The sequence below is a fragment of the Durio zibethinus genome, chromosome 10, assembly GCF_047325235.1.
Source record: "Durio zibethinus cultivar Kanyao isolate XHJ-2024 chromosome 10, ASM4732523v1, whole genome shotgun sequence".
Classification (NCBI taxonomy): Eukaryota; Viridiplantae; Streptophyta; class Magnoliopsida; order Malvales; family Malvaceae; genus Durio; species Durio zibethinus.
The window spans coordinates 2,222,873-2,335,567 of record NC_143171.1 but is presented as its reverse complement, the minus strand read 5'-3'; the positions used below and the strand labels follow the sequence as shown (position 1 = coordinate 2,335,567).

At 33.9% G+C, this 112,695-nt stretch overlaps 17 protein-coding genes, 1 long non-coding RNA gene, 1 other non-coding gene and 1 pseudogene across 37 annotated transcripts; 9 read left to right on the top strand and 11 right to left on the bottom strand.

Annotated features, from left to right (window-relative positions):
- Positions 1–3,182: 3,182 nt before the first annotated feature.
- On the bottom strand, positions 3,183–8,068 carry LOC111292561 (aspartic proteinase-like protein 1). 2 transcript variants are annotated; one of them, XM_089766376.1, is made up of 10 exons: positions 7,357–8,068; positions 6,564–6,702; positions 5,502–5,777; positions 5,145–5,372; positions 4,884–5,022; positions 4,734–4,804; positions 4,545–4,623; positions 3,956–4,016; positions 3,772–3,843; positions 3,183–3,692 (listed from the first exon to the last, which is right to left on the bottom strand). In XM_089766376.1, the coding sequence occupies exons 1-10, from the start codon at positions 7,367–7,369 to the stop codon at positions 3,424–3,426; spliced, it is 1,347 nt and encodes a 448-aa protein (XP_089622502.1). In that variant the 5' UTR covers positions 7,370–8,068; the 3' UTR covers positions 3,183–3,423. The 2 variants fall into 2 exon arrangements, with proteins under 2 accessions (XP_089622502.1, XP_022740737.2); XM_022885002.2 differs by having other exon boundaries at positions 5,502–5,743; positions 7,357–7,808.
- A 188-nt stretch (positions 8,069–8,256) lies between these two features.
- On the bottom strand, positions 8,257–18,799 carry LOC111292560 (protein CELLULOSE SYNTHASE INTERACTIVE 1-like). The gene is made up of 8 exons (XM_022885001.2): positions 18,481–18,799; positions 17,972–18,131; positions 16,956–17,029; positions 13,377–16,428; positions 10,641–13,185; positions 9,401–9,855; positions 8,737–8,853; positions 8,257–8,633 (listed from the first exon to the last, which is right to left on the bottom strand). Exons 2-8 carry the CDS (start codon positions 17,972–17,974, stop codon positions 8,493–8,495), a joined length of 6,387 nt encoding a protein of 2,128 aa, XP_022740736.2. The 5' UTR covers positions 17,975–18,131; positions 18,481–18,799; the 3' UTR covers positions 8,257–8,492.
- Positions 18,800–21,272: 2,473 nt separating this feature from the next.
- On the bottom strand, positions 21,273–28,167 carry LOC111292895 (MICOS complex subunit). Its single transcript, XM_022885520.2, has 12 exons — positions 27,820–28,167; positions 27,062–27,724; positions 25,371–25,499; positions 25,129–25,281; positions 24,928–25,005; positions 24,384–24,476; positions 24,179–24,298; positions 23,158–23,235; positions 22,827–23,006; positions 22,427–22,528; positions 22,067–22,339; positions 21,273–21,668 (listed from the first exon to the last, which is right to left on the bottom strand). The coding sequence occupies exons 1-11, from the start codon at positions 27,895–27,897 to the stop codon at positions 22,106–22,108; spliced, it is 1,908 nt and encodes a 635-aa protein (XP_022741255.2). The 5' UTR covers positions 27,898–28,167; the 3' UTR covers positions 21,273–21,668; positions 22,067–22,105.
- Positions 28,168–29,063: 896 nt separating this feature from the next.
- On the top strand, positions 29,064–34,230 carry LOC111291891 (uncharacterized). Its single transcript, XM_089766375.1, has 5 exons — positions 29,064–29,414; positions 30,798–32,231; positions 32,697–32,894; positions 32,989–33,140; positions 33,360–34,230. Exons 2-5 carry the CDS (start codon positions 30,827–30,829, stop codon positions 33,825–33,827), a joined length of 2,223 nt encoding a protein of 740 aa, XP_089622501.1. The 5' UTR covers positions 29,064–29,414; positions 30,798–30,826; the 3' UTR covers positions 33,828–34,230.
- A 671-nt stretch (positions 34,231–34,901) lies between these two features.
- Positions 34,902–36,780, top strand: LOC111292571 (uncharacterized). Its single transcript, XM_089766238.1, has 7 exons — positions 34,902–35,396; positions 35,446–35,453; positions 35,567–35,690; positions 35,763–35,913; positions 36,042–36,179; positions 36,335–36,431; positions 36,537–36,780. The coding sequence occupies exons 1-7, from the start codon at positions 34,902–34,904 to the stop codon at positions 36,778–36,780; spliced, it is 1,257 nt and encodes a 418-aa protein (XP_089622364.1).
- A 1,720-nt stretch (positions 36,781–38,500) lies between these two features.
- Positions 38,501–39,118, bottom strand: LOC111292979 (S-protein homolog 19-like). Its single transcript, XM_022885655.2, has one exon. The coding sequence runs from the start codon at positions 39,002–39,004 to the stop codon at positions 38,606–38,608; it is 399 nt and encodes a 132-aa protein (XP_022741390.1). The 5' UTR covers positions 39,005–39,118; the 3' UTR covers positions 38,501–38,605.
- Positions 39,119–39,523: 405 nt separating this feature from the next.
- Positions 39,524–41,302, top strand: LOC111292978 (large ribosomal subunit protein eL30-like). The gene is made up of 5 exons (XM_089766374.1): positions 39,524–39,680; positions 39,777–39,882; positions 40,017–40,118; positions 40,921–40,989; positions 41,078–41,302. Exons 1-5 carry the CDS (start codon positions 39,660–39,662, stop codon positions 41,116–41,118), a joined length of 339 nt encoding a protein of 112 aa, XP_089622500.1. The 5' UTR covers positions 39,524–39,659; the 3' UTR covers positions 41,119–41,302.
- A 732-nt stretch (positions 41,303–42,034) lies between these two features.
- On the top strand, positions 42,035–46,746 carry LOC111291900 (uncharacterized). Of its 6 annotated transcripts, none has more exons than XM_022884024.2 (8): positions 42,035–42,447; positions 42,588–42,682; positions 43,610–43,857; positions 44,281–44,442; positions 44,616–44,772; positions 44,896–45,038; positions 45,144–45,179; positions 45,795–46,746. In XM_022884024.2, the coding sequence occupies exons 2-8, from the start codon at positions 42,607–42,609 to the stop codon at positions 46,584–46,586; spliced, it is 1,614 nt and encodes a 537-aa protein (XP_022739759.2). In that variant the 5' UTR covers positions 42,035–42,447; positions 42,588–42,606; the 3' UTR covers positions 46,587–46,746. The 6 variants fall into 6 exon arrangements, with proteins under 6 accessions (XP_022739759.2, XP_089622497.1, XP_022739760.2 ...); XM_089766371.1 differs by having other exon boundaries at positions 42,082–42,447; positions 42,588–43,482; XM_022884025.2 differs by having other exon boundaries at positions 42,082–42,447; positions 42,580–42,682.
- A 197-nt stretch (positions 46,747–46,943) lies between these two features.
- Positions 46,944–49,585, bottom strand: LOC111291901 (short-chain dehydrogenase RED1-like). The gene is made up of 3 exons (XM_022884028.2): positions 49,096–49,585; positions 47,737–47,896; positions 46,944–47,410 (listed from the first exon to the last, which is right to left on the bottom strand). The coding sequence occupies exons 1-3, from the start codon at positions 49,433–49,435 to the stop codon at positions 47,074–47,076; spliced, it is 837 nt and encodes a 278-aa protein (XP_022739763.1). The 5' UTR covers positions 49,436–49,585; the 3' UTR covers positions 46,944–47,073.
- On the top strand, positions 47,441–47,897 carry LOC149516341 (uncharacterized). Its single transcript, XR_016345542.1, has 2 exons — positions 47,441–47,522; positions 47,719–47,897. It is a non-coding gene; the product is annotated as an uncharacterized LOC149516341 (long non-coding RNA).
- Positions 49,586–51,070: 1,485 nt separating the features above from the next.
- LOC111292567 (E3 ubiquitin-protein ligase RHA2B-like) lies at positions 51,071–52,570 on the top strand. The gene has a single exon (XM_089767261.1). It carries the CDS (start codon positions 51,348–51,350, stop codon positions 51,843–51,845), a length of 498 nt encoding a protein of 165 aa, XP_089623387.1. The 5' UTR covers positions 51,071–51,347; the 3' UTR covers positions 51,846–52,570.
- Positions 52,571–54,343: 1,773 nt separating this feature from the next.
- Positions 54,344–58,556, top strand: LOC111292903 (UBP1-associated proteins 1A-like). Of its 2 annotated transcripts, none has more exons than XM_022885528.2 (2): positions 54,344–55,501; positions 56,735–57,041. In XM_022885528.2, coding segments are annotated over exons 1-2 (996 nt in total). In that variant the 5' UTR covers positions 54,344–54,506; the 3' UTR covers positions 56,736–57,041. The 2 variants fall into 2 exon arrangements, with proteins under 2 accessions (XP_022741263.2, XP_022741265.2); XM_022885530.2 differs by lacking the exon at positions 56,735–57,041 and adding an exon at positions 57,983–58,556 and having other exon boundaries at positions 54,358–55,501.
- Positions 58,557–59,627: 1,071 nt separating this feature from the next.
- LOC111292220 (uncharacterized) lies at positions 59,628–62,817 on the bottom strand. The gene is made up of 3 exons (XM_022884476.2): positions 62,567–62,817; positions 61,935–62,113; positions 59,628–60,324 (listed from the first exon to the last, which is right to left on the bottom strand). Exons 2-3 carry the CDS (start codon positions 62,052–62,054, stop codon positions 59,869–59,871), a joined length of 576 nt encoding a protein of 191 aa, XP_022740211.2. The 5' UTR covers positions 62,055–62,113; positions 62,567–62,817; the 3' UTR covers positions 59,628–59,868.
- Positions 62,818–69,821: 7,004 nt separating this feature from the next.
- On the top strand, positions 69,822–79,642 carry LOC111293088 (transcription factor TGA1-like). 8 transcript variants are annotated; one of them, XR_016345538.1, is made up of 11 exons: positions 69,822–70,038; positions 72,372–72,597; positions 72,684–72,758; positions 73,538–73,597; positions 73,687–73,764; positions 73,857–73,923; positions 74,893–75,164; positions 75,321–75,548; positions 75,706–75,939; positions 76,355–76,411; positions 79,532–79,642. XR_016345538.1 is itself a non-coding variant. In XM_022885813.2 (9 exons), the coding sequence occupies exons 2-9, from the start codon at positions 72,445–72,447 to the stop codon at positions 75,856–75,858; spliced, it is 1,083 nt and encodes a 360-aa protein (XP_022741548.2). In that variant the 5' UTR covers positions 69,822–70,038; positions 72,372–72,444; the 3' UTR covers positions 75,859–76,167. The 8 variants fall into 8 exon arrangements, 4 of the variants coding, with proteins under 4 accessions (XP_022741548.2, XP_022741546.2, XP_089622496.1 ...); XR_016345537.1 differs by having other exon boundaries at positions 76,342–76,411; XR_002690559.2 differs by lacking the exon at positions 79,532–79,642 and having other exon boundaries at positions 76,355–76,609.
- AGT2 (alanine:glyoxylate aminotransferase 2) lies at positions 76,517–83,711 on the bottom strand. Its single transcript, XM_022885810.2, has 9 exons — positions 82,922–83,711; positions 82,595–82,825; positions 81,947–82,117; positions 78,233–78,376; positions 77,959–78,138; positions 77,524–77,749; positions 77,061–77,174; positions 76,873–76,959; positions 76,517–76,743 (listed from the first exon to the last, which is right to left on the bottom strand). Exons 1-9 carry the CDS (start codon positions 83,180–83,182, stop codon positions 76,700–76,702), a joined length of 1,458 nt encoding a protein of 485 aa, XP_022741545.2. The 5' UTR covers positions 83,183–83,711; the 3' UTR covers positions 76,517–76,699.
- A 1,392-nt stretch (positions 83,712–85,103) lies between these two features.
- On the bottom strand, positions 85,104–88,255 carry LOC111293086 (pentatricopeptide (PPR) repeat-containing protein). Its single transcript, XM_089766368.1, has one exon. The coding sequence runs from the start codon at positions 87,984–87,986 to the stop codon at positions 85,638–85,640; it is 2,349 nt and encodes a 782-aa protein (XP_089622494.1). The 5' UTR covers positions 87,987–88,255; the 3' UTR covers positions 85,104–85,637.
- A 96-nt stretch (positions 88,256–88,351) lies between these two features.
- On the bottom strand, positions 88,352–91,429 carry LOC111292319 (glutathione hydrolase 1-like; annotated as a pseudogene). The gene is made up of 8 exons (XR_016345534.1): positions 91,279–91,429; positions 90,970–91,048; positions 90,437–90,783; positions 89,808–90,326; positions 89,478–89,713; positions 89,068–89,332; positions 88,856–88,992; positions 88,352–88,754 (listed from the first exon to the last, which is right to left on the bottom strand). The product of XR_016345534.1 is annotated as a glutathione hydrolase 1-like (transcript).
- A 1,239-nt stretch (positions 91,430–92,668) lies between these two features.
- Positions 92,669–95,842, top strand: LOC111292374 (translation initiation factor). The gene is made up of 7 exons (XM_022884731.2): positions 92,669–92,898; positions 93,025–93,196; positions 93,396–93,731; positions 94,108–94,154; positions 94,402–94,464; positions 95,302–95,434; positions 95,671–95,842. The coding sequence occupies exons 2-7, from the start codon at positions 93,088–93,090 to the stop codon at positions 95,685–95,687; spliced, it is 705 nt and encodes a 234-aa protein (XP_022740466.2). The 5' UTR covers positions 92,669–92,898; positions 93,025–93,087; the 3' UTR covers positions 95,688–95,842.
- EMB2453 (Tetratricopeptide repeat (TPR)-like superfamily protein) lies at positions 95,798–99,130 on the bottom strand. Of its 4 annotated transcripts, none has more exons than XM_089766367.1 (3): positions 98,710–99,130; positions 96,699–97,918; positions 95,798–96,519 (listed from the first exon to the last, which is right to left on the bottom strand). In XM_089766367.1, the coding sequence occupies exons 1-2, from the start codon at positions 99,091–99,093 to the stop codon at positions 96,797–96,799; spliced, it is 1,506 nt and encodes a 501-aa protein (XP_089622493.1). In that variant the 5' UTR covers positions 99,094–99,130; the 3' UTR covers positions 95,798–96,519; positions 96,699–96,796. The 4 variants fall into 4 exon arrangements, with proteins under 4 accessions (XP_089622493.1, XP_089622492.1, XP_022740462.1 ...); XM_089766366.1 differs by having other exon boundaries at positions 95,798–96,279; XM_022884727.2 differs by having other exon boundaries at positions 95,798–96,223.
- A 112-nt stretch (positions 99,131–99,242) lies between these two features.
- Positions 99,243–99,314, bottom strand: TRNAW-CCA (transfer RNA tryptophan (anticodon CCA)). The gene has a single exon. It is a non-coding gene; the product is annotated as a tRNA-Trp (tRNA).
- Between the last annotated feature and the right edge of the window lie 13,381 nt (positions 99,315–112,695).

Here is a 112,695-nt window from a genome sequence, read left to right as displayed (position 1 = left end):
AATCAGAAAGAGAAAAGGATCGCAAGCATAATAACTTAAAAAAATGTGACAGTCTTAAAGTTCAAATAATATAAAATCAATCAATAATCATGAGGAAGGTGAAAGTCGCTGTCGCTGGCTGGTTCCGAAGTGAAATTGCATCACACGGTTGAGAGTAAGATCATATGGTATTCCATGACACGTGGAATAAATCCAAAACGGATATGGTAAAAGAGCAGCTGGCTCCCCATAAAATGTGGGGCCATCTTCTAAATTTGGGGTTTGAGGTTTACGTTTGGGAAGGATTCGTTTGGCCAGCAGGCGCGTCGACAGAGCGGGGATATTTTCGATGCTGCCAGCCACGCGCTAACGGATCTCGTGGAAATCGCATCACTTTGATTTTCTTTTTCTTTCTCAAAGGATTTTTAATTGATTTTCTATTTTCCAAAAGAAAAAAGAATCGTTTTTAACTATAAAATTGATTGATTGCTCGGTGAAATAGGGTGCATTTTTCATTCATTTAAGGTTTTTTCGAATGAAAAATGAAATTAATCTTATATAAGGTTAATTATTAGGGTGAAAAAGACATTAAAAAAATTTAAAATAATAATATCAATTTTATTCATATTATTTTTTTATTTACTTCGAATCAAATTTAGATATTAAATATATATATTAAATTCAGGTTGAATTTCGAATCGAAATATTAAAAATTAAAAAAAATTCAATTGAATTAAATTATATATTTTTATTAATTTTTATATTTTAAATTTTTTATAAAATAAAAATAATTATTTATATAAAAATCAATTTAATTTTATTAAAAATCATATTAAAATAATATATAAAAAATTTAAAATTTAAAAATCAATAAAACAAACCAAAATGAATCATTAGAATTCAATTCGAATTCTGGTCAGATTTTAAAAACTTATAATACTATGTATTATTTGAAAAATTCGAACAAAATTTAATTCGATCCGAATAGTTATTATTTCTATTTAATTATGATACCAATTTTAGTAAAATTAATTTATTATAACAGTAAAAATTAGAATTAAAATTAATTTGGCAATTTCACAATTCCTTTATCAACACTGTTATTAAAAAGGAAATGAATTAAATATTTGTGTTAAAAACCTTCAAGTCAAAATCCAGGATTAAGAAAGGGAAGTGTTCCTTAAGTTGGAGAGAAAGAGAAGTTCTTCTTCAATGCCAAGGCTAGCTGGATCAGGTCCCTTTTACTTTAAGAATGCAAGTGGATCTCAAAATGACCTCCCGGGCTACTTTCCTTCCTCTTTCTCTTTTATTTCCCAATTACATCAAGATCGATCAGAATCACATTGAAAATTTTAATCAAGATCTTTACATTCAATTCATACAAATTTTCATTAATATTAAATTGTTACAATGAAGTTTTTAAATTTTATTATTGAAATTAAAATATTATCACACATTAAACTTCATTAATAATATACAAAATAATTTTTTTAAAAAATTTTTATTCGTAAAAAAAAGGAGAGAATTTGAATCAAAATGACAAACTTTTTGAATAAAAAGATACATGCATCTAATGGTGAAGCTAATGCTTAGACTTCAATCAAATGGAAGTTGAAAATAAGTAGGTTCAGTTGGTAAGATATTATTATAAAGCAAACATAAAAGGTGTAGATTAATCCTCCAATTGCTACTTTTAGTACGACGAGCAATGTGACACAGAAGTTTAAAAGAAAAATCCTGCCTTTATGTAACCACATTTTCAACATGATTGATTAGCCTTTGATCATGCAAAAGGATCACTGATCATCCTAGAGTTTAATTAAAACCCTCCAAAAATATCTCACTTTGCTTTTCTGCACAAACCATTTTGTTTTTTTTTTCTTTTTAATTAAAATCCAATTATAATTATGATGAAATGATATGGGGTGGCGGCTTATTTTTTTGTCAAGCATATTGTTGCGGATAAACCATCAAAATTCATTAGCATGACAGTAAATAATTTATTGAAAAATAAATTAAAACATGATCTGATTTTAAGTTAGACCTAATAATCTAAAACATAATATAATGATACTACACGAATACAATATGAAAATATGATATGAATATGATATTACAAATTATCATATCAAATTTAAGCCTATATTTACGGACAAAGATGACGAAAAAGTTTTATCATAATAAACAAGAGGAAGATTACAATTAATTTTGTTCTCAAAACCCTCAATATAACCTTTAACCCGAGAGTATTTCCTCTCAAAAACAAAACTCAATCACTCTCTCTTCCCTTGGCACACTCACTTCTTTAAGAAAGTAAGAAAAGAAAAAGGGAGATGCATGCATGCATGCATGAGCTTTGAGCGTGCCAGCCTTTTGGTTGAATTCTAAACTCATGCACAAAAGGTGCGGAAAGGATTCAAGCATCATCTAATCTATATTTTTATAATGGGTTTCTTTTTTTGTTTTTGCTTTTGGAGTGCTTAGATCAGATTTTTTTTTTCTTTTGCTTTTTAAAAAGAAACTTGGAGAATGGAAAGAAGTTGGGAAGGTGGTACCAACAGGGAAAGCGAAGGCCAAGCATGCTTTTTCCCTTTGGTCATTGTCCTCTTATGAATAATAGACCTATAAAGAGTTCAAAATCTTCCTAATCACCCACTGAAACAGATTTTTTTAAGAAAAAATAAATGCAGAAAAGTGAATATGGGCTTCTCTTTTTCGGCCCTGGAAAGGAACGTGTACGACAAAAAAAAGGACAGTTGAAAATACACACCAGTAGCAGCACCAGTATCATAACTTTTTTTTTTGTTGGGCTAGTGATGATGTGGTATGATTGTAAGGTTTTTAAGCTTTAAAAAAATTTGTACATCAATCTGATCATATCACCGAAAACATAACTCTAACTTTGAAAGCTCAAGATCGAATCTGAAAGTAGAAATAGAATTTATAGAATGAAAAAAGATTACTTCATCTTTTGATATCCAAAACCATGTATTCAGACTGGCATTTGTGTTTTTGCAAACCCATATATAATTGAATTTGGTGGCTGTTAACATCAGAGAATGATTGTTTCAAGAATTAAAACAGAACCACATAAGCAAAATTTACCGACCGCACAATTATTAGTTTGACTGTTGTTTCATCAGATTCCCAGACAACAGCTGTTTTTTGGACCTTCTTCTAAATTAAAAAATGTTAGCTATGGCTTTATCAATGAAAATTACTTGGGATTTAGTTTAGGTTGTGCAATTTTTAATACATATGCCCATCTGTTCAATCTAATGGCCATCATGGGGGAAAAAATTGATGGCATCAGACCACCAGACTGCTCCAAATATTTATACTTTATACAGAGGGAAATAAAAAAGGAAATATTAGGATAGTAAAAAAGAGACGAAAAATAGAAAGAAAAGATGGATGTACACGTGTGGTAAGTGAGAATGATATTCAACTGTGGGTGGTGCCAGTATCTAGAGGAAACGATGAAACAAGAGCATGCAAAAGAACCAGCAGCGGAAGCAATTTTGAATAACAAAACTTCGATGATACTAGGTGGGTTGGGGCGGCTGAGGGTTTGGAGGGAGCCTTACCGGCCTGGGCAGGAGCGACTGCCCGTCCACCAGGGGTGCTCTGCTGCTCATTGGTTGGCAATGGATTCAATGGTGTCCCGTTAGGAGAAAGGGATATTCTTTTACCATCAGCAGCTAAATCTTGGCCTGAATATGAAAATTGAGATTTCAGATTGGTTGGAAACAGTACCCACGTACATAAGCTAAGAAAGACTAGAGAACTTACAATTTGAGGGTGACCAACCTAACTTCATATTTTCCCTATCAAACACCATCCGATATCCGGTCATGAAATTCTCTGCGGAAATGCATTTTTGTTAAGAGTATAATTAAGATTTCATGTTAAAAATAATGCATGAATGGAGCAGACAACTATGCATGTTTTGCATTAAAGAAACCCAGTAGCATACGTCCAATTGTCGCAACATCACCCTCCACTGGCTGTATGGCCAAACAGAACCCAGAGACTCCCTGCGCAAGGGTCACCAAGTTACGTATTCATCCGAATCAGACAACTTTCATCAATCTAATTGCTACTTTCAAACTACGTACTCCACATTAACAACAACAAAATCAAAGATAAAATCACAATATAGCATGATAGAATATGCTCTTAAATTTGCTAGCTACTGACGGTCAGTAAATTGAGTAGAATCCAAAACATATAGTACAATTAAATTAGTGATAGCTAATATTTCTTCATATGTAATGAATATTTGAAATTCATCAAAAAGAAATTTCACATTTTGCTCTAAATGGAACTGAATTTCAAGAGTAGAACTTGGCTGTTTCTTCTTTCTGACTGTTTTGGCGAGCCTTCTCCAAATTCAGAAGAGGGAAGTTAATATATGAAACAGTCCAACTTTTGCTTTCAATATTTATCAGAATACCATGTTCTTGCCTTTGATCCTAAAACATGATCAAATTTTCCAATCTAAAGAAGGAAAAAGTTTGAAAAAGAAAATCTAGAAGCTTCCATGTGGTAAAGAGAGTAAGCACCTGAATGCCATAGACCACAAAGCTGTTGTTTAAAGGGAACATGAGCTTCAAGTTGGGAACCTTGGGCAACGCCTGTGAACTGTTTGACAAAATAATAAATAAATTATTGTGCATAACACAGTCACACTCTAGGGCCCATATACACAAATTGGAACTATCTAATAAATCTCTGTACTTGAGTAAGTTAACCTGGACTTGTAGCAATATTTCCAGGGATAACCTGGATAGCCCGTGATTGTAGCATTGACTTGTCTGTCAAACTATCAAAAAATAGCAGATATTAGACATCTACTGAAAAAACAAATTTACTCCAAGGAGTTTACTAGGCAAAGATAATACCTCCTTAGCTATTCTCTCATATACTTCATTAGGAAGAAATGCAAAAGATGTTCCACTATCAACCACTGCACTAAAGCCTGTTTGTTTAAGACAAGAATTACCGATACAACAGGCCTCCACCCCGACAATGTAGGTCACACTGAATAAAAGTATGAGAATCACAATAAAGAAGAGGAAATCTTAAAATCTTTAAGAATTAAGAAATAAGTGAACATTAAGTTAGAAAAAGCAAACTAAATAAAAGCACATAATTGCCCATACTATTTCCCATCCGAAGGCAGGAATTGAGTAGATTGTTGAGTGGTTGGTCCCTTATCCCCAAAATAAATTCTACCAGAATCTTCCTCATCAAAGCACATGGAGAAAGAGTTGCGGATCAATCCTGCTTTTGCAAGGAAACTTGGAACAGAAATTTCTCCAGGTCCCAAACCCATCAAACCATCAGGAGCAACCCCATCCAAGTAACCACCACTTTGCTTCATACCACATCTGCATTCAGGAAAAGATAACAGAAATACTTTCTGATTAGGTATACAACCATTCCAAGACAGTGCTAGAGAAATCAGCAAATGTATCATATCAAGAAACTAATGTAGCCAGTAATCATCAATAAAGCACCCTATAATGACTGCAGCCTGCACAGAAGTGTTCAATGTATGATCACCGGTTGATGCAAGATGTAATGTATCCTCAACAAGCAATCCAGAACTTGAAGTATTTTCTGTGTAGTAGTCAATAGTGTATGGACATTGCTGCTTTGAACTTTTGCAGTTCGGACTTGATTCACATAACCAATGGCTGCATGGTATGTGCCTGCTAGAGCTTGAACCAGATGGTCTGTACTCGTTCAGATCTCTATCCTGCATAATAGGTGCTCCATATACGATGGAGCACCTGCCAATCAATCATTGGAAATAAGTGCTAAACATGCTATCTGGCCTTACCATAGACTTCACATGCCATTAACATAAAAAATAATAATAATTAGTCTTGAACCTAGCCAAGCAACCCCTACCACTTTTTCATGTGATGTGGGTGTGCCAAAAATTACCTTCAATGAGAAATTTAAATAACCACAAACTTAATAAATCAATTATTGATGGCACAATTATCAATGAGACACTTGAATGATTATCCATGTAATAAATGCTTAACAAGTTAAAAGATTACTCATAGCGTCATAGGAACAAAATCACAAATTGAGGTCTTTACTTTTTATGGTATTGTATTTAATGGCCTATTGAGCAATTTTTCTCTTCTTTTTATTTACAGGGGGGAATTTTCCTACATTAGGAAACAGAGATATCAATAATTCTTAAAAGTTAAGATACAAGACAGCAAGGTACTTTTGTTAAAATAGAAATCTATTTTATAGCAAGACTAATATTTATTGAATAATAAAAGTTCATTAACATATGGATTTTATATGTATTTTATGTAATGAATTCCATTTGATGTTTTTACTTGCAAACATATGTTTCTGAGAAGAAGTATAGTATATCTAACAAGGTAAAACTTTTATCACTGCTTATACCATGTGTAATCATCTGATTTTTTTTCAAAGCAACAAATAAGTTGGGTCCATTATAGACAGCAAAAAGCAGAAAAAATTGAATGTAAAAATGGTCATTCAAGTAAGTAATGACTGTTTAACAACATAATCATAGAAAGCTGGCCTACCAGACTACTATAGTAAGTGGCAGACAGTGGAGCACATTGCACACAATCGCATGGAACCCAAAGTAGATCACTTCCCACATCCAATGCAACGAGAAATGAAACATTGGGTGTTCCAATATCAATCCAGGTGTAGTGCAACCTATAATTCGAAACTTAATATAATAAATAATCAAATAAACCGCAATGAATCAACACTCAGTTGATATTTACAAAGATTTTATTCCTAGAGTATAATGTCATATACGGCTTAAAATCACAAATACCAATATGTTAAATTCTCCATTCTCTTTTCTTGTTTTTTTAATGGAAGGGGAGGGGTCTAAAGTTCCCCATTTTCTTAGATTTTCCATCTTTCCATCACTGGTTTTAGGAAACTAAGCCTGACTGATTCCACTTCTATCATATATCTCTATTTGCTTTGGGACACGCTATAACATGTACCCTAAAAGCATTTGTTAGGCAAATATTTTACATTCATTGAAGTGATTTCAATAACATTAGCTATGAACTTATAAATCCATTTACAAAGGGAAAATAAACAATTGCACATAAAAATTGTATATTTGAAGCCCAGTGACTTGCATTGCACGAAGGCAATGATTGTTCATTAAAAACAAAGAAAAAGGAAAGGGAAACAACGAGGTTGACTTTTCTTGAAAGAAAGTCAACATCTTTAGAAAAATAAAGCAAAAAGATTTTTAAAAATTAGAAACTTAAGCAAATGCAGGTAAATGATCGGTCAAAGAGTGGTCAACAACATAGTTGGAATAAGATACTGTAAACTTTTTTATACCATCCGAAGTCATTTCCAAACGACATCGTTTTACTCCCTTGAGAAGGGAAAACGAGATTGTATTTAGGTCCAAGCTTCATATTCTGCCGCTGAAAATCGCTGTTTGCCAGCAACTCATAGTACTCCAAGCTCTTCCTCTCCGGCCACCAAACTCCGCCGCCGTTTCTCGGAACTCTAAGCAACTTCGCCTCATCGGAAAACCTATGAATGAGCCTCGACGAGTACGTAACCACCGCCGCCAGGTCGACGGCGGCAGCCGCCAGAAACGCCGCCAAAATCAGAACCACAGATCCCCTCTTCACCATTGACAGAGATCTAAGATTTATTTTGCAAAAAAAAAAGGAAAAGCGAAAGTAAATTAAAATTGAAAAATGGCAAGGGATGTTTCCTTTTGTTTCGAGGGGGTTTTAAAGAAGAAGAAGAAAAGGAGAAGGGTGCGCAGCGCGCGTAGTGTAGTGAGCAGAGAAAGTGGGAGCGTTGTTGTTTTTGTTAATTAATTGGGGATTAGTTTAATTAATTAATTAAGTAATTTTGGTTTAGAGGGGTAAAGATTATGATTAGGTTTAATGAGGGTGGGGTCCGGTGGTGAAAAGGAAAAATAGAAAGGAATGAAAACGAAGGATTGACGGTGAGACATTTTTGTCTGACACGTCTCTTGGGTTTCCAGACGGGGTTGAATTTCTACCGCTGAGTTGGCTGCCTTGGCTTTTGCGGTTTTTTCTGTATGTTTCCTGGTGTTATAAAGGCCCTCTGGAATTTTTGATGTAGACTAGACTAGTGCTTCCATTTGCATGTGACGGCCTATTTATAGGCTAGCTATAGGCCTTGAAAACAAAGCGAGAAACAACATCCTTATTTTCCGCTTAAATTGACAAAGAACACCAAATGGAATACAAAGAATTACTACAAAGCAAAAGGCTTGTGTCCATATGATTCAATTCACCCACGAATTAGAAAAGAATACACATTCAGAAATGACTGTTGGACAAAACATTACACAAGTCAAAATCTCTGGTACACTATTTACATCGGAATGATAAATAAACCCACATGGGAAAGGAAAAGGTGTTCCCTACTTGATCATATAAATTTCTCCCCCCCAAAATTTCAATTTGCGGAAAAAGTAGTTACTTCTGTCACTTGTTAGACCACTGGAATTCTATTTCCAAATTCCGTGACGGCCCACTTTTACTTTCAGGCAACAAAGTATACTCGCCGGCAACTGCTCCCAGCATTACAACCCGATCAATTTGGATCGTAACTTTTCCGAAGGAACTCTGTTGTAAAAAGAACCAAAAAAATGAGAAGAAAATTCTCTTAAAACACCCAAACCAACCATCAACAACAAAAGAGAATAATTCTTTATGATATGCTGCTTACCTTTCCCATTTTGCTCTTATTCTTGCAAGATATGTGCAGCTTCTGGCCTTTTGGAGGACTCTCAAAAGTCCATGCAAAACTTTCGTCCCACTCTGGATTAGGGCCAGTCGATACAACCTGACAAGTGACAAATAACTTAGGATAACAGAGAGGTCAAAGATAACTAGCAGAGAATATTTTCAAGTGATTTTCAAACCATCAAAAATAGACTAAATACATATTCATTCAATTTGGTTATCCAGCATACAGACCAAAGTTTAGGAGACAAGATTGATTCATATCAAAACTCTTCCTGACCAAGAAAGCTTGAAGATCAAATGAATATTAAAAATCCCTTTCATCTTACTCTTAACTTGTAAGAGTTGGTTTAGAGATTTGAACGCAACCATCAGTAATATCATGTATCCGTATACTGGCAGCTGTTTAGAGAACTTTAAGTCACCATGTACCAGTCATTTTTGAGGAAATTAGTTATGAGGACTAAGGAGTTGCAGCTCAAACAGTGTCGGAATATACAGGCTACCTGGAATCTCATGCTACTATTCAAAACTAATTTAGTTCTACCAAATAATTGGGTGATAACTGATAAATTCAGAAAGAAAAGTTCCCTAAGTCAAATCACAATAAGATAAACAGGATGTGGAAGGAAACGGAAGCATCCTACCTTGGTTTGCCGAGGTGGAGTGTTGCCAAGTGTAAGTTTGCAAAAAACACTAGGGTTTCCTACTGATTGCTTCATATTGTTGCCACGCTTGATTATCACCAACAATGTCCCAGGTAAGCACTGCAACAGAAATTCCGCCTTCTCCTGAAATCTAGGTGGGCCAGACTGGATTAAGTATTGCAGCAATGGTATTGCATCTGCAGCAGCAACTGATTGAGCTCTTGAAACTTCAGCTGGGCAAGCCGACCAAGCTTGCCTGAGTAGAAAAAGAGCATCCAAAGCAGCTTCTTGGGTTGCCTCAGAACCTGTTTTGAGGGATGTAACCAAATGGGGAATGCTAAGTGTTGCAGGCTCAGTTGCTCTCAAACGTGGGAAGTTGCTAAATAAAGAATTTAGAGCTTTTAGATACTCCTCATTCACAGTTCCAGTGGCCCATAAATCCTTTTCAATAGCAGCTGCAATATATAGATAGAAGTTACTGCATGACATAAGCAAAAGCTTGCATGGAAAGGTTATCAAAATAACAAACGATTACCAACACCATTGTAAACCAAATGAAGAAAAGGAAAAACAAATTTATTTCAAGGTACTGCTGGTCTTTGAACAATGTATGTTGTTTGTCACTTCTCATAGCTCAAGACTTGCCAATGATAAAGAAAACTAAGGTGCACACACACACACACACGCAACAAGCACTGTGAATATTGCTCACTAAGGCAATAAATGGGTCCAAAAAACAGACAATTTACCATCCAGCTCATTTTATTTAGCTGCAGAGCAACAATCAGAATGTAAATATATTTTTCATGAACTATGAAAACAGTAAAAGAATTTACAGTTGCAATTATTGCATCAGTAAATCACATTTTGGGTTCTATAACTCTGCTCACTGTAAGCGATATGTTATGGTGATATCCAAAACATTTTAAGGAGGTTGTGTCCACAACCACAAGCACCCTCAATCAGTGAGAGTGCCGTCAGAATTACTAATCAAACTGGAAGCATAAATTGAACTAAGACACTAACATCAACATAGGCAACCATTACAAAAGAAGCTCTTCTAAAATGTTACAACCATAAGGTTTGTGAACCATACTTCTAAAATAAGAAAGGATATGAAATATAACAAATCAGCAGGCATGGCAACGGAAACTTTCATAAACTATAGATGTACTTTTAAGTGACTTCCTCATATTAGCCATCCATATAAACTAAATTCCAACAGAGTTATGGAACTTACCAGTTATGGCTCTGACCGTTTCACTAGAAGCATACTCTTGAATGGTATGGTTAGAAAACAGAAGTTTAACAAACATTGCAGCCTGAATAGATGTCTCTGGATCACTTGAACCTATTAGATCCAATACAACCTGAACACCACCACCCTCAGCAACTGCTCTCTTATTTGATCGGCTGTACATTACAAGATTTTGCAAAGCACATATGGCTACCACTTTCATTTCTTCTGTTGGTTGCTCTTCAAGCACATTAACAAGAGCACGACAAGCTGAAACAGCATCAGCACTTCGAGCAAGTGCCTCATTCTGAAAAAGGTCACCAAGAGCCAATGTTGCTAGTAACCTTGCCTGCTGAGCTTGGGTTTGTGGATCCAAGAGATACTGGGATAGTGGTACAATTGCAGTTTTAGTAGCTTTAGTTTCTCTAATCTTCACATTATTGAGTAATACTTCCAGCAGTCTTGCAGCTGTTTCCTCACACTGATGAGATCTGAGAAGTTCTAAGAGAGCCTCTATTGCACCACTCTCAGCCATCGCTTCAGCGCTGGTTCCATCATCACTTTCTAATACCAAAAGAGCATTCAATGCTCCAACCACAGTGGCCTCCGAGCCAGATCGGAGCAACTTTACCAAAACAGCTACAGGAACTTCCAAATAAAATTCAGAACTGAATTGCAGAATGCTAGCTAAAACAGAGGCAGCTGATTCCCATAAAGCATGTGGGAGCAAAGGATCAGCTTGCAATATTACTTTGGACAGCTCACTGACACCACCCTCTTTTGCAATTTCATTTGGCCATATTAGTGCAATGCTAACAAGAGCCTTCACAGCTCTCTGTTGCAAGATATGTATGCCAGAACCAAGAATTCTTATAAGGGGACCGATTATTTGCTGCGTAACTGCATCCTTCTGAAGATGTTCTTCCAAGAGCAGATGTGATAGAAGCTCTGCTGCCAACTGCTGAACAGCTGGAGCTGAAGAATCAAGAAGTGGGATAAGTGGTTCTATAGCTTGGTGAGAGGTGAGTGTATAATCAGCACGACACTGTGGATGCTCCAGAATATTAACAAGGACCTGTAATGCACTATGCTGTCCATCAGGTCCAAATTCTGGTCTTGACAGCAACTGAAAAAGGGGTTCAACCACTTTCGCAGCAGATGGTCCTTTAGCGATAGTAGCATTATTTGTCAGTATTCGGAGCAATTCTGCAAAAGCAGCACACAGGAAATCTGGCGCTTCATGAAGGACATCAAGTATGCTTTCAATTACTCCAGCTTTAACCATTTCCATCTTACAAGCAGGCCTGTCTTTCCCTAACTTCACAAGTGCTCTTGAGATAGCTTCATGAAGCATGTAATTCTTACCATACAAAAGGCCAACAAGAGGTATTACAGCACCATGTGCGGCAACTAGTTCTGCCAGTTGCTCATCATCCACAAGTTTATCTAATGCACGAACTACTGAATGTTGAGCAGGACTGAACTCAGTTACAAGGAGAGACACTAGAGGCTCAACACAATGAGCAGCAGCCATAGTGGACCTGATTCTTGTATTTGCAAAAAGAACACAACACAACTCAGCAGCATCCCCCTTCAGTTCCATTGTACAATTTGATGAAAGGATTCTGCAAAGAACATCCACTGCATTCATTTCAACATCTGCAACTGCAAGGGCTCTAGAAGGATTTTCACTCAACAACCTAACTAATGCTGCAATAGCAGCATGCTGCTCTCTCTCCATTCCAGTATTAAGAATCTCCACCAAGGGTTGAACAGCTTGCCGGGCAGTCTCTGCATTTCTGATATGGTCTGCAGAGAATAGGCTTTCCAATGCTTTAGCAGCACTATACCTAGCAGCTCTTCCTCCAAGACGTAAAACTGCTACAAGTTGGCTAACAGCTCCAAATGCAGCCTCATGTCTTCGAATTTCAGCACTGCTAAATAGGATCCCTAATAGATCAGTAGCAGCTTCCTCGGTTGCATCTTGAGGGCTGAGAGAAAGATACTTAGTTAGTGCTTCTAAAGCCCCTGATTCCACCATAACAATCTTATTTGATGGACAGTCTTTTGCAAGCTGAGTCAGAAGTCCAAGTGCCAGAAAAGGTGCACCAGGACGGTCTGGCATTGGTTTAAGTAGATCAACAAGGGCAGGTATTGCTTTTCGAGAAGTAGCACCAACCCTAATGTCTTCAACTCTAAATAACCTCTCAAGAGCAACTTGATCTGGGTAGCGTACCAAAGCAAACTCTTCGGACAAGTCAAGAAGTTCTTGAATATCAACATCAGCACAGCCAAGCAAGGAGATAAGTCCACCAGCAGCCCCTGAATTTGCAACAGAGAGAAGAGTCCCTCTGCTACCATTACAGACTAAACTGGCCATTGCTTGTGCAGCAAAATATCTATTCGCTGATACCTCAGACTTCACTAAATTTGCAAGTACTGGTATAGATTTCATTGTTGCATGTGCTCGAATGATATCTCTATCTTGAAATAAGATTGCTAGCAACAATGCACAAATCCATATGCTGTTATCTTCCTTAAAATCAATCTGTAAATTACCACAGAGAATGCAAACAGTTTTACTAAAAAGAGGAGGGAATGTAGCCACAATTGCACAGTAGGGAACAGGGAATAATATCAATGCAGTCTCCAATAAATTTTATATATCATTATAAGCACCATAACTTCTATTCTTATCAACATTATTTTAAATGAATAATTAACGAGAGGACTGAATACCTGAGCATATTGGGAAGATCGTTGGGAGATTCTCTCAGTGACAACTTCAACTGCTCCAGCCTCCATTATTGCAATTTTACTCTTTTCATCATGACAAGCAAGAACAGAAAGTAGCCATATAGCTAAATTGGCACCAGAAATAACTGCTGTGCTTGTATCTGATTCCCCATTCCTGGCTTCGTCTTTAGTATGCCTATAGATGCTAATGGCATCCTGATCTTGTGGATTTGCCAAGGAAGTCTCTCCAGAACCCAGCATTGCAACAAGTGATTGAATTAGATAGGTAGAAGAATTTGATTGATTGAGATCTTCCACCACTCTATGGTGATTAACTTTCGCTGTACATATCAGAAGTGCAGTGCCCCCAATTTTGACCTTTAAATTTGTGGAACTGATCACCCTTCTAGCAATTAATGTTATGCAATCAGAAGCACTAGCAACAGTGTCACCTAGAACGACAGGTTGATCACGGCAAAGTCGTGACAATATCTCAATAGCTTTATCCTGTAACAAGGGTGTTACATCAGAAATAGATGAAACTATTGGAGATATGCTTTTTGGAAATTCAGCTAAAACTGCCCATGTAGGTTTTATTTGACCACTGGCTGCTTCAGATCTAGACAGAATAGCAAGCGCATCTAGTGCCTCTCCTGTGGCAACAGATCCACCTCTGGCAGATTCTAGAAAAGAAACTAGTGCAAGAACTGTTCCAGCACGGTTCACACAATCAGTTATGGCATAATCAACTCGCCTTGAATGGAGCAGACGTGCTATTGCTGCTGCTGCATGAGTCTTCCCAGAAACAGTTCCTTCACGTAAAACCCTTGTAGAAGGCAGAATAATTTGTTCGGCAATTGCTATCTCTGATATTTCAGCATCCAAAATAAGATTTGCTAGAGCACATACAGCCTGCTCTGCAACTTCAAGAACCGAAGAGTCAGCAAGTGCAACCAAGGGAGACATTGCATCTCGAGCAACAGCAGCCACATCCCTGTTCTCCTTAATTGAAAGAAATATTGCAGCAAGGCAGTGACAGATCTCTACTAAGATGTTTTCAGATTCAACATTTAGCAGCTTCATGACTGACCAAAGAGTTTTTACGGCAATGTTACTTTCACGCAAGTCCTTCCTGGTTTCAAAAATCCCAGCTAAAGCTGATGCTGACTTCGCCTGAGTTTCTTCTTTAGTTGAGCTCAATATTTTAATCATGGTCTCAATGGCATCATTTGCAGCACTACCTTCACGCAATATATCATGGAAGGGGACCACTGAAAGCATACTTCTTAGAGCATCCAAAACATAAATTTTAGATTCAGGTAGATCACTGGTTAATAATGCACTGAGCTGGCTTATAGTAGCTGTATCAGATTTATGAATTAAATGGTTCAAAGTCTTTGCTGCAATTTCTTTCCCATTTGGGCTCCCATTCTTGAGCAGCCATAATAGTGCAGGAACAGCATCAGCACTTTCAACACATGCACGTATATCTTCACTGTGATTGCAAAGATTCTTCAGGATTAATGCTGAATCTTCCTTGGCCTTCACAGAACCAGTTTCCAGAATTTGAACAAGTGGAGGAATGCCACCAGCAGCAGTAATGGCCCACTTACTTTCATCATTTTCATTAGATAGAAGGCAAAGCAATGCAACTGCACATTCTTGCTGTTGTTCTGATGAAAGACCAAGAAGTGATATCAACAGCTGAACACCTTCACGGCCTTGAAGAGCACGCCATAGACTTCCTTCATTTTTGCAAAGTGTGAGGAGAGCTCTTATAAGCTCTTCCTGGACTTCATTGGTTGCCATGGTGATCAATCCAACAAGCAACCTTTTCGCATCAGAATTTGCAAGTTTAATTGAGAGTATAGTATTCCCATACAAACTGGCTAGGGCTTCTATTGTACGTTCTTGCACAAGGAATGGTAAGTGAGGTTGGAACTGATTAACTAAAGTCTGCTCAATAACCAGGGGATCTGATGCTCTAGTAGATTCTGCTTTGCTGTCATAAATCATTAAAGCTGAAGCCAAAGCCCCAAGTGTGTCAGCCGTCTGAGCAGGTGAAGAACATGACTCAAGGCTTTGACCAAGGCTTGAGATGACATATGATAAACCACCAGAAATGTTTGCCAAAGCACACATAGCATTCTCCTGCAATGCTTGGGCATACTCACCTTGCATGAATTCTTTTGAAGGAGCTATTGTAGCATTTATTAAAGCAGGAATACCATTGGAATTAGCTATTTCACGTCTAGCTTCTTTGCACTGGGCAGAAAGAGACTTGAGGGCACCTGCAGCCTCGGCTCTAACAGGGGCATCATTACCAGGTCCTAATAGTTTAAGCAATTGTTTTGTAGCTTCAGCAGCCAATACCTTAGAACAAAAAGATGCATCCTCCATCATCATACACGCAAGAAGAAAGCATACATTAGCTTGAGTGCTTGACTGTCCAGTTCTGAGCAACTTTACAAGTATATCAACTCCTCCAGCCTGTACTGTTGCCGACCAAAATCCCTCTGTGCTGCTTGAGAGGTTTTTTAATGCTCCAGTCAATAAGTTATCAACCAAGTCTCCTGTCTGTAGCCCATTCTGTAGCTGCTTCCAAAGCACTGGCACAACTCCCTCAGTTGAAAAAATCTTAGATCCAACATGATCCTTGGCACCACCTTGTGAAACAGCATATATGGTCTTAGCTGCAGCAACTTGGCCTTCTGCTGAGCTGGACTTGAGGAGACCAAGCAATGGTGGTATGCATCCCCCAAGCAAGACTTTAACCCTTAGTTCATTCTCCTTACAGAGAGAGCCCAAAACAGTTGCAGCCTGAATCTTCACTCCAAGTGATCCTGATCGGAGAAGAGAGACAAGAACTGGAACTGCCTGAGAGTGAGATCCAACAGCACCAAAGGCATTTTCGCGTGTGTCGATGAGTTCCAGCAATTGCCTCAAGGAATGCTCCTTCTCTTGAATAGATGAGGAATTCTGCCGCAACTGTTCAATGCATTGCGCAACACTCGCCAATGTCCCATCTGGATCCTCCATGCTACTTGTACGATCCCTAGAGGTGATTTAGGCCATAAGATGGTAAAGATAGAATTATAACAGCTAATAATCATAGCATGCAAATTCAGTAAATCGCCAAAGAATGTGGGATGATATATATTATCATGGACATCAACGGATCAGTACTAAAGCAGACACTCTATCAGTTATAATTCAGAAGCAACAGGAAACAAAAAGTTACAGAGGCCTACGACAGCAAAAAAAAAAAAAAAAAGCCAAGTAGTGAAAAAATGAGGCCTATGACCATAGAATCCAAGTCAAAGACACTGAAAATATCAAAGGGAAGTCAAAATGTATATTGGGTGGGGAAGCTAGAATGACAACATAGCATATACTAAGTAAATAAGTAGCAAAACTTTAAGCAGTTGTTGGCCAAAAGGAAAACTTTATGCTTTTGTCGTAAGCAAATTTCAGGCTGTTCTAAATTTAGTAAGCAACTCCAAGCACTTATCCACTTTGTTCTCAGCTCTTCTAAGTGCAAGTCCTTGCATAAAATTTACATACAATAAAGCTTACACTAACCTCAAACCCATTTTTATAACTGAATGTGGAGTTGGGGGCTCCGAATCTTGAAGTTTTGCATCCCCATTTTTTTCCTGCAATCATAGAAACATAGAAATGTAAAGATATCAAATTTTCAAATTTATTCAATTTGATTATTACTAGACATTCTTCCACAGGTGAATGAAGTAGCCATGTGAAAACAATGAAAACATGATATATGATGATTGGTAGCCATGTGAAAACAATAAAAACATGATATATATGATGATTGTAAGAAGCTACATATAAAACAAGGTATGGAAAACATAAACAAAAAAGGCAGTACAGAATGCAGTTCCAAGGATATTTTGATCAATCACAAAATATTCCCAACCCCGCTGGTTATTCCAGGGGTTAGAGAAAGTTGAAAGCATACATATATTATTTCATTTTCTCTTTCTTTTTTTTTTTCTTTTTTGGGGGCAGTGGGGTTATTTGTGGTCCTGTGGACAGTAAAATGGTAGTCCGAGAATACAGCAACACAAGCAATGCATATTGTTGCTTAGCATATATCTCTGAACTAACCCTCATGGAAAGAGGCAACTTTTAGAGAAATGAGACCAACTGATAGCATTAATCCATGTTAGTGACACTGTTACCTGATATAATGACTTTGAAGAATGTATATTTGAACATTGCACCATAAATATTAGTATAAATATATTTCCCAAAAAAAAATAGAGAGAAAAAATCCTTTCAACCAACACATCAACAATAAAATATCTGAGTCTCATCATTCAAATCTTTTCTGATTTCATCATTATTGAATTGCATTTCCAAATTGAAGGCCAGAAAAACTGTTTTCGAGCTTATAGAAACCAAATTATCTACTAGAAGGATTTATTTATTTATTTATTACCAATCATTGCAAAATGAGATCTAAAAACAATAGAAATAATCACCCTAAACTTCATGAATGGAACATATCAGTAAATTCACACTCCATATCCTTAATGCTAAATTTCAAAAACTAAGTCTGAAAATTAGAAACGCACCATATCATTAGCAGCAAGGCCGCTACCATTGTTGGCAGCAAACCTCCAAGCCAGTGTCGCCGCCAGCTTCGCTTTTTTACTGCAAAATTCGCTGAATCTAAGAAATCTTTAGCCTCTCTCCAGATCCAGACACTAAGCGTCGTCAAAACATTAAAATAGCCTGCCAAAGAGTAAATAAAATACGTTAAATGAGAATTCATATATCAATCAAATCCAGATCAAGCAAAAATCCTCATAATTGAACAATAATTCGATCTCAAAAGAACAATAAACCAATGCATCTAATAGTAGTAAACTAAAACTAAGAAAACAAGTAGAGCAATAGATCACATTTCCAACACACTAATTCTCTATTTACTTTCTTTTTCTCGGGAAACAAACAGAGACTAAATTAAAAAAAAAATCCACCACAATGAGCTGAATTTTACCAAACTAAAACTTAGTAAACAGCAGATCGAACTCCTATTAAAGAAAGATAAATAACAAAATTAAGAGTGGAAGCGAATTACTGAATTGAATGAAGTGGACTTGAAGAGCTTAGATTTGGACGAAACGACAGCGGATCATCAATGGCACAGAGCTAAAACAAAAAGAGAGAGAGAGAGAGAGAGAGAGAGAGAGAGAGAGAGAGAGAGAGAGATGAAGAAGCTTAGCAGAGGTTTGGCTTTAGTCTTAGTTTGAGTGCATATATCAACTTCGTAGAAGAGAAGCCAACAATGAGAGGATAATAGAGAGAAAGGAAGAAAGAGAAATTGATTTTTTTTTTTTTGTTCTTCTCTCCTTCTCTTTATGCTTTTTCGTTTTTTTTTTTTTTTTTTTTCTGAGAATGAAAAGGAAGAGGGAAGGTCGTGGTTTGTTTTCATTTCACTCACAGTCACAGCCCACGCATTAGCTGGACCACCGACAATTTGACAGCTCTACTTCTCGGCTCAGCTCAGCTTGGCTGCACTGTTCTAGGCTCCGTTTTTTTTTTGTTTTAATATTTTGCTTTAAAGAAAAGGAAAACAAATTTATTATAAATTTCATAATTTCATTATTAAACTTTAAGCCATAAGGCTTTTGTATCCTTCTTTAATTCGTTACAAAATATTTTCTAATCCTAATATTAAAAGAAATTAATGTAGAATTTTGGAATAGACCTTTGTGTTTTTAAGAGTTTGTTAGAAAGCATTTAAAAAACAATTGATTTATTTATTTGTTTTATTTTTATATTAAATGTTGGATAAGGTAAAATAAGATAAAGAAATCGTTTGGTTTAGGAAATATTATTTTATTTTATGTTTCGAATGTGTTAGAATTAAAATTAAGATCAAATATTTTTTATGATAGATCATATTTAATGTGTGTAAAATTAAAGATTTGATAAGATTTCAAAAGTCCAAATTATTTTGTCTTAAAATAAATATGATTTAAATTTATAATTTTATGATTATAAATATAATTTATATATTTAAATGTATTTTTATTTTTTTTAAAATATAAATTTATCTAACTTATAATTTCTATATATTTTTTTTATTTGTATAATTATATAAAAAAAAGAAAAGAAAAGAAATAGTATTTTAGAATGAACTTTTGTATTTTTGTGTGTGTTTTCTATTAGCTTAAAGAATGAAAAAAAATGAAAAAAAAAAAAAAAAAACCACAAAAGCAGCCTCAAATTTAGCCAAGCCAAATGGAAAACCCGGGTTTCCTCTCTCATAGTTGGCAGTCAATGGATATTCGTTATGCTATTCGTAGAGGACAATTAGTAGTCTTCTAGACAGTAAGATACACCTAATAAGTATCATTCCATGCCATTCATTAATTATTAATCACTTCCTTCTAATAATCCATGCTGATTTGCTAATGCCACAACATTATTTTTTTTACTTCACTCACCAAATTCGTACTTTTTTATGCCCTTACCCTTTTTTTTTTTTTTCAATTTTTATCACCTAGGAGTATAAATGATACATTAGTACTCGCAAGCTACTCGGATTCGATTCAAAAAAAACTCGAATTCGGTTCGATTATTGTCGAGTCGAGCTCGAGCTCGAGCTCGAGTAGCTCGACTTATCGATCGAGCCGAATTCGAGTATTCTTATATCTAACTCGAATAGCTCGCGAGCTTAATCGAACTTTTATATTTAAATATATTTTTATTATTTTAATTAATAAAATATTTCGAGTCCGAGTTCGAGTTCGAATTCGAGTATGAATAATCAAACTCTTGTTGAATATACGAATCGAGCTTATTTTTACATATTAATCGAGTGAGCTCGAATAGACGAATTCGATCACGAATCGAACTCGAGCTTGAAAAATAAAACTCGATCGAGCTCGAGCCGAGTATCGAGCCCCGAGTTGTGAGTCGAGCTCGAGCTCGAGCTTCTCACTACTCGACTCGGCTCGACTCGGCTTGTTTACACCCCTATTATCACCCCATTATAAATGGAATAAATGTTATCCAATTGGGGATTACTAGTTACGACACATATGGTTCTGTGAAAAAAACTTACTATGATCTTCTGATGACGAATTGAATTAAAGCCTAAACAGGTAACTTCCATAGGTTACACAATGGATACATAGTTACACAAAACATTTGGAGAAAATAAAGCTACTCTAATGTATGTTACTATAAATAGTAATGTCAGGGCCAGGAATTGTTCCAGGAAGACAGGAAATTGACAGACTTACTCTTTTGTAACTTGTAAGCTTGTCTCTAAAGCCAGAATCAGACTATTTCTTTCTTTTCATAATTATTTCAAGATTTTTTTTGGGGGGGGGGGGGGGGGGTGGTGATGGGGGAGATGGGTCCTGAAGATTTGGACTTTATACCAGCCATTAAAATAGTTAACTTGTTGGGAACATGAAAATCATAGCTGAAATTGGTTGAGTTGTAGCCTCACTTTGGAGTGGGTTTTGGCCTTTGGGGCCGCCTTGTTTTATATTAATATATTTAGTAATTTCCTCCTAATGTTGTTTATTACTATACATTTTCATGGAAGTTGATTTCTTACCTCTCATGATTGAAGACTCCAAACTCATACACCCAAAAGAATGAAAATTTTCAATCAGTGGGGTGGGGTTAGTTATGACTTAAGAAGGTATGCATGTTTCTTCAACTGCAATTTTCTGAAAAATTTTGATAAATGAATATTAGATTTATGGAACAGAAAAAAATTTATTATAATTACATTTACAATGAGGTCATGTTCATCAATTTCACCTCAAATTAAAATTCATGACAGTGATGAAGCTTAATAAAAAAAAAAAAAAAGCACCCCATGTTTTGGAATCTTGAAGCACATGGATACAAAATAATTCACTACCTATTTTATAACAATGCACTAATGCAGCATGTGTATTGTTTACTATTTTCTTTGAATAATGTTGATTATCAGAGCTCAACAACCAAAACCCAAAAATTCTATGGGATCATAATATACAAACACAATAATTAAAGCCAATAATCAATTCAGTGATTTAATAACCAAATTAGGCTGTAAGTAACAAAACAAATTATGAATTAGTTGATAGGTATATACCTTCTACATAAAGAAAGCTGAAAAGTTCCGTTTGCAGTTGGTTGCAATGGCCATTCTCATCACAGCAATGCAATATGCTGAATCAGAGTTAGGTTGTTATAGCATAAGATGAATATTATTTATGTCAATTCAGCTGGCAACAGGTAACTCTGAATATTGAAACACTGCAAAAAGTTGAGAAACATATGTTCAAGAAAATGACACATCAACCATACAAATTACAATCTTCATAAGAGATCAAGAAATTCGCTCTATATTACCGCTATTGTTTGCAATAATCATAACTTTATTCCAACATGAAAGGCTATTAGCAGGATCTTTGTAGAGATGAAGAAATATGAACCTTTTCACTGAAGGAAAACATAACTTTATTTGGAGGATCATGGACCATCTCCGCAATTTGGAGAGAAAAAAAAAAGCATAGTGAAGCTTTGAAGAACTTTTTTGTTAAATAGGTTGCCCAAAGCAAAAGGACCACTTTGCTTGCTGTGTATATTGGCTAGGAAAGCAAGAAAATTCTTTAGCTTAACCACTAATTCAATGAGGTTTGTCAGTTCCATACCCTAGGCATTGTTTGAGCCAAATATTCAGAACTGAGAAATCAGGTAAGACTGATGCAAGTAGCATATGATTGAAGTATTGTTAACGCTTGCTCTGTAATGGTCCTATTTCTCACTCGTTTCACCCAATCACCAACAATCTCCTCTGCTTGGCTACCTTTGACACCTTGTTCTAAGGCGGCTGCTGCTTCAGCAAGCTTTCCTTCAGCCAAGTAATTGTCAACTCTACTGATTAAAGATTCAATCCCTTCACCAGATTGGTCAACTTCCTTCACCTAAAAGGTAATCAAAGGCAAGCATCAGATTATTTCAGCAACTTAGATCTATTATTATGTGAAAGGTAAATCCCATTCTTTTTATACCTTTAACCAGGATGCAATATGTGCTAAAGAATGCGTCAAGATGCCACCACCACCAGGCAGAATTAGGCTGAAGTGCCTTAGGGTCCCTTTCAAGGCATTAAACTGCAAGAACATATGTCAAACAGTTTATCAACAGCTAAAAGATGCCAGGAATATCAATTCTCCCAGCTTTTATTTTTTGGAAAAACTAAGATTTTGTATACTTTTAGCCTGCCTCTATAAAAGTATTTAAAATTCTAAGCTTCCATTCAATGAAAAATATCATGCCAAAAGTAAATCATACAATTATTGCATAGAATTCTGCATCGGCACACTATCAACCATGTAACCAAAAGATTTTATCATCTGAAAGGACTAGGAATTCACTAGCATATATTTTTAAAATCACGAAACAACCTGCCTTTTGATTCAACTCTAGCAAAGTGTCTGTTCCATGGTACCGAGTTTCTTCTGGAAGAGATGAAAAGACCAAATCTAATGCTGAATCCTTCTCAATGCCTTCAAGGTAGGTGCGCAGAGCATCTATTTCTTTCTGGATTGGTAATCCTTTAGAAAGTGCATCATCTAGTGCAAGCACTCCCTGTAGGACCCAAGAACAATCAAGTTATGGGGTAAATGGTAACAATTTACAAGTTGAGACAAATTATTACTAGGGCTATCAATCATTACATAGCATAACTCAAATTCCTACTAAAAGTAAAAATAACAATGAAGTAAAGTGGAGAAGGTACCAAAGCAAGCTTGTGAACAGAATGAATCTTGCATGCTTCTTCAGATCGTGCATAAAATGCCACACATAAGGCATTTATCTACAAAAGAATAATTCAAGCCATGTTTAGGTTCTCTAATCACAAAAATAGTGCTGAATGGCTAATAACAATTAGTACTTATTGATTATGAAAATAATTACTCGAGCATACGTGAAGCATTAAAACACTTGTTTATTGCTCCAACATCAGATTCATCTAAGCAACAAACAATAAACTGAGAAATGCATATACAATTAATGTTTGTAACTGATAAACAATAAGCAGTTTCCAATTTAGAAGAATCTTTTAACTTTAGACATACTCATTCATCCTCAAATGATTGTTCATGTTTGATTTGGTTCTTTAATATTCAAAGAATATATCAGAAACTATTCTAGCTTTCATTTCTTTCTTCAAAATAGGTGTCCTAGTTAAACCTCATTCTGGTTGGAAATGTCATTAACTGTTTAGATTGTCAACCAACACATTCCAGCAAATGCTCATATTCAGAAAATTTTAATGGCAAAATATTTGATTTTCAGCTAGAAATTGCAAAAGAGGCTAGTTAATTTGATTGTGATCAATGATCACTTTTGATGAGTTCAATTTTCAACACAATGGATTTTCATTTTGCAAGTATAACTTAAATATATTTATATACTGCACACAATGTCTATAAGACACATGGAGCATCGACATGCAGAATACAGAAAGTATGGAAGTTGATACTGCATTAAACTGAAAGCTAAAAGCATTGATGTGTGACATTTTGATTGTCACTTTGCCTTGTATGCTATATGCCCCAAAGTAAGAGCCCAGAGGTTTTATATTCCAACTCATTATAAGAGAAAAATCTTGTGGCATAACTTTTAAATTTCCTTATTCCATCTTTTATCAAATGCTATTGAAAAAAACTTTCTAGTCCATTTTTTCATCCTAAAAACTAGCGAAGTTAATTTTTGTTCAGATTCTCATTAAAAATTTCCACCAGAAGATAGCTTACATGAAAATTTGCTTCTGCAATTTTTTCAATCTGTGCTGCTTTCTCATTTGCAATCGCTGCAGCCAATTCTGCTTTTCCTAGTTCCTGAGCTTTTTGGAACTTCATTTCAGCTTCTCTTTCCTACAATGACCAAGAACTAACAACTTGAATTCATGAGTTACAAAATTACACTATAGAATTTCTTTGTTTGCATAAAACTATGTACCTTTTCTTCAACTTCCACCCTAAGTTTCTCTTCCATTTTTTCTTGAAGGGATTTTATAGCAGCTGCTGCTTTTGATCTTTCTCTCTTTAATTCCTGATAGTGGCAAGTAAAATTCTTAGCAACTTGAATCCACAAAATAATATAATCACCTCTCTTTTCTTTTACTTGATTTTTTACCCCATTGTAGTATACTCCATCTGTAACTGAACTGTGACTTTCCATGGTAAATACAGCAAAATAAGCATGGTCATCAAAATCCATAATACATAATCATGGAATAGCTTAAGTTGATTAATGAAAATACTAATGTAATTTCATTAACTAGCATAAAAATTCAGAGAAACTGACTGGGACCAATCTTCCCAGTTTAATTCATTTTCGGCTTTTGTTATGCCTTACAAACAGATAGACAATTGTTCCAAACTGATATAAATAATACTTACTTGCCTTTTGTCACAATACACACAAAACAGGAAAAATCCAAGTCTGCAAATATGAAAAAAGGTGGTGTAACCTTAAAGAAAAATATGAAAACAGCTATAACCTTATCCAATATGGCTGCCTCTTCTGTATGCATTAGTTCCCTGGCTCTTGAATCCCTTAATTCCTTTTCATATTTCTCCTAAAGAGAGAAAAAAAGAAAAAAGAAAAAGCATTAGCAAACAGTGCGCCATGAGTAAAATGAAACTGCAGAAATTAAGAATCCAGATACTTTGTATTAGAACCTATAGGTCAAACTTAAGACCTTCAATGCTCGCTTTTCTTCAGCAAAAGCATGTGCATCCAGCTCAGCTTGCCGCTTTTCAGCAGCATGAATGGCTTGTAGGAAGTCAAGAACTAATTTTCCATCCTTCGATAAATATCCGTCGTTCAGTTCCTCAATTGCTGTACCAAAAGCCTAATATGTTAAAAAGAATGAAAACCTAGTGTTAGTTGACACTCTCGCTTATCATATGCATCAAACAACAAATAGCAGATGTAAATAACCTCTGTTTCTTTAGAAAGCTGCTCATATTTTCTGTTTAGAGAAGTCAAATAGCTTTCATCTGCCTTTTCCCTAAGGTTATAGGTATCAAGAAGAGAACTTGGAACTTCTAGATCTTTATTTGATTTGCCCTGCAGCAAAGGAACATCAAATGTGGTTTTGTACCAAGTCTGATAAAGATTAGGAAGAAAGTACATACACACACATACATATATATTTATATGAAGTGAATACAAAGAACAGGAGCTGGCTGTGCTTTTGCCACCTCAATGACAGTCTTCCCCATGCACACAACATAAAAGAAGCTTTAATCCCTCAGATGTTGCAACCCTAAGCCAGGCTCTTAGAAGATCAAACCCCCTATAAAGCCTTTCCTTGCCTAGATAATAAACAAGGAAATGCAAGTGGTTCTTTGTCATCCTGAATCATTATACACACACACACACACACAAAGAACAGCATCTAGTCGTGCTTTTGCCACCTCACTTAACAGTCTTCCCCAATTAAACACAAAGACATAAAAGAAGCTTCTAATCGTCCAGATGTTGCAATTCTAAGCCAGTCTCTTAAGGGATCAAACCTCTCTATAAAGCTTTTCCTAGCCTGGAAAATAAACAAGGAAATGCAGTGATTCTTTGTCATCCTGAAGCATTAGCAATGTCTCCACAAACAGTGGACAGCCTCTGAATCATTAGCGTATATGTTTACACATAAAGCAGAGAAAGCCTTCCAACCATACTTTTTTCCCCTTTAAACCAACAATGTGCTACAGAACATGATAAACACAAGATGCATTTCAAATTTAAGAAAAATCAGACAATGAGAACATGTAAAATCATGGAGACAAGGAAAATTTTCAATAAGTTTCATTGACCAACCGCCAAAGAATAACAATGGCTCATGTAGCCATTCTGAAAGGTTACAAATCAGAAACAACATAAATGTTGGGTGTTAAGAAGAGAAACTTATGAAGGGAAATGTCTGATGTAGTGGGATACAGAGATGGCACAGATTTTATTAGGCTTTCTTCAGGGTCTAAACTAGGCGCTTATACACTTTACTTGGTTCATCTTGCAATAGCAGAACACTAAAAGTGGGTCATATTGAACCTGTGCAGTATAACTACACTTAATAAAGAGAGTATTTTTCCAGTATTAATTTTTAGGAATGTACAATAAGCCTAGAGGACAGGCGGGTAGTGTTGTTGCTGCCTCACTTGACACTCACCATTTAAAAATGCAAAGGTAAACAAAGAGCTTCAATGCTTAGCAAGTTACAACAGTTAAGCCAGTCTCTTTGTGAATGAAATTTCCACAAAAAGTGATGCCCTGAATAGAAAACAATAAAAGGCACCATGGTTCTCTGGCATCCTGAAACATTTCTTTATGCACCCATGCATACAATTAAGAAAGATTGCTAGATAAAAAGGCTCGGGTAAATTATATTGAAAAAAATATGAACATTCATAGATTCATACTTGATGTGCCAATGGTGTTTGTTGGCAAACAAGTGACAATCACTGTCATAATTGACTTGTGGAAAGGTAGGAATAGATTAGTAATACTGTACAAACAATAACAAAGTGATCTATATTGTTTAGTAATAGAAGAATAATGGCTTGCGTATGCATTATTCCAAAAAGAGTCCAAGAGATCAGTATCAATATAAATATAGGGTGCAGAAAAAAGGGTACCAGCGGCCTGTCTGCGGTATTAAGAGATGGCACAGTTTTTGTCTCCTTTTCTCCAAGGAATGCAATTGACTGGGTATCCAATGGAATATCCTGAAATTCCTTGTTTGGTACCGTTGCAGTTTCAGACTCAATCTTTTTGAGATTCCCCTCAGCTGATACAGCAGCATCTACATTGTGATCAGCAGATGGCAAACTGCTCTGAGAATATTCTGGCAATGCCTTTTCCGGTATGGATCTTGTGCTTTCTCCAAGTGTCTCATTCGACTTGTCTTCCACATTAGACTGGTTTTCACCTTGGGTTTCACTCGACGTTTCAGACTGAGAAGAATGATCAATATGAGTTGCAGCTTTTTGGTCAGGAGTCAATTTGTTTATATCTTCATTATGAGAAGAAACAACTTGGTTATCCTTTTCATCTTTCCCATCAAAACCAATTTTCGTTGAATCAATAGAAACCTTGGGGCCTTCGCCAAGATATTGATCTAAATATCCAGCTTGGTAAGCAACCAAGACAGCACCACCAATAATAGCAGTTCCAAGGACAACTTTTGAAAACCCATTCTTCGATTCAGGTGGACCTCCGGCTGAACCAGGTTTCGGAGTAGCATTGTTTCCGGGAGACGTCGAGAATCGTTTTCTTGAATAAATAAACGTTGATGAATGCTACATTTTCACCATGCATTATAAAAAGACCAATTATAATAATAGAACACTGGAACTCGAAAACTGATACTGAAACTTAAAACAGTTGAATTTACCTGGGATATAATTTGCCTGGGTATTCTCCGAGGAGACCCTCGGCGACTTGATAATTCCAAAATTGACCTTCGAAGCATGATGCTGGTTTTTCCCTTTTTCTTTTGAAAGTATATTGCGGTGACGGTGTTTGTGAAAATGACTGGGAGAGGAAGTGACGTTCTTAAGGGAGGAGTCGCTTTGGCGTTAACCCGTCGGTGTTGAAACAAATTGTCTTTGGTTTAAATCTTTCATGGGGTGGAGCCAAGACTCAGGATCGCCTTCCCGGGCAGCCGAGGCGGTTGACCGCTGATTATAATTAGCCATACGTTACATATTACTGACTCCATCCCATTTTTTTTTAAATGAATATTTTTAACCTTTAAACATTTTATTTTTTATATTCTAAATTTTTTACTTTTAATATTAAAAATCTTGAAATTTTAATTTTATAAAAAATAATTTTAATATTAAAGTAAAAACATTAAAATTAAAATTTTTAATTAAATTTTATAAAAATGAATACAATCTATATATTTTGAGACAAAAAAATATATTATTGATAAGATCTATCACTTAAATACTTATATTATAATTGTTGGATCATATTTAATTTTAATTTTTTTATCAATAAACTCTTTGATAAAGAAATACATATATTTATAATTAAATAAAATATTTAAATACTAATTTTATTTTTCATTATATTTTATTTTGTTAAAATAAACTCTTGAAAGTTTTCAATATTTAAATAAAAATATTCGTCCCATAAGGCAGTGTGGGCAAATTTCTAGTAATATTGAATTGAGGAAAATAATTCAAAAATAAAAAACATATTCTTTTCCATAGGTAGAAATTAATAATTTGAATATTTTACTAATTAATCTATAATTAAAATACTTGTGGTATATCTATTTTCTTAAAAAAAAAAAAAAAGGAGCTTTGAATGTCCATCTTTTGCTTTAGGTCTCAAATTTATATCCTCTTCTCTTTTTGGATACACAAATTTTAAATATTTTGCATGAGCAAAAAATTTAAATTTTTTTAATATTTTACATGTCCTAAAGAAAAACCCTTTTAAGGATGCACTCGCAAAAGCAAAACAAAACAGGGCAAAAAGTGTAATTTCTGTAAAAGATAAACCATCACGTAAGTTAAGCATTGAATGATTTGAATCCCCCACCACGGAAAGACATAAGGGCAATTTGGGCATCTGAATAATAACCAAAATCAGTATTTCTAGAAGACTTGGCCTCATCTTTTTCTTATTCGATATAACCAGACATCAGTTTTTTAAACCCTAATTTCACCCCTTCTTCTGCCCTCATTTTTCTCTCAAAAATCAAAACAAGAAACCGAAATTATATCAAATAGAAAAAAAAATCAATTTCTCATCAACTCTGACTCATAAAACTCCTTTTTAATTTTCCGTTTATATTTTTTTGTTGTTTTTCTTCTCACTTTTTCCTTGTTTTTAGATAACTTTGTCTTTGGTGAAAACTAGGGTTTGCTCCAATGTTGGGTTTTGTGTGTTGAATTAGGGCCTTTTCAGATAAATTTTCACTTTTACCTTTTAAAGGAAGTGTGGGCTGTCGTGGCTTCCCAAATATATAATCCTGTGAGTATTCTCTCTTTCTTTTATATCTGCAAGCATTTTTTTATGGGTATTATTGGATTCTTTTTGTTTATGATTGATTTTTGGAATGATTGTTTGGTTTCATTAGTTTCTCGATGAAGCGGCATTTTAGTTTTTGTTGGTAAAGAGACTTTTCATTTTTGAAAATTTTAGGCTGGAAAATGGTTGTTTTACTGTGTTCTATGTCTTAATTTTGTTGGGTATTGGGGCATTATGGAATTACGATATTTAGTGGGTAGCAAGAACTTAGGCGGCGTTTGGTTTCAGAAAATAGAGTCATCTTTTGTTTTCATTTTCTTGGAAAATGAAAAACACGAGTGAAACGTGTTTGATAATTGAAAATAAAAACAGATTTTTAGAAAACAAAAATGAAAATGGATTGAAATATGAAAATAAAAAAAGATGTTTTCAATTGGGAAAACAATGGATTTACATTACTTTTTTCCTTGTGTTTTGCATTTTATAAGTTTACCATATTTGAACACTTTTTAATGTCATTAATTAATAAATATTTATTATATTTATAATTAGATGCTATAAATATTAATACAATTGAATATTTTATTTATTTTCTTATTTTCGCATTTTTAGAAAACAATTTTTATTTTCATTTATCAAATACATTTTTAGAAAACAAAAAATAGAAAATAAAAACTATATTCTAAAAAATGAAAATAAAATAAAAAATAAAAAATTTCCTCAAATCAAACAAAGCCTTATATTCTTGAAAAAAACGAATGATTTTCTTCACCACTTCATGAATAAAGTTTTTGTAGTAAATATTACTCCATTAAAATGGGTTTATCCTATAAATATATATATATATATAGACACACATTTTACCACTGATTTCCCAATGAGTTTTTAGAAAAGACAAATGTATTTTTTGACTTATTTGGGGGACCAGGGGAATTTGCTGTTGTGGATATTTTGTCCTGGAAAACAAGATAAAGAGTTAATTTGTGGTGTTAGAAGTTTTGTGTTAACTTAATGCTTTTGGTTCTTATTATTATTATTATTATTATTATTATTATTATTATTATTATTATTATTATTGTCATCATCATCTTTCATATTCTTCATGAAATTTTGCAATTCTTAAGGGTTCAATTCTGGGGAATGATTTTCTTTGCTTTCCTGCATTTATTGAAATTGCTTAAACTGCTTGACATAATGCCTTTGGGTCCGTTCACTATGGCTTCTGACTTATAACTATGATTTAACTTCCTTTTTTTAATTTCTAACATGTTTTGTTTGGCCTTGTTTCTATCAAACGTGGGTGTCTCTTTCTACTGCACATATTTTTCTAGTATCTTGTCTTTTTGGATTTTCTGGGGAATGACTGTGTGAGATGTTTTCAACTAGGTTTTGAAGGTGAGTTTTGGTTGGAAAAGATGTCATCAAGGTATCAAATACTTGACAATCGACCAATTGATCAATGGAAGGTCACAGAGTTAAAGGAAGAACTTAAGAGGCGGAAATTGACAACTCGGGGCTTGAAAGATGATTTGGTAAAACGGTTGGATGAAGCGCTTCGAATTGAAAGGGAAAATACTGCAAAGGAGGCAGATAATGGTTTTAATTCTGATCCCCGGCCTATGGTTGAGGAAGGGATTGAAAAAGCAATGCCAGTTGTTGCTGAGACAGCTAAAGATGTTTTGGATCATGGTGGCAGTGGGATTGAGAAGGGGAGTGGGTTCAAGGTTCAGGTTGACATTAATGATAGTGCAGCTGCTTTGGGTCATGGAGGAGTTCAAGGAAGGGACATAGTGGTGGAAGAGGAGCCTGTTATTCAAACCACCACTGTTCAGACTGAGATAACAGTTACCAAGCCGGTAGTATCTGAGGTACCATTGATTAGACAAGATATGCAGAGTTCGGGACAGGAGGAGAATGTGTATTCTAACATCCAAGTAGCGTATGACAATCAGAAGCCCCAGGTGGAGAATGAGGATCCAAATACCCGGGTGGAGAATGAGGTTCCAAAGCCCCAGGTGGAGAGTGAGCATCCTAAGCCTGAGGTGGGGAATGATGATCCCACTGCCCATTTGGAGAGTGTGGGTCCAAAGCCTGAGGTGGAGAATGATGACCCCAAGGCCTTGCTGGAGAGTGTGGGTTCAAAGCCTCAGCTGGAGAATGATGATCCAAAGCCCCAGCTGGACATTGAGGATTCAAAGGCCCAGCTGGAGAATGAGGATTTAAAGGCTCCACATGAGGATGACAAGTGTGACTTTTCTGCTCCAAACAACCAGGTATCTGAGGTCAGCCCTATTTTAGGGTTTCAAGTAAAATCTGATTCTATTTCTACTGATTCTGTGTCAATTAATGAAAAGATTGAACTAAAGGATAATATAATTGCTGATAATGTCAAATTAGACCTAGATGTTGTTAAGCCTTCCAGCAGTTTTGTCCCAATTAGTGGTGAATCACATCCAATGGATGTTGAAGATCCACTTGAGAAGAAGGCATCTGTTGATGAGAGAGATGACAATAATGTTACAAATGCAGACATGAGCAATAAAAATGACAGTGCAGAGATAGGGTACTCAGAAAAATTAAATTTAGATAGAAGTTCGGGTGATGACTCTATGGAGGAGGATGTGCTTGAGAGTAAACAAATTGATTCAAAATGTAGTACTCATGAAATTGGAGAAAAGAGTGAGAAAAATGATGCACCTATTATCAAGGAGGAAAGTCCTGTTGATGTTGTAGGAGATGGTTTATCTGCAGATAAAAAGGACTTCTTTGTTGAGAACAAGAGCCATTCTTCTGTTCCTGTCGAGAAAAGAAAGCTTCATGGTAAGTAACAATGGATTGCAATTGTAACCATCCTTTCTTGCATGTCTCTGTCCAGTTTTAACCATCTCTTTTTGCATGTCTCTGTCCATCTACTTTACCGAGCATTTTGAAGCTAAGGCAATAAGTTAAAAGTGCTTGTATTAAACTGGCATGCAGAAGACAGCTTATTTAGGTTGGTCTTTTGAAATTTGCTCTGGGTCAGTTGTCCTGTGGAATGTGATGATTTTGTTTAATTTTTGTATTCAATAGTTTGTAGATATAGTTTCCTTCGATGGCATGTGCTTTCCATATTCTGAGAGAGCTTTATTTGTTACAACACTGCTTTTGGTGTTCAGGTTAATATCTCTAGTTTTTTTCTAAAAATTGCTATAATGTTCATTCCTATACTTTTCTATGTTGGTTATTGCCACTGCCTGGACAACAGAATTTCTTGGGCAATTCTCACCTGATGAGCTGTGTTTACAGATCAGGAAGCTTTTGGGAACAATGAGCCTTCAAAAAGGCGCAAATGGAACACTGACAATATAAAAGTTCCAGAGCAGCAAGGCATTAATCTTACACCCACCACCACACCTAAAGACACTATGCACTCTGCTGCTTTGAAACGTAACTTCTCTAGATCAGACTCCACTGCTGGTGAAGATACACCCAAGGAACGAGTTGGTGAGTTGTCATTCTCAGTCGGATATAAAAGGAATTCTATCAATTGTTTCTTTAACATCTAAAAGGTTTCTGTTTCATGTTTCCCATTTGGCAGTTCCACCATCACAAAAACCTACAACCACTTCTCTCAGAATTGATCGTTTTCTGCGCCCTTTTACCTTGAAAGCTGTGCAAGAACTTTTAGGGAAGACTGGGACCGTCACAAGCTTCTGGATGGACCACATTAAGACCCATTGCTATGTTACTGTAAGACTTATTTCTTTGTTTCTAACTCCTATTAACTCCTATCTTTTTTGTTTTATATATAAGAATCTTACCTACCCTGAGACTTTTGTGGTCTGTTGATTAATTTATTTTTTATATTTGTCTGTTGATTAATTTTTCATTTTGACATCTGTGAACTCTGTATGTCGGGCTGATTTAGTAGATCTAATCAACTAGTTGGGGAATTATCTTTTTATGCAGTATTCATCTGTGGAAGAAGCAATAAAGACAAGAAATGCCGTTTATAACCTGCAATGGCCACCTAATGGTGGACGTCTATTGATGGCTGAGTTTGTTGATCCCCAGGAAGTTAAAATTCGGCTGGAGGGCCCACCTCAGACTCCAACTACCCCTGGGACTTCTGGTTCTACTGCTCCGCAAGCTCAACCTATTTCTCAGCCCCAGCCCTCTCCGCGTCAACAGGTTTCTAGACAGCAGCTTCCACCGCCTTCTGCACTTCCACCACCACCCCCTTTGTCTAACCCACCACCAGTTAGAGAACGGCTTCCTCTTCCACCACCACCTCCAGAGAAACTAGATCCTCCTATTGTCACCCTGGATGACCTGTTTCGCAAAACCAGAGCAACTCCTCGGATCTACTATTTGCCTCTGTCAGAAGAACAAGTTGCAGCAAAGCAAGTAGCTCGTGGCAGAAACACCAAGCAGTAGGGATCAGGCTATAATTTATCCCTGGCTGCTCTTCGGGTTTTCTTATCGGGTGGTCCGAATGTAAGATAATGGTAAGAAAGTCACATTTCCATCTTTGCAGGTCTGCAGGTGCTGCTTATTGGAAGGAACTATTCCAGCCATGCGAAGGGAACTTTTTTGGTGATGGATTTTGGCTTTCTGAAGGCAGTTTTGGGCTGAGTTTTTAGTTTCATTCAGCCTTAGAATCTTTCAAACCTAGGACTCTCTTTAGTTATGAATTTAGTCTCATTTGCTCGTATTTTGTTTCCCTATGGAACAATAGTCCCAACTTTTATGAACCTAATTTTGTAGAATCTAACTTCTTCTGGATGATGTTCTGCATACATTTGTTTAAGTAATGTGGAATCCCCAATATTATTATTAAGGTCACTAATTCAATTTATGCTATGGTTTAGCTGTACGTGTAGATTCGAGGTTCCTAGCTTTGGAATTACTATTCAAAAGACAGGCATGGTGGCCTGCCGGGGCTCTGTGGATCTAATAAGTAAGCACATTTTAACATTTAATGCTACGTGACTTTGAGTTAAGCTCAGCTGATGTCACCGCCCAAGCAAATATCTAATCACAATCTCTGTAATTTACCTTGCATTTTCTTCTCAAATCCATAACGTATTGCTAATGGGATAATTTGTGGATAAGCTTGATCCTTTTGGTGCGAAGAATGAGTAGTTTTTAAATACTAAACGTTAGGACCTATTTAACACTTCAAAATGCATCGGATAGACCAATTCAGGCCTATAAGTCTTTGTAACATACCTTACAAAGTTATCTCAAAGATCATGGTTCAAAGACTAAGACCTTTTTTGGATAAGTTAATTTCACCTCTCCAAACTCACTTTGTTCTTGGCAAAAACGGTTTTGATAACTGTACTATCATTCAGAAATTTGTCCACCCATTTAAAACTAAGAAAGAAGGATTGGGACATATGATAGTTAAATTGGACCTGAAAAAAAGCTTATGACAGGCTTGAATGGGGATTCGTTAGGAAGATGCTTACCTTTTTCAATCTACCAAAGTCCTGGATTTCCTTGATCATGAGTTATGTCTCATCCTCATCTATTTCCATTTTGATGAATGGAAGAATGCTGGAAAAATTCAAGCCTTCCAAAGGTTTGAGACAAGGGGATCTTTTATCCCCTTACCTCTTTATTTTGTGTATGGAGTTTCTAAGTTTAAAAATTCTTAAAGCTGTGGAAGATCGTAAATGGCAACCTACTAAAAGTTCACGAAATGACCTTATGCTTTCTCATGTTATATTTGCGGATGACATTATTCTTCTAGGTAGAGCAGAAGGAAAAACTGCCAAGTCCATCCAAGAGGTACTCATGACATTTTGTGGTGAGTCTGGGCAGACCATCAATCTGAAAAAATCCAAAGTTTTTTTTTCTACCAACACTAAACAATACTACAAAAAGGATATTACTAACCTTTTGGGCATTAACGAAACCCTTGATCTCGAAAGATACCTAAGTTTTCCTATCCATAAAGGGAGAGTTAGTAAGAATGATTATGCTTTCATTATCAACAAGGTCAGAGCAAAGTTAGCTGGTTGAAAAGTAAATCTGCTTTCTCCTGCAGGAAGAATGGTTCTGATCAAGTTGACTATGGAAAGCATCCCCAGTTATTATATGCAATGTAGAGCCCTTCTAGTTAGCATTTCAAATGAGTTGGACAGGGTTAACATGGATTTTCTATGAAGGAAAGACGAGGATAAAAATAGATTGCACTTGCTTAACTGGAGCGAAGTGACCAAGAAAAAAAGTGAAGGTGGACTGGATTTGAGGGAGACTCAAGCTCAAAATCAAGCACAGTTAATTAAGTTGGTTTGGAGATTTCTTCATAAAAAAAAAAAAAATGCTTTGTGGGTTAAAATGCTGAAAGAAAAATATCTCTAGGAAAACAACACTTTGATAAAAGCTTCTAAAGTATCGACGACATGGAAAGCCATGAGATGGATAGGTTTGATTGTTGAAAAAGGTATTGGTCGGGTCATTGCTGATGGCTCATCTACAAGCTTTGAGCATGATAATTGGTTAGGGTTTGGGAGTTTGAGAAATGCTATTTTTGGCTCTCTTAATTGACAAGAGGGTCAAATTTCAGTGAGCCAGTGTCTGAATGCATTAAAAAATAATCAACCTCTTCTAATTTCTTTCAAATCAATGCTGATATTCTAGATAACATAAATGATATCCCTACTCAACTGAAGGGACAAGGACAAGATAGTATATGCTGGTCTGCATCCTCTAGTGGGGTATTCACTACCCAATCTGCTTATGACCTTACTAGAGGAATAAGTCTGAACGAGAATAAAGGTCAATGGGAATGGATATGAAAGTTGCGAGCTCTGCCAAAAATTAAGTTTTTCATCTGGCAATGCATGCACTGTATCTTGCCTACACATAATGAGCTTGCTAGAAGAGGGTTGAACTTCCTAACTACTTGTGTGTTTTGCATGCATGACTGAGAGGATTTGGCACACCTATTTTGCAATTGCTAGTAGACCAAAGACATATAGGCTACTTTGCGATGAGCCTCTTTGCCTCTATCCCATTGAATCCTGGACTGTAGACAATGGATCAAAGAAAATGCTTTAAACAAGCACCGATCCATGCATGGTATCCCTGGTACATGTTGTTTATCCATATTTTATGAGAGATTTGGCTTGAAAGGAATAGAAGAAATTGTAGACAGAATGGTGAGACCATTGACTTGGTGAAATTGGTGATTGCAAAGGCTGTTAAATTCTTTACGATGAACCAGAGAGGAGTTCAGGCTCCGTTGCAATCCTTTATGTCCATTAGGCGGAACCCTCCCAATGACGGATGGTATAAATTGAACACAAATGGCTCGACATTGGGCAACCCTGAGAAAGCAAGAGTTAGAGCCATCATTCGAGATAATGAGGAAAAATGAATTTCTGGTTCCTCTAGATATATTGGGGTGTGTTCAAATATTTTTGCTGAATTATGGGCTCTCAAATATGGATTATTTTTGGCAAAAAAACTCAATATCCATTGTTGAAAATTGAACTCGATGCCACCACTGCTATCTTCATGATTAAGAATCACCAAGTGACTAATCCTATAGTACTCCTTCTAGTCTCTGATTGCAAGAAGTTGATGAAAGATCTTAAGATCAACGCATGCTTCACGTGTTTAGGGAAAGGAATAGGTGTGCTGATGCCCTTTGCCCGGTTTGGTAGTAGTTGTAATAGTTCTCGTCATTACAAGGTCAACTATGTGGTGTTTAGAGAACCTTATTCCTTTGTTAAAGATTTAGTCCTCGCCGATGAAGTCGAATATGTTATGTATCGTACTATTTTATAATTAATTCATTCATGTTTTTTACCCAAATAAAAAAAAAATGCATTTCACCAATTGTATTTTAGATAATATGGTAAATGAATTGGTTCCCTAAAATCTGCATAAATTTTTTTTGGCACATGTCATATTGGATTACGCAATTAAGTTAAGTGGGATCTTTCAATCACAATTTTTTTTTATCAAGAACATTTTATATATCTTTTGGACCTCTAAATTCATAGTGTCCTACTCACACATAATATAGCTTTTCTTATATCAGGTTAACAATTGAAATATAGTTAAAAGATTAAAAAGAAAACTCTATGTAATTCTGCATAAATCTCTTTATCGAGAGAAAGAATTGGATTTGATTATATAATATATGGTTGGTATTAGAGGTGTTCATAATTTGATTTTAATCAAATTAATCGAGTAAATCAATTTAATTATATTAATTGATCAGTCATTGAATTAATTTTGATAGGCTAACAAAAATTATTTTAAAAAAAAATTAGTTTTCGATTAATTCGGTTCAAAAATTAAATTAATCGAAATTTAACAGAAATATAATAGAATCTAAATATAAAATGAAAAAAATAAAATAGATTATTTAATTTCATAAGTTATTAGAATTTTTAATATAATACTTTGATATTTAAGTATTTTATTGGATAATTTTATTTAATTTATTTAAAATATAAGAAATTAAAAATTAAAAACATAATTTATTTAAATGTATTTATTATTCATTTAACTTAAAAAATTAATCGAACAATTAATTTTTGAAAATTATAAATTCAATTCAGTTAACGAAATAAAATAATATAATTTAGTTAATTTAATTTGAATAATTTAATTTAAAATTAATTAAACCGATCGAATAAACACATTTAATTAATATATAAAAAATGACTTTTTTAACAAGATACAAAATTTTTCATCAAATATTTTATATGATTTCACATTATTTAATTTCAATTAAGTAACAGATTATAAGTAATTGAAAGGATATTTTCATCGATACAAAGACAATTTCAATTCCATTAATAACAAAGATTCAAAATATGAAAAGTAATTCTCCTTTGTTACATAAATTTCTCTTGCTCATTTAAGATAAAACTAAGAGATTTTCAAAATGAGAACTTTAAGGATCTCTATGAACCTAAAATATGCATAATGCCATTTCATTACGTGAAGTTTTCCAATATCTAATATATCAATGACTTCAAAATTACATGATAAATGCTTGTGTTCCCTAAGGAAAAGAAAATAAAAATGAAAAAATGAAAACAAATAAACTAAAGATTTAATTCTTTTAAAAGTTCAAAGCAGTCAACATAAAACTTTGATTTATTTTCTTTTTTCTTTCAATAACTTGATAGGTTTAAAGCCAAGGAGAAGGAATGAATCCTCCAAAAAGGCCACAAATACATTTATTACCAAGAAAATTGTTTCTGATAATCATCAACTTCCTTAATATAAAGATACAAGCCATCACGATCCACACGCCAAAAACATTTTTGGTCACCACACCTTAACGCATCTCTTCTTTCCTCAAACACTTGGAATCGTTTGTGCTTGTTTTCATAACCCATGTCGCATTCATATTCAGCAGTTGTGCCAATGTTGATGCTGAATTCCCAATGGAAATCATCCCCGGGAAGGATCACTCGACTGCCCAAATCCTCGTTGGCTGCTGAAAGACAATGAGCAGCAAGATTTGTATTGCCACCCAAGTTGTTGACAAGGAAAACTTGGAAACCATTCACAATGGGATGACTGGAAACAACAAGAACAAGAACAAGGGTTAGCACATAACTTTTCAAGGGACTCATGGTTGGAGATTGAGAATGCTCTGGGATTTTGGAAATTTTGTTTGTCAATATCTATATATAAGCAGGGCTGCATTGCTTCCTTTTGGTAAACTTCATATCTAACCTAATTTTAAGGCATGTAATGATCTGCCAACATAGAATCTGGCAATAATGGGAAACATAAATAAATGATAGAACCAAATGGGATTTTCATTATTTGAGGTAAGATTTGGTCTTTACTATTTCCTTAGCCAAATTAAAAGATTTTCATAAAGTCAATAATGGGTAAACATTGTAAAAACAATATATATGAAAGTATATTTAAATTTAGGTTTAAGTAAAACGATGTATGCCAATTCTCGTGTTATCTATTAATAGAATATTAAAATTTTAATTTTAATGATAAATTGGACCATAAAAGATGATCGGTCTGTCCAAGAGTAATTGGGCTGTAAAAGATGGTTTTGGGTTGGATCAGGCCGACAAGGCAATCATTTTTCTCTTCACTAATTCTGTTTTGTTTTCGTTTTAGCCCAAAACTCAACAAAAAATTGTGATGCCGCTTGACACTCAGACCTGACTTTTAAAAACCCTAGAGTAGTAATCTATATGTCTTTGTTAGAAGAAACCCTCAGCTGCCGAACACGGAAAGCACCAACAAAAGATATCATCAAAAATGGTGTCCGGCAAGAAAACGGTGAATACCCTCTATTCTTTTCTTTTTAGTTTGTTGATCTATTTTCATAGTCTAAATTAAAGTTTTTGAAATCAATTGTTTTTTTGGATTTAACAGAAGAAGACCCATGAAAGCATCAACAACAGGCTGGCTCTTGTTATGAAGAGTGGAAAATACACTCTTGGTTACAAAACAGTGCTTAAGTCTCTCAGGACCTCCAAAGGTTCTTTCTTTTTTTCATTTTTGTATCTGGGTCTAAATTCATTTTATTTTTTCTTTTTTATTTGGGTTGCTTTTATTCTTAGAGATGTAATTTTTTTTAATGAAGAAATTTTGGGTTTTGTTGATATTTGATAGGGAAGCTTATTATTATTTCGAACAATTGTCCCCCGCTGAGGAAATCTGAGATTGAGTACTATGCTATGCTTTGTAAAGTTGGGGTTCATCATTATAATGGAAGTACGTTTTTGTCCCTGGTGCTATGCCAAGGCTTTTCTTCTATTTTTCTAATGTTTGTATTATGGATTTATGGTATGGTAGAAGCTGCTTTTGAGTGTAGTGTCTTGAATTTCTGCTAAATTGGGCTGTAATGATTTGGTTTCATTGTTTCCTTCGTTCAACTTTTTGCGTATTCGAATTGTTATGAGTGTGTTTTTGGTGAATTAGGGATATCTTAGCTTATTAGTCATTGAATAAATACTATGGCACCTATAAAAGAAGGAAAGGGTTAGTATCTTGCTCAATTTTCACTGCTTATCTCACAGGTAAAGTTAGTAGGATGCCTTTGCCTTTCATCCTCTCATTGTTTGATTATGATTTGATGAATTTGAACTTGCATGTTCTTTGGGGCTTTGCACCTTGCGTGATTAATATCTTGTTTGATAATTTCTGTTGTATAGACTATGTTTCTATTGAATCGCCTGACTTTTGCAATATTCATGTTTTCTATCTAGGATTCCTTTTGTCAGTTACTTGGGATGTCATTCCTATCAATGGCTAGAATTCCTTATGATAAAATATTCACATGATCTAGGATTGAGTTGAATGGTTCCCGCAATGCTACTTCTCTTCTCAACATATGCTAATTATCTACTTTAGCTTAATGAGAGCTTGTCTATGTTCATTTTGGGTTAAATATGTTTCAGAATTGGCAATTTGTTTTTTTCTTGCAAGCCTGGTTGATTGATCTCAGTTTCCCTTGCTAGTTTTCTACCAGTTATTAGTCAAATGTCCTGAAGCTAATCTCTCTTTAATTCTCCAGACAATAATGATCTGGGAACTGCCTGCGGGAAGTACTTCCGTGTCTCGTGCTTGAGTATCATCGATCCAGGTAACACCATAATTTAACTGCTGTTGATACTGGTCTCTACAATTTGATCATTGCAGATTACCCAACTGTTCCTTTCTCTACCCTGCAGGTGATTCTGATATCATCAAGTCTCTACCTGGAGACAACTGACTTGATCAAGTTTAGCCTATCTCACTTGACAGCCGAATGATGTTTCTTTCTTATTATATTGTTTCTTTTTGCCCTCTTCCCCTTTGTTTAAGAATATTTACTAGATGATGGTACCTTGTTAATGCTAAGATGTGGATCTTCTTGCTAAAATTTGTAGCTTAAATGCCAATTTTTGTTTGTTCAATGAAGTTTTCATTATAATGTTGCTTAATTGATATTCATGGTGGCTGGAAAGACTATTGAAAGAAGTTACTACTCAATAATTTAGATTCAAATCACATTTCTCTCAAATCACTCAATAAAAAGAAATTTGCTTTTATCGTTTAGCTGCTGAAAAATCAGATGAAATTAGTATATCTCTAACTTTTTCCATGATAGGTTGTTTTTTCACATGCTATGTATAAAAAAATTACAAAAATAAAATATCAACCATGAATAATTACAAAAAGAGATTAAACCCATTCCAAAATTGTATAATAAAAAGGGGAAAAAAAAAAGGCCCTCTAGGTATTAAAAAAAATCTAACCATGAATAATTGCATCTTGTGTGTGTGTGTTTTTTTCTTAATATTATTGTATCCATTGTCATTAAAAAAATTTAGACAATAAATAATAAGAATTAGAATTTTGTTTTAAATATAAGGAAAACTTTTTTTCATATTTTTTTTTTTAAAATTGAAGGTAAAGTTAGATTTAGTAATTTAAAATACGATATAAAAATATAATAAAAAATTAATATGATTTAAAATTTTAATAATAATTATATATAAATTTAATAAAATTATATATTTTATATTTTTATATCCATATAAATTGTATTATAAAATTTTTATATAAAATATGATATAAATATATAAATTTTAATAATTCATTTAGTTTTTTTAATGTAAAACCATTTTTTCCCGTAGTTTTGCGCCAAATTGGCCCGAAATTTAGAGTCTTTCACTTCGCCGCTGCACGACTCAATGCTAAGCCTAGAGGCTAAAACCGCCCTTTACGTCTCCCTCTTTGGAAACGGCTTTCTTTTCTTTTTGAAAAGTTTCTATTCCTTCCTTTGAATTAAAGTAAAGAAAAAAAGGCTTTTAGGGTTTCTTTAATTCTTTCTCTTTTTAGCCAATGTTCTTGTAAATTTCATGCGCTTCTGATTCAATTCGTCGTCGCGCCGTTCAAAATTATCTTTCAATTTTAGGGTTTGTGTGACATGCAGGCTATTGATTATTATGCAGTTTGAATTTCTTCATTCTCTGCAGTTCCTCAATTTGGGAAATACCCTTCTTCGCTTTCCCAGTTGAATCCTCTTGTTGTTCCATTTCAGCTTCAGGGTTTAAAGGTACATGTCTCATTCAATTTGGGTAATTTGTTGGGGTTTTTGATTGTTTCTTTTTTCAATTTTATTTCATAGGGCCAAAAACCAAAAAAAAAAGGAAAAGCTTTTCTTTTTTATTTCGGCTTATTTGGGCAGTTTTTTAGGGTTTTTGGTGGGAGTGGGATGAATAGTATATTCAGTGAACAGATACTCGCAGATAAGCTCTCCAAGCTCAATAGCACTCAACAGTGCATTGAAAGTATCCTTTTCGTTCTTTCTTGCCTTTTTTTCCCTCCAAAATTGTTGTTTGTTTGATTAACTGTTTTAATAAGTTCTTTGTATTAGCTTAGGAGAAGAGAAGTAAAATGTTATGATTTCTATGTTCTATGCTTGCTTGTATCGCTTTTCAATGTGGGTTTGTCTTATTTGACGCATTTCAATGTCAAAATACGGGATATTTCATTGGAATGTGGTTTAATTTTTGTTAAAAGTAATGGTGATCCTAAGTATGGTACTCTGGTTGAGTTTTCTTTTTTGTTGATCGATTGGGAATTGAAGCTAACTGTTAAAATCTAAGCATAGTTGGTTATACTTTTTGTATCCATTATTGATGTTTATTTGTATTTTCCCAACATTATTAATTGTGATTCATAATTCATTGTTTGATAGTAACAACTTTTAATATGATCATAAATTGATGTGGTTTGTGAAAAAATTGTAAAAATGCAGCTAGTTGATGATATGGATAATATAAGATGCTCAATATCCTAGATCTTTAATAGGTCTACTTTTCAACTTGTTAATGTACTCACAATGACAGCCCCTAAACAAATTACGATAGCATTAACTAGTAGGCTGAGAAAGCAAGGAGCAAAAAGCAATGGTACCATTTTGCTATAAGATCTTTGACTTTCAAATTTTAAATCAGAGTGAAATCTTTCTTGTTAAATTTAGCTTGGGTTTATTTGACTTTGAACTTTGTGATGATATTCACTGTACAAAATGATTTTGTTGTTCTGACATAGGAGTTTCCATAGCAGTGCGGTCTTCAAGTTTGATGTATCTTTAACTTTATAACCGTAAAATTTAATTTTCAATTGTCTAATCATCCTTTGGGTGGCATCATTGTGCTAGTGCATTGATCTTGTATTCCATATGGTACATTACCTTGACCTATTCTATATAGCATTGTCGCATTGGTGTATATTTCACCAGAGCAAGGCAGAACTGGTTGTTGTAACATGGGATAAACAGTTTCACAGCTCACAGATGGTTCAGAAAGTCCCCCTCTTGTACCTTGCCAATGATATTCTACAGAACAGCAAACGTAAAGGAAATGAATTTGTTAATGAGTTCTGGAAAGTCCTTCCAGCAGCCTTGAAAGACCTCCATGAGAAGGGTGATGATCGTGGGAAGAATGTGGTTTCTAGATTGGTAAATTTCCTTTTTGGGGGCTTTTAAGGAATAAAAATGACATGTCTCTTGTGTCATCTGAAAAACATTAAGTTTATTATTTTTAAAATGACAGTGATACTTTGTTGGTGGTTGAGGTTTATGGTGTTTGTCTCACACTGTCTATTATTTCATAACATTTATAATTTACCACTTACTTTTTAATATGTTAAGATAACTGAATGCTTTCATCTGGTTTTGGGTTTATTTATGTTGACTTGGGTTATGGATTAATGTCTGAGATAGCTCCAAAAGCCCAAAATTATGGCTTGTTCTACTTGTTTGTTAGGCATGCATGTATCTATGATGCTGATAGGTGCTGCCAGCCAACTACAGTATCATGTTATTTTCTTCTGAACACTGAATTAAGCTGTTATAGTTATACTTTTCAATACAAATTGTTAGGTAGGTATATGGGAAGAACGAAGAGTCTTTGGGTCCCGAGCACAAAGCCTAAAAGATGTGATGCTTGGTGAAGAAGTGCCTCCACCATTGCAATTAAGCAAAAAACGTGCACAGTCTACCTCTGTAAGAATTGTGAAGCGGGACTCAAGATCCATTAAAACGGTTAGATTGAGGGGCTTTTTTTCTCTTGTATCATATAGTTTCATCTTGTTTTGATTATAAAGTTTACTCTCTTTTTGTCTGCATAGTTTATTTCAAATGGTTTTCACTTTTTCTTTCATTTCTAATATGATAAAAGACAGTTCTCACTGTTATCTTTTTGCTTTTCACACCAGAAGCTGTCGATTGGGGGCAGAGCTGAAAAAATAGTTTCAGCATTTCATTCAATGCTTAGTGAACAGCAAAATGAGGATGAAGAGATGAGCAAGTGCAAGTCAGCAGTTCATCGTGTGAGGAAGATGGAAAAAGATGTGGATATTGCTTGCGCAATTGGTAATCTCTGACTGTGTTGACCTGAGTACTGCTCTTGATAATGTTTTTCTCCTAGTTACATTTCAAGTTCAGGATGGGATTCTTTAAAAGGTGTTATCATCTAAAATTCTCTTTACACTGCAGCAAAAGATCCAAAACGAAAAACTTTGTCCAAAGAACTACAAGATGAAGAAAATCTTCTGAAAGAGAGCATCGAGAAACTCAAGTCAGTTGAAGCAAGTAGAGCAGCACTTGTATCACAGTTAAAAGAAGCTCTTCATGAACAGGTACCTGCATATTCTATTACTTCCTTTCTATGTTAAAATGTTTCTACTTATTTGCAATGATGGATAGATCAGAAGCATTATCTTGCTTTCTGAAATTCTTTTCAGGAATCTGAGCTGGAGAATGTTCGAACACAGATGCTGGTATATATTCTGATAATTATATCATGTACTCCTCTGTTTTGCTGATTTCCAGATGTAATGCGAAAGATGGGCATGTATCCAATCCTGTTGGACACTTTATTTCTTCAGTTTTTCTGATGAATGCTGATTTCTTATCAGTTTCTGGATGATGTTTGGTTCAAATATTCACATGCTACACTTTTCGCCTGTGAGAACTACTTGAAACTTATGTCACAATTTGGAACTAAGAAGTCCATTAAATCTTGTAAGTTTAGGGGAAACTTGAAAGGGAAGTTAGGAGTATATTCTTACAGTTGAACTTTTTTATGTGCCTTGACTGGTATAGAATTTGATTATGGTAATTTATAGCACCTGCAAAACATTTCAGCTAGTTGATATGAAGTATAGGAATTGTGAGGTTTACTTAAAAGGATACTAGAGTTTGTAATCTTCTAGATGGGTAGACAATTTGCTATAGTTGCATTGGGAGTTGTTATGTCAGAATTCTGGTCAAATTTTTCTGGGAGTGCAAGTTTATTTGAATTGCTGCTAATCACAATATCTCTCCTTGTGTACGTTAATGTACCAAAATGTTGTTCTCTACACTTTTTAACATGTTTCTTTAATCAATTATAGGTAGCACAAGCACTAGCGGAGGAAGCCTGTAACATGCAGAAGCGGCTCAGTGATGAAGATTATGTGTCAACATCTGCTACAACGATCCAGTCAATTGATGCCAATGCAAAAGCTGGAGAAACACCTAAGAGGACCGCTGCAGCCATTGCAGCTGAGGTTGCAGACAAGCTTGCAGCTTCTAGCTCCTCTCAAATGATCATGCATTCTGTTCTTTCTACATTTGCAGCTGAAGAAGCAAAAAATGCTGGTCTAATAAAGGCGTCCACACAGTCAAACTCCCTCACATCTGTACCCATCAATTCTGTCACTGATGCAAATTCAAAAATGGAGAAGTCAATGCCAGTTGCAGATTCTAATGTTTTTATGCCAGCACAAGCACTTAATGCTCCAATTAACCATTCTTATCAATCAGTTCTGGTGTCTCAACCAGCCATGCCAAGCCAAACCACAACCTCTCAACCTCAGTATCACGTGCTTCCTAACATAGCCACACAGCAGTTTTTGCAGCCATCAGGGGGAACACTAACCCCATATGGTAGTTATGGTGGTATGCCACCATTGCCACCTGTACCACCACCACCACCACCTCCCTACATGGTTAGTCCAATGGTACCTTTGACTCCACAGCCATTGCCAATAACTCAGCAGCAGCCGATACCATTGGCCCAGCAAACTGCCCCTTTGACTCAGCAGCAATTGCTGCCCTTAACTCAGCAACCACCTTTGCCTCCTAGTTTCCGGCCAATTCAACAGCCTGGAATGGTGTATTATGGTCATCCGCCTCATTCATAGTAGATAGAATCTTTTTAGATTAGGCAGATGAAAATTTTGAAAATTTGTTTGTGACAAATTGGAATTGTCGAGGTAATCACTTGTAGAAGTCCCTGAATAATCATACTAATAGTTCCGAGGAGCAATTAGTGACCAAGCAAGAATTAGCAATTTCTTTTCATTTTTTTCGTCTCTCCCAAGGTTTGCCTGTCATCTATGATTTGCAAGAATTAGCAATCCCTTGATTCAGATGTTGGTTCTTCCTTTATTTATTGTTTAAAAAATACTGTATGATAATTAAGGATTAAGCACTGAAACTCGTCATAGTGGGAACGACGAGAACATCTGGCCTTTGCGTTTCAAATGTCAAAAAAAATCTTGAAAAATAATATCTGAAAGGTTCCATTTGGTCTAAAGGTTAAAATGACATGTTATTGTGACATCAAACATCTCAGCAAGAAAAAACAGTAACTAAATTACATTTCTGACAGGTTAGAGGTCCGAGAACTCAACCCTTCATTGCTTTCCTAACAAGGAAATCTTTAACAAAAATTGGCAAATGGTACATAATTCCCATAATAGTGGAGTAATGACCAGATGAGAACCAAGCTGGTGGATTTTTCTTCAGCACTACATTCACGGTATTCTTTGCGAACACATCTGTTGGGGTTGACTTGGATGTTTGTGAAAAGTATGCTCTCTCTCTGATGGCTTCTTCAAATGGTTTATATAGCTTCCACTCAGGCATCCGATTGTAGCTAGCTATAGCAGAATTCCCTATGTTTGACATTACAGCTCCTGGGACAACATTGATGACATCAATCCCGAAATGGCTGAGCTCCAATCTGCATACATCAGAAATAATTTGACTACATTTGTTCGGTTGGGGAGATCATAAAAGATTACCGGCCGTCATCTAATTATAGGCATTTTCAAGGAAAAAAAGTTTCCAATTTGGTAAGAATTGGGTGAATGCTGTGAAATCAAAGTTTTGTTCCCTATATTAATCTTGAAAGAATTTGCACATTTCATTAACTTCTTGACAGCTAAACACAACCACACCCGCATGTAGGCAGATGTATCCAAGTGCAAAAACATTCTTTTTCTGGATAAGTTAGATGGTAGCTATTGAGTTGTCTTTCCTTTAATGCAGATGTCATTTTAAACTAACCTCAAAGTATCAGTTAGCGCATGAAGAGCTGCTTTAGATGCAGTGTAGACGCCAGACCATGGCCCTGGAGCCATAACAGTAACACTTCCAACATTGACAATCTTTCCCTTTTTCTTAGATGCCATGTGAGGTACAACAGCTTGAACTAGCCTCATCGAACCTGTAATCAAGTACAACATTGTAAAAACACAAGATAACTAATGGCATCTATACAAATTGAAACTCAATATTTTGCCACCAATGCCGGTGGAAGTGGGACTAGGAAGGAGTCTTCAATCCAATTCCTGTTATTCAGCCAAAAAAACAAGTGAAAGAACTATGCAGTGCATTAAATCTTTCCAAAAAACCAAGAGAAGATGATCAGAAGAAAATACAAACATGAAACTCATCAAAGACAAACAACTATAACGAAGCATGGATTCATTAAGGAACAACAACAGTGTAGTGGTACTATCCAGCCATTAAATTAGGGAAAGCCTACTCCTAGGCTACTGCTTTGAGAGTATCACAAAGTTTCCTAGGCCCTTAAATCCCTGCCTCCATTATTTAACAGAAAGATCAAATTAATCTCTCACATTACAAGCTGCATCAAGAGCCAAAAAATGACCAGTTATTTCACTTTAGAACACTGACTATAGTAAAATTTTATTTGGAACACAAAAGATTGCATAGTATGATTTTGCTTCAACTTTGAAAACACTTAAAATATAGGCTTGGATTCAACATCCTGCAACCACAACTTTCAGAGGAATCAGGATCAACTGATGAACCAAAGCTTCATCATTTGTTGCAACAAACAACTGAGTCAATAACTTCTTCAAGAAAGAACAGTTCATTTAAAACTTAGTGCTTGACAATTCGATAAATATAACTTTTAAGTTTAACAACAGAATCTCAGTTACTAGTTGCTGACTATCTGTAGGATCCCATTTACAATGACAATCAGGTTTCTTCTCAGGTTAAAAAGCACAAAGACCATGCAACCAAACGAAGCAGTAGACGGTATGTAAATGCAAAATTAATAATAGCTGCTTGAAAGTTAATCTCTTTTTCCTTATGCTAATACGTAAATCAACCATAAGTTTTTTTCTTTTCTTGTTTTGGTCAATCAGCACAATTCAATGCTACCCAATCCCCCCCTAAAGAAAGAAAAAATCAGCATTAAGTCCAATCTCGCACTGCAAGCGTGAATGTCAAACCTAACCAAATAAGTGAAGTCTTCACTACCAACAAAAATAGCACAATAAGTCAAGCCAACAGATTACCAGTCATAACAGATACGGCCACATACAAAAATAGAAAAGATATAAAGAAAAAAAAAGCATATCCCTTAAATTAAGATGAGATATTAATCATTACCAAAAACATTGGTATTAAAGGTATTTTCCATGGCAGGCAAAGGGATTTCAGCAAGAGGGCCAACGCATTGGATCCCAGCATTATTAACCAAGACATCAACACGACCAAACTTATCTAGTACATTGGACATGACATGTTGCACGCTCTGCTCCGATAGAACATCGAGTTCTTGAAGAAAAAACCTGGGATCTTGTTGCAGGTCTGACATGGAGCTTAAAGACCTGCTTGTGGCCACCACCTTGCAGTTATTGTCGGCAAAAGCGCGTGCCAGCGCGTGTCCTATTCCTCCCTTGGAACACCCTGTGATTAGAACAACTGGGTTGTGGTCCTGGGATTCCATTGAATGAGATGGGCTCTTCAGAAGTTTGATAGAATTGGTTTCTTTTTGTGGAGATTGTTGACCTGAAAAACCAAAGGGATGTGTGCGTTAATTACAAAGAAAATTTAATGTCAAACTTCAGTAGTTTAAGACTCTCTGTTCAGGATTTTCTGTCGGTTATGCCCTCACGAACTCCTGTGTAAAAAGTTAAAAAAAAATGAGAATATTTATTTTTTATTATTTTATATTTGATTTTTAAGTAATTTCATTGATTGGTTGGGTGTCATTTCATTCATGACAGTAAATATATCCAATATCATTACATGCAGTAGATTATTATTATTATTATTATTATTATTATTATTATTATTATTATTATTATTATTATTTCAAATTTTTTTATAAATTTATTTGATAATTTAAAATATTATATGATGACACATATAAAAATGATATGAGTAAAAAATATAAAAATAATGTAATATAAAATTTTAGAAAAATTATAAATAAGTTAAATAAAATTAAAAAATTATATTTTATATTTTTATATTGATTTAAATTACAACATTAAATTTTTGCATAAAATATGATACAAATATAATATTTTATATGATACGAATTATCAAATATTATAAAATTATCATCTTAAAAATCAAATTAAATTATTGTGTTTAACAAATGCTCAAAGATCTTAGGAGATTATGATATGAAATAATAGAAAGTGATTAAATTATTATATTTAAGTGTGATTTAATTTTTATTCAAAAAAATTAAATTTTTATCACCTAAATAAAATATTATCTAAATAATTATATCAATATTATTTATTGAATACATGAATTAAAAATTTATTTTCGTTCAAAATTCTAATTATTTTATAATATAAAAATTTTATATTTCAAACTAATATTCAATGTACAAAATTTAAAATAAATTTAATATTCAAGCAGCATGATACTTTTTTCATGTCAATCAAGATTGGATCTATGTAAAAATATAATCCAAAAATAAAATAAGTTGACCTAAAAGACAAACATTGGGTTTGGGCTATAAAAAGTTATTTGGGGTTGGGCCAAAGGCTGGACTACTCAAAGACAACATGGGTTCAAGTGGCAGAAAGTCAGTTTGAAAAGCCCAAAATGACCTTAACCCAAGGGAAATTCATTTCCAAAATATGGGGTACATACAGCAACTGATGTTTATTCACCAAGAATTGAAGATAAGGTAAGGGTTTATCAATTCATGTCATTTCTTTGTCAAAATTGAAGAAAATTTTTTAATAAACTTTTTTAAAAAATAAAATATGTAATTAATTTAAAATCGATTGATTTGATTTAATATAAAATATCATAGAAATTATATATACATTTAAATTTCTCAATATAAAAAACTTGCCCAATACAATATGTGAATCTAACTTATTTAAGATATCAAGACATTATCTTTGATGAATTTATTATTGGTGGCTCGTAAGGATATGATCATATTTTTTTATTAAAAAGTACTATATATATATATATATCAATAATTTAAAATCGATTAATTTAAATTAATGCAAAATTGCGTATAAATCACACATACCCAAATTTCTGGACCGGAGAAGCCATTTTAATGAAACTTTGACATTAAGCATATTGTTAGAGTCATAATCTTCTACTTGGTTACATACAAAAATTAATGTGGGTCTTTGATGTAGAGCCTAAGTTTTAGCTAATTGGAAACAATGTCAATGGCTAAATCATATTATTATTCTCACATACATGTTCAAATAGCCATAATCATGTAAGATTATTTTGTTTATGGAGATTCCATAAGTGCTTTATTTCTTTTTTTTCTGAAATTTGAGAGGTTAGTGTTGAATAAAAAATAGTTTTTCCCTACTCATTTCCATATCCATAATCTTCTTGTTCTTGTCTTTCCTCCACGGCCAGATATGGCTGCTCTCTCCGAATTCTTCTCCCGCCTCTACACCATGACCATAGTCTTCTTCACTCTCTTAGTCCTCGAAGTTGTAATGCTTATCAGGTCCATCACGTGCGGCGTTTGTGACTCTGGAAAACGCCTGATCACAACAACCCAGTACCTTAAATTCATTGAAGAAAAGAACCCAACAATTCGTTACTCAAGAAGATCATCGAGGGTGGATGATCAGTCAAACGAATGTGCAGTGTGTTTATCAGAGCTTGAAGAAGGTGAGACAGTGAGGAAATTGAAATGTAAGCATACCTTCCACAAGGACTGCCTGGATAGGTGGCTTCAACAGTATAGGGCTACTTGCCCACTTTGCAGGACTAAAGTTTTGCCAGATGAGATTGTGGCTAAATATCACAGTCACAGGCTGCAAGATCAGGTAGAGTACGATGAGAGTGATGAAGAGATGATTTTCTTGTTATCTACATTACATGGTAATAGTTTACGCAGATTGCTCTGATTCTTACACTACTATAGGATTGTTAAGTTTTAATAATTTACTTTGGCTGACAGAAGCACAGATACTTGGTAAAGTATTGTAATTTTTGGGTAAATTTTGATGTAGATTTTAGTTGATTTATGTATTTATTTCTATTTTAGCAATCTTATGAAAATTGAACATCTTGGCTTCAACGTTCTGGTCCCCAATTCCCTGGATTGGAAGATGAACAGAGAATTTTGTACTGTGCCAAACTGCCAATACCTTGTTTTGGGTATGAAAATTTATGAAAAGGTAAAGTAAAATAGAATTTGGTGTGTTAAAGAGTTTTAATTTGAAGGGGATAACCAAGGGCCAGAAATTAAACTCACTTTTCATGTATCTTGGAGCAGTTGATTGAGGCTTGGTGATATGATTTATGAGTCAGCTTTCATGGTAGGCTAGCAATGCTTAATTGCTGCCAGAAGTTGGTAGATGTTTCTTCATTAACAATATCTACTAACATTTTTGGTAGATGGTGGTAGGTGAAGACAGTGGAGTTCGTTTTTTTTTTTCCTTCTAAATTAGGGAGTGGAGGCTTTGATGCAGTTCTTGACACTTATTAATAAACAGTGCAAGGCATTTAAACAAATTCCAAGTTGATTTTTTTTATTTAATATTATTGTCTTAAGGATTAAGTATATGAAAATTTTATTTTTGTTAAAAATAAGTGATATAATAAGATTTAAAATTATGATTTAACATAATTTTTTTTTTTTTTAACCTTTCACGTAACTAATCTCAAAGAGATATAAGATATAAAACTTAATTTGTTGTTTTTTCATTATAATACTTTTGTTTCGTGTTGGGATGCTAATTTTATCCATATTAAATGAAAATTTTAATTTTTTACCTAAATAAAATTAAAAAAAATATTATATTACGGGTACGGAGACAGAAATAAGTATAATTTTAAATTTTTATTAGATATAAGAATAAAAATATAATATCCATCTCATGCCCGTATTTTACATATATATTTTTATATATTTAATATATAAATTTTTTATTAAATAATATAAATTATTATTTTATATAAATTAAAATTAATATATTTTTATTGAAAATATATATTAATAAATATTTATATAAAAATAATCTAAATATACAAGATAAAAATAAAAATAAAACTAAAAAAAATTATTTTTTAGCTTTTTTTTTTTAAGTTATAAGTAAAAAATTATCCATACCCATTAAATATCATTATGATGATAATAAAGATAAATTTAAAATATCTATTAAATATAAATATCAAAATAAATATAATATAAAAATTTAAGAATGAAGATAAAAAATATTCTACCATTCACGTACCCTGTCCATTAATATTTCTAATTTCATGAACTTTAAAGAACTAAAAGTCGAGCATTCTACTTTTCTCTTTTCTGCATTGGATTTCTAACTTTTTGTAAGTTACATATTTAAACACTTTTTAAAATTATTAATTAATTAATATATATTATATTTATAATTAGATGTCATTAATAATAATATCATTAAATATTTTTTTTATTTTTAGAGAATAATTTTTATTTTTATTTACCAAATAAATTTTTAAAAAACAAAAAAAGAAAACAAAAATTGTTTTTTAAAAAATAAAAATAAAAAATATTTTTTAAACCAAACATAGCCTAAAACTCTTATTTTTTATATTTTAAAATTATTTTTACTTTTTAACATTAAAAATCATGAAACTTTAAATCTATAAAAAAATTATTTTTAATATTAAATATATCAAAATTAAAACTTTTTTATTTAAATTTCATAAATGTCAATACCATTTAAACAATTTGAACCAGAGGGAGTATTTTTATATGAATTTCATGTCTTCTACAAATATGTTGATTAGTGGTGAGCGATAATTGATAATTAAATAATATCAACGTCTACAGATTAGATGTTAAAAGAATTTTATCAATAATTATAAATAATAATAATAGGAGGTTGGATCAAAATGACTTTTTATTTATTTCAATTTCGATTCAATTTTATAAATATATATTCGATTTTGACTTCACTTTAATATTAAAATATTATATATTTTATATTCATGCAACTTATATATGAAAAAAATTGTAATTAATTTGATTAAGTTAAAATTAATTTAATAAGTTTAATTTAATATAATATTTATAAAATATTTTTAATATAAACTATATTTTTATTACATTAATATTTTAAATTAAATTATTAAATAATAATTTTATTAATATAATAATATAAATATAAAATTAAATAAATAATAAAAACATATTTTATATATACCTGAGTGGATTTCCTAAAACTAGATCCAATCTTGACCTTCTTTATAAAAAATTAAACTCGATCTGAACCTTGATTAAAATAAAATTAACCTTATAAACTCAGATGAGATCGAAACCCGACGGTTTTGGCCCGTTTGCCATAACTAATTAGAAACGTTAGTTTTTTTTTTTTTTTTTTTAAATTTAAAACCAGTTTCATTACAGTCACAGAACTGTGATTTTATGCCCTATCTTAAAGTGATACAGACCTATCATAGATTAAAATCACTATGTTGTCTCTCCGAAAACACTCACTCTCATATACCCAAACGGCACGGTTTGCTTCTTGTTCATCCCCCTTATCGGCCTCCGTCTTCCCTTCGATTCCTTCTTAAAGACGATGGTAAAGGTTCAGAAATCCAAAAGACAAAAACTCAGCAATAAAAAAATTAAAAAAACCCTCATGAAGATAAAAGACAAATCCAATCGTTCTGAAAAACCCCAAAATCCAATTGTCTCCGAACCGGAACCCGAACCCGAACCCGGATCCTCCGATTCCGACTTTGATACGGAAAATCTTCCCGAGCTCTTGGAAACCTACACGAGAGACCAGCTCATCAATCTAATATCCGAGGCCGCTCGCGAGAACTCTTCGTTCCTCTCCTTCGTCTGCCGCCACGCCGATCGCGACACCTCCCACAGGAAATTGTTTGTCCATGGCCTCGCGTGGGAGACCACGCGCGAATCCCTCGCGTCGGCCTTCGAACCTTTCGGTGAGATCGAGGATTGCAACGTCATCGTCGAGAAAGCCACCGGAAAATGCAAAGGTTATGGATTTGTTCTATTCAAGAAGCGAATATCGGCTTCCAAGGCGTTGAAAGAACCGAAAAAGAAAATTCATAACCGGATGACGTCATGCCAGCTGGCTTCCGTGGGCTCTACCTCGGCTGCGAAGGATTCGGATCAAACGCACCCGAAAAAACTGGCTGATGTGAAGAGCATAAACGCGGCGGAGCCAGGTGTATTGTTTCCACCTCAGCCGCAACAGCAGTCGCAGGTGTTGGCGGCGTTGGCAGCGACGCAGAATTTCCCATTGTTGGGCCATACTAATCCGATTTATGGGAGTTTATTAGGGAGCCAAATTAATCCGGTGACGACTGCGGGGGCTACGAGCAAGATGGCGGTTACGGCTGTGCCAACAGTGCCGACGAGCCATGTGGGTGTAGTGGGCGGAGGGTTTGGGAGGGCAAATTCGTCATTGCGAGGTCATTACGGGACAGGTCAAGGGCTGCAAAGTTTATATCCAAATATGCAAATTGGGCAGCAGTCAGGGGCAGGGAGAGGTCAAGGGACTTCTATGAACAGGGCCTATTCTGGGTATCCATCATACATTTGGTATGGTTTTAATTTTTTGTCCATTGTGAATTTTAGTGTTTGTTTAATATTTATACTTGGTAGTTTTATTACATTTATTGATTGGATTATATTCTTTTTGTTTAAATTTGTTGTTTTTATTTTGAATGATTGGATATTTGGTCTAATTGTTTATTCAAATGAGATTTTCTTATGGCAATTTATGAGCTTTAGGATGGGTTTTAACATATCAGATGTTGAGGGTTAATCCCCTCCTTGCTTCACTGTTATTGAATTAGTTGATATTTATAGGTGGATAATAAGTTAATTTAAAAAGTAATGATAATGTTAATAATCAATGTTACTTGGACTAGAGATTCATCGTCAGATTCCGGCATGTAACTGACTCGAGCATTCCTTATTCCGGCATGTGTCATACCCTAATAAATAAATTTAAAGTGTCCAAGAAGTGTTGAACATGGGACGTTAGGGTAAAGTGACAAGTCCATATAACATAGATAATCACAAACACTATCATCTCATTCAGTGAGCCTTCTCATATACACATAATATCTTTTATTTTAGTTTAATATACTCTATTCTGTCTCATCCTTTCTATTTGCCCAGCACTTTGCCTTCGATTTCTTTTTAAATTAGGTTTTGGCATACAAATTGTCTCTGTTTCCACTCTGACAAATTTCTCATCTCATTCCGTGGACCTGTTCCACTGACTCTGTAATGTCTTGGTGTTTGTTTTTAATCACAGAGTTAGACCCAATTTACACGGGCTCTTCCCTGCATTGCCATTAGTGACATTTCAGTTTATAATTTCTTTACATTCAATCGTCTTTTAGTCTTTTTAGAAGTTTTCCAAGATCATTTATTGGTCCAGTCTGTTTAACATTTGTTTCCCTAATCATAATAGTTTTTGTAGTTTTTGCTTAAGGCGTTTCCCTTTTGTTTCACTTTGAGGATTTGGCTCATTTTATAATTGGAAGTGCAGTTTGCATGTTGAGTGGCTATTCATCCAGTTATTGCTATTTTTGGATCTAAAATTTCTTTTGTTTCCCTTTTGAATAATTTTGCTGTTGTATTACTTAATTTTGGTTGCAAAAATTCTCCCTCTGTTTTCTGCCATCTGTTATGTCAAATTTTATATTCTGAAGTTTTAGTTTGTTTAAAAGGTTTAGCTAAAGAAAATGCTTTTGCTTGAGAAGCATTTTAGACTTTATGTTGTTTTATTGCCATTACATCACTTGGACTCTATATTTGCAGATGATTTGCAGCTGAGTTTCAAGATGTTCATGCACTTTTCGGAAATGTTTCATGGTCATTTGCTATGGAAAAATTTGAAGTTTGACCATGTTTCTTATGGTTTAGATTTTAAATTTTTGCTGAGCTCAAATGGAACTTGGTGGACCAAGACCATTGCTCTTCTTATCTTCTTCTTCTCTTTTTTTTTTTTTTTGTTTACCTTCCCTTCTATCTTCTCCTTCTTCACTATCTTAAACATAAAAGTTTGTAAGCAATGGCAACTTTCAGATTTCCTTTGTTAAATTTTATTTTCTTTATTTCCCTGGCATTATGGTTTTGCTTTGAATTTTGAATTTCCTTTTATTATGTCTAGTTTTTTTTTCTCCCATCATTTACTATCTAGAGATCTGGGGTAGTAAGATGATGAATGTGATTAATATATTTACTTTGAATTATGATATTCGATACTTTGGTTTAATGATTACATTTACTATGGTTTTATACACAAGTGGACAAGTCTCCTTGAAAGTCATTGTTCTGCTCATAAAAACGATCTCCTTGTGTCTAATTTAAATATTTTTAAGGCTTTCTTTTATTCTAATTAGGTATAGTCTTTTTTTCTGTTTCTTTCCTGCATTTATGAATGATTCATTGTTGAATTATAATAATACTCTACAAACAGCATAGAACCAATATTTAATATGAAAAAATCAGTTATAAGAGAGCCCCGGGGTCTTTTTTTTTATTTTTGCTATCGACTGGATTTAAGTTACCAGTTGTAGTTTTGCAACTCAAATATGTTTGTCTTGTTTGGATTGTCGTTTTTTAAGTGGTTTCCCCTTTGATCTTGCTTTTGGCATTATGTTTTTCTTTTTCTTTTCTTACCAAGTCAGCCTAGTTATAGTATCAAACAAACTCCAATGGTCTGAGTTGCTTTTCCCTGTTCCCTCCTCTCTCTCTCTCTCTCTCTCTCTCTCCCTTTTCTCACTCATGCTTTTGTGTGTTATTTATTTCATTTTACACTTTTTTTTTTTTTGGGGGGGGGGGGGGGGAGTAAGTGGAGTTGAGGTGAATGAGTAGAATGGAGTAGATCACTAAAGGTAACCAGCATTACCTTTAAAATTTGTTAGCTACATCTAGAAATTCCCTTCCCCTTGAAATATATATATTTTGAATTTAGTAAAGAAGGAATATGAATGGTTTCTAGCTAGGGATTGATGCAAATGGAGATCATTCTAATATGTTTCTCTTTATTTTTTTATTTTACAGAATAACATAAATGGTGTAAACTGTTCAAAACGATTCTAGTGGATTTAAATAAATCCCAGGATGGAAGCAAGAACCAGCTTTATAACTATAATTTTAGGGATTTCATTTTTAGTTATGCAAATTATCTAATCTGCTTCTACATAACAAATCATAGTGCTGTTAAAGACCAGTCACGGGAACTTAGTGCAGCAGTATATTCAGGTAGATTTATAATCATTCTGGCTTGATCCTTGGCGAATTTTGTTCGGTGTAGACTACAGAGCCATTAAATTTCCTATGCCAAAATGATGATATGGGGACTATAGAGATGATATGCTGCTCTCGTTATGGTCGTTTGGTTTGAGAGAATTCACAAATTTTTTCTTGAAATCTTGTCGGTAGGTGTTTGATTTTATCGTCTGGTTTAGAGTAATCCGATTTTGGAAGAAAGTAATAAATTCTCACTGGTCCTCAAAGTCTCAAAATTAGAAATCTACCTCTCTGTGGTATTTTGGGATTTTGAGGGGAAAGTTACATTATTTTCAAATTTGATTTGAATAAAATATGTATGAAATAACTGTTATTATTTTGAAAAGTATATTTGGAAGTGATTGTAAATTAGTTGTAAGCTTTTGATGCTAAATTTTTTTTTTATATTGTAATTAATGGTGTTTAGTATGAAAAATGACTTAAATAAATCATTATTCAAATGTAAAGTGTTTGGGTTGAAAAAATGCTTTAAATGATTTCTTAAAATAATGAACAGGATTATTTAATGTATTTTTAGTTAAAAATTCTTTAAATAATTGATTAGGATTAAATAATTTTTAAAAAAAAATATATAACAAAATTATTTAAGATGTTTTTTAATCAAAAATATTTTAAATAATTCTTTTAAAAAAATAAAATAAAATTATTTAAGATATTTTTGTCGAAAAATATTTTTAAAAAAATTCTCTTTCAAGTTCCAAATGAATGGAAGAAAAAAAGACTTTTTTAAGGTTTTTTTTGTAGAAATCTTTAAAAAGTTTTTAACCAAAAACCAAATGGATGAAAAAAAAAAACTTTTTTAAGGTATTTTTTAACAAAAATATTTTAAAAAGGTATTCTCTTCCAAAAATTTCAAATGTTTCACACTATAAAAAATTTAGGCGAACAAGGGTGACTGTTATTGGAATGAGATTAGATTTTAAAATTGATATATATGTTAAGAAGATTATGATAATTATTTAAAAATTAAAATATGTAAATATTTTTCAATCAAACAAATAAATTTAAACACGAGATATATTAAAAATAAAAATAAAATTTTAAAGTATATTTTCTTAGGGATTATAATTTTTTTCAAAACCTAAAATTTTACAAATGAATAGTCCTCTTAACGAAATAGAAATCCCTTACTGACATGTCTCTGCTTACTAAAATGTTTATCCGAGATAAATTCTATTCAAATAGTTAGTTAGCAAAATGATCCCTAGGAATCTGTACCTGCACCTGCTAATGCCTTCATTCTGAGAAATATCAGCTACTCAGGATCCTTGAAAATCTGGGTGCTTGAGGCTTGAGGACATTCTTTATTTTTGTTGTTTACCAGGGATTTGTTTAATGCCATTTATTTAACTATTTTGACCAGAAGACAAACAAGTAATGATATTTTGAGAGCATGTTTGCAAAACTATCATATCTATTGACTATATGAAGTAGTAGCGGAATCATACATTTTTTCAATTGAATCTTTGCCGCTGCTCAAGAAGTTGTACAGTACTCTAATCATGGAAAGGGAATGATATGATTATGCATAAAACATTGTCCTAAGCGGCCTCCTCAGTGGCTAAATAAGATAATAATGTTAGAGAAACAAGTTACATAAAAAGGGTATTTAGGGGAGGCTCCAGCAATCTCCTAGTTTACTTCTTCCTCTTCTTTGGAGGCTGGAGGGACTCATCTTCATCATCCTCCTCTTCATCTTCATTTTCAACTCCTTCAACATCTTCCTCATCCTCTTCTCCACCATCATCTTCCTCATCTTCATCTTCATCCTCGTCATCATCATCCTCTTCATCCTCTGGGTCTTCACCATCCTCTTCATCATCTTCTTCTTCCCCATTCTCTTCTGCCCCACCTGCTCCACCTCCTGGTCCCCTCTTTGGATTGTTCTTGTTGCCATTAGGATTGTTGCCATATTCCCCACCTTCAGAAGAGAGCTCCTCTTCACCTTCACCAAAGTCACCATCCCCGTCATTGTCATCTTCCTCGTCATCTTCATTGCCATCTTCCCCATCAGCATCTTCTGGCTGAGGCTGGTCTTGTGCATGGTCTCCCTTGACTCTGGGTTTGTCAGTCAGCAGCAACCCAAAGGAGTTCTAAAACCAATGTCAAAAGGATGTTTTCAGAGAACAGGTTGAGCAGAAACTACATAAGCCATAACACTTGAAGATTTTTTTGAAGCGACAAACAAAATGTTAGTATCATCACGATACAGATAGCCAAAGGCTCTTTGTTGCAAAATAATTATCACTTGCAGATTTCAAAACTGAGACTGCATAACCAACCATTAAAACTAGTGCTTTGATTTAAAGAATTGTACTCAGCTTCCTTTACAGGCTAAGAAAAACAGTGTCATGCATGGGATCCTATCCTATGTGCTAACGAATATGAGAAGCTTCATGAAAACTATAAACTTTCATACTTTAAAGAATCCTGTTATCTTCCAGCAATATGTACAGAAAAGAATAAGCATCAAACCTAGTAGGCATCTTGGAACAGAGACGTTCTTCTTTACTCAAAGTGAGGGACAGCAACATTGAATATTTTTTTCCTGTTTCCTGATGCTTAGAACCAAATGACATGACAACCAAACTTGGGTGGCAGTGGAATATGCTCCCACTGCACACTGAAAATGAAATATGCTACCTTCCCTTGGGTAAAGAAGGAATGAAACTTCTCCATATTTTGTCCCTTTCCCAAGTCAAATCCTATTGTTTTAACAGTCTACAAGAATAAAATCTCCAAAGAGCTTGGCTGTCTGCGTCTCATACCCTGATCTCGTAAGAATTTTTCCACCAAACCTTATGTGGTGATGGTGGTGGTACGGTACCCCATATATATGATTACTAAATCATCCAAATAAATAAAGACAATCATAGTTTCAGTTTCAGACACGGGTAACTCAAAAGAAACTTCAGAAATATTACTACATTAAAAGTGTGACGTGTCATGTTATGGTTTTACAAGGATATTATCAGAGGAATATTCGATTCCCCAACAAGAAGCCTGACTTTTTGTGTTTAAAACAATACACGACGAAAAGATATGGACATATAAATTTTATATTATTTTCCACGTGCGACATGTCCGAAACCCAAACTCAAAAGTCTCAAGCTACCCCCAAAAACGACCATAGTTAATGTTTTTCTCTTCCTCCCACAATCGCTTAAGTTAGCAAAAGACACCAATAGGGAAATGGCATGAGTTAGACAACCCAGTCCCCAACTACCCCAAAAGGAAATCCATTAGGAATCCGAGGTCCCCCCAAAAACAAAAACAAAAAAGAACTAGGGTCCCCAACAACAACGGCGCATCTTTAGCATGAAAGTAGTGCAAAACAAATAAGAAAATGCAAAACTGTTCTTTGGTGGAATCAATCCTCTAACAAGAAAACCATGAACAAGAAACAGGCGAGTAGGCCAATGACGAAAAAGAACATTCCTCAAACAAGAAGGCCTTCAACGGCGCATTTTAGCACTGATCTAAAGCAAAACCGAGAAACCCACAGCAAAAAAATAGCATAAAAATTAAAGAAAAAGGTAAAACTAAAAAAAAAAAAAAAGGAGGAAAGCATAAGATAACCAATAAAAAGCGCGAAAAAGAGGGTTTTATGGCGCAAGATAGTATGGAAGGCAGAAACTATAAAAGGGACAAAATTTAAAAAGTATTAAAAAAGCAAAGCTAAGTTTTGTACGGTTAGTGTTACCAGAGCTAAAAGGTGGGTTTTGACCAGAGCCGACAAGAACATGGTAGCCAGAGTCTCACCGGCGGATGTTAGTGCGGCGGAACTAACCGTAACTGCCTTTGAACCGTGATCAGCCTCCATTTTCACGGCCAAGGATAATTCAAAAAAGATATCTGTATATTAAAAAAAAAAAGGGTAACCTGCACAGAAAAGAAGCTGTATCGTTAGATCTGTATTGGAGCTATGTCAGCCGTTCGATCTGTTACTTTGTTTGTACATAGTATAGTACGAAACATAGCAAAAAAAGAAAAACAAATTTTCAAAAATTATGACAATAAAAAAGTTGAAATAAATAGAAATAGCGAGAGTTTTACTAAAAAGAAATTAAAAATAATTATAGAAAATAAAAAAAAATTATAAAAAGCTTTTTAGAGAAAAAGACAATAAAGCACTTTCAGCTACGAGCAAGGCTCGCCGGCCGAAGTGGTTTTTTCGTAAAAAGATGTTATTTTTCAAGGCGAAATCGCTGTAACTACAGAGAATTAAAGTTAAAAAAGAGTCGAAAACGTTAGGAAATGTGGAATTTGAAGAGAAAAGAGGCGAAGAAGAAGAAGAAGAAAAAGAAGAAGGGAAATTAAAGGAAGGAAACGTACCGGGAAACGGAGATCAGAGCGAAGAGAGCGTGGATCTGAGGATTTGAAGGACTAAAAGCAAAGGGAACGAGCAAAAGGAGAGGCGTTCATTGTGGACCGTCCGATCGTGATCAATGAGACCTGAGAGGGAGAAAAAAGATATAGGGAGAATAATCACGCAGAAGCAAGCGGGAGAAGAGAGAGAGAGAGAGAGTACTGGGGAGTGACTGCCCGTAATTTTCCCCAGCGGGGCATCGGGCAGCATGGGAAGCGTTGTCAGTTGTCAAGTAGAAAGATTGTTGAGTTCGGGCTGACCGCGCGTGCAAGTAAGGACTAGTGATATTAGGGTGGGGTAAGGTAATATTATTTAATTAATTTAATTGTTTTTTTGGCCCTTTTTAGCTGTTGTTTAATTAATAAAAATAGTTTTTTCTCTTAAACTCTCACACGTGTCCTTTCCTTTGTTTCTTCGTTCTTTAAAACTAACTTCAAAAGTTAACAAAAACGATAGAAGAAAAAAGATTTAGTTTTTTTTTTTTTTTATTACCTTTGGCTTGTTTCTCTTTATGTTCTTTTCCAAAAATTCTTTAAACACTCAATTATTGAAAAGAAAAGTTATGGTTCAAGATTAAGTAATTTCAGTACGTTTATATTAGAATTTTTAATATAAAATACATATAAATTTGTACTATAAAACTTTAGATTTTTTAACATTTAATAAATTTTAACATTTCATCTTAAAATCTCAATTAAAAATTTTTAATTTTTAACTGTTGATCGTTCTCTCTCTCGTAACATTTTTGTTACGAACCTTAAGATTATTTGATAACATTTTCTTTTAATTTTGAAAAATGTACTCATTCAATTGTTATTTTTCGTAAAATTTCGTTAACATATAAAAAAAGAATATAAATATTAAAATTTGAATTTGATATCGATTAAATATTATTTTTTAAAAATAATTATATGAACGAACCATTTTAACCAAATGATTTTTCACCCCAATTGCGTGATTAGAATATAGATTAAAGCACAATAGAGATGATCTTTTGACTACTTTAGGATGTGTGGGATATTTTTTAAATGTAAATAATAATAATAATAATTTATCAACTTGTGAGAGATTAGTTTATTCCAACTCATTATTGGAGTCAGGGCAAACATGTATTATCATCGTATATGCTTAAATGATAAGGAATTTAGGAACAAGATTTATTCAGCATTTTGAGTGGCAGCAAAAAAAAAAAAAAAAAAATCTATTTGATAAAATATGTTCTCTTGAGTGGGTGGGGTAGGCTTGGCTGAAAATGATGATTGGGCTTGGAAAAGACTTCAAAGTAACCAATCAATGGCCAATATTTGGGCTCAAAATTGGGCCCAATGTTGGTTTTGAGAACATGGTACAAGATAAAACGGATTAAGAAGCCCAAATTTAACCCAATTATGATGTCGTACCTTTAACCAATTAAGCCTGTTAGACTCATTTTAATGTCCAAACATTAAAATAAAAATTTTTCCCATTAATATAAGGCAACGGATAAACAGAGATATTTTGATCATTTTTATTTACTTACATTCTAATATCTATGTTAATTTGACCACCTCAATAACCTAGGCTAGAACATGTGGAGGTTGATTTGTCATGTCCTAAATTGATAGTCAATAATCAATTCAACTTGGATCTATGAGACCAACTCTAGTTTGTTAAGATTGACTTGGAGCAATTTAGATCTAAAATTCCTCGTTAGATAAGTATAAGTAATATTATCTAGATAATTTTAAAATATTAAAAATTCATTTACTTTTAAGTCTTTATTTCATTATTTTTTATTTTATTTTTAAATCAATATTTGATTTGAGTATCGAAATATAAATATTAAAATTATTTTTTATTTTTATTGTTAATTATTTTTTTTTTTTATCTTTTCAAAACAACTAGCACAAACAAAGCCCATCTATGAAAGCTTTTTTTTTAATTTAATATTAATTATACAATTAAAGATTAACTTTTTCTTCTTTCAAAAAAATTTTTTTAATAAATAAACTCTTAATCTCTAAATCTCTAAACCTCAAATTTTAATAGTTGAGATCTCCTTTTAGAGACGAAATGTTCCTCGTGTAACCAAAAAGGTCAGATTCCCACCAAAAAAAAAAAAGTAAAACCCCCCCCCCCCCCCCCCACGCCTGCCAAGTCAGTCAAGATCAACATCGTCGGATTTTTGCATTAAACAGGCCTAGCTACATTTCTTGCCCTCACACCATAGGAGACGAACCTAGCTAGCTATCTATCTAGGCCCATATTCATTGCAAAAGACGGCTGCAATAATTTTTCCTTTTATCTTTTACTAGACTTCCAATGATTGAATATGGTAACAAACATCCCATCAAAATTATTCCGATAATTTAAAATATAAAAAAATAATATAAAAATAACATAATTTAAAATTTTAATAATTATTATATATAAATTTAATAAAATAAAAAATATTTTATATTTTTATAATAATAAAAATTATAATATATAATTTAAAAAATAATACGAATATATAAATTTTAATATTTTATATCATATAAATAAATTACAAAATTTAATCAAAATCATAGTTTCTTGCGATGTTTGAACCCCATATCGTGCTTTGCGTGTCCCGTTGCTTCCCACCAACAACATTCAGATTTAAAAAGGTAACTCTAAAGCCGAATTCTGCATGGTCTTTCCGCCCTCCGCTTTTCTACGTGTTTAGATAAGAAGCATTATGATAGAAGAAAAGGGGCTTTGTTTTCTTACAATTTGTTCTTAGTTTATTGAAGAAACTAACCTAAAAGAAAAAGTACTTCAAGAATAAAAAACAATCTACACTACATAAGTTAAAACTTTACACCTAATGTGGATGAGTGCGATCTGTTTTTAATTACTTACTATGGATTTTGTACTTTACTTTATGAAACCGTATCAAGTTTTATGTCTGATGAGAAAGCTAATCAAAAGGTTACGCGTTTGAATTTAAATTTAAATTTAATAAAGTTATATAAACATTTTAAAAAATAATCTTCAATATTAAGTATTTTATTTATTTTCAGACACTCATCTCTTTTATATTAAAAGAAGTTACGATTTTGTCTCGAACAACCTTTAATTAAAGTAAGTGTTTTTTCTCCTTAAAAGCAAATATTGTTTCTAATTCAAGTAGGAATTTTATGTTTTGCTTTAAACTTGGAATACATGCATGAAAATGAGATGCATTTTAAATTTTTCGTACAATTATTTAAAACAAATATTTTCCAACTTTTGTCTCGATAATATTATTTTAAATTAATATATAAATTACAACGTGCGTACAATTAAAATAAACAATCTTTAATTAATGATATATTTTAAGTGTGTGTGTACAGGTGCGTGTCAATATGAATATTTATAGAGAAGAATTTGCATGGCATAAATTAAGTGAAAGAAGGATGTTGATTTTGAACCCAAATGAAAAAAAAAAAAAATTGAAGAAGGATGTTAATTTTAGTTGCTCTACCTCAGTAATTAAGTTATGGGTTAAATAAATAATTTCCATTAATAATACATAAATAAACATATAGGAAATGTTATCATCATTCCACAATAGAGTGTATTAATAATAAATTAAAAACAATGGTGCATGACATGAAGGATGGTTGAGAAGGTTGCAAAATCAAACATAAAATAAAGCATATGATATATTAGCATATTGAGTATGGCCAGCAGTGCCCATCAATTTCTTCAAATTGCATCCAAAACTATATATTATTATTATTATTAATAAACACTATGTATTAATCTAATACTTGATCTTTAATCGCACGCATTAACACCGGCACTAATTTCTCTCTAATCTTTTTTTTTTTTTATAACTAAATTTTCAAATCAAAGCAAATTGTACCTCGTCAACTAACAAAGATCATGCATACGAGAATAGTACCGATAAAAAACTATCAACATAATTTGAAATGAAAAATAATTTTTTTGTTTTTTTAATAAATTTTTTTGGATGTATCAAAATTATATATATATATATATATTTAACACCTAAAATTATTTTTTATATGTTTAAATTATTTTTCATAATTTACATGATTTAGCAGTAATAGTTATTGGTTAAGTTTCAATTTTAATTATTTTCCTTTTAAAGCAGCTAATAGGAAAACACCTCATTTTCAACCCAAAAAAAAAAAAAAGTTGCATTAGAAATGTGAGTTGAGAATCTAATATATATATAAATATATATATGTTATTCTAAGTTTTTTTTTTTTTTTGGAGGGTTGAATCTTCATAAAATTGTGACGCCAACGCAAGCCATCCATAGTGGCAACCCACTTTAGATTGCACTTGAGAATAATACCACAAATTTGAAATAGCAAAAAAGCAAAGTGCAATTGCGTGACGTTTTCTTCTCTTTGTTCAAACAATTAAACAGAGAATATGAAAAGGAAAATCACTAAGGAATCAGCCAACCATTGGATTGCACCACCCAACCATCATTGCTACTTTACACACACCATTGCCACCCACATCACTTAAATATACGTATTATTTAATAATAATAATTACTCATTTAAACTTGTCCTCTATTCAACCATTTCAATCTCAATTTCTTCCTACTAGCTTATCCATACTTGGTATATAATTAATTAGTTAATCTAGCCATGTCTTGTTATGTATGCTTGACCTATACTCCCTCTAATTGGCTCTAATTAAGCATTAATTAGTCCTCCAATAGGCTTGATCCAAGTTTTAAATAAGAGATTTTGAAGTTTGAAATATTTCAAAATTACTAAAAAAAAGTTTTTTTATTTAATTTTAATATTTAAATATACATTTGAAAAAAATTTAGGTTTATTTGAGTCGAATTTTAAGCAAGAAATTTTCAAAACCCATAAAACTTGGCTCGATCCGACCTTATATTTCTCAAATTTCAAGATAGCAATTAGAATTTTTTTTTTCATTAATTCTTATGTGTATATGTATATATAGGAAATGAAGAAGTTGTTGAAAAGCTTAATTTCTGCTATATCTAGCTAGTGCTGTTTTTGTAGTGTTGGTAATTATATGTAGTGCAAATGGAATCATTGGTATCCCAGCTAGCATAGAATGGCATTGAATGTCATTTCTAGAACTAATACCATGAAAAATGGGAGCAACAAAAGTAATTGGAATTTGGGACTTTGATATTTTTATCAACTCAGACATTACATATATAGATTTGGATAAAAGAAAAAGTGATTAATTCAAGTTCTCATGCATGAAGCTTCTTTTTTAAGTTATAAAATTGAAGTGGGTACTTTAGTTTAAAGTAATGCCCCTATGGCAACTTGCCTATTTTACAAACTTGTTTATCAATATGGCATAGATTCAGATTTTGCCTACTCTACTGCCTAACTTAAAGTATCTCATCCTTAATTTCTCATTATTTTTTTTTTCTCGAATTGAAATGGTGTAAATTTTTGTTCGTACTTATAATTTAATTTTGATTACAAAATCAGAAGTAACGCCTTTTCGATCATCTATCAAACCTCAGCATTCCATCTTTAATTTAAATTTGGAACTATTGAATTTTTTTTATAAAAATATTAGTCAAATTTAATGTAATAGGGTTAATTTTTTCTCTAATTCACAGCATTAAATTCTTATGAAAAAAAGTATAGGAAGATTTTATCTTTAAAAATTTTAAGAGTTTAATCAGCCAATTATCACCGATTTAAATTTCAATACGTATAATTAATTTTCTATCTTCAATTTACAATTTTTTTTAATTTAACAAAAAAATGTATACTATTAATTATTACTGATAATACCATTTTTTTTTATGTATATCAATTCCAATATAAGATTGTCTGTAAAGGATGTGCTTTTATATATAAAAGAAATATTTTTTTTTGAAATTAAATAATAAAATTATTAACAAAGTGTTTATAGGAAAATTTTGTCTAATCTAAACACTAACTTTTTGAACGATTTTTAAGGTTTTAATTTGATAAGAAATAGACAACGTTCTGATTTCAAATCCTGTTCATGTAAAAATGTTTCAACTTTCTCCATATGACTTGACATAAAAATGATGCAGATTCTACGAGCAAATAATGAAATTAAAAAATCTTTAAAAGGTTGAGACTTGACGCAATCAAACCAAAAGGATAAACAAGAACCAAATACTGGCATCAGAGTCAAGGTAGATTTGGTACTACAAAGATTTTATCTTTTTTTTCCCTAATTTAATATAAAATCTTAAAAATTTTTCGTATACGAGTATTTAATTAAATGATCGATATATATGTATTCTCGATTTTTTAAATAAGATTAAGTTTTTTTAAAATAAAAAAATTTAAAGCTTTTTATTAAAGTTTATGCATTAAAATTGAATAATTATGCAAATTGTTACCATCTTCTTATAATTATTTAAGTTTTTAAATATTTATTTTTATTTAATTAAATTTTTAAATGTTTACTTTTTTTAATTGAATTACAGATCGATGGTTTATTAATAAAAATTTAATTGAATAAAAATAAATATTTAAAATCCAATTAATTGTAATATATTATTTAATTTTAGTTTATAGTTAATTTTTTATACATGGACCTAAACTTTTCAAAAAAATTTTTACTCGTTTTATAGAATCTCAGTATTTCAAATAAACCCCAAAATAGTAATAAATTTTAATATTCTTTTTGTTTTTTCACAAATTCAATAAGTCAAAAACCAGAAGTACCCCACCCCGAATTGTCCAATCGAAAAGCCGTTACCATGCCACTGCCAAAAGAATAAAATCAAACAACACAAAAAGTTTAAAAGCCCTTTCCACGCGCCCTGATAGGCGGATTAACACACGCGTCCACTCCTTCCCCCGCGAAACACATTTTCACCCTCTTCCCCTCCCACGCTCTTAGCCAGCTCTTGAAGCTCACTCTCCTTCTTTATCAAGTATATCGACTTCCTAAAGGGTGAAGACAACAATTTCAAATGACGTAAGGCAACACGCGAGAAGGGCGTGTGTAGGTTTAGAGAGGAATGGTGCGTAGGATAAGAAGCCAACTGGTGCGCACATCAGGTATAGTGGAAAGATGGCAAGTATTTTTCAAAAAAATTTAATTAATAAATAAATTTTTTTTTAAATGTAAAAATTGTTGACTCGCTGTAGATCACGATAACACAAAGACAAATACAAAGTAATAATTAAAAAAAGAAAAATTATACGAAGAATACAAAATAGTATTATAGTAGTGGAAAATTAATTAAAAAAATTAAAAATAAATAAAAAATTGGGGAACAGGTTGAAGGGGTTGTATTAAGGTGTGGTGTTCTCTGTAGGATTGATGTTTGGGAATGATGGGACTGAGGGGTTTGGGATAGAAGAAGGAGCCTTTGCTTGTTGGATTTCAACTGGATTTTTTTTTTTGCTGCTTCTGCTTTTTGCTGTTTTTGTACCTCTAATTTTAGCGGGAAACTTGTCCTAACGACCCTTTAAACAAAAAGGTTGGTTTTTTCTTTTCTCTTTTCTTTTTTTTTTTTTGAAAAATTTGGTGGGTGTTTGGTTTCCGGGAAAGTTGGGGGAAACCAGCAGAAAAACATAATACTCAATAACTTTTTTTTTTGCTGGTTAAGTTGTTTAAACAAAGGGTTCTTTATTATTATTATTATTATTAGTATTGTTGTTATTTTTTGAATTAAAAGTTGTTTTGGAAATTTGAGCTCTCCCCTGTTAATTTTTATTTTTATCATAAGATGGAAATTAAAAAAAAAGTATTGAATTTTTTCTTCCTGGAGTTAGGAAAATGGATTTTCAGTTGAAACAAGTTATTGGCTAGCTTTTCTCTTTGATTAATTCTGGGTTTACCATTTAATTGTTAGCTATGCATCTTTTGCTTTCTTTTCTCTGGCTTGGATGAAATGCTCTTGGTCATTTTTTTTCTTTAGAATTGTTTGAAATTTGTTCAGAGGTGAAAACTGATGGAATAAATATTGATTAGAGTTGTAATGTTTTCTTTCATATTTGATTTGGGGATTTTTTTTTTTCTGAATTTGTTGCTATTGAATATCTCAAATAGATGTTCTGAAATCCACTTTATCCAGATTCATATGATTAATTTTTTTTGGTACTTGTGTTTCTTCTCCTCTGTTTTAGTGGACCTGTGGCTGTTTTAGTAGGACCTGCAATTGTTTCAGTGCCATCCAATGTGATTCTGAAGCAGAAGAAACTGTTTTTCTGCAAGTTTTGTTAAATGGTCTGTGCATATTAGGAAAGGTCCTATGGAAGAATATCTTGCTAGAGTTTTTATGGTAATGAAGAATTTTGGGAGTAGGATTAGGTCCACCATGAACACACTGAACAGTGAGCTCCAATAATGGCAATAGTTGACAGCTTAAGACTGAGTTGAATAGAGGAGAATGATATGAAAAGAGGGATGTCATGATTGGTGTTCAATCTTTTCTTACACTTGGATACAAATAATCTGTGTTTTCTGAGAAAGCACCAAATTGATTTTGCATCATTGGTTTCCCTTCAGTGGAATTATAAACAATATGGACTCGGGAAGTTAAAAAAGATGTCACTCTCCATCCTTTACTAACTATCCACTATAATCTATGACTTTGCATTGCTTTCACTGAGTGTTGCCGATGCCAATATCACCATAGATTTATCTTCCTTAACTGCTAAGCTTCTATAATGTCCGTATAGAAGAGTCCAACTGCAGTTTCATAGTATTAAGTATCTTCAAAGGTTTTTATGAAGTTACTTTACAGCAGCAGGTGTTGACAAAACTGAATTAGACTGGGGAGGAAAGGGGAACTTTAACTTTATAATAGCAAAAGTAGGTCAAAAGGGGGAAAACAGAAAGAAGAATAGATAAACCTGTATACGTGGATAATATATTGGCAGACAAGGAATGGTTATAAGGTAATAGGATTAGTTGCTTGCAGAAGTACAAGGATCGTGGTTGCTGAAGCTATTAAGTTGAAACTGAAAGATCAAGTTTTAGATTAGGACAATTCTTTTTCTTTCTATTTTTGGTATCGTTTACTCCTTCTCATTGTTTCTGACATTTAGGAACTGCATTTTACTTGTTTACTCTTGCATTAGTTTTCCTGAAATACAAGCCGATAAAAATTTTTAATGCAATGCTTGTTTGAGTGCCATGATAGGGGTAAGGAATTGACTGTTACTATTTTCTTTTTAAGATGTTTCTTCATATCTTTAACTACAATGGTGCATTGGAGAGGCTGATTCTACTCTCTTTGATGGTCACCTACCAAGTCCCTCATCCCGAATACTCATTCTATCTGTAACATGATGGGGCCATGCCCATGTAGCTTTGCTTGCAATTATAATGTTGAAAATTTACCCTCTCTCTCTCTCCCAGTTTTTGGTACGCAGATGGGTTTTGTTTTTAGTCAAAGCTGACAATATGCATTGACTTCAGCAGTATATCTAATGTTTTGAGTAAACAATCAGAGGGGAAAATTTTCCTTGATGGAAGCCTTGGTCCTTTTTATTTCTCTAATAAAACCAATAAAATGGTTACTTGTGATTTAAATCACGAATTATTTTTTAAAAATTTATTTTAAATGAGGTTTGTATTGGAAAAATGCCTCCCCTTTTTTGTGTAAGTAAATATTTGCAAGTAAATGGTATTGCCTAACAAAGCAAAGCATAAAATTTTCCATTGATTCGATTGTTTGTGCTGCAACTTTGTCAATTTAACTTTTATAATTATCTTCTCTGTTGCTTGTCACATATTTGCTATTATGCCTGTTCTTTTTACTCTTCTAGCTAAGTTTATACACATCCATGTCTTGTTTCCTTCCAGACTCTAAGCTCTCAAATGCCTTCAATATCAATTTGACTTGTACAAAGCCGCCTCCATTATCAGTTCAAGAAGCATGAACTCTCCATCCACCCAGTTTGTGCCTTCAAGAAGGATGGGTATCTATGCGCCTATCCACCAGATTGGCATGTGGGGAGAAAATTTTAAGAGTAATGGCAATCCATCTGCATCAGTGATTTTCGAAGTGGATAATAAGCTAGAGAACGAGGTGCAAAATTTGGAGATATCATTCTTTGTTAAATCACATTTATCTGATTTTGGAGATATGTAACCTTTGTTATTTGAATTTTCCAGTCTGAGACTGCTTCACATGAAATGCTAGCACCTTCTAACAAGCATGACCAAGAAGCAACTAAACCTATTGATAAGGTACCTGTGAATTGCATGTGATGCTGATTATTTATTTCTTTTCTCACGCTAATGGATATAAATATTGTTCTGGATCATGCTATATGGTTTGTTGACAGATTCTCCTTTGGAATTTGAAAAAGATGGTACTGCTTTCAGTTCTAGATTTCTAGGTTCTATTCCTTTTGATCGTTTCTGCCATCCTTTGCAGATTCTTTATCTTGCAAACAAACAAGTTCTTGTTTTTCCAACTTAGATTGCTATTGTAGTTTTTACCTTTTTTCTTCACTCTGAATCATATTTGGTGTGTGCCCGTTTGTCTTTCCTGAAAGAGTAGTGGATCCCAGTGTTTACAAGACTAGCAGTTCTGAAATGTGGTCAATGCGTGGAAGCTATTAATTTTTTTAAGATGAGTCTTGGAAATGCAATTATGGTTTTTTTTTTTTTTTTCATTAGTTCACGCTAATGGCATTATTATCAGATTTTTTTTTTTTAATTTTCTAATATTAGCAAGTAGATATTTTTATTTTCTGCTAGCTAATGAGGCCTTCTCTTTTGTTAATTTCTATGCTTGTATGCAACTGTGTAGCTCAATAATGATCAACTTCTTCAAATAACATGCCCATTATCTGAACAATCTAATTTAAATGGAAAAATATGTGTCCTCAAAGCAGTTCCATTCTTTGGCTGCTAAATTCATAGGGAAAGTGTCATGTTAATTGTTGTAAGTTTGTTGATGATCTGTTTACGTTAAATAGGGGTCTAATCTGCTTTGTGCATTTTACCTTTAATATCTATAGATACAAAGACGTCTTGCACAAAACCGTGAGGCTGCTCGTAAAAGCCGTTTGCGGAAAAAGGTAAGGTGGATATGGATTTGCAGTGAAACAGATGGCCAGAAGGCCACATGCAAACTTTTGTAATAACTTGATTTGGCATTGCCTTCCAGGCATATGTTCAACAGTTAGAAAATAGTCGAGTAAAGTTGATTAAGTTGGAGCAAGAGCTTGAACAAACGAGGCAACAGGTTTGAAGAAGATTAATATCATATCTATTTTTGTTTTATTTTTTGTCATTTTAAAAATGTTTAAAGCAACCTATGCAATAAAACTTTTACAGCAGGGTCTTTATATGGGTGGTGGATTAGAAGGTGGTCATCTTGGATTTTCTGAAGCAGTAAACCCAGGTTTGTTTGTCAAAATACTGGCAGTTATCATTATTACTTTTGAACTTTGGGTTGTTGAAACTCTATAAAATATTTTAGTTGTCCATCTGACATTTCAAAATGTATGAATGCTTGTAATTTGAACTTACGATTCATGTCTTATTTAGTTATTTCTACTATTATGTGATTAGATTGATGTTGCACCTTCAGATTAAGTGTTAAATGTTTTTCCTGAAATAAAGGATGGATTTAATATTTGCAAAGTATTACACCCTTGCACCTTAGTGAAACCTGTAGAATAATGCTTCAAAAGAAACGACATTAGCTGGGCATACCTTGTCTTCGGAGAAAAGCTATTTAAATTTTTTCTTGAATGCAGCTCACTTTATTTCCTCACAAGTAAAAATACTCAACAAATTAAACTTTGTTCATTGGAAGTTATAAGTTTTCCTAGAGAAGTTACATGTTGTTTATAAAAGACCTTAACTTCTTTTAGCAGTTAATTTTTCACCTCTGGAGGGAAGCTGCTTAGCATTTCTCAAGCCCACTTTTCTGTTTTTGATAAATTGTAGCTGTCTTTTATCTCTTCATGAGTGGTTAGTTTTTTCACAGATGTCGATTTCACACCTTATGAGAAAAAGGTCATCTTTTGCTTTCTTTTGCTACCTCCTTTCGCAGTTACTTGAAGATTATACAGCTTATTGTATGAATAAGTTATCAGAAACTTCGCTTATTTGATTGAATCTGAACTACATTCTTTATTTGTGTGCTATAAGGGCATTTTGATGCCGTCGATATTCATAGCCGGTGTATAATTGTCAGACCACCTTGAAATTTTTATGGTATGATATAAAGCTTCATTGGCAACTCTATGACGTGTTAAATGCAATCTTTCTGCAATAATTCCCTTTGGTGTCTTTTTCTTCTCATTGCAAAGTTAATTTTCATTCTTTAATGCTTTCAAATCTCAATGATATGAGGATTCTGCAGGGATTGCTGCATTTGAGATGGAATACGGACATTGGATTGAAGAACAAAACAGACAAATATGTGAACTGAGGAATGCTTTGAATGCCCATATAAGTGATATAGAGCTTCGCATACTTGTGGATGGTGGCATGAGCCACTATTTTGAACTTTTCCGAATGAAATCAACTGCTGCAAAGGCTGATGTTTTCTATGTGATGTCTGGTATGTGGAAAACATCAGCAGAGCGATTTTTTTCATGGATTGGAGGGTTTAGGCCTTCAGAACTTCTTAAGGTGATGCATAATTTAGTTTAATTAACTGCAGATCATGCTTTCCTTTTATAGGCCTTTTGTTAAATGAATGAGTCTTATTTTCATTGGAATTGGTCCAAGCTCTATTGTTAAATGTAGAATAATATTTTTTTTCTTGTGACTATATGTTGAATACAGGTGCTCGTGCCTCAGCTGGACCCCTTGACAGACCAACAAATCTTGGAAGTTTGTAACCTGAAACAATCATGTCAGCAAGCTGAAGATGCCCTTTCGCAAGGTATGGAGAAACTCCAGGAAACCGTGTCTGCAACTGTAGCAGCTGGTCAACTGGGCGAAGGAAGTTACATTCCTCAGGTGGCTACTGCAATGGAGAAGTTAGAAGCTCTAGTCAGCTTTGTGAACCAGGTAATAATTGCATCATCCCATGGCGCCACACATGGGTTTATTCCAAGAACTTTCATATTAGTATTTTTCTCCTAGTTTGCTCTTCTTTTAATAGTCCATATATTTTACCCATCAATTGGTTCTTTTGCATTTTAAAATAATATTTTTCTATATGCAGGCTGACCACCTTCGCCAGGAAACGCTACAGCAGATGTCTCGCATTCTAACAACACGCCAGGCGGCTCGAGGGTTACTTGCTTTGGGAGAATACTTTCAACGTCTTCGGGCTTTGAGTACACTATGGGCTACCCGTCCTCGTGAACCTGCCTAGCCATACAGTAGAAGATCCTACATGCATGTTGGTAGATGATCACTGCAAGAACTGTGTTCCTGCATACAGAGATGCCTTTTGGTAAATCATATCATTAAAAATATAAGTAGCATCAATTTATGTTGCGACATTTTTTGAAGCAGCTGGTCAGAAAACTGAGATCTGAGATGTACATATGATCACTAGTTATTTTACCTAGGGGAAGGTTGTGATTAAATCAATTTTCAATGCTGTGTTGTACACCATATATACTCTTGAAATGATATATATATATATATATATTTATATATATACCAGTTGAAACTTTTATGTAAATTTCAATGTGTTGTTTCTGTATTATGAACATGGCCAATGCATAATTGTCAGAGTTTGTTGGTGTATTGGAACATTCATAGTTTGTCAACAAAGCTTCAATTGGTAGTAATTCATTGGTTCATAAAGTACTTCCAATCTGACAAGCAAAATGTTTTGTTTTCACTGTAGTGCTTGTTTGCAGGTTCATGGCCAAGGATTCTCTGCAGCGGTTCCGCGGCGTCAGCGCCTAGGATAGACGGTACGGCCAGGCTTGTAAAGTCGATGAATTGTGTAATTCTGTGTCAAATTTTTATCATCTTTTCTTGGCAATGCATTTGTGTATAGTGATTTTCTGAACACTATGGAACCCAAACTACACTGTCTAGTTTATCGAGAAAGAACATAATTGTATCAAACATCCAAATACAAAGCAATATAGTTATTATTATTATTATTATTATTATCATAAAGGGAAGATCATGCTGGATTTTGATGCCAAAGGATCGAGATTTTACATAATGGTTTTTGCTCTTGATATGATTAACGCTCACAACTTTGACGTTGCATAATCCAAAGCATCAACAAGAAAATCTGCACAAACACAAAAATAACAGGTAACTATATCGTGCCAAATAAGGATTTAAGAAGGATTGGAAAACCAGATCATTGTCTGTCGCGATTAAGTTATGCAATCGGATAGCAGAAGAGAAAGAAAAGTACCCGCATCATCTTTGGTAAAACACATTGGTGGCTTTATTCTGAAAACGTTTCCATGTAGTCCACCTTTCCCAAGTAGGACTCCAAGTTCTTCAATCAGAAAAGAGAATGTTTAGCATAAATTTAGAAGATAAAGTATCAGAAAAAACATTTCTTTACATATTTTTGATTCAAGAGTCGTGCCATGATACCTCTCATTTTCTCAAATAGGATGGCAGTTTCTGCCTTGGCTGGTGTCTTCTCCTTCCTGTCAGTAACAAGTTCTACACCCACCATTAAGCCCCTACCTCTCACATCTCCAATGACTGAAAAAAAATGGGAAATTAGTAAATATGAGCATTTGATTCATTTAAAAGCACTAATTTGAGACATTATGAAGAACATGGACAAATTTTAACATAATTTATAAGTCCTAGATGCAATTTTTTAAACTACAAATGACCATTTTAATCTATCTATAAACTTTAATGACCAAAGACAAGGAGAATTCCTAGCGTTCAGGAATCGAATAGTTTGCTCTTAAATGAAATTCAAAATTGCAAAATACTAATGGTTTATGAAAAAAATGCATGGGCAAGTTAAATACTATATTTAGAAAAGATACACTAAAAATGCAAAAGGGCTCTTATAAGTGCCAAATTGTAGAAGAATTACTATCATGTCTGTCCTGTAAAGATCTCAAGCGTCCAATCAAGTGAGAACCAACATCAGCACAATGTGTTTGACGCTTCTCCTTGTCCAGAACTCTAAGCACTGCAAGTCCACCAGCAGAACATACAGGATTCCCACCAAAAGTGTTAAACTGAATTTTTTGAGCCATAACATTTGCTATTTCTGGTGTTGTCACCACCGCTCCTAATGGTAATCCATTACCGATACCCTGACAAATACAATACATAAAATGTTACAGGATGCTACCATTTCTAATAGTAATACTAATAGATAGCTAAACTAAATGAAACTTATTTTAATAGAGAAAGAGGAGAAGAGCAGAGAGGAAGGCAGAGGCTCATAACAAATAAGGATATAATTTTACGTACCAATGTTCCAAGAATTTAAAATAAGCTACAAAGTTTGATGATTAAAGACCTTTGCCATGGTAACTATGTCAGGAATGACACCTTGAGTCTCAAAACCCCAATAATGGCTCCCTGTGCGACCAAATCCAGTTTGCACTTCGTCCGCAATGCAGACACCACCAGCCTTGCGTACAATGTCATAAACCTGTTTCAAATATCCTGGGGCAAGCTCAACTGCTCCTCCAGCTCCCTAATGTTAATTAAAATTTGAAAATTTTAGTATCCAGTTTTATAGTGATAAAAACATTAAAAAAGCACCTGAAGAAGACAACTGTCCATTTAACCTGAAAGGTTTCTGCTATAAATCCAGCAACTTTGCCTGAAGTGCCATAATCAATGTGATCTTGTACATCTTTGGCGTAACGAGTAGCATCAGAGCCAAAGACTCCACGGAAAGGATCAGGATTTACAACATGATGGATTTCACCCTGCAAAGTGCCCATGATAACATTCGGAAATCAGCAGTTTAGTTTGAATGATAGTATCTGACAGAGAGCTATTATATGGATGCAAAGGGAATTTATAATCATTGCACAGCTAAAATTGTTAAAATGAAGTGTGAGACATGTGCACCTTGGAAACTAAGGTTACATATCCCCTTTTTACATAAATACTGTTTGGTCTTTTATGAGTGCTAGTCCCAAGGAAACCACAAAAAATGAACCACATTAGAAAAAATTCAAATTGTATTGTACTTTTAGAATAAGCATAAACTTCAGGGTTGGAGGGATGTGTTGTTCATCTACAACAGCACCTTTTAGTCCTTTAATTTCTCAAGAATAGAAGGGAATACTGTCATTTAACTCTAATATTTTAAATGATCTGCAGCAAAGATCCCCGATATCGATTGAATATTTCAATTCCTTGATCTTTTATGAAAGATGGTTTTGGCAATGTTAGTTAAGTGGACAAAAGGTATCTACAAATGTACCCACCTAGATGCCTTTATGGAAGCAAGAAGGAGCTTGCTTTTTTTTCTGGCAAAAGAGTTTTAGAAGTAGTAGCTTGCATCAAACTGTCTAAAAAGATATAGACAATATCTAATACTAGTTATTTTTGTTTCAAAAAGAAAAGATCTTTTGCTTGAAGCCATAAAACTACAATATCAGCTCCAAACTTGGCATAGTCTGATCAAAATTTCTAGTCAATTTTGATATTAAAAGAATAGTCTTAGGAAGCCTTTAGGTACATTGTTGATGAAAAGTACAGGACACAAATTATTCTAATACCATGTTTAGTAGTTACTTGGAGAGGAGGAAAAGATGACTCCTAAGATGGGATTATTCAATAGTCAATCCTACTAAAAAAAAGATTATTCCAATCTCATGGGATAAGATTGTGAGCTGAATAGCCACCAATAAAAATTGTTTCAATGTTTCCTATTACCCATAAAATAGTGAGTTTTCCTTAAAAGAAGGCATTTAGTATTCAATTATAAAAAAAAGGCAATGTTGACCAGAGGCAGAAGTTATTCTCCTAATCATACTTGCATCAAACAGATCACTTGAATACAGTCCAAAATTATTCTCCTAGCAACCGGAGTTGGTATCAAAGCAGGTTTTGCTTGTGTGTTTTGTGTGCAGGTTGCTAGATCGCAGTCGAGGATATGGCATCCCAGAGCGATGTTGCTAGCTAACAACCAAAGGCCCAAGAGCAAAGCCATGGAAGGGGGAAGAAGGCTAGTTCAAGAGACATCTGGTCTACCATGGACATGAGGCTGGCCAAGGTGGAGGTGACAATGGTTGATGTAAGGGGCAAGCTTGACGAGATGGAGGCTCGTTTTGAGGATATGGACTCTAGGGAGGAGGTGCTCAAAGGCGAGATGCAAGCTGCCCTGAATGAGACAATCGACATGCTCACCCAAAGGAATGAAGCCTTAGAGGCCATGATAGAGACCATGCGCAAGGAGTTTGAGAAGCAGCTCACTGCTTGCAAGACAACCATTGGGAATGGCGTGATTGCTGGTAATCCAAAGTCTCGTGTGGAGATCCCCAAGCCTAAGGAGTTCAAGGGGACTAGAGCTACAAAGGAAGTGGACAACTTTCTATGGAGGATGGAACAGTACTTTTGAGCCATAAGCATTCATGATGATGCCACTAAGGTAAGCACTGCTTCCATGTATTTTATTGATGTCGCCTTATCGTTGTGGAGGCGCAGGTGTGATGATGTTAGGCGTGGGGGCGCCATGATTGGAACCTGGGATGCGTTCCAAAAGGAGTTCAGAGAGCAATTTTACCTAGAGTATACCAATGATGAGGCGCAGAAAAAATTATGCCGGCTTACTCAGCAAGGGGACATAAGGGAGTATGTCCAAAAGTTCTCTGAATTGATGCTTCAGATTTCATATTTGAGCGAAGTCAAGGGTCCATTTGCTTTCATGGATAGGCTCAAGCCATGGGTGAAGCATGAGCTACAAAGGCGGGAAGTTCGTGATCTGGCCAAGGCCGTGACTATAGCTGAGTCCTTGGTGGAGTTTAGGCCACAAAACAAATTTGAGTCTTCCAAGCCCAAGGGGAAGGGCAAGGACAAGAGGGACCAAGAGAGACAATCCAAAGGAAAGGATTGTGATTGGCAGTCCAAGGATGGGAACCAAGACCGTTCGGAAAAAAATGGCTAGGGGAAGCCACCAGTAGAGAAGTGGAAGGTTAAAAGGAACCGGGAGTCAATCTTATGCTACCTATGTGGAGAAGGCCTCAACTATAAATAAAGGGTCGCCCCACCCTCATTTGTACATCATCAGACACACTTGTTTCAATAATCCACAGAGCATATTCCAGCATTCTATTGTGTTCTCTAACTTACATATTCCAACTTTTCTTGTTCTTGTTTACCCGCACACTAGCTGCAAAGGCTGAACTTAGGCATACGAAGTTAATTCCAATTCCTAAGCTCGCACAAATTTAGGCTTAAGTCCAGAGCTCGTGACAGTAGGCTAAGGCGTCAAAGAGGACAATACCTCACAAGAGTGTGAACAGTGACAGTTAGGTTGTGAACAGGACACTGTATGAGTCCATGCTTGAGTCCTGAAGCCGCACGAGCCTGGAGGTTAAGTCTTAGCTCGTGACAAGTGGTATTAGAGTAGGCCCTAGACCATTCGACCCACACCAAACGCCTCAAGGGAGGTAGGCAGGGTGGCTAGCCTTCATGACGAAGGCATCATGAGGTTGGGTGTGGGAGAATGTCATGCCAAGCGCTCCAAGAAAGAGTAGGCAGGATACTCCAATCCTACATCGAACATGAAAGGGGGTCACCAGGGTATAAAAGGGTTCACATCACCCTCTTCTTGTGAGGCACAAGGGGGTCACCGAGATATAAAAGGGTATAAAAGGGTTCACACCACCCTTTCCTTGTGAGGTGCCTTTTGTGAAACAAAACCGTGAGGTCAGAGGGACCAGAGCGAATAATATCTTACAAAGGTGTAAACTGTGACAGTTAGGTTGATCTGGGGATCTTAGAGCCGCATGAGCCTGGAGGTTAAGTTTCGGCTTGTGACAAATGGTATTAGAGCAGTCCTTGGACCATTCGACCCATGCCAAATGTCACGGGCCGAAACTCAACCTTCAAACTCGTGCGGCTTCAGGACTCGGGCATGCATTCATCCGGCGTCCCCTAACGATTTTATCCCACATAAGGTGCCTCACAAGAAAAGGTGGTGTAAACCCTTTTTATACCCCAGTGACCCTCCCTTTCATGTCCGATGTGGGATTAGAGTATCCTGCCTACTCTTCCTTGGAGCGCTTTCTACAATTTCCATCGTGCCAACCCTACAATTCAACTTCATTTAGAGCTAACAAGCAATTGGAACAAAGGAATAGTGAACTTATCTAATGACTTAACAATATTGTACCAATTCAAGAAGCAAAAGTTAAAGAATAAGTTGAATGGCAGCTAAAACAGCAAATTTAGTTTTGAAGAGAAGTGCGTGATTTGAGTTGTGAACCAATTAACAATACCATGACATGTATATGAATTATCTAAGACACGATCAGTATACAAACCTCTGGTATTGGGTACTTCCATGTGCTTAGGGCAGTGAGTCCAAGAGTACTAGAACTTCCACCATGATATGCATTTCTCAAGGAAATCATACCAAGATTACTAGTGTATAGTCTGGCCATCAGCATTGCTAACTCATTCGCTTCACTCCCAGAATTGACAAAATAAACTACCTGCAGGGAAGGTTAATATTGTTAGGATATGATTTGGCAGAAAATATTAACATTCCTAAAACAATTATTTCCAAGGCATTAAGTGATCAATTAACCAAGCATTTCTTTTCCTGTTATTTTTGCAAGGAATACCATCAGCCAAACACTCTGTTTGTTCAATCAACAAAGCTATATTAACAAAAGTGGTTAAATTGATATTGCTCTACTTAAAATTAAGAAGAAACACATGAAAGAAAAGCATTTGTGATCATGCTTTAACTACTTGCATTTCGCTTTGATAAAGTTTATTACTACTATTAAGATAAAACAAAGAAAAGAACAAACAAACATATTTTAATTAAAAATGATCAAATCAGATGATTCAGAAAAAAAAACAGAAGGAAACATTAAAAATCTAGTGATTCTTCAACAGAATAGAAAACAAAATAAAAAATTAAATTGAAAAACTAAACTTTGGCTAAAGATTAAGATATCAACCTTGAGATTTCCAGGCATTTTGGAAGCCAAAGCTTCAGCAAAATCAGCAATGGCGTGATGGAGATAAACAGTGGTAGCATGCTGAAGGAGTTTGCTTTGCTCCATGATGGCGTTCAAAACCTCCGGATGGCAATGTCCACACGATACCGTTACGACCCCAGCAAATGCATCCAAATATCTCCTCCCGTTTTCATCAAACAAATATTGCATTTTCCCTTCAACAATATTCAACTGAACACAATTTTTTTAATAAATAAATAAATAAATAAATCATGAATATACAAAATAGAGAAATTATATAATCTGGAAAAAATGAAAAATTTTTACGGGCTTCTGGTAGTAGTAGAAGAGAGAAGGGCCCAAGAACTTCTTCCGCTTTTCAAGGATTTCATCGGCCGACGGTCCGTTGTACGGTTTGGGTTGGTAATCGAACGGTGGAAGCTGACGTGGCGCATCATCGGATGCTGCAGAAGAAGTAACCGTAGAGAAGGAACTGCAGGGAGATACTGTACGGTTACGAATAAAGTTTAATTTTGCTTTGGCTTCTTCTACGGTTCGTTTCCAGATTCTTCTCTGCAGCATCGCCATATCTTATCACAAAAGAAGAATTCGCAGATTCTTTCTTTTCAAAAACAAATATTTAGAGAAAATGAAGAGATTTATTTATGAAGTGATTGGAGTGCTATCGGATTGAATTTCTACAGTTTCACAGTTTTATTGGTAAAAATCATTGGAGTTTTGCGCCCGTTGTGGAATTTCCCGTTTTAAGCTTATCTTTTGGAAATGGTGGGACTGAGATGACACCAGATACAATAGATTCCAATTCCAACGCCAGACAAAAGATTCGATTCTTTGATTCAATTACAGATTTTTTTAATTATTAATCATACATTATGTGATTAAGTTTTTTCAAATTAGTAATTTTAGCAGCACATCAGATCAGTTAATATTGATTTGCTTCTTACCCCAAAAAAAAAAAAATTGATATTTTAATTTAATTAACTCTAATCACGCTGATTATCCCTTGCTTAGCAACGTAATTATTGGGTATTTTTGAGAATTTAGAGTTCTGATTAGGAATTTGGACTATGCGAAACCGTAATTGACATTTGTTTTTAAATTATTTTATTATTTTTTAAGTACTTAATATACTGATTAGGAAATAATAGAAATGGGTTCCAGCTGGCAACGATTAATTAAAGCTGAACAGGACAAAAATAAGTCGTGTATTAGGGTCACACTTACCATATCGCTTATCTGATGAGAATCTAAATTCAGTACCATCTTCCTTGTTGTACTATAAATTTTTCATGATTGGATATGCACCATTGATATCATTTATAAATTTTTTATTATAATATTACAATTATTCAATCATAATAAATTATTTTTTTGTTACAATACTACAATTATTCAATCCCATTAGAGTTAAAATGAGGGAAAGTGAAGCAAAAATTTGCAGTCATAAAACATAGTACACAGTGATTTCATGAATTTTCCAGTCCCTTGCCTGTCTTCTTCATCTCCTTTCTATGGGAAGTTGATGTTCCATCAAGTTACTCTCGCATGAGATACTGATTTACTGGTTGAAATGTGAATGCCTGTGATATTTAGCTAATTACCATGGTAAAGAAGATCAGCCTTTTCTGATTTCTCTTTTTCTTTTCTCTGTATGCAAAATGAAGTTGACTGTCATTGTGACGTAAGATCAATCCCATATCTATTTACATAAGTTCAAGTAATATGTGCCATGTATAAAACAAAAGTTGGAGTCTTGGTCAGAGCAAGCAAGCTGCCCTATCCTATTACGAGAAGTAATTCTTCCAGACAAAGCACCCTGAAGAGCAACATGGATAATTTTAAACATGAGATCAAAGTTAAAGAGAAACAATAAAGAAAACAAACCATTCTAGACATTCTGACGTGCATAGAATCCATTTGGAATAAGGATCATAAAATTATGGGAACCATAGAAAGTACGGAGAAGGCGGAAAGCTGGTTTCGATATGAAAAAAGTAGGGTATCACAAACCAATGGCCCCATCTCAGTTCTTTCTAAAATTAATATCATAGATACACTGATATTCATAAAACTATTATGACATCACTGTACTAATCAATCATTCATTGGAAGAAATAACTGCCTACTCTAATTCAAAAGGCAAAGTGGGCAACTCTGTTTAAGGGCTTGAAATCTTCTTACATTGTAACATAACTGATTACTATTTCTTTTCTTACCAAGAAAAAGCTATTACAGAATAACTGATTATATTACATTCATGCTCATTAAGGTCATCCAATAACCAGAAAGACTGTTCCCTTCCCCACACATTGAGAAATATAGTAGGCGAAGATATTGAAGATATTCTTTTTGTGCTAGATGGTGACTGTTTATCATGACAATAGAAAGCAGAAGTCAAATGCTCCCAAATGCTAAACAAAGTAAGGTTGGATGAGGACAGCAATCTTTTTGCACAAGAAGGTGACATTTTATCATCAGAATACCAGGTAGATTTATAATGCATCATTTATTACCATTTTCTTTTGTAAAATAATAGACATAGAATTCTTCATTATTTAAAAGAATCAAAACAAGTTCAGAGCCCAAATATGATTGAAACTTTTAAGGGAAGGTCTACTGTATGTTATGTGCAGCAGAGATTGACTTCGGAAAGACATTGCTTTCGTCTACTCTGAAATCCAGATACTGTGCAGATTGACTTGACAAAGATATTTCCTTCAAGAAAAATTCCAGACCTCAAACTAAAGCAAGTGTAGCAATACATTGTTGTGCCTTCCTAAAAATAGAGCAGCCAAGTGCAATCAAACGTTATACATGCTTAAGGCCACAAGATGCCCGAAATATCCGACTCTGCAATCATGTGTTGATGCCCAAGAAGCAGAACTCTAGAGGTAAGTCTGTCAGGGTGGAACTCACTTCACTTGTGAAAAAGCATCTAGTTTTTAATGTCAAGATCAGCCTCTTTGACAACAAACAGCACTGTACTCTTTGCTATGCAGTTGTTTCCAACTCTATCCATTACCTACCAATAGTCACGGCAAGAACAGAAACCATCCCTGAAATGGTGAAAACGAGTAGCATCTCTTATGATAATTTCTCTGCCAAAGAGTTTGGATATAAACTTAATGGCAGAGTGGCAGTCATTACAGACTCTGAGGTTTTTCATGATCCTCACAGTGGTATTCTCTGGAGTACTTATTAGTGCAAAAGCAATGGCCAATTTCTCACTATGATGTCTAAGCATCTGCTCCTTTACTTCTTCCTCAAGGTCATGCAATACTGATTCAATATCTGGAACAAAGCCCATCTTTTTTATATCTTCCCATATCTTTGCCATCATCTTGTAGATTTCATCTTTCTGTGGATGAAGCCCATCCTCAGCTCCAAAGACATGGACTTTGTTCTTTATCTGAACCCAACTAATTCCTTGTTCTTTCTTCACCCCTCCTTCCCTCATTAACTTGCGAATTTTTGCAGCATCCTCCCACTTTCCACAAACCGAATACAAATTAGATAGCGCAGAGTAGGCCCCACTGTTGTCGGGTTCAATAAGGAGCAATCTTTCTGCTGCAACCTTTCCAAGTTCTACATTCTTATAAACCTTACAAGAAGATAGGAGTGAACCCCAAGTTATAACATCTGGTTCAATGGGCATTTTTTCAATAAAATCATATGCCTCTTGTACCAATCCAGCTCGCCCAAGAAGGTCAACCATCAATGCATAATGGCTTAGTGTTGGTTCTATTTTGTGAAAATCTTTCATCATATTATAATACCTATGGCCCTGTTCTACCAGTCCCACATGTGTACAAGCAGAGAGCACGCCTACATATGTTATATGGTCAGGCTTAATTCCAGCTGCCAGCAACTTTTCAAAGAGCTCAAGGGCTTCTTCTCCAAGGCCATGTTGAGCGAGAGCCATTATCATGGATGTCCAAGATACGGTATCTCTAAGCCAATGTATCTGATTGAATACTTGCCTAGCACAATTTATGCTTCCAGTTCTAGCGTACATGGTAATTAGAGCATTGTTCACAGAAACCGAGGATGCTTGTCCAGTTCTTATGGCACTTGCGTGAATTTGTTTGCCATGACTCAATGAAGTCAAGCTTGAACTGACACTCAACATGGCTGCCAGAGTGAAGTTGTTTGGTTTTGGACCATCTCTAACCATTAACCTAAAAAGCTCCAATGCATCACTATTCAAGCCATTCTGCAAGTATCCAACGATCATGGCAGTCCATGCAACCACGTCACGGTCTCTCAATGAGTCAAAGATCTGTCTAGCTGGTTTTACATCTCCAAGCTTAATATATCCATCCAGCAAGGATGTAAATGCAATAATATCAAGGCGTGAAATCCCACTCTGCTCTACAATCTTTTGAGCAATTTGAACCCCACCAGACTTTGCATACACTGAGATCAAGGCATTTCCTACTGGCCCATATGTATCCAAGTTGGTGCTAACAATACGAGCATGGATTTGTTTCCCAAGTTTCAACATCTCAAGATTGGCACAAGCTGATAATGCACTAATAAACGTGAATTTATCAGGAAGCAACAAAGAATCCCTCAGCATATTACCAAATGTACCCAGAGCATCGTTATCAAACCCATGTTGATTGTAACCTGCAATCATCGAATTCCACGTCACTATATCTCTCTCACTCATCCTTTCAAATTGTCCATGTGCAAGATCAACTTGTCCATGCTGCATATGCAACGAAATCATAACATTCCAACTCGATGTATCCCTATATCCCATCCTATCAAAAATAACCCTTGTCATAATCGGATCACCAGACTTAGCATACATATTTAACAAAGAATTCACTACACTAACATAACTACTAAGCCCAAACTTAACAACAAAAGAGTGTACCTTTCGACCAATATCTAAAGCTTCAATAGCAGCACATGATGCAAGAACACTAGTAATCGTGTACTGCGTTGGTGTAACTCGTTCTTTAATCATTTTACCGAACACTTTTATAGCACTTTCAAATCGACCCATTTTATTGCACCCCACAATCATCGTGCTCCACGAAACAGAATCACGATTCGGTATCTTATGAAAAATTTCAGTAGCTTCAGCCATTTTACCCTGTTTGGAATAAGCTGATAAAAGGGTGTTCCATGAGAAAATGGTTTTCACAGGCATTTCGTCGAACAAGATGTGAGCATCGGGAAAGGACCCGGTTCTCGAGTAAAGATTCATGAGATTGTTCAGTAAGAAGACACTAAAGTGAAGCCCACATTTTATTATTCGGGCGTGGACCGATTTTCCGGCTAAGAGGTCTTTGGATTTGAGACATGCTTGGAGGAGACAAGCGTTGTGATATGACAAAGAGGATGGGTCTGGGATCTCCATTTAATTATGGAATTAAGAGAATAAATTAGAATTAACAACAAATACGAGGTTTGGTTTTGTTAAATTTTTTGTGATAAGGACGAGTGAAATGGTGTTTTCTTCTTTGCATTTAAGGATTGGACTTCAAGTCTTTTACGATGGACTCGTGGAGTCATGACTTCAATTGACGTGTCTGCTCGGAGACAAATATATGGTAGTTATTTGACTTATTGTTTATCATCGAGAGAGGATGGCTTAATTCTTCGGATCGTTTTTTTCGACGTTAAGTAATTTTGGATTCGAAATCAGTGAATGATTTTTAATGGGAATTATTTTAAATGTACTATTTATAATTATTATTTTTTAAATAAAATAAATAAAATATATTTTATCAAGGATTGAATAATTTATTTATCATTAAATTTATCCTACAAAAATTTTTTTTGACTTATTGTTTAACTCAAACTCGCTACTTGAATTACTTGAGCTTGGAATGGAGTTTTCAATATTCAATTGCCATGCAAGCAAATAGTCCCATAAAATGGCCTATCAGAAACCGGTAGGGAACCCTCCTTTTCTAGGATCACTAACTGCCACAAGTTTCCCAATGCCTCCATTTCTCTTCAAACCATCTGAGTCATGAACTATGAATTGGCAAATAGTCCCACCGGCAAGGCCTTGTAGGACATGGCCCTTCTTGTGAAGGTCTCTCCTGATATGAGCAGGGATTTCAAAATGGTCTCCAATCACAGTTGTCCAGTTCTCATATATCACCACATTGGGTATCAGCTGCATAAAACACAGTGAGAGCGAATCAGATACTTAGCCAGCCTTCGCCTGTCTTGCTTAACCGGTCAAGAAAAGCAAAGCCATGAGTTTGCAGCAAAAACCTGATGGTAGATCCTTGGTGCCATGACAGAAGAGAGTGTATCCATCCCCCTAGCAAAATGATTCAAGAAAACCTCTGTAGTCCCAGCAATGATTTAGCTCCTCCACTTGCACCCACTACACCTTTCAGTTTCTCATCCTGCAGAAACATGAACAGGATCCACTTTAACAGAAAATAGAATAGAAACCAATGATTTTAAGAAGTTAGATTAACCTTTAATACAATTGTAGGTGTCATAGACGATAAGGGCCTTTTGCCAGGGCGTATGAAGTTGGGTGGTGCTGGGGGTGGAGTATTTCCAGAGCTATTCCTGGGCATTGAGAAATCATCCATTTCGTTATTCAGGACTATTCCTGTACTTGGCGACAGTATTTTTGAACCAAAGTATGCATTCACTGTATTAGTCATTGATACAGCATTTCGCTTGCCATCCACAATGGATACATGGCTGGTTCCATGATCATGAATTTGGTTCCACCTACCAATAGATGCAAAGTTAATCGTATGTAGAAAAGCAAACATGAGAATACAACAGAATATAATGAAAATTTTGGCAACATTTAAAGGTAATTTGCTAAATGCTGTACTGTGCCTGTGCCCTGCGGTTGAATGAAGTAGTCTACCTTCCACCATAGTGACTGGGGCCAAAAGTCATGTTGTCATAAATGGTTTTCTTCAACTCCTGTGCAAACTTGGGAGATAGCATATCGGCTACAACTTTAGAAACATCGACAAATTTAGGATCACCTAGATTCATCCTCACAGCAAATGCATGTTTCAAAGCTTCAATTAGTCTATGGATTCCAAGTGATCCTGAAATGCCAGAAGGGACTCCATATTGAGCAAGAATATTCAATATCTGTTACAGGAAAATCAAAGAAGGCCAAGTTATAGTTTCCCTTACTTTTTGAGAAATTATAAGAGAGGCAAAGTATGAACCAGAATACACTTACAAGCATCATTGAAACACCCCCTGAGGAAGGAGGTGGCATGCTAAGAATTTTAAGGCCTAGAATATTAGCTGAGATTGGTTCCCTCATTTTAACTTCATACTTCTTCAGGTCATTTAATGTCAGTATCCCTCCAGCATTTTGAATATCTCTTACCAAATTAAATCCAATTGATCCATTATAGAAAGCCTCCACACCGTATATTGAAATCTTTCGAAGAGTTTCTGCTAGTTTCTTATTGTAACAGATGTGGCCTACTTGCAAAAGCTCCCCATTTGATGTGAAGATGTCACGGAGCCCCTTATCTGCAAAGATTGCTGATTTTGAACTTTCCATCTGCATGCGGAGAAATGGTGAAATTTTGAATCCTTGCCGAGCTAGAATCTCAGCAGGTTTCACGAGCCTTTCCCATGGAAGCCTTCCATGTTCTTTCCAAGCTTTGTGAAGGCCTGCAAGTTCCCCTGGCACAGCTACAGAGAGGCCACCCATTGCCTTTAGAGTAGCATTGCCAGCATACATATTCTGAATAGGGAAAAAGATGGAATAATTAATGAAGAAAATGCCAAAGATGGATTGGAGTTGGACATATCAGTAGAAAAACTAGTAAATTCTGTCAATCAATGTGTGTTTACCTGGGAAGCTTTCATTGGAGCTGTTTCTCTCATATCAAATGCCTGCGTCTTCCCATTAGCTTCCCTGAGTAGCATGAAGGCTCCCCCACCTATGCCACTTGATGCCGGGCTTACAACGCCTAAGCAAAGGGAAGCAGCCACTGCTGCATCAACAGCATGACCTCCTATCCGAAGAACATCCATCCCAATCTTCGAACATCGGCCATCATCAGTAGCAACTGCACCATGGCGCGCAACAATTTCCTCACGTCTCTGTTTGGTAGAAGCACTTATACCATCCTGACTAGAAGTAGCAGGGGACACCAGAAAGAAGAGAAAAGCAATGGTGGCCCACACTAATAGCCCAACTGCAACCCAGTAAAACCCAGGATTGTTGAGTTCCCAAAACAACCCCATCACATGAATCAAACAATATCTTCAATTTCTTCATAGTGAGAGTTATGTTTCTTTACCTTCTAATAATCTTGTACAAACGGTGATTATGAGAAAAACCAAATATTCAAGTAACCAAAAGGAAAACAAGAATTGCTTACATGACATTTTCTTGTCTCTTCTGTCTTTCTTCATCCTTTTGTTTTCCTCCTCCTCATAAGATGAATTAAGTTACTGAAACTGGAGTTTCAATCTCATCAAACGTGAAAGATATTATTAGTATTAAAACAAGTATGCAGCTACTAAACATTAGTATTTAACTTCAATTTTTCGGATTTTAGATTATCAAGAATTGAATTCCGATCATTGAAACTAAGAGTTCAATACTCTATATGATATCTTATTTCAAGCCAGCATTTCAGTTAAAACAAGTAAAAAGTAAAACCAATAAGAATGCAAAGATTTCTTACATGATATGTTGTCTGAATCTTCATGATTCTTCCCTTTTCTTTTTCTTTCTGGTTCTCTTCTCTTCCTTGCAATAATGAATCGGGCAACTTCAGTTGGAGTTGCAAATTACAAGTATAAATCCTTGTCGATACTGGTGGTGTGTGTTTGAATCTGATGATGGATCAATCAATTCAGGGAAAACATATAATGAATGCCATTTTTCCAATTAAAAACGACAGCATATGGAATATAGTACCATTTTACCTACTGAAAATGACAATGCAATCTTTCCTGCATGCTGTCTTTTGATCGATAATCTCAAAGTCTTTGATTTAAAAATCTTTAATTTCTTCGAGTTGTACCAATTTTTTATTTAAATATTCATTTGAAGAAATTTGTAATATACTATTATTTATTAATATAAATATGTTCTTGGACTAAGTCTTAAAATTTGGCCCATGACTGTAGTAGAGTCAGGCCACGCCAATGGCTTCTACATAGGTATGTACACTATCGATGTGCAAAATGAGAAAAACATCTCATCATTATCATGATTCCTATTGAAGTATATGCTTGGGGGGTGGACATAGGACGAACGATTTTAAAACGGACTTTCTATTAATTATATAGAGAAGATCATCAAAATCTCGTGATCCGAAGAAATTTGTAGACTTTTTTTTATGTGCTAAGGAGCATAGTCCAAAAATTACATTAGAAAACTCTTAAGATAATCACCCCCTATAAGATAAGTTATTTAAGACAAAATTCAAATCTTTAGAGGCTAATATTTTTAGATTTTAACAACAAATACAAAACCTAATCACATGTTCATGTGCATGCCACCAACACCTTGTCTCAAAGGCAAAGAAGAGTTCAAGTCTCAAATTTAAATCTTTTATGTTGATTTGATTTGGTTTGGTAATTTATTTGTTTGATTGATTTGTATATTAATTTCTTCCATGAATATTAAATTTAATTATTATTATAATTTTGGCTTATAATATGTAACATCATTTAAGAAAAAAAAAGAAAGTAAAAAAAAAATTATTGGCATAAACCATTGGAATATATGAGAAGAACTAAGAAGTACAAAAAAAAAATTATCAAAGTTTTTAATTATGAATCTTAAAATAAATAATATGAAATTACGTGATAAAAAATTATTATTATTGATTTAGTTATTGAATATCACATATATAAAATAAAATTTAATTGATGAAAAAATAATTTAAATTAATTTTTTAAAATAGTAGATATACATAATTATACGTGTTAAATGCTTATATGCATATAAAGATTTAAATATGTTAATTAAAACTTAAGAAACAATTTGAAGATATATTTTTTTAATAAAGAAATATCATAACCCGAAAATAAAAAAATTACCGATTTTAAAAGTAATGGACAAAAAACAATTTTTTTATGAGTGAAGAAAAAGATTAAATTCCAACGTAGGCAAGTGATTTAAAGCCCATTCGAAGCCCAGTATTCATGAAATATTTTCCTGCTCTGCCCTTTGAATCGAAAGTTCGTATTCCAGGCCCAGAAAAAAAAAAAAAAAAAAGCCTTTGCAAAATTCAAAAGAAGAAAGCGGGACTTCACGATCCCCTCTCGCATCTTCTCCAAATTTGTAATTTCAGGTTTGGGTATTTTTCTCTTTATATTTTCCTTTTCTTTTGAATTCCAGAGGTAGTCGATCTTTGCCGTTGAGGAACAAATCTCAGCACTAAACTGGGTTTTCCCTCAATTCTCTTTTCAAAATTTAGATCTCCAAAGCTTCAGCGCTTACTCTACTTCAGGCGCCAGTACCCAAAAACAATCAGTGTAAAATGGTGAAACGTAGAGCCAAGAAAACTGTTAAAGAGGTTCCAGTAGAGGGCGATGACAAAAGAGAGGGCCAAACTGAGGGGAATAAAGTGGGATTAATCGACCGGGAAGGTATAGTTGTTCTTGAATCACCTTTTTAATATGGTAAAATTACGTTTGAATCGGTATTATAGTTTGGGTGTTTGTGATTTTTACCATTTATTTTGGTTTAGAGAACCTTTTGGGAATATAAAAATCAATTAAACTATGGAAACTGTTTTACCATTGCTCACTTTGTCATTCAATTTTTTTTTTTGTTTTACTGTAACAGTTGAGCGGCAATGTGCTGCAATAAGGGCTGTGCGTGATGTGGAGATTGAACATATGCTGACTGCGTTGCATTTGCTACGCTCATATTGTACCAAGGAGCAGCTGCAAACACCCGCATTGCAATTTTTCAATGAAAATCTTCCAAATCTATCAGTTAAAAGAAATGCAGAAAATGGTCAGTTTGATGTTCTGTGGAAACATCAGGATGGTAACATATCCATTCATAATGCAGATGGAAGAGACATACATCCTTCTCTTTTACATCGTATGTCGATAGCTTATCCTTACTGCCCTGGTATTCCATCTTTTGGAGGCTTCGAGTTGTCAACTGAAAGAGGTAGTTTTAAAATTTTGGCAAAAGCGTCAGAAAAAAAGGCCCCTGAATAAAAATTCCATTATTTTAATCAATTGAGCCCTTGTTCGAGGAAAAATGGTTAACCGTTTCCGTCTGGTCGAGGCTTAATTAAGTAAAAATATATGTATAATGGTTCAATTGGATGAATATAGATGTTTAAGGGTTCAATTGATTCGAAATAGAAGATTCAGGACTTGATTGATTGCAATAAAATATCAAAAATTTAAATGATTATTGAATTTTTGTTTGAGAGTATTTTGACCCTTACGCCTAAAATTTTTTAAATTGATGGTGCTAACATAAACTATTGATTTTTCACAATAATTCTGTCTAAAATAAGTTGCTTTGTTGTTGACAGCAAGAACGAGCCTTCTACCAGCTGATAGTCTGCAGATCAAGGACTTTGTATGTTCTCTTTACCCTGCATCTGGATCTTGGAAAATAGTAGAAAGTGGCTTCCTTTGTTCTTTCCAAGGACCAAGTAGCTTTGAAGTTACAGCACTTAAGGGGTGCTGGATGTTCCTTACTCTCTTTGATCATGATCTAATGGCACCATTTCTTTAGACAATAAGCACATCAGAGCATGCTTTGCCTGTCATCCATCCATTGAGTTTATTACTAGAACTTGCAACTTAAAATTTCTGTTTTGTAGGTTTTGGAGGGGACATCGGACAGTCAGATGTTTGGAATGCATGATGCTCTTCGAACTCCTGGGGTTTGTATCTTCATTCCATTCCCACCTTCTTTGTTTGTAAATGAGGATTTAGTGATCTTTTTTTTTTTTGGCCGGGGGGGGGGGGGTGAGGGTCGTTTGTGGGTGAGTGGTGGGAGTTGGGATGCAAGATCTAGCTGGGCTAAGGTTTCTTATGATAATTTTTAAGGTTTAAATTATACTTATGTCAAAACCAATATGAAAATGGACAAAGGAAATGAAATTATTATGATGAAGAAGACCATTCATAATTGGCTGGGAAAAAGGTAAATCAATAGAAAGCTTGTTCTAGTTGTATGCAAGTTTTGTTGTATATGTCCTTTGGTGGTTGTGGCAAGGATTGAGGATGAATGGGCTACCCTTATTTATGTAACTAAGCCATTGTATTGAAAAGGAAATGGGGAACGACAAGCTTAATTCTTATGAAATGTTCAGTCAGTCACTAGATAGTTTCATTGCAAAATTAAGCCAATGATCAATGATGTGCTAGTATAATTTGGAATATAGGATAGTTGTGATAATTAGGCTTTTTTTGGATGTTTTAGCTGACCATCTTCTGTCCACAAAACATGCTCAATAGTAGTCTACCTACCCAGGGACTTCATCAACTTAGCTAACCGGAACCTGCAATTATAAAACTATACCAAAAAATGAACTCTTCCCCTTTATCACTATCATGTAATCCCTGATTATTACACTTTGAAACTAAAGAAGCATTTTTTGTTTTGGTTTGAAATTTAGACTTTCATTATTTTATCTTGCTGTCATAGGCAATCTAATAATGGCTTCTGTTCGGTTATCATTGATAGAATGGTTTATCTTATTCTGCTATTATTCCAGGTGACCAGCCAAAGGTTATCAATTGGAATGACACCCAAAACTCTGAGATTGCCTAAGCCTGGGGAGATGCTTCTTTCTGTCCATGGCTCACCCCTTGGTGTCTACAAGGAGGATAATATGGAAGCTATACATGGTATACTTTTATTCGACTTTATCCATTTTCTTTCTGATTTTCAAGGTCAATATTCTGCAGGTTGCTGCTTCGCCCTTTTAAGTGGAAGTAATTTGAAACCTCTGAACAAGCAAATCATTTTGCTTTCCCTTACTAAAATATAATGGTTGATGCCTTTACCTTAATATGCAATATGTTCTTAAAATGCAGATACTATCCCTTTGTCATTGTTCTGATTTCTGAAATTTTGCTTGCAGAGTCAGAGGAGGGGTGATCGACTTCCAACTGTTCAGTCTGTTATGATGGTTAAATCTATTCAACAATTGCAAGAAATTTCCATGTCCTTGCATCATTATACATCTGGTTATTATTGTAACACTGTGATACCTTGAAGATAGAATCATTAATATATTGACCAGAATTTAAAACACTATTCTGTCAGAAAACAGAATCAAATCTGCAATGCAAGTCTTCTAAATTCTGCAATTTTACCTTTAACAATAAAGCAGCTTATTTGTACAAGTAAGGAATTATTCCTATTCTAAGTCATTGTGAACAAATTATATAAACATGTTTTAGACAATGCAACTTCAACTTCAGTATACCATCTTAGTTGCCCATCATGAACGTAGCAGTGTTCCATTATGGAACATGTCATGTTGTGAACATTAATCAGCAGGAAAATGAGGGCAGGTGCATATTCGTAATCAGCCTGTGAATTCCCTGTTCATAGTTTGAGGAGGATATCAAGTGTCCGAGCTCTTCATGACCAATCCATGTATGGACAAAGCCTGCAATACAAGAAATATTCTGTATTTGTCCTTATTCCTCAGCGTTACTGACTGAATTTAGATTAAATCAGCAAACTGAACAGCAAGACAAATATGGAAAAGGTAATGCAAACAGGTTGCTATTTGGAAAAAGCAGCTTAGAACTAAGATAAACTAGATATCAGAAAAGACCAATGAGCCAATACTCAGGCAAAGATGGCTCTCACTGGATCCTATATTATATTAAAAATCTTCAGAAAAGCTTTTGCTTCTGAAAGGTGGTTTCTAGCATACAGATGCTTGAAAAAATCACGCCTAACATCTTGCTGACTGGTGCTGCAATGAAATGCAGATTGAATTCATAACAATATGATTACATCTGTGAATTTTGCAGAGAATTTTACAAACAATATTATAGTTTGGAATAAAAAATCAAGCAGAGAAAGTGATTCTCATGAAAAAAGGCATAGGTTTAGAAATGCAAAATAGAAAATAACAGAAAATAGGAGACATACCACATTTTGTGGGGACAACAGTCAATCACTGCTGCAATATAGGCCTTTTGAATCATGCTTAGTTGGAAGGAGATCAGAAGAATACGTAAACCAATCAATTAATTACTTCCCCCAGTTTTTGCACTATTCTCTGGCCTGCCACTCTTTGTCGCACTAACAGAACCTGGATTAGCTGGTAAAGATCCAAAAGCTTCTAGAGCCTCAAGGAAGAACCTCTTATTAGGGACCACACCATCTTTTTCCATTTGCTTCACCAACTTCTGCAGAAGGTCTTTCATATTGGCCCTAGTGTAGGCCTTATATAGAAGTTTATATGTTGATGAGTCAGGAATCACCCCCATGTCATGTGCATTATCAAAAAGCCTATCTGCCTCCATGGGTAGACCATTTATGCAGTAAACTTCAAGCATGGCATTTAGGGTTGAAACTTTCATCTCCTTCCCAGAGCCAACAATCCCATCAAATATGTCCCTAGCCCTAGAAACACAGTCACAAAAGCCATACATCATTATAAGACTCTCATAGGTGATAAAACTTGGTGTGTATTTCATATCAGTCATCTTTTTGAAAATGTTTTCTGCTCTCTCCTTAAGCCGTGCCTTCCCATAGTTTATGATCATCGAATTAAATGTAGGGAGGGTAGGTTTCTCCTTGGAGCGTAACAAGCTCTTAAACACTTGTTCCATCTTATCGAATTCTTGCTTCTTGCCATAAGAATCAATAAGAATATTAAACGTAATAATATCAGGCTTACACTGATTGCTCTTCATTCGAGTAAGAACATACTCCATCTCTCTGATCATCCCATTTTTCCCATATGCATCCATCACGCCGTTAAACGTATATATATCAGGTGCAATAATGCTCTCAGCAAGATCCTTAAACAAAGCATTAACTTGATCCACATTTCGAGCTTGAGCAAAGGCTCTCAAAAGAATATTGTATGTGACAACATTGGGTTTACACCACTCCATTCCCTTCATCTTGTTAAAGTACCCAAGAGCTTTGTCCAAAGCTTTTGCTTTGTCATTGGAATGGAGGTGGGCTGTGATAAGAGCATTATAAACAGAAGCATCAGGCCGACAACCACTATTACGCATCTCAGAGAAGAGCCACATAGCCATTCTAGTTTGCCCTTTCTTTCCCATAACCGTAATTAATTTAGAATAAACCCCATTATCGGCAATGTACCAGCGTTGTTTCTGCATCCATCTGAAAACCTGAATGGTACAATATGTAAGTAAACAAACCCATTTATTTCAGGGAAAGACTTACAATATGTAAGTAAACAAACCCATTTATTTCAAGTTAAGACTTAGACAATGTTCCTTCAGAAAGTTCACTATTAGAAATGATTAAATAAAAACTAAAATCAAAAATCAAAATCGATAAATTGAAAGATTTCATTACATAGATTAAGTGTGCAAAATTTGAAAAAAATTTAATAAATCTATATATATATTTTTTATAGACATTTTTAGTAAAAATGTTGACAGAATTTTTACCGTTAAATAAGTATCGATCAAATTTGAATTATAAACAACATTTTTAATAATTTTTTTACATGTTATTGATCTTCACATTGAACTCTATCAATCTATTGGCTTGGGTTTTTTTATCAAAGTTTCTATTAAATCATTTTTAAGAAGGAACTTCACAAACATCACCTAAAGAACTTCATTAAAGTTTTGTCCTTTATTTCATCGAATGCCTTTACCAATTTCCAATAGTAATGGCCCTCTTTGTAACATGTGCTTGCTCCATTTCAAGCAATTCAAAACTCAAATGATTGGTCACTTCAAAAACTTAACTTTTCAAACACATAAATGTAAAAAACCCTTCTTTTTAGACAAAACAATTACATCTTTAGTTTTTAAATTTTCTAAAACATTTTTTGACCTAAATCATATCAAGAATAAACCTTCAAATCACAGTTCCAAATACTCTAAAACCTTAACATGATCCAAAAAATAAAATAAAATAAAATAAAATAAGCGAGAAACAAACAAACCTCAAGGCATTGAAGCCATTTATCAGATTTGCCAAGCTCTTCAAACAGAAGAAAACAGTGCTCACATCTCACAACTTTCACGCATCTGTTCAATGTCTTAACCAACGGTTCTTTATCGGTGAAACTTCTCATTAAGACCCGAACCAGTTCCTGGGCTTCCGCTTCGTCGGCCTTTGAAGAGCTCCTTTTTCTCCTGGGTCGGGTCGAAATACACGATATTCGTCGGGTTGAAAGATGGCATGGTTGCCTTAGGGTCGATACGTAAATTTGTGAGGAATTTTGGGTTAATGGAGAAGGGAATGCGGCCAGTCGCAGAGAGTAAGGTGATAAAATTAGGGCCATTTTTTTTTCCTTTTCTTTTGCCTTCCGTCGTTTGGAGAACATAGGGGCTTTGAGAAGGAAGTAAACGACGACGTATGGCGTACAAAAGTAGGGTTTGTTTGGAGAATATAGGGGCCATGAAAAGGAAGTAAACGGCGACGTATGGGGCACAAAATTAGCGAAAAAGAAAGATCCGCTTGGGATCGGGGTTTTGAACCCGACGTGAATCGAACACGCAACCTTCTGATCTGGAGTCAGACGCGCTACCATTGCGCCACGGATCCACTGGTGTTGTAAGGTGACCCGTAAATTTAAATTAAAAAAAGATAAAAAAACAGAAGCTGAAATTCAATAATCATCACTTTTTTTTTTTTTTTTACAATTAATTAAACTCGAATATTTAGTTTTATCAATTCAACCAAAAGGAAAATTAATTAATTATTTTTGTCCAATCGATGACTTATTTGAGTGAAAATAAATGTATAATGATTTAATTGGGTGAGAATATATATTTAAAGATTTAACTAATTTTGAATAGAAGATATAAAATTTAATTGATTGTAATAAAATATTAAAATATTAATTAATTATTAATTTTTTATTTGAAGAATTTTTTAACCCTAACGCCTAACACAAACATTTAGGAGTGTCCAACTCCAACTACAATACATGAAAACCATAAAAACAAAAAACTGATGAAAATAAATTTGTTAAAGCTTCTAAATCTTGATGTTTAACTTTTTTTTTTTTTAAGTCCATATTCGAGTCCCAATCTTTAGGGTCAAATATGAACTAAAATATATATATAAATTTTGTATAAATTGGTGTAAAACAATAAAACCATATTAAGATAGCAAATTGTAAAATTTTTTATAAATATATGTATATTTTAAAAAATAAAATTTTAGTTGTATATCAATATTATTTATATTAATTAATTAATCTTTCATAATTCATTAATAATTTTTTTGACATTTAATAACTCTTGTAACATAGTCCGAGTCATTCACTTGTAGTCTTTTTTTCTCTTATCGGGTTACATTTTTTTTGTTAAAAGAAATTAATTTTATAAGTGATCTAACCGTAATTTAGCATTATTTTTATTTTTGAGCCTCATAAAATTAGGGGCAAATGGTTATTAATTTGATCATTTAAGATAAATATAGTGATTTATGTATTCATATCGTATAAAATATTAAAATTTATATATTTATATTGTATTATTTATAAAAATTATATGTTATAATTTATATCAACATAAAATTATAAAATATAATTTTTTATTTTATTAAATTTATAAATAAAAATTATTATAATTTTAAATTATATTATTTTTAAATTTTATTTTTAAATCATATTCATCACATATCATTGAAATAGTATCAGATAGTATTGTTAGGACTCTACTACCTAGAGAGCCCAAAACTGAAGCCGTCAGTTGTCAGAGCCTTGATCGTACTAACTACTGCTGTGCATAAGAAATGGTATCAGAGCTTGAAGCTTGCCAAGATAGTGAGAAGAAAAATATGTTTCTAAGTCTTGATTATTGAAGTTGGAAAAGGAAAAGCCAAAAGAGAGTCTTATTTTCATGGATCTATCAACTATTAGCAACTTTAGTTTTCAACCTTCTTCTTTTAGATTTTCTTTTAGTTTGTCTTCTCCTCTTTCTCCTGTACTTAAAAAACCTTCTTCTTCTAAGTTCAAGTTCTTATATGAAGTAGATTATATTTCAGAAGAAAAAAAAACCCAACAAACAATTTTTCCCCTTGTAAATCCTTATACAGCTTTCTCAAACTCCTCTCCTTCTTTTACTAGATCTTCAAAAACCCTTTTAAATTCAAAATACCAAGCTTCAAAATAGTATGTTCAAGCCACAAACTTTGATCAATGTATTCTTTTCGCAGGACCTCAAGAGCACTTTGTTACTCTTCAGATCCCAGAAGAATTTTTTCAAAAGTGGTCAGAACAAGGATATACTCATATATACTTTGATGCTATTAGAATAGCCTTAACCTTTCACGACAAAAATGAAATTCCTGTATGTATCAAAATGGCCTTGTTAGACACAAGATTTAAAGAATACAAGCATATAGTCCTTGGCATAGTTGAGACAACATTCAAAGCAGGAACTGTCTTCTTCATAGTCTTTTCAAATTATAATGTCTCTTCACGATCCAACATTGTTAGATGCTTTAAAAGTTTAAGTCCAGATCGTAGGCACAGAAATAAAAGGACTTCAGGCAACCTTTCACTACCAGATAGCATATAGAGTTCAAGATCATGCCATTAACTTGCCTCTTTCACACTCTAGTGATGCTGTTTTTGTTAAAATGAAAGTAGCAGACAAGACTCCTAGACATGTTCATATTCTAAAGCAGATCTTAAATGAAGAACTTGCCACCATTCTCCCAAAGACATGGACAACAAGTTATCAAAAGATTTGAAAGTAAGATGAACCAATTGAACACTTTGATTTAACTTACAAGATAAATCATGATGGTATTGTCACAATTGAGTTTGATCACAACAAAGGAAAGGATGTTCCTCCTCCAACAATCTTTTCAACCTTTACCATAAATTTTCATGATGCAACCAACCTACCCAAGCTCAAATTTTTGTCATTTTCAATAGTTTTACAAAGACCGGTACAAACACATTCCAAAAATTCCAACTCATACTGACAGATATGAATATGGGAACCCAAAAAGTATTTTTCGTACTGAAATAGTTTTAAACTGGCAAACTAAAAATTTTTTCCAGCAGAATACATACCTGCACAGAATTGAACATAAGTTGGACCAAGTCAGTCATCATTTTGATCAGAGCCTTGTCAATTTTTAAAATATTATTCTTGAAATTCAGTCAAGGATAATAATACTTGATCAAGAACTTAGATATATGGTTGAAACTAACACTGGATTCACTTATGCTTTCACTGAATGAGAGAAAAAAATGAAGAGCCTAAAGATTCAACTTGCAGACATTCAAAATCAGTTTCGTCAGAAACAACAACAACAACAATAGACAGCTTCTAGTTACAACATCTTCACACCACTTCACATTGGCATGCATGACACTCCTTACCAAGCCTATACTCCTCCTCTATTTCAACCATACAATCCTTCAACCTCACCTCCAAAACCTTTTTTCATACCTTTTCAGTACAAACCTCCCCCAACATTTATCGCAACATCCTCACAACTAACACAATACTTCACTCCTATCTCCGACCAACCAGAACAACCTTCCTTTGGTACAACTAAAAAATGGATTCATAGATTTTGAAAAAAATAACCAGTTGATCCAACCAAAAAGAGTTACAGAACAACCATTTTTTCAACCTTCAAAACCAAAACCATGCTCAAGTTTCACACCTCAAAACCCTACACCACAACTAAACCAAAAACCGGTACAACTCATGATTTCTCTTACACAAATCCTTCCAGAAATACTTCATCAAATGGCACAAGATAATCTTTCTCAATTCTTCCTTAAAGATATTTTTCTTTCTACCTTTGAGACTGAATCCCACATAGACACTATCAAATCAGATGACTCAATTGAAGCAGATGATACTAATGACTCATATGAGATAATGCTCCATCAGATCTTCATGACAGAACCAATAGTTAAAGTTTCAGATGATACTCCAGAAGTTTACAACCTTGATGCAATAGACACTGAACAACACCCTTCTCTACAACAATCACATGTTCCTCATTCGACATCAAAGTTCTCAATTTTTACCATTGATGATATTTTTTCTTCAAAATAGCCCTCAATGTTCCAAGAGTTCTTAACATGGGGACTAGTTGAATTAAACTCTCATTTCAATATTACGATGAACACATTATTGATTAGATTTGTTTTCAGACTAGTTGAAACTCTGAAAAATTTTTAGGATAACATTGGTGAATACAAACAACTTCAGTTTCTTCAATGCCCAACAATCACAGAAGCTATCTCTCAATTTATAGCAATCTTTTATGGATAAAAAATTCACAGATTGAAAAAGATCAAAGAATAATTTATAAACTAAAATGCTATTCTCTTCATCCAAAAGACCTTGATAGACACTATCAATAATTCTCTTAGTATTTTTACATACTTGATGGATTTGATGATGTCAACTTAAAGCAAGCCTTTTTCAATTCTGTTTCAGAAGAACTTGTACAGTAAATAAGGACCCAGTTGAACCTCAGATCTTTTAATATTAGATTTATGACCCTTGAAGATATCTACAAGATGATGTTGAAAATACTTGACAAGATTTACAAAGAGTACAGACACATCAAAACCTTGGTGAACAACTTCAAAAAGTTAGAAAAGCCATGCTCTTACTCTTTTTTAGGCCTTCAAATCAAATGTTTTTTCAAAGATCTCACATATTTTTACAACAATAAGAAAAAAAAATATTTCAGAAGATTCAGACCTTTTAGACCTCAAATCTTTTCAAGGCCCAGACATAAGAAACTCTTCAGATATGCTAATAAGCTCAAAAAATTTCAAAGATTCAAGTTTACAAGAAAGAAGAAAGACCAAAAGATCAAAAGTTTAAAATATTTTTTTATGAAAAATCAAAATATTTTTCAAAGAATTACCCAAAGTTAGACAAAAAATCAGTCAAGCTGATCTAAGACATTACTAATATCTCTAGTAACAATCTCTCAAATAATGATCTTGAATCAATTTTCTCCCTTGATGATGAACAGAATTAAAGACCCATGTTTATGATCAAACAGTTTGATGATGTTGAGTTTGAAGATTCAGATTACTCAGAATACTCAGATGACTTCACAGATGATCAATCTTATGAGTATATGTCAGTCCAAAAACTCTAAAAAATTTAAACTCTTCAACCTTCAAATTTATCTTTAGCTCTAGTTCAGATCTTTTCTCACAAACATTCTTTTCCCATAACAATCACAGCTTTTTTTGACACTGGTGCAGCCTAAACCATAGCAAACCTTCTTGTCTTACCCAAAAACCTTTTTTAAAACCACTGATGAGAATGTATTCTCTACAGACTTTATCAGCAATCCTGTTACCCTTCAAATCTTTTCAGGTTGTCAAATAACTCGAATGATTTTAGGATATTCACTTCTCTAGAAAGTTCTTGTTATTGATTTTGATATCATTATCAGTATACCATGTTTAAAGCTTAATGAAAAAGGTATCAAGTTTGAAAGTTATTTTAGACTTTGGAAAAACCTTTCCAATCTCTTCACCTTGACTATTCAACCAGATATTTTTTAAGAATTTAGATAAAAGTTTATTCACTTTTTTTGTGCAAAAAATCATTCAGACTTCCTTCAGAAATGTGACCACCCACTTTGAAAAAACCTTGAATTTTTCATTTCTTTTCCCTTCAAAAAAGATGAAAATGCCAATCTCACAAAAGCTAGTCATTCAGGCATGAACCAAGATCATTTCAAGCAGGCAATCCAAGAATGTTCACTTCTCCAGGCTCAAAGATTAACTAAACCAACCTCCTCTCCGTGGGAATGTGAAGTGTTTTATGTCAACAAACGTTCAGAATAAGTTCGTGAAAAATTAAGATTGGTGATTAATTACAAGTCTCTAAACATTTTTCTTGTAGATGATAAATTTCTTCTTCTAGATAAAAAAACTTTGTTCGTAAATTTGGTAAATACGAAAGTCTTTTCAAAGTTTTACCTCAAAGTAAAATTTTGGTAATTAGGTATACATCTACAGGACAGATACAAAATGACGTTTTGTATTCCTTAACACCATTTTCAGTGGACAGTAATATCTTTTGGATTAAAAGTTACTTTTTTTCTATTTCAGAAAGTAATGACGAAGATATTTACTCCAATTCTTGATAATACCTTGATCTACATTGATGATATCTTACTATTTTCTCTAGATATCACATCTCATACATAATTATTGGATAAGTTTTAGTAAATTATTCAACAATATGGGATAATGCTCTCAGAAAAAAAGATGATCATTGATGCTTCAAAAATTAATTTTTTAGGCACGCATTTAAAAGATGGTTAGTACATAGCTCAATCTCACATTGATCAGACACTTACAGATTTTTTTGATGAAAATCTTTCAAAGAAGCAAATCCAGTAATTTCTCGGTATAGTAAATTACATGAGTGAATTTCTCTCAGATCTTGCACAGTTAACTCATCTTCTCAGATAAATGCTTAAGAAAAAATCACCCATATGGTCCCAGAAATAGACAAATGTAATACAGACTTTGAAGATAAAAGTAAAGTCACTTTTTACTTTAAAAATTCCCTCTAATGAAAAAATGATATTACAGATAGATGCAAGTGAACAGTTTTGGTCAGTAATTCTTTTAAAAGAAAAAGATGGAAACAAAAAAATCTATGGTTACAAGAGTGGAAAATGTAAATATTTGAAACTCCATTATCACTCTACACTAAAAGAGATTTTAGCTGTAAAGTATGAAATCCAAAAATTTAAATTTTATCTCATTGGATATCACTTTCTTGTGAAATTAGATATGTCAGCCTTTGATCAGATGCTCAATTTCAAAAAGAAAAAAAATACCAAATGCACAGTTACTCAAGCTGTCACAGTGGTTCTCACAGTACTCCTTCACCACAGCACATATAAAAGGTAAAGATAACCTCATTTCAGACATGCTTACAAGACTTCCTTCAAGACCTCTTTCAAATACCTTACAGATCATTCCAGTCATTTCTATGATGAACCCAACACCCTCTTCTTCACAAGCCTCATCCTTAAAAAACTATCTTTTTTTTTCTTCTCAGAAACCTCACCTTGATGATGAATTTGATTTACTTGATGAATTTATTAACCTTCGAGTGAAAAAACTTTCTCATTTTAAGAAAGAATCATGGTAGTGGTACCCTCCAGAATACATCCAATAATTACATAATCACCTGGCATATTGGACCCCTGAACCACCCTACAACACTTGGTGGAGTGATTTATCACAACGACTTATTAATTTTGATCTTCACATTCCTTCAGAGTTAGTAGAACTTCCAATAAAACATTACTGGTAGAATGAAAAAGATCTCTCTAGATTTCGAGCAAGATTTGAACACAGAGTCTACAATCACTTATTCCAACATTGTGATTCTAATCTTGATTATTTTAAATAAGAACTATATAGATAAGTAGATGATTGTCTCATTTTTTAGTACTTTAAAGATTTTTCAAAATAAAGACACTCATGGTGTTCCAAAACAGAAGATTCACTGTTTCAGTTCAATTATGTATAATTACATGTGATAATTTTAGTTTTTTCAGAAAACTCTAAAAGTTGATTATGATGCCTCCATATTAAGATAATTTTATGTCAAATCTTCATCAACTTTATATTTAAGTCAAGTCATGTATACTTTATGAGTCACATTTACTTTATGTCAAATAAGTGATGAGTCATAGTGATGAGTCACCTTACTTTAGCTTTATGTCAAATCACTTGTAAAATTGTAATTATATTTTGTCTTAGCCTTATCTTAGCCTTGTCCTATTATGTTACTATTCTTTTACTTTTCTCTTGTATAAATAGATGCTACTTTTCCAAGAAAGTATCATGAAAAAAAATCAAGAAAAATCAACTACAATAGTTAGAAATCCATCCCTTGTAACAAACTTTTTTTTATAAAATATGTTTGGCTAAACGTTTTTCTTCTATTTTGGTAACTTCATCTTCCTTCTTTCATAGTTAAAGCTTTAGCTTCATGTTTTTCTTTCAGCTATTCCATAGTTTACAATGATACAAGTTGAGTATGCTCTGCAGTTGCCATAATATTATGGATCCTCTGCATCAAAAATTTTTGTTAAACTATTAAATAGATCATTAATCTTTTTTTCTCAACAAAAAAAAAAGTTATACTAACCCAAAATCATACTAATAGTAAGTTACTATAATGAAAGATATATCTTCATAAAAGTCAAACCTCCAGTTCGACGTTAAGTCAGGAAGGCGTCAGAGTCTTAAACATTGACTAAAATACCTTGGTTATATGTATGATCTATGAAACGCTTATAATTAATATTATCTTGACAAGTCGACTGATCCACATACTGTTAAAATAGTATCAGATAGTATTATCAGGACTCTACTACCTGAAGAGTTTGAAACTAAAGTCGTCAGTTACCAGAGCCTTGGTGTACTACCTACCTCTGGGTCTGAAGAAGATTGGAGGTCTGAAAGGTCTGAATCTTCTGAAATACTTTTTTTTTCTTGTTGCTGTAAAAATATGTGGGATCTTTGAAAGAACATTTGATTTGAAGGCCTGAAAAGGAGTAAGAGCATGGTTTTTCTAGCTTTTTAGAGTTGTTCACCAAGGTTTTTATGTATTTATGCTCTTTGCAAATTTTGTCAAGTGTTTTCAACATCATCTTGTAGATATCTTCAAGGGTCATAGATCTAACATCAAAAGATCTGAGGTTCAACTGGGTCTTTGTTTATTGTGCAAAAAATCATTCAGACTTCCTCCAAAAATGTGACCACCTATTTTGGAAAAATCATGAATTTTTTATTTTTCTTTCTTTCAAAAAAGATGAAAATATCAATCTCACAAAAGCTAATCATTCAGGCATGAATCTAGATCATTTCAAGTAGGTAATCCAAGAATGTTCACTTCTTCAGGTTCAAGGATTAATTGAACTAACCTCCTCTCTATGGGCATGTGAAGCATTTTATGTCAACAAATGTTCAGAATAAGTTCGTGAAAAATTAAGATTGATAATTAATTAATTACAAGCCTCTAAATATTTTCCTTGTAGATGATAAGTTTTCTCTTTCAGACAAAAAAATTTTGTTTACAAATTTGGCAAATATGAAAATCTTCTCAAAGTTTGACCTCTAAGCAAGATTTTGGCAATTAGGTATATATCTACAAGATAGATACAAAACGATATTTTATATTTCTCAACATCATTTTCAGTGGACAGTAATGCCTTTTGGATTAAAAGTTACTCTTTTCCTATTTCAAAAAGTAATGACAAAGATATTTGGTCTAATTCTTGATAATGCCTTAATCTACATTGATGATATCTTACTGTTCTCTTCAGATGTCACATCTCATACACAGTTATTGGATAAGTTTTAACAAATTATTCAACAATATAGGATAATGCTTTCAGAGAAAAAAATAATCATTTGGTGCTTCAAAATTTTATTTTTTAGACATGCATCTAAAAGATGGTCAGTACATAGCTCGACCTCACATTGCTCAGACACTTACAGGTTTTTCTGATGAAAATTTTTCAAAGAAGCAAATCCAATAATTTTTTGGTATAGTAAATTACATGAGTGAATTTTTCTCAGATCCTGCACAGTTAACTCATCCTCTCAGACAAATGCTCAAGAAAGAACCACCAACGTGGTCTCAGAAATAGACAAATACAGTACAGACCTTGAAGATAAAAGTAAAGTCACTTTTAACTTTAAAGATTCCCTTTGATGGAAAAAAGATATTACAGACAGATGCAAGTGAACAGTTTTGGTCAATAATTCTTTTAGAAGAAAAAGATGAAAGTGAAAAAAATCTGTGATTACAAGAGTAAAAAATTCAAAGATTCGAAACTTCATTATCACTCTACATTAAAAAAGATTTTAGCTGTAAAGTATGAAATCTAAAGATTTGAATTTCACCTCATTGGATATCACTTTCTTGTGAAATTAGATATATCAACCTTTGATCAGATGCTCAATTTCAAAAAAAAAAATGTCAAATGCACAGTTACTTAGGTTATCACAGTGGTTTTCACAGTACTCCTTCACCATAACACATATAAAAGTCAAAGATAATCTCATTCCAGACATACTCACAAGACCTCCTTCAAACATCTTACACATCATTTCAGTCATGTATATGATGACCTTCTTATATTTACCTTTACTCTCCTTTGATCTTGTTTCTCAAACGATAACCAATCTTTTTCTCTACTATTACCTTTACAACTCGAAATACAAACCTTTTATTTCAAATTTAGATTTTTAATCAATCTTTTTAGTTCACAATCTTCCTTCTGAAATTTAACAGATCATTACTAGAAAGATACTTGAAAGATGTGCTTATGATCTCATCTACAAAATGTAGGCTATACTCATAAAAAAATGAGGTGATCATGGCTTCAGACCCATTAGCTTTCATCCTCAATTCCCTTTTCTACATTTATTCCAAATTCTTCATACCGTAAGTCTATTCAAAGAAGCCTTAGTTCTTTTATGATATTTATGCCAACTTTACACCATGGCCATTGAGTTTAACTTTTTTGAACTCAATTTTACCACAGTCACTTTTACTAATAATGACTTTCTTTATGAAGCTGATATTCATTTAAGAAATTTTTTAAAGTGGTTTAAACCCTTCTATTCTTGGTATTCTGCCACCAAACATCTTTCTCAACACTATCATGTTATCTTTTTCTTTCATCGCCCTTATGAACTCTATGAAAATTATGCCCTCTTTCAAACCCACTTTGACCTGTATGTGTGTAATCTATACTCTCTGTATAAATTTATCTTTTTTTATGCTTATAAGTACAAGCTCCTATTAAAAAGACTTTATAAAATCAACAATATTCTAATTCTTGGAAAACATCTGGTTGAATAGTTAGGGTGAAGAGATTGGAAAGATTTTTCCAAGGTCTAAAATAACTTTCAAACTTGATACATTTTCCATTAAGCTTTAAACTTGGTATACGGGTAATGATATCAAAACTAATAACAAGATCTCTATGGGGAAATAGAGATCTTAAAATCTTTTGAGTTATTTAACAACCTGAAAAGATTTGAAGGGTAACAGGGTTACTGATAAAGTTTATAGAGAATACATTCTCATCAATGGTTTTGAATAAGGTTTTTTATTTTGTCCAAAGGTTTTTAGGTAAGACAAGAGGGTTTGCTATGGTTTGGGCTACACCAGTGTAAAAAAAAACTGTGACTATTATAAGAGAGAAATGTTTGTGAGGGAAGATCTGAACTAGAGCTAAAAATAATTTTGGAAGTTAAAGAGTTTAGATTTTTTAGAGTTCTTATATTGACGTATACTTATAACATTGATCATCTGTGAAGTCATCTGAGTATTTTTAGTAATTTAAATCTTCAAACTCAACATCATCAAACTGTTTGATCATAAACAAGGATCTTTCATTTTGCTCATCATTAAGGGAGAAAATTGATTCAAGATTATCATTTGAAAGATTGATATCAGAGATACTAGTAATGTCTTAGATAAGCTTGATTGATTTTTTATCTGACTTTGGGTAATTCTTTAAAAAATGTCTTGATTTTTATAAATAAAACATTTTAAACTTTTGATCTTTAGGTCTTTCTTCTTTCTTGTAAACTTGAATCTTTGAAATCTTTTGGGCTTATCAGCATATCTGAAATGCTTCTTATGTATGGGTCTAGAGAAGATTGAAGGTCTGAATCTTCTGAAATATTTTTTTTTGTTGCTGTAAAAATATGTGAGATCTTTAGAAGAACATTTGATTTGAAGGCTTGAAAAAGAGTAAGAGCATGGCTTTTCTAACTTTTTAGAGTTGTTCACCAAGGTTTTGATGTATCTGTGCTATTTGTAAATCTTGTCAAGTGCTTTCAATATCATCTTGTAGATATCTCTAAGAGTTATAGATCTAACATCAAGAGATCTGAGGTTCAACTAGGTCTTTATTTGCTATGCAAGTTCTTTTGAAACAGAATTAAGAAAGATTTACTTTAAGTTGGCATCATCAAATCCATCAAGTATGTAAAAATACTAAAAGAATTATTGATAGTATCTGTCAAAGTCTTTTGGATAGAGAGAATAATATTTTAATTTAAATAATTATTCTCTGATCTTTTCTAATCTATGAGTTTCTTGTCCATAAAAGATTGCTGCAAATTGAGAAACAACTTTTTTTTATTGTTGGACATTGAAAAAACTAAAGTTGTCTATATTCATCAATGTTGTCTCAAAAGTTTTTTAGAGTTTCAACTAGTCTAAAAATAAATTTGATCAATATTGTGTTTATCGTAACATTGAGATAAAAGTTTAATTCAACTAGTCTTCATGCTAAGAACTCTTGGAACTTTGAGGGCCATTTTGAAGAAAGAATATCATCAATGGTAAAAATTAAAAACTTTGATGTCGAAGAAGAAACATGTAATTGTTATGGAGAAGGGTGTTGTTCAGTGTCCATTGCATCAAGATTGTAAACTTTTGAAGTATTATCTGAAACTTCAACTGCTAGTTCTATCATGAAGATCTGAGAGAGTATTATCTCATCTAAGTCATCAGTATTATCTGTTGCAACTGAGTCATCTAATTTGACAGTGTTCATGTGAGATTCAGTCTCAAAGATAAAAAAAAAAATCTTTAAGGGAAAATTGAGAGAGATTGTCTTGTGCCATTTGATGAAGTATTTTTGGAAAGGTTTGTGTAGGAAAAATCATGAGTTGTATAGGTTTTTAGGCTGGTTATGGTGTAGGGTTTTAAGGTATGAAACTTGAGCTTGATTTTGGTTTTGAAGGTTGAGAAAGAGGTTGTTCTATAACTCTTTTTGGTTTTGGATCAACTGGTTATTTTTCTTAAAATCTGTGAATCTATTTTTTAGTTGTACCAAATGAGGGTTGTTCTGGTTGGTCTGAGATTTGAGTGAAGTATTGTGTTGTTTGTGAGGATGTTAGAGGAGGTTTGTACTGAAAAAATGTGAAAAAAAGTTTTGGAGGTGAGGTTTGAGGATTGTATGGTTGAAATGAAAGAGGAGGAGGAGTATAGGCTTGGTAAAGAGTGTCATGCATACTAGTGTGAAGTGGTGTGAAGATGTTGTAACTAGAGGTTGCCTGTTGTTGTTGTTATTTCTGAAAAAACTAGTTTTGAAGGTCTGTAAGTTGAATCTTCAGGCTCTTCATTTCTTTCTCTCGTTCAGTGAAAGCATAAGTGAATCCAGTGTTAGTTTCAACCATATATCTGAGTTTTTGATCAAGTGTTATTATCCTTGATTGAATTTTAAGAATAATATTTTGAAGATTGACAAGGCTCTGATCAAAATGATGACTGACTTGGTCTAACTTATGTTCAATTCTATGCAAGTATGCATTCTACTGAAGAAAATTTTTAGTTTGCTAGTTTAAAATTGCTTCAGCATAAGAAACACTTTTTTGGTTCTCATATTCATCTTTATTAGTTGGAGTTAAGATTTTTGAAATGTGTTTGTACTGGTCTTTATGAAACTCTTAAAAATGAGAGAAATATGAGCTTGGGTAGGTTGGTTGCATCATAGAAATTTATGGTAAAAGTTGGGTAGAATCTGGTTTTTGTATGGTTTGATTTGGGTAGGTTTGAGGGAGTGATTTTTTTTTCATATGATAGATGACATAGTAGTCAAACTTTCCTGAAAGTTCACTAAGGAGATCAACTTCAGGGTCTCTATTCTCATATCTTTCTTTGAACTTTTGCTGGGAAGACTTTTTTTTATTTTTTAAAGCATCATCATCATTCAGGAAGCTTCTATATGCGTCTATCTAGCATTCTTTGCATTTACAATTTATATCCCAGTAACAATGTCCTTGTAGAGATCTATATATATATACGAGATTTTTATTAGACTGAAAGTATGTGATTGGAACAGCAAAGAGATTAGCTTGACATCTTCGCATCATAAATTTGTTGAAAAGATTGTTGGAAGAGAAACA

What these genes read in the sequence shown, in the direction of transcription:
- LOC111293088 (XM_022885811.2), top strand. Translation starts at nt 72,445, where the DNA reads ATGAACTCTCCATCCACCCAGTTTGTGCCTTCAAGAAGGATGGGTATC. An exon ending in ATAATAAGCTAGAGAACGAG is followed by an intron (nt 72,598 to 72,683) that starts GTGCAAAATTTG and finishes TGAATTTTCCAG; the next exon opens with TCTGAGACTGCTTCACATGA. An exon ending in TTCTGAAGCAGTAAACCCAG is followed by an intron (nt 73,924 to 74,892) that starts GTTTGTTTGTCA and finishes AGGATTCTGCAG; the next exon opens with GGATTGCTGCATTTGAGATG.
- AGT2 (XM_022885810.2), bottom strand. Translation starts at nt 83,182, where the DNA reads ATGGCGATGCTGCAGAGAAGAATCTGGAAACGAACCGTAGAAGAAGCC. An exon ending in TTTACAGGACAGACATGATA is followed by an intron (nt 77,175 to 77,523) that starts GTAATTCTTCTA and finishes ATTTTTTTTCAG; the next exon opens with TCATTGGAGATGTGAGAGGT. An exon ending in CCTATTTGAGAAAATGAGAG is followed by an intron (nt 76,960 to 77,060) that starts GTATCATGGCAC and finishes TTCTGATTGAAG; the next exon opens with AACTTGGAGTCCTACTTGGG.
- LOC111293086 (XM_089766368.1), bottom strand. Translation starts at nt 87,986, where the DNA reads ATGGAGATCCCAGACCCATCCTCTTTGTCATATCACAACGCTTGTCTC.
- LOC111292979 (XM_022885655.2), bottom strand. Translation starts at nt 39,004, where the DNA reads ATGAGTCCCTTGAAAAGTTATGTGCTAACCCTTGTTCTTGTTCTTGTT.
- LOC111292895 (XM_022885520.2), bottom strand. Translation starts at nt 27,897, where the DNA reads ATGCTTCGAAGGTCAATTTTGGAATTATCAAGTCGCCGAGGGTCTCCT. An exon ending in ATACCGCAGACAGGCCGCTG is followed by an intron (nt 25,500 to 27,061) that starts GTACCCTTTTTT and finishes CCTTTGCTGCAG; the next exon opens with GGCAAATCAAATAAAGATCT. An exon ending in GGGTGGAAGTTGAAGAAAAG is followed by an intron (nt 24,299 to 24,383) that starts GTACATAGTTTT and finishes TGGTCATTGTAG; the next exon opens with GAAAGAGAAGCTGAAATGAA.
- LOC111292220 (XM_022884476.2), bottom strand. Translation starts at nt 62,054, where the DNA reads ATGGAGGCTGATCACGGTTCAAAGGCAGTTACGGTTAGTTCCGCCGCA. An exon ending in AAACCCACCTTTTAGCTCTG is followed by an intron (nt 60,325 to 61,934) that starts GTAACACTAACC and finishes CATTGGTTTTAG; the next exon opens with AACTCCTTTGGGTTGCTGCT.
- LOC111292561 (XM_022885002.2), bottom strand. Translation starts at nt 7,661, where the DNA reads ATGGTGAAGAGGGGATCTGTGGTTCTGATTTTGGCGGCGTTTCTGGCG. An exon ending in CAGGCTGCAGTCATTATAGG is followed by an intron (nt 5,373 to 5,501) that starts GTGCTTTATTGA and finishes TCCTGAATGCAG; the next exon opens with ATGTGGTATGAAGCAAAGTG. An exon ending in TTGTGGTCTATGGCATTCAG is followed by an intron (nt 4,017 to 4,544) that starts GTGCTTACTCTC and finishes ACCCTTGCGCAG; the next exon opens with GGAGTCTCTGGGTTCTGTTT.
- LOC111291891 (XM_089766375.1), top strand. Translation starts at nt 30,827, where the DNA reads ATGTCATCAAGGTATCAAATACTTGACAATCGACCAATTGATCAATGG. An exon ending in CGAGAAAAGAAAGCTTCATG is followed by an intron (nt 32,232 to 32,696) that starts GTAAGTAACAAT and finishes CTGTGTTTACAG; the next exon opens with ATCAGGAAGCTTTTGGGAAC. An exon ending in TACACCCAAGGAACGAGTTG is followed by an intron (nt 32,895 to 32,988) that starts GTGAGTTGTCAT and finishes CCCATTTGGCAG; the next exon opens with TTCCACCATCACAAAAACCT.
- LOC111292567 (XM_089767261.1), top strand. Translation starts at nt 51,348, where the DNA reads ATGGCTGCTCTCTCCGAATTCTTCTCCCGCCTCTACACCATGACCATA.
- LOC111291900 (XM_022884024.2), top strand. Translation starts at nt 42,607, where the DNA reads ATGAATAGTATATTCAGTGAACAGATACTCGCAGATAAGCTCTCCAAG. An exon ending in AGAATGTGGTTTCTAGATTG is followed by an intron (nt 43,858 to 44,280) that starts GTAAATTTCCTT and finishes ACAAATTGTTAG; the next exon opens with GTAGGTATATGGGAAGAACG. An exon ending in ACTCAAGATCCATTAAAACG is followed by an intron (nt 44,443 to 44,615) that starts GTTAGATTGAGG and finishes TTTTCACACCAG; the next exon opens with AAGCTGTCGATTGGGGGCAG.
- LOC111292978 (XM_089766374.1), top strand. Translation starts at nt 39,660, where the DNA reads ATGGTGTCCGGCAAGAAAACG. An exon ending in TGGTGTCCGGCAAGAAAACG is followed by an intron (nt 39,681 to 39,776) that starts GTGAATACCCTC and finishes TGGATTTAACAG; the next exon opens with AAGAAGACCCATGAAAGCAT. An exon ending in CTTGAGTATCATCGATCCAG is followed by an intron (nt 40,990 to 41,077) that starts GTAACACCATAA and finishes TCTACCCTGCAG; the next exon opens with GTGATTCTGATATCATCAAG.
- LOC111292374 (XM_022884731.2), top strand. Translation starts at nt 93,088, where the DNA reads ATGGTGAAACGTAGAGCCAAGAAAACTGTTAAAGAGGTTCCAGTAGAG. An exon ending in CGAGTTGTCAACTGAAAGAG is followed by an intron (nt 93,732 to 94,107) that starts GTAGTTTTAAAA and finishes TGTTGTTGACAG; the next exon opens with CAAGAACGAGCCTTCTACCA. An exon ending in ATGCTCTTCGAACTCCTGGG is followed by an intron (nt 94,465 to 95,301) that starts GTTTGTATCTTC and finishes CTATTATTCCAG; the next exon opens with GTGACCAGCCAAAGGTTATC.
- LOC111292903 (XM_022885530.2), top strand. Translation starts at nt 54,507, where the DNA reads ATGGTAAAGGTTCAGAAATCCAAAAGACAAAAACTCAGCAATAAAAAA.
- LOC111292560 (XM_022885001.2), bottom strand. An exon ending in GATCTTCCCAATATGCTCAG is followed by an intron (nt 13,186 to 13,376) that starts GTATTCAGTCCT and finishes GGTAATTTACAG; the next exon opens with ATTGATTTTAAGGAAGATAA. An exon ending in ATAAGAGCAAAATGGGAAAG is followed by an intron (nt 8,634 to 8,736) that starts GTAAGCAGCATA and finishes TTTTTACAACAG; the next exon opens with AGTTCCTTCGGAAAAGTTAC.
- LOC111291901 (XM_022884028.2), bottom strand. Translation starts at nt 49,435, where the DNA reads ATGGAATCCCAGGACCACAACCCAGTTGTTCTAATCACAGGGTGTTCC. An exon ending in CTTTAATACCAATGTTTTTG is followed by an intron (nt 47,897 to 49,095) that starts GTAATGATTAAT and finishes ACTTGATTACAG; the next exon opens with GTTCGATGAGGCTAGTTCAA. An exon ending in GCGCTAACTGATACTTTGAG is followed by an intron (nt 47,411 to 47,736) that starts GTTAGTTTAAAA and finishes TGATGTATGCAG; the next exon opens with ATTGGAGCTCAGCCATTTCG.
- EMB2453 (XM_089766367.1), bottom strand. Translation starts at nt 99,093, where the DNA reads ATGTTCTCCAAACGACGGAAGGCAAAAGAAAAGGAAAAAAAAATGGCC. An exon ending in AATGGCTTCAATGCCTTGAG is followed by an intron (nt 97,919 to 98,709) that starts GTTTGTTTGTTT and finishes TGTACCATTCAG; the next exon opens with GTTTTCAGATGGATGCAGAA.
- LOC111292571 (XM_089766238.1), top strand. Translation starts at nt 34,902, where the DNA reads ATGAGTTATGTCTCATCCTCATCTATTTCCATTTTGATGAATGGAAGA. An exon ending in AAGTCTGAACGAGAATAAAG is followed by an intron (nt 36,180 to 36,334) that starts GTCAATGGGAAT and finishes CATGACTGAGAG; the next exon opens with GATTTGGCACACCTATTTTG. An exon ending in ATCCCATTGAATCCTGGACT is followed by an intron (nt 36,432 to 36,536) that starts GTAGACAATGGA and finishes TTGGCTTGAAAG; the next exon opens with GAATAGAAGAAATTGTAGAC.